Source organism: Acanthochromis polyacanthus, chromosome 4 (genome assembly GCF_021347895.1).
Source record: "Acanthochromis polyacanthus isolate Apoly-LR-REF ecotype Palm Island chromosome 4, KAUST_Apoly_ChrSc, whole genome shotgun sequence".
NCBI classification, from domain to species: Eukaryota; Metazoa; Chordata; class Actinopteri; family Pomacentridae; genus Acanthochromis; species Acanthochromis polyacanthus.
In genome coordinates, this window is record NC_067116.1 from 14,094,676 (window position 1) to 14,238,854 (window position 144,179).

At 39.7% G+C, this 144,179-nt stretch overlaps 1 protein-coding gene and 1 long non-coding RNA gene across 2 annotated transcripts; one reads left to right on the forward strand and one right to left on the reverse strand.

Moving 5' to 3' along the window:
• Window positions 1-35,935: 35,935 nt before the first annotated feature.
• Window positions 35,936-103,044, reverse strand: LOC110957609 (BMP/retinoic acid-inducible neural-specific protein 3-like). Its single transcript, XM_022203718.2, is given in 15 exon segments — window positions 35,936-36,768; window positions 36,771-36,956; window positions 36,959-37,012; window positions 37,015-37,102; window positions 37,104-37,262; window positions 38,198-38,233; window positions 38,235-38,483; window positions 38,485-38,542; window positions 49,485-49,707; window positions 55,036-55,272; window positions 55,513-55,618; window positions 60,322-60,512; window positions 64,117-64,307; window positions 87,898-88,264; window positions 102,129-103,044. Coding segments are annotated over 14 exon segments (2,277 nt in total). The 5' UTR covers window positions 88,119-88,264; window positions 102,129-103,044; the 3' UTR covers window positions 35,936-36,490.
• A 34,052-nt stretch (window positions 103,045-137,096) lies between these two features.
• LOC127533679 (uncharacterized) lies at window positions 137,097-138,611 on the forward strand. The gene is made up of 2 exons (XR_007941437.1): window positions 137,097-137,608; window positions 138,481-138,611. It is a non-coding gene; the product is annotated as an uncharacterized LOC127533679 (long non-coding RNA).
• Window positions 138,612-144,179: the final 5,568 nt, after the last annotated feature.

Genomic DNA, 144,179 nt, shown 5'->3' on the forward strand with positions numbered 1-144,179 from the left:
TCAGCATTCTTCCTCAGAATGTTTTATTTAATTAAAATGTATGGCTGAATTACTCCAGTATTACAACTTGCCACTGTGTAGTATGGAGTAGCTGGGTTGAGTTGGAGATGAGCTGGTGTGCTCGAGCTTTACCAAACAGACGGAGGTGATTGGAGTGAGAGGAAAAGACTTTGTAGATGATCACATTCTAGAGGAAGTAATAGTGTATAGCTACATATAAAGCTTTTAAAAGGTAGAAAGAGAGTATTGTATGATGTTATCAATGATAAAAAGCTCCCATGCATGTTTTGGTAGACATTGGTGGTAAAGCCCAGTGCAGGCCCCGACCAACTTGTTAGGATATTGTGGCTCGGTGTTCTCCTCAGGGTGGGAGGTATCTCGCTCCAGAAAGAATCTTTACAACTCATTCTGTAGAACGTGGTTTGGACTTCACTCTCCTCTTCAGAAACTAATCAGAGAGTAGAGATGGATTTCCAGGTGGACAACCAACACCTCCAACTGGATGATAATCTAAGTCCTCACCATTTGAGATGTCAGAGATTTGAGATTCTGAGTCCAAACCCATAAATGCCTCTCCATCATCCACCATCTGGATGACCATTTCTCTTGTAAACTTAGCAGTCGTGATACTCTAGATGAGGAAACATAAAAGGAACTGAATATTTTGAATGAGACACAAACCTATCAATCAGCATGTAGCTATATAAATAAATTTACACCACACATGCACGTGCACACACACACACACTCAATACTTAGAGTAACGTTAGCTAGCTTAGTTAGCTACCTCGTGTTAGCTAACTATGAAGCAGGCTAATTTGATGATATATAATAACAACACAAACTTTGTGCTAAGCTAGCTAACGTTACTCTAAGTATTGAGTGTGTGTGTGTGTGTGTGTGTGCACGTGCATGTGTGGTGTAAATTTATTTATATAGCTACATGCTGATTGATAGGTTTGTGTCTCATTCAAAATATTCAGTTCCTTTTATGTTTCCTCATCTAGAGTGTCATGACTGCTAAGTTTACAACACAACAGTCATGAATGTGCAAGTATGTTGAAAAATAACAATTGGATGACATTTTCTTTTTTTAGCATTGCAAGAATTGCAGGTTTCCATGAGATTCTATGGGAATGCAAAATCATTTTTGACCCAGTTACGGAACCTTGGGGTGGTAATACAAATATGATAATTTATTTAAAAAGTATAAAAGATAACTTAAAATTTTAGATGGAATGCTATCAATGACATGTTTTTGAGAAATATCTCGAATATGAAACGGTAACAACTTTTCATGCAAGAAAACAACCTCACCGGGTCATTTTTGATCCACTTATGAATCGAAGTGTTAAGGGAAATCTTTCAGATATGTAACTCTGAAACACAGAGTTGTTAGGGGTCAAATCAGGGACTTTAAGCTGCTCATAGTGCAGCATCACATTCAGTTTGAGACCCTGTTTAAAAACTAGTAGAGAACTTATGGATATCAAATATGCCTTTTCAGAGAATGATATATATAAGAAAATAATAATTAAACAAATGCCTGAGCAGCTTATCAGCAGATATATTCTTATTTAGTATCTTTGAAAGCCACCAAATGATAATGCTCCCCCTTGAGGAACTATTTAACACGACTGCATTTCTTTGTTTTTCCTAATTCTTTGCAAGTTGGAAACTGTGTTTTCTGTTGTGTGCGAATGCAGCATCAAAGTTTAATGTTGGAATATAACAAGAAAAATAATTCAAAATGTACCACACTCGCAAGGATTTACGGAAATAAAAAAAAATTCAAAGGCAAATATACAGGCAAATATAAATATAGTCTCAGTTTTTACTCTACTATTATCTTTTGACTAATTTTGAGTAGACAGATTTTAAATCAGTTCCGTCACAAGGTCACAATCCCTAAAAATATACTGCTCTCAGCTGCATGTGAGATTAACTCTCCAACGGTTATCACAGATTGTGCAGAGCATTCTCAACAAGACAAAACAAAGCATCAGCTAGACTCTTGCATAGTGGAATTTAATTGAGTGGATATTATTGTGTGTCACATGAAGTCAGAGCTGGAAACAGAGAACACAGTTTTTGAATATTTAATGACTGTCATATTACCCCAGCCCACTCAAATGATCATATTTGCACATGTTTTTATAAACACAGTTTATGCATTATGCAGTTCTGTTATGCAAGCAACAGTCTTATACATTTGCATGAATCTTCAGAGCCGAGCCGAGAATATTTTGAGTCATCGAAGAAGAAATTGGATCTTGTTGTGTAAGAGATGGGGGTAAATTAAAAGATACCTACTCTGTTGTTAGGTCAGTACTTTTAAACATTAAATAATCTCTCTGCTATCGAAAAAAAAACAAACAACTGTAATACTTCTAGGCTCAAGGAGCGATTATGGGGATTTTCAGCAGTTTATTTCCCGTTCCCACTGAGCACCTCTCAAGAATACAGAGATCAAAACGTGATGGATAGCTTTCACTTTAGCCCTGCAATCCCTCTTGGCAGCACCCACAGAGGTATTCATTCACACTAGGCTATGTGGGCGTAAATGTGAATGTACATAGCCATGCAATCTGTCATGCTTGGTCATAGCACGCTGGGGAGCAATTAACTTTAATCAGACTTCAACTGGGTGAGTAATTCCAAGAGCAATCACAATTCTCCCGACATTTTGACATTAAATATAGACTTGGCACCAAGCGTGTTTCTTCAAGAGCTGATTCATGGTTGTTATCCATGATAAACCCTAATAGATGTATATGTCCACTGAGTCTATATTTGCTAAAATTCATTTGACTTTTGCATTGTTTTAAATGACAGCTCAACGAACATAAATGACTTAATTTGATAAATGATTTGACATTCAGATAAGTAATTTATTATGAATGTGTGACCAATTTGGCAGCATGACTCAATAAAAATTGAGGGACTGTTTAAAAAAATTAAAATAAATTAAAATAACTATCAAAACTGATGAAAAAGGGACACAGATAATCATTCATTCTGGTATGATTCTGCACCTGCTGCCTGATTCCAACCTTCAGTTTAGGTGTTCAGTCCTGTAAAGAGAATTTTTTAATCATCCATGGAGGTTGTGAAGGTTGGAGAGAGGGATTGGCAAGTGGCATGCTACGGATGTTAGGACTCACAGAACTGCGATAACCTTCTACCAGCAGAATCTGAAGTATTGTCTAACTCTTCCATGCCATACCTACATTTTATTAGCCATACAGTGATATTTTCAACACTCTAACCCCACTGTAATTGCACATAAGCAACCTTTTAGGTTAAAGGTCAAACCCTGAAAACCCTGATCTTTGTATTTTAACTTAATAGCACCTTTTCATTGAACTGTATGCATACAGTCAGCTATAGAAGTCATTTGCAGCATGACAAGCTGCTGTCCATTCAGAGAGTGAAGACCTCAGGCATAAACACATTATCAATGACTCAAAGTTCAATCAATTTCAGCTTTGGCCATGTTTGTTGATTTCCATATGAAAGCAATGACAAGGGGCAGCCTGAGATTGACCTTTAAAGGATAAATCCTTATGCTCAGTCAATATATTGCAATCAATGCAATGAAATAAATGAAAGACTTGAATGGGTGAAGACTGTAAACTTTCTTGAGCAATCATCCTCAGAAACATCCTCCAGAGTCTTTAGTTCCACTCCAAGAACAGAACCAGCAGCATCACCTGATGGTAGGCTAGCATCGCCCTGCTACTGCAACCTACAACTGCACAAAAAACTACACTTACCACCACTGATTGATAGAACATTTGCAACCTGGTGCTGCAGACATTGAAGGACCTGACACTGACTTCTGTATTCCACGACTAGTCCAGTTTGTTGCTGTTGATGTAAGCTATCATCCATCTATCTACTATCTATACGCCACTTAATCCTCATTAGAGTTGCGGGGAGGCTGGAGTCTATCCCAGCTGACTTAGGGTGAAGGCAGGAGACACCCTGGACAGGTCACCGGTCTATCACAGGGCTGCATAGAAACAATCACACTCACATTCACACCTATGGACAATTTAGAATCACCAATTCACCTCAGTATGTCTTTGGATTGTGGGGAAAAGCCAGAGAACCTGGTAAGAACCCACGCATGCACAGGGAGAACATGCAAACTCCACACAGGGCCAGGCCAGGACATGAACTAGGGACCTCCTAGCTAACTAGGCCACTGTGCAGCCCTGTAAACTATCAGATATTCATAATCCTCCACAACAATCCCTCGTATTCATGACAGGAGTCTGGCAAGTTCTCCATCCCCTGTAGTCAAAGATCACTTCTTTGTTTGTCTTTGTGGTGTTGAGCTAATGATGGTTACATTCACATCATTGCACAACACCACCCACCACCTCCCTGTGCTCCTCCTGTCCTTTCCTGATACAGCCCACAGTCAGAGTGTCATCTGAGAATCTCTGCAGATGGCAAGACTGTGATCTGTACCCGCAGTCTGAAGTATACAGGGTGAGGAGGGAAGGTGATAAAACACTTCCCTGTGGTGCTCTAGTGCTGCTCACTATGGGGTCAGTGGAACAGTTATGCAGCCAGACATATTGTGCTCTCCATCGTGAGGTAGTTTGTAATTCAAATGCTTCAAGTGCTGCTTCTACCTGCATATCTGTGAGTTTTTTCACCCAGTATTGATGAATTGGTGATATTAAAAACACTGGAAACATCCAACAACATACATTTCAGTGGTGCCAACCATTTGGGATGAAGCCTAGCTCACCATATATGTGATTGCATCCTCCACACCAATGCAAGGCTTGTAATCAGACTGCAGGAGGTGTAGCCACCAGGAGGAGCAGGAAATGGAGGATGACTTAATCACAAGAAGTCATAGCCACTGGCCTGTATTGTGGGAGTACATAGATAGGAGTACATGCACAAACCTTTCAGGAGCAGTGAAAAGGCAAGATGTCTTCCAGGGAGACAGAACTTTTTGCAGATTCAGAGTCAGGTTGCGGATCTAGTGGAAGACTTTGTACAAATGAGCAGCACAACTTTTGAGGCCTGTGGGACTTATGCTGTCAGGGCCAGCAGCCTTGCCAGGGAAAAGCCTACACAGCTGTATCCTGACATGACCAACTGAGATGGACAGAGACTCAGAGAATGAAAGTGTCGGACCTGGGAGGAGAGAAGAAGGGAAAGGAGGAGAAGGGCTGCTTAGAGGTAAAGCAGGCTGAAGAAAATCAGTGGTACTGTGGAGGCTGGAAGGAGGGTGGGCAGGAGGCTGTGGGGTGTCACCGTATACTGGGAGAGGAAGATCTGAGATGTCAAACCTATTAAAAAACACTGTCAGGTCACTGGCCCGATTCACATCCCCAGCACTCATCTTTTCCATCTCTTGTTTATGGTCTGTAATGGCCCCAGGCATTTTTTTCTCCTAGAGTTTCTTCTCCAGCTCACTCCTGTAGCGTTCTTACCCTACTGCAATCATGGTTTTAAGCTCTCTGCACCAATCTCACCTCCTCACAATGACCACTGCTGAAAGCTGTCTTCTTCCAGTTCAATATTGCTATAATTTCTTCAGTCATCCAACGGCTATTGCCAGGGAAACGGCATACAGTATTTACAGGTACGGCGGCGTCCACACAGCATATTATAAAAATCCACATATCGTTTGAAGGTGGGCTGTGTAATTAGAAGCCTGTGTGGCTGAAATGGCAATGAAGGCTGAGCTCATGACAATATATGTGTGTGTCACAGATCATCTGGTAGGATATTAACAATTCCTCTGCTTCACAGAGGATGGTAGTGCTAAATCTTGCCTCCTGCACATGTTGTGTAATAAACCTATGCCACCTTGCAAACACTGCTCCTGCCACTCACCATGTGTAGAGGGGGTTACAATCTCTACGCCTTCCAACTCCTTGTCCTGGTAACTTTAAATGTAAACTTTAAATTGTGCAGCCTCCCTCTGAAGCCACAGAATACATTATGCAACTGTTTCAGCAAGTTGAGATGCACAGAATCTGCAAAAATAAAAGCCATAGCTATTTAAGCAGAAGGTTGAAGTTGGCCGTAAAAAAATGTTTACGTGAGAAGTGCACAGTAAATTCACCAGCGTACATACAATAGTTAATTTCAACGCTGAGTCAGTGAACATATGATCCCAACCCACAAAGTGTTAAAATTTCACGGAAGATGGTGTCGAATTTTCAGAGCTAATTTAACTTTGACAAGATTAAATATTTTATTTAGTGTAAAACTTGACTAACACTACACTGAGTGGTGTTAATGAAGCTTTACTCTATAAGATAATTAATACTGTTAGTATTCATTTCACTTAACACTAGAGGCTTTTTAGTGTTTAGAATTAACTCCTCAAAAAATCTGCTCAAAACTGAGTGTTGATTATGAAATTATGCCAAATACAGTGTTGATTTTTAATTGATTCCTGCCAGTGGTAAAAATAATTGGTTCCATAGAGTTACTCAAAGTATTATTCTTAGCCAACACCTAGTTGACTTATTTGTGAAATATACTCTTCAGTAGAGTTACACATGGAATTGCATTTTATTTTCTTTACTCACTACTGTTAAAACAAGTATAACTTTAGAAGAAAATACAAACAATATTGTATTCATGTCTCAAATCCTGTTTGTTCAGACAAAAACATTCACATTCAAGGATACTTCAGTTCAAAAATATTAGCAATCTGTGTGATGTGTAAATTCACAATATTTTGAGTGTGTTTTAAAGAACAAAAAACTTTTTTTTTTTTTACACAATGACAAGAACCAATGTTTCAGTCAGACAGAGTCAATGATTTTACAGCTCTATTTGGTGAAGAAATCTCTGTTGTTTCAGGGAGCGCTCAGTCATTCTAAGCAGTGGTGAGAATTCTGCTAAGAGGGCTAATCCCCATTAATAAACTCATGCATGAACATTAGAGAACAGTTCATGATTTCAGCATCCCAGTGTGCAGCCTGATGCAGACTTTGAAAGTGAACTACATAGGTACATGTTGATCTGCTGCATTGCCCTTCATTTCAAACTCAAGAAAACACACAAGGGGCTGCCGTTTCTGAATTTCTGTCAGCTGTAGCACTGTGCCAATGGGATCAATGACAGAATTCATGAAGAAACTAGACAAGCCCCCAGTAGAGGGCAGAACCACGCCCATGCATGATACTCTGTATCAATTTTAATCATCCTACATATATCCCTTCCTATTTGATCTGCTGACCTCTAACTCCACAACTGAGCAGGGGACCTTAGACTGATCTTCAGTGCCAAGTTTGGTTATCCTGACTTCAGCACTTGCAGAGATATCTGACCGGACATACCCACCCACCCACCCACCCACCCACCCACATACATACATACTTACCCAGCCAGATACCGAAGCGATCGCAGTAAACCCGCTGACGTACGTCAGGCGTGGTTAATGACAACTTCCCACTGTGTCTGGGCAACATCAATGAGAAGCATGTGCAAACCAAAGCACCTACAAAGTCCATGAATGAATTCTTCAGTTACAACTCTTAATACAGAATTATGAAGGTGTGGATAACAGCCAGTCTCCTCTCACACAGTCTCTCCTGATGCACAGTCCGTTTGATAGCAGTGAGGATAGTCACAAGTTCTGCCAACTTGGCAGATGATAAAATTTGCATCATTTCATGTTATGTGTAAATACGTGGACTTAGAAAGGAGTCTTAGCTGGCGGAGGGAGCGGCAGCAGCAAAAAGCATCGGCATGAGTCTCAGCAGTGAACAGCATCCGGTTTTAACATCCATGCTGACCATCTGAATTACAGATTTTTTCAACTGCTAACAAGCATTGGTCGAAAATGTAGTCACATGTTCAAAACTCTTAAAACAGCCTGCATTTCTATCATGCATCTCAGCTAAACAGTTAATTTCATCCCCAAAACTGTTTCTCGGAAACAAAACACTTCATACACGTCTCAAAATAAGCTCATTCAACCACAACACTAGTTAATAGTCACATTTTGGAAACAAACGCTGTCACTCTGAGCACACTGAACTATAAAATACCAACAACAGAGAGAATTACATGAAATGAATTTTAATCTTTCAAGCTTGAATAGATAAATCAGTATTTTATTATAAAATAAGATCTTTGCACTTTGAGTGTTCTTAATTATTGCAAATCTATTGCAACAAGAATGAATCAGGAATGCAGCAATTTACTTCAAGAGCATTTACATATTTTCTCTGTGCCTTTGCATATTTACTTTCAGACCTTACAAAAAATACAAAGTTTACTGTTAAAAAAATGCATAATCTGAGAATTCATGGGGCAGAATAGCTAAAACTCAACAACCAACAACACATGCATACACCCTGTCATTTTCATTTGGCCACATGCTTCCATCAACGTCATATCTTATGTCTTCTCTGGCAATGCGGTAGAACCTTTTTGAGTGTCTGCTCCACCCCTGGCAGGCTTTGGGAAAAATATCTCCACACCCAACATTCATTGCATCCAGCAAGGAGAGCTGGTTGTGTGGAGAATGATCACAAACTTTCCTCCTCCATGCTGAAAAAAAATTCTTCAATTGGGTTCAAGACGGGCAAATCTGGAAGTAAAAACAGCACAGACATCCTGGGATGTGCAGTGAACCACACAGTCACTGCAGCAGAGTGGTGGAATGCCACATTGTCCCACACAACAAATGTAGTATTTCTTGTCCTTGACCAATCTCCCCTGCTGGCACAAGTTGAATATGGAGGTCATCTAAAAAAGAAACGAGTCTTTCTGTGATGTATGGGCCAATGAGAGGTTTATGTAAAAGCAACCCATCATTGGAGAGGGCAGCACACATGTAATATTTGCGCCTCTCTGGCTTGATACATCAACTATTGCTCGCTGCCCAGTGACATTTCTTCCTCTGCATTTTTTTTTTCTTTTTTTACCAGGTTGAATCCTGCTTCATCCACATATACAAATTCATGTGGAGTTGCTCTGGCCTCCACCTAAAATTAAAGGAAATTCAGTTTTACGGCACATTATGCATGGTGACGTATGTCTGTTCGGTTAGTAATTCAACAAACATCTTACCTCAACGTATTGATAACGGAGCTGTTTGACACGTTTATCATTTTATTCGTAAGGTACTTTGTACAGTTGCTTCATCCTTATTTTATGCTTTGCAAGGACTATGACAATTGTTGTAGTGCTGACGGTGTTCACATTGACAAAGGTTGCATTGTCTCTCAGCACTCTGTCCCAAATTTTCCTCAGCTTTATGGTATTGTTTGCAATGACCATATCAATGACAGCTGTTTCCTAGACATCCATAAAAATTCGACCTCTTCCTTCTGTAGGTGGCAACCTATGCATCCTACATGCAGTACAGTAATATGAAGCACACAGTGCTGCAATCAATAGATTTTCCACAATGCCAGCTGATGTTACAGTTTTTTTCGATTGCTAACACGCATTGGTCGAAACTGTAGTCACATGTTCAAAACTCTTAACACAGTCTGGAAAACAGAAGTCCATGTGGACTGAACTGTGAATCACTTTCCATTACTTTCACACAAAATGCATTCAGTGACCACAGTCACCAAAATTCATGAACTCTTTTCACAGTTTCTAGTTCACCACCTGCAAAACACTAGACTTTTACAGCACATTGTTCAAATGCTAACACACTGTGTTCAAAACAGTTAAAACCACAATCAAAGCAGAATGATGGAGGAAAAACATGAGGAATTTCTGCTGCAGCCAAATTGAAATCTATGGAAAATCATATCAAAATATTGACGATAAAAATAAATTTTAAAAATTATGTAATTTCCAGGGGTAGTTGAGTGTAGTTGACAGCTGAAAACCGATTCAGGTGATCTGTGTTTGGCCTCATCAGAAACCATAAAAAGGAGACACTCAAAAAGGTTCTACCCACAGTGCATCACGAGAGAAGACATCAGATGTGTCGTGGATGGAAACGTGGCCAAATGCAGACGACAGGTTGTGAATGTTACAGTATACATGTACATGTTGTTGGTTTTTGACTTTCATCTCTTGATTTGTATTCTGCCCCCTGAATTCTGAGATTCTGCTTTTTTTTTTTTTTTTTTTTTGCTTACAGTAAACTTTTTATTTTTTGTAAGGTCCCAAAGTACCGATGCAAAGGCACAGAGAAAATACGTCAATGTTGTTGAAGTAAATTGCTGCATTCCTGATTCATTCTTGTTGCAATATATTACAATAATTTAGAAAAATCAAAGTGCAAAGATCTTATTTTATAATAAAATACTGATTTATCTAAAAAGAAATCATTCAAACTTGAAAGATTAAAATTTATTCCATGTAATGCTCTCTGTTGTTAGTATTTTGTGGTTCAGTGTCCTAAGACTGACAGCATTTGTTTCCAAAGTAAGACTATTTGCTAGTGTTGTGATTGAATGAGCTTATTTTGAGACATGTATAAAGTGTTTTGTTGGTGAGAAACAGTTTTGGGGACAAGATTTACTGTTTAGCTGAGATACATGATGGAAATGCAGGCTGTGTTAAGAGTTTCGAACATGTGACTTTAGTTTGGGCCAATGCTTGTTAGCAATTAAGAAAAAACTGTAAAAAATAAAAAAAGAATTACTTTTTTTGTAAAATCTTGTACAATGCAGTCATTGTGGGATGCATGTCTTACTTGTTTTGCTGGAAAATTCTCATAATTTATGCAACTGTAGAACGCTGCAAGTTTGGCTGCAGCCTTGAACCTGTCTCTCCAAAAGAGAGTCCATGATTTACCACATGGTCAATCACTATGGCCCTAATTTCATCAGAGACCACAGCTCTTGGTCTTCCTCTCCTTACTCCTCTCCCTCTCCTGGCCACTCTTCTCTCTCTACCAACCTGAACCAGTGCTCTTTGATCCATATTTCTAAAGGAAAAACAATCAGAAGACACTCCATTTATATGATGTCGGATCAGGCCAAACACAGATCACCTATATTGGTTTTCAGCTGACAACTGCACTCAGCCATGTTTGATATTCCATAATCTTTCTATATTTATTTTTATTGTCAACATTTGTATTTGATTTTCAATAGACTTCAGTTTTTTAACTGTTTTGAACAAAGTGTGGTAGCATTTGAAAACTGTGCTGTAAAAGTCTAGTGTTCTGGAGGTGGTGAATTAGTAATTGAGAAAAGAGTTCATGAATTTTGGTGACTGTGGTCACTGAATGCGTTTTGTGTGAAAGCAATGGAAATTGATTTAGAATTCGGTCCACATGGACTTCTGTTTTGCAGATTGTGTTAAGAGTTTTGAACATGTGACTTCAGTTTTGACCAATGCATGTTAGCAATAAAAAACAAACAAACTTTAAAACAAATGGATATTACCAGCTTCCGAGCTGTGAACAGGCTAATCACACAGAAGGGATTCTGCAAATGACATGTACCAGCCAATGCAAAATTGACTTAGGCGCTCTGACACAAATATCAACATGCATCATTTGCAGCCCTACAGTAGCCCTGCACATCTGCAGTGGTGCTTCTGTGTGTGTGTGTGTGTGTGTGTGTGTGTGTGTGTGTGTGTGTGTGTGTGTGTGTGTGTGTGTGTGTGTGTGTGTGTGTGTGTGTGTGTGTGTGTGTGTGTTCTTGTACTTGCTGCATTGTGAGAACCATTTTCTGCATTTAACTATCAAAGTGAGGACATTTTTACAAAGTGAGGACATTTTGGCCGGTCCTCACTTTGAAACAGCCAAGACTTGTTTTTAGAGAACAGGTATGAATTGAGGTTTGGTTAGGGTTAGGGTAAGGATTAGGGTTAGGCGATCAGTGTGATGGTTAAGGTTAGGGTAAGGCTCTAGGAAATGCATTACGCCTATGGATGTCCTCACTAAGACAGAAGTACAAACGTATGTGTGTGTGTGTGTGTGTGTTCTTGTACTTGCTACATGGTGAGAACCATTTTCTGCATTTAACTATCAAAGTGAGGACATTTTGGCCGGTCCTCACTTTGAAACAGCCATGTTTGAGGGTGAAGACTTGTTTTTAGAGAACAGGTATGAATTGAGGTTTGGTTAGGGTTAGGGTAAGGATTAAGTTTAGGCAATCAGTTGTGATGGTTAAGGTTAGGGTAAGGCTCTAGGAAATGCACTACGCCTATGGATGTCCTCACTAAGATAGAAGTACAAACATGTGTGTGTGTGCGCGCGCACGCACGCGTCAGTGTGTGTGCAAATTCCTTGTTTACATCTGTTCCAGTGTGCTGGCTTCATTGTGAGTGAGCATTTATTCGATAAAGGCTTAGAGGGATTTGAGATGAATCTTGTTTCTCTCTCGTTTTCTGCTCCCTGTTTGATTCTGGTATGAAGACTGAAGATAAAGATTAGAAAGAGCTGTGTAGCCTGCAAAGGTTATGTTGGGACTATCTCAGAGCTGTGTGCCTTTCACGTGACCTCTTGGCTTATTTATGTATGATTCAATCTGATGCTGTAAGTATTAAGATTAAAGGTGATATGTGAACAATCATTCCAAATTAACTTCTCCTATAACAGTAAAATCCTGTCAAGCCCCGACCCTGTTGCCTCCTGATGTGTCCTGTCTGTTTTTTATTCTGTGGGATATTGATGGCCTCCTTCACAATGATGTCACCTTGAAATGAAACTCCCAGCTTAAGAAAACCTGCACAAATTCCAAATTTGTTAAACGCCCCAACCTCACACATTCAAAATAACCTCGTTCCTTTGAAAAGACCATTATATAAAGAGTCAAAGCTGGAGAAAAGCCAAGAATTGCCCCGTTAAAATAAAAAAAAGGATTAGTCTCTGAATGGATATTTGAGGCATGAGTTCACATCTTGACTTGCATTTCTCACTGACCGACACCTGAATGTGAATGGAATGCCCACCTTGGTATCGGAAAATCAATATTGTCTGTGGACATTGTATTGTAAAGCCTGTAGTCACCTTGCACTGCAATTTCAGCGCTTGAAAGCAGTAAATGCTTCAAAAATAGTCTTTTCATAGCAATTACTCTGTAATTTAGCAGAATTTGTCATGTCAGTGTCTGCAGGATTCCCAGTAGAGAGACAAATGCTGTACCTGTTTGTGTCAGATTAATAGTTACGACCTAAGTTACACGATATCCTGCTGCTCAGGCTTATCTGATGGAGCTGCGAATTGACACATTAGCGAAAACACTGGTGCCCTTATCAATATTCACTCTGCATCCTGAACCACGACGAACAGATGGCTTTGCTGCTCTTTTTACATAAACCCACAAGAAATTGTTACAACTCTTGCATACAAAACACAACGTAGGCTCAAATAATGGGGTGTCACTCTGCATAATGTCCACATTTCTGATGGATTTGGGCTCATAATGGATTCTTAATTAATGCTTGTAAGTTTTGAAAGGTGCTGGCGCCTGTACAAATGATAAGGCTCACTAACGGCCCCACATTTGCTTTTTGAAAACAATGTACGCGAGCTTGATGATGATGGTGATCGTGATGATGAGAACAGCTCTACTTAGTTTACTGTGTATCTGTACACGGACCAGGCTGCCATACATCCATCTGTAGAGTTCTAATATTCTTGAACGTGGGCTGAGAACATCATTTGTCTTAAGTGCCAAAGGCACTTGACATTACAGGCCCTTCGGCTCGCTTCTGAAAGAGAGGCTGACAGGGATCTGCCAAGCGAATTGGAGCCATCCGAGACAAGGCTGATCCGTCAGAAGTCTCTTCTTCATGCACTTTAAAAGTTAACCACAAAGATGACTTTCTGGAAACTTGCAGTGAGACCTGAGACCAAACCTCTGCTGTATGTGGAAGGCAGTCGCCAGGCTGCAGCATGCTGCATGAGAAAATGAGAAGATAATTCACTGAGCACTGCGGCATGATGGGCTTTGGCCCATTTAGCAATTTAACCAAAGCCAGTTAAGTGGTGGGATGGAGGATAGCAGGGGGCATAGAAGCACTTGAACTCACTCTGTGTAAAATAGTATTTCTTATGGGTCTTACTGTATGTTTTTTGTGCCTCTTTGCCAGTGACAGTCATGGCTGGAAGTATTTTGTTCTTCGGTTATCACTTAGTACATCCATCTGTACCATTGCTACGAATGCCGTATCTCCAGAATTGTTGAGTGAATTTGTTTAAATTGACAGACACGTTCACTTTTACTTAATTTTGAACTAATTAGAATTTGCTGGTCAAAGGTCACTGTAGACTCACAAAACTTATTTTGGCTATAACTCAAGAATTCATACAATATAACTCAAATGTCTAATAGCATAAAGTGATGAGCGATGACATTTGAAATCCATTACGTTGGGGGTCTTCTTCATTGTGGCATCATAATGTACTGTAAACCCACTTTTATTCCATTTCTCAGGAATGTAATGAGAGGTTGAATCATGGATGTAAACTGCAAATGGGGTTGGGGTAATCATAGTTTTCTATCATTTCCGTGCTCTGACTTTGTACGTCTTCATTGTAACAACAGCTGTCTCCAGAACTGTAATGTAAATATACCTGTAAAAAGCATGTTGGGGTGAAGGTGCTGCGTCATGCTGTAGCCTATGTATTATAGATTTAATTTTTTTTTTCCAATTCTACTTATGTCTGTGCCACAAAATTTCTGGAATTCAGTGTGTCTGAAGTGGTTTTAAGAAAATAAAAGTGATGCAAATTGCACAGCAATGTGGCACTTTTTCCACACTCCAATCCTGGTCTCACCACTCTGTGAGAGAAACTTGCACTGCTGCTATGTCTGATAAATGTCTCAACAATGATTTATTTCCACCAGATAGCCATAACGTCGCTGTTCTGTCAAATTCATTCTCTCTGATCAAGGAGCAATTTCAGCAGATACACTAGAAGGGCTTTTTTGATTTAGTTTTTGACATTTTTGCCAATATGTCTGACATACAATATATGCAAATTGAACCTCTCTAATAAGCATCTTCTTTGGTTCAATTGGTTCAGGCCTTTTTTCTCTCATCTGACAGTCTGTGCGTCTAATTTTGGTCATGAAAATAGCCTTATTATTTTCCTGATAAGGGCATGCCTATTGAGATGTCACTATTCTGTTCTCGTAGAGCAATCACCCCATCCATTCAATTTGGATTCAAAATATCACTTGTGCTTCTCAGGGGAGATTGTTACCTCTCCACAGCATGTAGGGACATGCACAAATGCACACATACACACACATTCAAGCACCTCATCATTGTCATCTCAAATAAGACTTGAATGATGGATGGTTTTGGAATGTATTCAAGGCCAAATAGGAACACTGAGTTCTCTCACCCAGCTCTCCAATTTCTTGCTCTCTGCTTTGCCAAGAGGAGGAGCAAAATGCAACGTCAATATGCTGTTGATATTTTCTTCATCTGAAGATAAAACAGCGGGTGGCAGAGTTAGGGGTCAGTGGGAATCACATTAACTACCTGTGGAGGAGCAGCATCAAAGACATATATAACCATGCCTTCTGCCCCTGAGAGGTTCTTCCGATCCCACTCTGTACGCTTCCCGCACTCCCTGTATGGGCATGTTCTCCCTGAGAGTTTGAAAAATGAATGGCACCAAAGCCGATCTTAGGAACTGTTACTGAGCAGCTGCACTGTGAAATTGATATTAATTGAAATTGATTATTCAATCTGGGACACACGGGTCATTAATTTCTAATCTCTCCCTTCAATCAATAATATATCCCCCTCTCTGAAGCATCTTTTGCAGCTTTTAACTCTTGTTTATGAATAAAAACAAAGACAATGATAGCATTCCTTAATTAAAACTGAGGCCTCCCTGCCTCATCATTATTTTAGAGAATTTTATGCCTCTATAAGAGAAAGTAAAGTCATTAAGCTAAAAAATAGAAAATAAAAGGATAAGGAGTAAGATAAGACTCCTTGTTTGAAGTCATTTGTTTTCTTTAGAATGTTTGTACTTTAATACTGCTTTACCTCTTGAACTCATTTTGATGTCAAAGTAGAGAAATAAGCAAGAGTTTGCTGCTGTTGTCATGCAGATCACACTTCATTAGCTCTTCCCCTAATACTGCTGATTGATAAAATCTGTTAATGAGTGGTGGAGTGTATTAGTGGTTGTTTAACAGTTTAACAAAAAAAAAAAAGGTAAAGCAAAGTTCCATTAGGGCCTCCCATTAACTAGTGTACACCAGCCTCAGACAATTTCAGATGATATCAGAAACTCACAAATTAGTTAACCACTGCAACTATTTAAAAAAAGTCTCTTAGACAAGACACATCTATTACAAAACTGTCTTTTTCATTCCAGGTGTCTGAAAGTGATACTAACATAACCCAAAAAGGATAAAAATAGAAAATAATAATATTTTTAAAAAACGTGAGAAAGTCAACCAACTGAAAGCCATTTTGTTGTTTATTTTCTGGGACATTTTAGGTCCAACCCCTCTGCTGCCCTCGTTGTCTGCTGCTAGTCAGACTAGGAAAGCACCTCTGATCTTGCAATAATGGTCATAATTCCAATGTCAGACAATGCTGGGGATTCTAGGACAACACCTACAGCAGGTGAGGACATGTCACTGGCTGCTCTAGTCTAATGAGCATGTGTGACAGGCGCAAGCTTTTTTTTTTTTTTTTCCTTTATCCAAAATGTTCTTATTGTTTTTTAGGCAATATAGATGTATAATTCAATGTACATTTGTTATACAGGTGCACAATAGCAGACAACAAAGTTGGAGTATATACCTCTCTGGCATCTAAGTAAATTAAGTCAAATGTACAAATATAATAAAACAATATTAGACAAAATAAAAATAAAAAACAAGAAGAGAAAAACCCCAAACAAACGAAAAACAGAAAACACAACGAGAGAAAGGAATCAAGGGTAAAGAGAGCAGAGGAGAGAGGTCAAATATCTAAGGAGTGTGCATCAAACACATTATCATAAAACTCCAAGAAGGGGTCCCATATACTCTGAAATTTTTCGGATGAAGTTTGAACTATGGTTCTGATCTTTTCAAGCTGAAGAAAAGACATAATTTCACTCACCCAACGTGAGTGTTTTGGAGGTAAGGGCAACTTCCAGTTGGTAAGGATTAAACGACGAGCTAATAGAGTAGAGAATGCTATTAATTGTGATTGCCCTTTTTTAGCTCCGACGTTAGTTTGTACAACTCCAAAAACTGCAGTAAGAGGATTTGGAGTGATTTGTTTCCTACAAATGTAGGAGAATGTATTGAATATTTCTGACCAGAAACTATGTAGGTTTGGACAGGTCCAGAACATATGTGCCAAAGTAGCAGGAGCTTGATGACAACGACCACAAGTGGGGTCTACATTAGGATGTATTTTGGCTAATTTGGTCTGGGAAAGATGCAAACGGTTAAATATCTTAAGCTGTATTAGTCTGTGTCTGACACAAATGGATGATGTGCATATTCTGTCTATAATTCTTTGCCAATTTTCTTCACATATTACAATATTTAAATCTTCCTCCCACTGAATTTTAAGAGGCAAAAGTGACGGACATTTTATTCCTTGAATAATGGAAGAAAGCTGAGATACTGTACAATTTGCCTTAAGCGTCAAACATTCATCAAAAGGACAAATATCAGGCTTCAAAGGAAATGATGGGAATTGTGTACAAACAAAATCACAGGCTTGAAGATACCTGCGACAGGCACAAGCTGACATCAGGACACAGCATAGAGTTTCAGAACCCAAAAGTTTGTCCAGAACAAGAAAATCCCACACAAATCTTGTACTTTAAAGTTGGATTTAGTTGTCAAACAGTTCAGTCACTTTTACAAGAGCAGAGTATGGAACAACGGTTGCCATCCCATTAGTGTATCGTTTGGTGGAACAATGGTGTCTATGAATGGATGTCACGAACTGGCCTAAGGTCAGTGGCAAAAATGGGACTCAAACATTAGTAAAAGGTTAAGCAATTCATCACAAACTTAGGGAAACTATACAGCAGCTGCAAGCAGTACTGAGGGGGGCAAGTGGTTGAACAGGGCACAGTCACCATGGCAACTTGATCTGAATATGTTAAAAGAGTGGCTGCAAGCACTGATAGAAAGTTTCATATCAAAGTTTTCGTGTAAGTCATATATGAGGTCACATCTTGCCTGCTTTGGACAAAATAATACAAAATGAGTTCAGGTTCTGCAAGCTCAAAGGACTGCAGATGAGCTGGTGGCTATACTAGTATATTGCTTTGTTATATTTGACACTGTTTGTGACAGATTTTAAAAAGGTTATCATTAATTGCAATAGAGTAACAACATAAATGTGGTCACCATGACAACTCGCCAGGTCCAATCTTTGAGTTTTGAATATATCAGCAACTAAACAACCCCTTTTTTTATCATATCAAATTGTATAAACACTGATCAAGGTTTATTGGTTCCAAATCTCACTCATTTAATGTTTATGTCAGTACCAAGACCATTTTCCTAAATAATTGACACTTTATGTCTTGCAGATAAGCTGTCATATCTGGTTGCACCACCAAGCAGAGCCTCTTATTGTTTATTTCTTCGCAAGCAGAGAGCATTATGGAAGTTAGTCTAGGAAAGGAGCTCCATGATAGACATTTGTATGAAGCTAACTGGTGTCAAGTCAAGTATCAAAACTTGAAAAACATGTAATCTACCAAGAACCGGATCTGAAGATGAGGCCTACGCTAAATACGTCTATACTTTTCTGGTGGTAGCATGCCACTTCATTTCCATAATCTCAAGATTGGGTGCGAATTCATAAAGATTTGGTAGGAATATATGATATATTTTCAGAAATATCAACTTCTTTTGGAGCAAAGCCACTGATTTTGATTCGCTATATCAAACACATGATTACAATAATCCAACAGCCATTGTCATCAGAACTGTTGTCATGCTTGGTCTTACTATCCTTCATACCAAATTCTGGTGAAGACTGGAAACATTTTCGGCCTGTGAAAATGTTTTTTACCTTCCTATGAAATCCAGTATGTCGGTCAAATCAATTAGGTTGACATGACAAATTATCATATTTTAGCCTTGTGATCCCATCTTGCTGTCCAACACAATAAATGCATTTTTAAGACAAACCCATCAGCAATTACAGCTAATTGCTTTTTTGCATTAGTAAAATGCGGCAAAGTTGTGTGCTTTTTACTGCTTCCTCAAATGCTGCCCTTGATTGATGTTTGACTTTGACAGATCAAAGTACTGTTGAGGTGTGACTGTATGTCCTGTTTGGCAGCCGTGGATTTCAATGACAAGAGGAAAGTGAAGATGAATGAAAATGTGCTGTACAAGAAAAGGTAGAAACACCCTGGGTGCCTAAGCAGCTTGGCCCTGGTAGATTTAATTATGTTATTCAGTAGGTCAGTAATGAAGGAAGAGTGAAATGTGTGACAAGACTAACAAAAAGCACAAAAATAGGATCGTAGATATCTGAGAGAAAGAAAGAGGTTATTGATCAACCACAGGCTCAACATTTGTAAGTTCCTGGTGTCGTCCGCTGACTATGGAGTCCTAAAACCAGAGGCCAAACCAACCATTCCAGCAGCCAGTGGTTTACTGGTCATTAAAGATCAAGGGCAAATCTTTGGATGAGCTGATAATTTTAGGATGCTCCTTTACTTAAGTAGTCAGTCCTCACTGATCAGACTACACACGTGGACAAAATTTGTTGGTACCCCTCAGTTAAAGAAGGAAAAACCCACAATTCTCACTGAAATCACTTGAAACTCACAAAAGTAACAATAAATAAAATTTATTGAAAATTAAATAATCAAAATCAGCCATCACTTTTGAATTGTTGATTAACATAATTATTTAAAAAAACAAACTAATGAAATAGGGCTGGACAAAAATGATGGTACCCATAACTTAATATTTTGTTGCACAACCTTTTGAGGCAATCACTGCATTAAACGATTTCTGTATTTGTCAATGAGCGTTCTGCAGCTGTCAACAGGTATTTTGGCCCACTCCTCATGAGCAAACAAGCTCCAGTTGTCTCAGGTTTGATGGGTGTCTTTCCAAATGGCATGTTTCAGCTCCTTCCACATATGTTCAATGGGATTCAGATCTGGGCTCATAGAAGGCCACTTTAGAATAGTCCAACGCTTTTCTCTCAGCCATTCTTGGGTGTTTTTGGCTGTGTGTTTTGGATGGTTGTCCTGTTGGAGACCCATGACCTGCGACTGAGACCAAGCTTTCTGACACTAGGCAGCACATTTCTCTCCAGAATGCCTTGATAGTCTTCAGATTTCATCGTACCTTGCACACTTTCAAGACACCCTGTGCCAGATGCAGCAAAGCAGCCCCAAAACATTACTGAGCCTCCTCCATGTTTCACCGTAGGGACAGTGTTCTTTTCTTCGTATGCTTGGTTTTTGAGTCTATGAACATAGAGTTGATGTGCCTTACCAAAAGCTCCAGTTTGGTCTCATCTGTCCAAAGGACATTCTCCCAGAAGCTTTGTGGCTTGTCAACATGCATTTTTGCAAATTCCAGTCTGGCTTTTTTATGAGTTTTTTCAGCCAGTGGTGTCCTCCTTGGTCGTCTCCCATGAAGTCCACTTTGGCTCAAACAACGACGAATGGTGCGATCTGACACTGATGTACCTTGGCCTTGGAGTTCACCTTTAATTTCTTTGGCGGTTGCTCTGGGCTCTTTGGATACAATTCGAACGATCCGTCTCTTCAATTTGTCATCAATTTTCCTCTTGCGGCCACGTCCAGGGAGGTTGGCTACTGTCCCGTGGGTCTTGAACTTCTGAATAATATGAGCCACTGTTGTCACAGGAACTTCAAGCTGTTTAGAGATGGTCTTATAGCCTTTACCTTTAAGATGTTTGTCTATAATTTTTTTTTCGGATGTCCTGGGACAATTCTCTCCTTCGCTTTCTGTTGTCCATGTTCAGTGTGGTACACACCTTTTCACCAAACAGCAGGGTGACTACTTGTCTCCCTTTAAATAGGCAGACTGACTGATTATGAGTTTGGAAACACCTGTGATGTCAATTAAATGACACACCTGAGTTAATCATGTCACTCTGGTCAATAGTTTTCAATCTTTTATAGAGGTACCATCATTTTTGTCCAGGCCTGTCTCATTAGTTTGTTTTTTTAAATAATTATGTTAATCACAATTCAAAAGTAATGGCTGTTTTTGATTATTTAATTTTCAATCAATTTTTATTTATTGTTACTTTTGTGAGTTTCAAGTGATTTCAGTGAGAATTGGTGGGTTTTTCCTTCTTTAACTGAGGGGTACCAACAATTTTGTCCACGTGTGTATAGGGGAATTTAGTGATCATGAAAACACTTTCTATCATGTCAGAAAATCATCTCTGAACAATGTTTGTCATGTGGCAAGAAGCATAATCCTGCTTGAAAGAGGCCTCTACCATCAGGGAATACAGTTGGCCTGAGGGCTTTTACATGGTCTGCAACAATGTTTAGGTAGGTCGTATGGCATCAAATGAGCACCCAATTGAACACCAGGACCCCAAGGTTTCCTGGCAGAACACTGTCCAAAGCACTGCCTGAATTTCCTATAATGTATCTTGCTGCCATCGTTTCTCCATGTAAATGACATGCATTTACCCAGCCACGTAATGTTTAAAAAAAAAAGTGATTAATCATACCAAGCCACTTCCTTTGTCACTCCACGGTTTCAATTCTGACACTCTTGTGTGAATTGTTCAGCATGGGAACTCACAACTATGTTGTCCAATACACAGTAAGCTGTAAAGACCTGCGTATTCTGACACCTTTCTATAATGGCCAGCCTTAGTGATTTTTTATCTATTTTCAGCTCTTCATTGGAATCCTGACCGCACACGCCAGCCTTCACATGCTCCAATCACTCAGTATTCACAGAGCTGTGCTTCCTTTAACCATTTTTGGTACCAATACTACCTCACAGGGCCTGCTGCTTTGAAGACGCTCTGACTCAGTCATCCAGTCATCATAATTTAGCTCTTGTTGAAGTCATTCAGACTCTGACGCTGTCCATTGTTCCTGCTTCCACACAATCAATTTCTAGAACTGATTGTTCACTTGCTGCCTAATATGTCCTACCTCTTGACAGGTGTCATTGTTATGAGATAATCATTGCCATTCACTTCACCTGTCAGTGGTTTTAATGTTGTGGCTGATTGGCGTACACTGACACAGTTTTTGCAGAGTGGGAGGGACCATTGTCTTGTGGGAGGAAGCCACACCATTATGGAAGGTCTGTTTGATCTTGAATGGTGTTTAGGTGGGTGTCAAAGTGACATCCACATCAGTGCATGGACTCAAGGTTTCCCATCACAGCACTGCATTGTAATGACATGATCAATGTTATTCACTGCATCTGTCACTGGTGCATATGTATGCCATGTGGAAAGTGGGGTGACACCAGTGACAAGATTTATAATAACAAAAAACTGCAATTGAGAATATTGAGCATATATTGAAAATAAATGCTTATTTGGATACAAATACACCAGCTACTTTCCATGGACACACAAACGAACATGGACTTCTTCAGGCAGAGTGGTTTGTCACAATACAACCTGATTGGGCCGTTGATTATGTTGTTGGTTCAACCTTAATTATCCCGGCTGTTTGGTACGCATCTTCTCCCTCTGATTGCTGAAGCATATCACCGTGAGGTAGCGAGGAGCGGCATCCTCTGTGCATCAACAGCAACATCTCAAGTGTCACTTGAGGATCCTAATGATCATTTCCCAGCACTCCAGGCTGCTCAGGATTTGATTTGGAGTGTGTGTGTTAGTGAGTGTCGTAAGGCAGAAAGCCTTTCCAACAAACATACACAAGTATTCCTTTTTCAGGAACTTGCCTATTCTTGAATCATTCTTCTTAGGAACCGTAAGAGCTCTTTATCTCTGAAAGTGATTAAAGTACTTGTTTCCTTTGTCATTCATACATGTAGAACTTTCACTATCTCACTCTCAGTCACAAGGAATGCACAATACATTTCAAATATTTGGCATTATTTAACCCTAGATACAGAAGTACTATCTCCTTAGCAAATGTGGCTGTGTGATCATAGTTTTTCAACAGAACATATCAACTAAAGTCCTCAATATCTGCTGTCAGATACCCATTGCACGTGCATGATATGGTTTTGTACAATGAGAAAAATAATATGGTTAAGCCAAACTGAATAGTGGCAATATTATATCACGATATTTGTTGTGCAAGAAACAATCTGATACAATCACGTAGTCATCTCATTTGATCTTGGAATACATTATTGATTTCTAGATTTCTTCTTTAATTAAATTTGTGACAAATGAGAAACAGGAGTCACGGAAGACATTAAAACTGCTGTCTTGCACTGCGATGAGGGCACAGTCAATTTGTGGCATGAAGCATGATCGAATAGAAGCAGACTAGAATGTTCATATAAATTATTCTACCAGTTGTTTTTCTGATACTGCTGCTTTCATAAAAGAAGGTTTGAACACAGCAAGGCAGTGTAACAAAGGTTTATTATAAAGAGCACGGTGAGGTTAAACATACCCTGTGCTGTTAATGAAGTTGATAACACCATGTAGCACTGTTTTTATGACTAGGCCCACTGATTTGTTGTTCAGTGACTCATGCTGCGACATAAGCATACACATAGATGGTAGCCTGTGAGCAATACAATGTGGCAATCATGATAGTATTCCACTGATGGTGGTGGCAGTGCACTGAGAAAATGACCAGGAAAGAGAAGGGAGGACAACTGCTCACAATTAAACATGTCCTGCATTCCAAAATATTTGTTTCTCCAATGAATGTGGCGGAGTTATGTGATGATCTACGGTGGCCGACAGGGGCCAAAGATCTGCAACTTTCCAAAACTCCTCACTTTAGGAAAACAGTTTCAAGTACAGAAACGATGCAAAATCACAAACTCAAACACAGGTCTAAACGAGGTCCAAAGAGGATCGTGGTGCAAATGAAATAACGCGCTGAAAAAAACAAAACAAAACGCGCTGCTGAAAGAGGAACGATGCAAAGAAAACGAACTCCAAACCAGATGAGCCTTTCACTGTCCAGAAGTACCAAGGACGCAATAGGGAAGGCGTACCAGAGGATAACACTATACATATGCACTGCAGAGGATTTTGAAACCAAATCATCACTATGTGTCCGTGCCATAGAATAAGGAGGGCTTAATTAACATTTAATTATGTTTAATAAAATTACTTCTGTAGGACATTTTAGTACAACCTAAAATGCCAGTTACTGAACCAGGATAGTGATATTTAGAAGTGATTTGTATACAAAAACATGATCTGAACATTTCAAGCCCACTTATAATAATTTTTATGCACAGTCGTTCAGGCAAAGACACTGGTTCAGGCAGCTGTCCGGTCCTGTCTCTCTCTCTCCATCCCATTACGCCGAGAGCGTCCTCTGCTCCGTTCGTAGTGACCGGTAATGCAGCGTTTTTCATTCGAAGATCGTTTCTTGGTTTGGAAATCGTTTCATGTTCTGGAAATCGTTTCTCAGTTTGCAGATCGTTTCTTGTTTTGGAATCATTACTTGATTTGCAGATCGTTTTTTGGTTTGGAGATCGTTTCTGCTTTGCATCGTTCCTCTTTCAGCAGCGCGTTTTGTTTTTGTTTGTTTTTTTCAGTGCGTTATTTCATTTGCACCACGATCCTCTTTTGGACCTCGTTTAGACCTGTGTTTGAGTTTGTGATTTTGCATCGTTTCTGTACTTGAAGCTGTTTTCCTAAAGTGAGGAGTTTGGAAGTTGCAGATCGTTGGCCCCTGTCGGCCACTGTAATGATCAGCGTTGGTCACTCTGTCTGTCTGTCAGTCTGTTCGCAGCATTACTCAAAAACGAACAAACGGATTTAGATGAGATGCTCAGGAGAGGTCAGAAATGGCACAACGATGAAGTGATTAGATGTCGACAGTGATGCGCTTATAGTCTGGATCACGGATTTGTTAAATGTTTCCGTATCATTGCGATATAACGACATGGTGTCACTGTATCCATGACAAGTGAACACTACATTAGCTGCCTGCTGATGATCACATGATTGTAATCCTACTACAAATCCACCACTGTGGACTTATCAGGACTTATCTGTTGGAATTATACAAGGAACAACTGATTAAATTGTGGGGATGTTTCCGAGTCCCATCAATTCATGCTGGCTGCTTCATATTTAGGTCACACGATTTGGTATTATAGTGTACACAGATATTTTATTAATCCAGAAGAAATTCAAGAAAGGAGTTGTTCCCATGCCAGGAGTCAAACCCAGTCCACCTGGGAGAAAACCAAGAATCCAAATCACTAGACCATATGGGAAACATGTAGAACACATACCTGTGCTCAGCACAAAGTCATTTTGTCTCTGGGTATATCTATATTAAATGGCCATATTCTATGTTGCCATGATTTCAGATCATTAATAACTAATAAACAAATGTCGCATTTAAAAAAAAAAATAAAAATTTTGCGTTTCCGACAATGCCATGTGGTGGAATGAACAGCTCTGGCGGAATGTTGCGCTCTCTGAGTGCCTTTTTAGTTTTCTTTCTGTCACGACCAGAGAAGGGGGGGGGGGGGGGGGGCATGTCTATGTTGTTCAACTATGAAAACTATGGGAGTTTAGCTAGTAATGCAACATCATAACAGAGACTTGTATGACACTTAGTGATTTGAGGCCAGCCAGCAAGTATCAGCTAGAACTTGGAAAATGCAGGTTATTTAGTCATAGCAAAATATCTGTGGACATTGGTCTATTTTTTTTTAGATGTTGCTGTATTGAAACAGGGCAGTGCACCAGGAAAGACGAGGGGAGATGATTTTTAGCAACTGAACATGCCCTGCATTCCAAATTTGCATTTCAAAATGTTCTTTTGTCATTTGCTACTACTGTAATTGCTCTTAGGTGCGATTAGGACATGCTCCTTTTACACCAGTTTTGCTTTTATATTCATTGCAGTCTGTAGTGGGAAATCAACTGGGAATCGTTGGCTGTTGGCTAAGATTTGTTACTCAAGTGAAGACATGGTGACATGTACTACCATTCAAGAGTTTGGGGCAACTTAAAAATGTCCTTATTTTTAAAAGCATTTTCTTCAATGAAGATAACATTAAATTATCATAAATACAGTCTAGACATTGTTAATGTGGTAAATGCCTATTCTAGCTGGAAACCGCTGATTGTAAGTGGAATATTTACATAGGGGTACAGAGGAGCTTTCCAGCAACCATCACTCCTGTGTTCTAATGCTACATTGTGTTAGCTAATGGTGTTGAAAGGCTAATTGATGATTAGAAAACCCTTGGTGCAATTATGTTAGGCATATGAATAAAAGTGTGAGTTTTCATGGAAAACATGAAATTGCCTGGGTGACCTCAAACTTTTCAACGTACATTTATGTGATATACCTTTCTGCTTGTTGCTTGCTGGTTTATAACACATTCACATTACACCAATAGTGAATGATTATTTGGTACATTTTAATGCATTTTAGTTGCACTCCTACTTCTGTGTTTCCATTTTCTTCCGGAGTATAGCTCTTCTCTCCTACATACAGAGAACAATACAGCAGCTTTTATTTACTACAGTTATTTGGCAGATTACATTTTTGCATCATCAACTTAATGAATCGTATTAAACACATTTTGTCATGAGATTGTCATTGCAGCAGCTGTTTTCAACTTTAAATCTCAGCTCATAACCAGCAGAGATATTAAGTCTGTAAAATAATGAAATGAAAGTTTGGATAATTTTATGACATGTGATATGACATTTTCCTTCTGTTGAGAAAGACCGTGAAAAGACTCAAAACTCCAGAGCAGCTATAAAAAAGACCCTTGAGGTGATATATATATATATATATATATATATATATATATATATATATATATAAATGTGTATGTTTTTTTTTTTTACTGATTATAAATGGAAGTATAAACTGTCATTAAAAGGATGAACTCCTCCAATAATAGTCCAATAACGTAACATTTAAACCTCCAGATGGTCTGTCCACAAAAACAAATACCTGTTATGGCTGCAATATCAGGACTAATGGAAGAACTGTGTTAAGATACGTACCCACCAATAGTTTACAAAAATGAAGAGCAATTTTATTCTTATCAATCTCTTTTTACAGATGGTTTAAACTTTTATGGCAAAGTATACGTTAGTGCTCCTACCCATTTTGAAATATTACATAATGAGCTTAAGTTAAATTACCCATTTGGATAAAATTATCATTATCTAAGGGCAAATCTCATGTTTGATGAACATTAAATAAGCAAAACTTTATTCAAGCACCACAGTATTACTGGGTCTTAGCTATCTACAGAGGAAATTTCACACTCCACTTCCCTCTCTCTCTCTCTCTCTCTCTCTCACACACACACACACACACACACACACACACACACACACACACACACACACACACACACACACACCACACACACACACACACACACACACACACTCAGACATTGACTGTGGAGCAGTGTATTTGTAAAAATGTGACACAAATCCAAATAATTCATAAATGACCTTGTCTAGCGCTGGTGCCTCAATCCTCTGATGAGTACATGTCACAGCAAAGGATTGTCTAATAAGTGATGCATTGGAAAGCCTGGCCAGAGAATCCCTAAAGCAATTCTTTTGTAATTGATGTTGCAGCATAAAATGGCTCTCAGTGGGCCTGGCTGATTAGGTTGGTTTTTTGTTGCTGTCTAGCACTCGCCTCTCACAAACAGTCCCTCACCAGGTGGAATGACAGTTTCACATCTAATTATCCATTAAGGCTGATCGCATTCTTGTGTGTCCTGCCGTGTGTCTTTCCTCCCGTCTGTGGGTGTGTGTTTGCAGACCAGAGAGGACTGCACGTTAATTTTAAAGTCTGATTATTGACTATCACTTGCATTGATGAACAGCACCGAAAACAAACACAAACAAGCTGCTGGAGATCATTCCTGAGTATTGAATGCACACTGTAATTTATGAGGACGAGTATGATGGCAGCAATTCTTCTCTTTTTCTCTCCCCTTCTGTCTCATCTTGGCTGTTTTATTTTCTGTATTCACCGCCATGAGGACTCTGGGGACTCAATGCAAATGCTCTTGTGTTCCAGTTACTCCTCGATCCAACATTGTTCATCAAGTCTAATCAGATGTGTGCGCTGTTGATTTCCTTTCCTTGCAACAGATGCAGAGAAAAGAGCCGAAACATGTTTGTTTGTGTACGCAAACTCAGGATTTCTCAAACACTTCAGTGCATTTTGCATGTGCATTATAAACACTGCATGCCTAATATTAGCTTGCTGCACAATATTAGTCACAAAGCCTGTATAATATATTCTAAGCGTACTGTAGTGCTAGATTACCGCATGTACTAAAACCAGTGGCTCTTGAATGCAATATGTAACATATGCCGTAGTGATCCAACGATTATGATAACACCCTAAATGAGCCTTCAATGTGTTTTTGGTGCTTTGAGAGCAGCACTTCTGTTCAAGCATGGCACATTTGTGTTCCGTTGATGGTGTCTGAGCAGTTTTATTACTGTGGTGTTGTGTGGGACGTTTGAAAGAATATTTCCATAATGAAAGGAGAAGCATGTCCAAGCCAGTCTCTTTCTCCATGCTGATGATTTCCTGCTGTTTCCTCCACTTCGTGTGACATGACTTACAAAGACACCTCATTCTGGTGTTTCTAAGACACAAATCTCGCTGACTTCAGGACAAGAAGTGGGAAAAAAACATAAGTAAACAACATAAAAAGTAGTTTTAGTAGTAGGAGTTTTCAGTTCAAAAATAAAATAAAATGAAAGATTTTTACCCACTTGAATAATGATCGATAAATATTTTGCACACACACACATACACACACACAAACCCATACACACACATGCATATTTATATGTATACATACAGTACTAGTCAAAAGTTTGGACACACGTTCTCATTCAGTGCTTTTTATTTATTTGCATTATTTTCTACATTGTAGATTAATACTGAAGATTGACACTTTTTTTGTTTACAACGTAATTACATATGTATTTTCTCATAGTTTTGATGTCTTTAGTACCTACAATGTAGAAAATAATTAAATAAAAACCATTGAATGAGAACATGTGTCCAAACTTTTGACTGGGAGTGTGTATCATTCAAAAGTTTGGGGTCACTTAGAAATGTCCTTATTCATGAAAGAAAATCTGTTTTGTTTTGTTTTTTTGAATGAAAATAACATTAAATTTATCATAAATCCAGTCTAGACATTGGTAATGTGGTAAATGACTATTCTAGCTGAAAACGACTGATTTTTAATGAATATCTCCATAGGAGTACAGAGGAACATTTCCAGCAACCATCACTCCTGTGTTCTAATGCTACATTGTGTTAGCTAATGGTGTTGAAAGGCCAGTTGATGATTTTTGAATATATACATATATATATATATATATATATATATATATATATATATATATATATATATATATGTATGTATATATAATGTGCACAAAATGACATACTTTTCAAATAAGTGTATTCCTCCAGACTGAGCACCTTCAATTCATACACTGACAAATTATTCTTTTTATATGATCAGATTAGATCCTTAGGTTTGCAAAAATGTTTTAATCAAGGTCTTTTACTTCCAGTTTGTCACTGCCCATAGACTAACCTTCCAACATGAAAGGACCTGATTGACTTTTAATAAGCAACCCACTTGAATAATCATAATTCTTTTTTTTTCCCTCTGCCATATCTATAGCGTTTGCAATATGAACAAGAAGGTTGATTAGAACATGTGGAAAAAACAACAAAAAAACATGATAAAAAACAGCAAAATGTACTATGACAAGCATTCCTGTAACATATAGCTCTATACTGTATTTGCTGCTATATATCTTGAATGTTCAACTTAGAATTGTCATCTGAGAATGGATACTACATCTAGTAATCTGTCAAAAATATAATAACCAATTCAAGATAAGTTCACTCCAAACACCAACACTGTTTTTTTTTTCCAATACATCTTTCAGTCTGCCTCTCTCTGCCTCTCTGTATATCCACAGTCGATGCAGCCTTACCTCCTAATGAATGGCATTCATCTAGCACCCAGAGTAATGTCATTTTACAATGCATCATAGCGGCTAATAAAGTCGGGATTGATTTGTGCTTATACAAAAACACATCAGGTGGAAACCATCACATCAGTAATAAATTGATGCTGATCTGGTCGTGGGGACGGAGCAGCCAAATGCCAGGAGTATTTTATTTATTTATATATATTTTTGCTCTATTGGAGGCTCCTCGGTGTTGCAATCGATCTTGGTGCAGAGCCTTTTGTTCTCTGAAGTAATAAAGCAGCGCATTGATTTATTGGCGGGCGACAGTTACCTTTTGCCTTCTCCTCCTGTTCTCTGTTTCATTCCACTGTCAGGTCCCCAGGGAGGAAAAGTTTGGTCTGTGCAGCAGCTGAAGCCTTGCACCGGGCTACCATAAATGCACATTCATACTGACACTGAGATTTAAACTCCCTACAAAATACAACGCAAGAGCTATTGATCGGAACAAGTAGATTTCTCTGTACTGGGTGTTAGTCGGAACTGTATTGTAGTGTACAAATATGTTGGTTGTATTTCTGTATCTGTCAAATCATAAAACAGACTCCGTACTAATTTCCACTCGGGGATGACTGATCTACTTGCGTTGTCATAATAAATGTGAGCATCCATAATTGTGTAAATATGAGCAGGAATTAATGCAGGAAATAAAGTGGCAGATGTGGGAGCAGAAGCAAGCTGACTCAGATATCACTTACACTGACACCAATAATACCAAGTGCCTCTATCCAACCCTGTGGTTGTACGTCAACTGTAATTGTGAAAAGAGAGTTCCCTCAATACATTTCTTCTTGTCGTAAGATGACAATTTAAATAAGAAAAAAAATTACTTTTTGAAGTCACTGAGTGGGCCTGATTTCAACGCTGGAATGGTACTGCACAAATGTGGATGTATAAGCATTTCTTAAGGCCAGACTGCCTCAGAGGTGTCATTAGGTTAGGGCAGCAAAAGCATGGAAAGCTCAAGGACACCGGTACAATGTGGTGAAAAAATGAAAATAAAAAAACTCAACTGCATGTTTTTTACTCTGCGAAGAAAGCGTAGCCTCAGTAGAGTTATGTGACGATCGGCATTGGTTGTCTGCCTGTCTGTCTGTCTGTTAGCAACATTATTCAAAAATGGACTAAATGATTTGGATGAAATTTTCAGAAGGAAGGTCAGAAATGACACAATCAATTGATTAGATTTTGGCAGTGATGTGGCTTATAGTCTGGATCCACATAAAGATCTCTGTATCATTGCAAGATAGCTACACAGCATCACTGCAACTATGACAACAAGTGAACACGACATCAGCTGTCCTGCTGACGATAACATGATTGTGATCCTACTACAAATTCGCCACTGTGGACTTATTGGTACTAATCCGTTGGAAAAGATACAAGCAACAATTGATTAACTTGTGGGGATGTTTCTGTGTCATATCAATTCCCGCCGCATCTATATTAAATAGCCACATTCTGTGTTGCCATGATTTCTGTCACAAGATTTTTCAAGATTTTATCTGTTGAAAATGATAGTAACTGAGCAGTCATTGCGGAGTACTGTGCTCTCTGAGTGCTTTTCTTGTTTCTTACCTAAATATTTCCGATGGATCCTTTGACTTCTAATCAGCGGTGGAGCTTTTCCTGTGAGTTCGGTGTGTTTATGGAGTGCACACACATTTGACTCTACATTCCTTTCAATGGTTTCATGTTTTCCACAGACCCACATGCCAAAATATGCAGAAATGTGCCGACAAAGGAGAGAAGAAGCACGCAAGTAATCATGGATTTAAACAATGTCAGTTTTGAAGTTTTTGAAGTATCAATCAGGTTTTTTGAAGAAGAAAAAAAGTTATCAACCACTTTTGTTAAAACTCAAAGACAGTAACACCGAATGTTGACTTTTTTTTTGTCTCCAAGAAAACTAAACAAGACATCATTAACTGAGGTTATAACTTTCTCTAAACTTTGTCGTGTACTATAACTAGAATAAGTGACACTGCACTGTAGTCTCTACAACTTTACAATGTAACAAATAGAAACAGATCATTAGCAAAGTTTTTCCAGATACCCAGAGTATCAACATTCTGCAGCTTAGATTCATTAAAAATGTTTGCTCATTCTGTTTTATGCAAATGTAATCCAGGATTCACTCGCAACACATTTGCTGCTCCAAATTAGTGTCACTGTGAATTATTTGTATTTTCTTCCTCACGGAGATTGGGGTTGTCATGGATTCAGATGTAAATTTAAACTCAAAATTATATCAAGACAATGGCAATATTTGCCTATTACCACTTTGTGTCCAAGCAACTTAAAAAAAAAAAAGTCACTAAACTAAATACTTTTTCATCTCCACGAAAAATATTTTCTTGATCTTTGGGATATCCTTTGTGTGTGCTGTGTCTGGTTCTTAGATCTCTATCCAGGAGTCAGTCAAAATCTGATTAAAAACAAAACTACTCTTTGTAAATCACTAAATAGTTTTAGGACCAAATAAACCTCAGATATTCTCTTGGAATATTGACCCACCAGATGTCTCAGGTCAGATAGCATTGATCTTTCGGAGAAACATGGTGACACTTGATGCTCCTACCTGGAGCAAACAATTGCTTTTAGTCCTTTGTATGAAAGGTCCTGCAAATTAACTTCCATTGCCTGACTGGTTTTCAATTTTGAGTGAAAGTTATTAATTTTTCTCAATGTTCATTTAAGGACATCCAAGGTCATCATCAGTACACATATTCTGCTTTGGGTAAATTTTCTCCTTAGAGACATCATCTTCACTCAATCTCAAACAGAGAATTTAATCAAGCTGATTTACTGTGAATTGGATAGGCTTTTCAGTTTCTGATACTTTGATTGAAAAACTACTAAAGGTCAGAGCTTCTCTAATCAAAGCTCTCCTCTTGCCACCCACTCACGCTGTCATAAGGGAGCCTGGAGTCAATTGGTGGAATAAAAATGGAGCTATTTACAAGCTTGTGGTAATGAATTATGGCTAGCTGCCTCTGCGCGATGGGGTTTTAGAACCCAGTCTGGTAATTGCACAATGAGCAGAGTGCTGTTAACATCATAATTATGGGTATACTTGGGATCCTTTTATTTTGCTGGAGGAGGAACATGTACTGTAGCAAGGGCAGGATATTTTTTCAGTCCTCCATTACCATTTTCTTTGAAAAACACCATCCATATCCCTAATTACGCAGAGTGCGTTGGTGTTTAATTATTATTTTGTATAATTTTTGTGTGTGTGAAAGTGGCAAAATGTTATCACGCCTTTCTCTCCCTTTAAGGTTATGAAACAGTTTGACCACCTTAGGATGTACTAACCAGCTGAGACCTTTCTTGGACATTTGCTGACCTCAAAGTTGAAACAAAGTCATAACAGACCCCCCCAACACAACCAGAGGTGATGCCTTTCAATCTTTCATAGCTGCTCTTTTCATGCTGTGCTGTAGCACTCATTTCCTCTTCATAATTGACACAGCTGTATCCAGGAAAGACGTGTGACATTTGGTAATACATTCCGCCACTCACATCTCATCAAACACGACTCATCCATGTACAGCCCTCATCCAACGTAGCTTTTGACATGCACTGGAGTTGATAGGAGGAGGAGACAAATTGAGGTGATGACCGTTAACCTTCACAGGTGCTTGACTTCCTTTTGGTCTACAATGTCACTAAAGCACACACGTGTTAACAGATTAAAGAAGGCACCTTGCAACTGACATTAATAATGCTGACAGAATCTTTGACATGCAGTACAGAGGCATGACAGCATTTCATCAGTGACTAACCTGTGTTTATGTACCTCTCCAACATCAGTAAATCACTAATAAACTAGAGACATTAGTATGAAACGGACAACAAAGGGAAAAGCCTCAGTTTGACTATGACTGAAGCAGAACCTAGAACTGCATAACTAAGCCCGGCTGCTGCAAAAAATAATGTTAATCCTGCACCCTTACACGATGCAACATTACATTTACAGCATGCTTTCATCACAATTAGCATCGGGACCTAACTTGAGTAATTTTTTAAGGTCACTGCTTGTGTGGAATCTGTTTTCAAGTGCAGGAGCTCATAAAGTTATTTTTACTTTATCTTACTGTGCAGCTATACTGAGCTATTGACAGGACATTGACTGAAACCCAAATGGCTGCTGTGTTGTACTGACTGCTGTCTATCATTGTTTATAGCCACAGTGAGCCATAATACAATGTCTGAAATTGCCATAAATTTAGTTACCTTGTTAAGCAAGCATGTATATAGTGTTTAGCTAAAAGAAGTTTATGGTCTGATATTGTCTAATATTTTGATTGGCAAGAATGAACCATGATGTTTCCATTCCCCGCTGGAAGGCAATGTGGAACTAAGCACACTGTCAAAGTGCACCTGCACACTGATAATCCCTAAAAACATCCATTCTGCTTAGGGTTAAGAAAATATTTAGTAAGGCTAAATATTAGAAACAAAAGCACTGTCTGTACATGATAACATTATGTTAAAAGGAAAGCTCTTGCTTGTTCCTTCTTCTCACAGAGTGTCTTGACTCGCCTCCCACAACCAGCACACAGAATTTCTTGCAAGCAGAGCTGACTAATGGTTTGCTATGCACTTGAGTTGAACAGAAAGTGCTGTGTGCTGCCTGAGCTAATTGGTATTTGGTCCCATCACCTTGTCTAAACTGGCCACACAGCGGAAGCAACATGTCAGCAGCCACAAATAGCAGCAGCTGCTGTCCTCTGTTAGTGTCTACACTGGATCTGTTCAACCACAGTGCGCTGCCGCGCACTTCAAGACTTGTTTGACAGAGCTCACAGCCCACTACACAGCCATATCTGTTAGTGTAAGAGAGTCAAAAGTGTTTGACAAGGGCTTTGGGTTGTAGTTACATGTGTAAAGCAGGAGTAAGGCGCGAGTCACTGTACAGCCGGTGGAGCCAGCTGCATTGGCTCATGTTTTCTCATCCATCACAAAACAGACTGGAAAATTCTGCCCAAAACACATCCAGCACTGATATATTATCTGCAAAAGACATCACAGAGAAACTGCCATTTCTTAGAAACAAAATATCCTTAATATTAATCTCTTAAAACCTGGCACTAGTCCTGAAGATTTAAATATGATTGAAAAACTCAAACCCTGGAACTTGGTCTGAAGTCACACACTGTCGCAGACCTCTGCCCTTCACTCACCTGCATGTGCAATTTGCATAGTTCACCCTCTCTCTGTACCAGTTCTGTTTGTGAGGTAAACTTGATTTGTGTGCGTGTGCAAATGTTAAGTAACTATGAAAACATAATGTCTTTCTGCAATTTGAAGTGCATAGTTTCAATTTCACACTAGCTTGCCTCACTTAACTTTAATACAAGCATTTGCTTGTTCTAAAAAGTGAAGGGGAGAAAAGAATTCCCTGTGCAGTAGAACCAAGTATTGTCCACAGGAATTGTACTTTTTGTAGATTAAACAATACCAATCGAGTAAAGTGGAGGCAATTAATGACATTCACCATAGTTTTACTTCTAAAGAAACCTTACTAAGATTAGTGGACAGATTGCCTGTAAAACTAAACTAAACACGGCACCTCTTAATAGCTTGTTTGGCCTGGATTGTGAATGGAAATAAAATAACTGAACTTGTGTAAGCAGACATGCAGTGCATTTCTTAGCAGTTGCTGAATGCAGTTTCCTGGGTGAATTTCTGCTAAATAAAGCAAGCGTAAAATGTCAAGACACATGCAAGTATTAGATGAGAAAGTCAATTTATGAAATAATAAATTAACAGAAGTTTGTGGTTGTTATAAATCCTTGCATCCAGGTGCTTCATCCCAAGAGGATTTTATAAATGGTTCCAAACAGCCAGATTCTGTTATAACATGATGTTTTAATACCAATTTATCTACAAAATCTTGACTGACACCACTGTATTCTGGTCTTCATGGAAAGTGCACTGTCACTAAAGCAAAGGAACATATAAAAATTACAAACAAACAGACTGTACCATTTTCACCATAAAATGTCCATTCATTTGGCATTGGTACTTACAGTATAAATGAGCAGTCATATTGAAACAGGATGGTTCAACTTTATGTAGCGGTATCTGATATATTTCTACTGTAGAATTATTTTTGTTGCAGTCTGTTCTGGAGAAAAACTTGTGCATTTCCTCACTGATCCACCCCTTTCTTTCTCTATAATATAGCACTGAAGGTAGTAGGCCACAGAACAAAAACCAAAACAACCAGATGAGTACATCTTCAGCTGTCCACAGCTGGCTGTCCCCTGATTAACCACAAGTTTGGTAATCCACAGAGACTGAGCACAGATGTAAGCATCTGCACCATAGTGGGCACAATTCTTATGTTCCAAAGTTCTCCTCATAAGCCGTTTACAATCCAGATCTCTCATTCGAGCAGCTGTTAACTGCACAGCTTGGTGGTCTCGTAATCCATTGAATTGGGCAGACGTGAGCTGAAGGCCTGTAAGGAGGCATAAATGCGAACCACTTCGCTGGCAGTCAGTTTGGCCTGTGCCGAGAGAAGACAGGCAAACAGGTCCAACCTCTGCCTGACCTGGAGGGGATAGCCCGATTCACTCGGTCTCCGTATTTCCAACAGCTGGAGCATGGCTTGTCCTGGGAACCTTGAGTGTAGGGGTAGCTCCAGCTGCAGAATCAAGTCACGGATCGCCTCCGGTCAAAGTGCATGCTGTAGCCAAACACCTGGATGCTGTTGATCTTCATGTAGCCCAGGTTCCGAGCAGGATCTGTCATTTCCAAGGGCTCATAATAAACACTGTCATTCACTCCATCCTGGGTCTTTATCCTGCTGGCGAGGTAGATGTGGATGGTTTCAAAGAATGTCTTCCACTTGTTGCCCAATGTAGAGTCCAGTTGTAGCACTCAAAGGGCAGGTCCAGCTTGGTGGCCTGCCAGTCTGGAAGTTGTTCTCATTCACGGGGATGTACCAACTCTCTGAGTGGCTCCCTCCAAAAGGGTTGATGTAGAGAGTAAGGACAGGCTCCAGGGTGCTTGTTCTTTGTAAGGCAGATCTGGAGGGATATCCCCAGCAGCATGTGGACCATGTTGGGACTTATACTTGTTGCTCTCAGCGTCAGCAGCATCCGCTTTCTCCATGATGGGTCAAACCAGCTATTGAGTGCATGTCATTTACTGATGAAGATTGCATGAACCTATCAGGAATATGAATGGAAAAAAAAAATCATAATTGTCTCAATGCACAAGAGAGATCACGAAGAATTATTTGAGTTTTAATAAAAATACTGGTATTATTGTCACGTTTTTGCAAAATGGATGCCCATTTTTAACAAACACCCACATGGTTCAAGTTGAAGCAGACACATTGTGGTTATGGGCATACACTGTTCCTTTTTTACCACATAAAGTCCAAATTTCCAGCAATGTGACATGCTTAGACCCAAAAAGACTTCTTCCCACACAACAACCCAAAACCACTCTGATGCTCGTGTGCTATAAGCCCCAAATGGTAAAAACTGTTGAGGGCTTTTTTGGCACCCTGTGAGCAACTCTTACTGAAACCATTTAAGTGCCCTTGGATTTCTCTAACAGAACCTAAGGCCATAAATCGCTGCACGGTAATTTGCTGAGGCCGACATTTACTGAAAGAGAGAGAGAAAAAAAAAGGATTTAAGGACGGGATTACAAAATATAAAGAGAATGCATCTAGGTACCCGGAAAGATTTCATCTATTTTTGTTTAATTGTAAAATGGAAAAAAAAAGAAAAAAAAAAAGACTCCTTTGGATGGGTTGCTCTTACCAACTCTACACTCAAAGGAAGGCCAAAAGGTTCATTAAGCTGTAGCTTCCAGGGTCAGGAGTGACTCTTCAAGCTCGCCTACTTTTATTTATATTAACTAATATCATGCTGTAACAAATGTTGCTTCAAACCACCAACAGAATTCAAACACACATAATATACCAGGAAAAAAATGCAGAAAGTTTCTCAGCTGCCAGGAGGGCAAGACATTGTAATGTCGAGCGACTCCCAGTAGTGAAAGTATCTTTTCTAGGGCTACCGCTGTGAAAGACAAGCCCAACTCTCAGTGTGCCTGACATGATTAAACCAAAGGCCTAAAAGAAAAGTACCTCTAGCCTGCGGTCAGCTCTCTGCAGTAGGTAGCCACAACTCCAAATCCTGGAGGTCTGTTTCAAACCCGAGATAGTTCTCCGTAGAGTCTGCCACCATCGGTCTGCAGGCTCCCTGCGTCAGAGCGAAGCCCGGGTTGCAGCTCCCACAGCGGGTGTGGTTGTCTGGTGCACATACCGCACAGGCCGAGCCTTCCCCAACGGAGCAGGGCGGCGGCAGTTGACAGGGGCTGTGTTCGTATCGGCAGCTGCAGCTGTGGAGCTCCTCTGAGAATGCACCAAGCTGGGTTGTTCTCTGAGCAATACAGGAGAGACTGGAAGTGATTCAGCCAGTAGGACTGAGGCCTGCACCAGGGACGGAAGAAAAAAAAACAGAGGATGGAGAGAGAAAAGCAGAGATGTAGTGGTTATTGAACAGGCTTTTAGGATGAGCTGTTTCATAGGGAGAAGCTTTATTAGGCCCAGGAGACAGTCTGGGTCCGGAGACAGCTCGCCCCTTAAAAATAATAGCCTGATACTGTAAGCCTGAGATCCTTTCAGTAAGCATGGTTGAGGTCATTCGCAGGTCAAAAGACCAGGGTTTTATATAACCATTATTTCAACAGCATTTCAACCCCTACATTTCAGAGCATACTTTGTACTTGCTATGCAATAAAAGGAATTTTCAACCAAATTACTAATGGTTGTGTGATAATCACTGAACAACCTACATGACAACTCACTGAACTCTAACTGCTCATAAAGATTGAAAGATACAGCTGTAAGTTGTGGAATATATGAAACATTCAAATTCCAATTTTGCTTTATTTTAAATTAAATTCAACAACTACTGGGCTGCACAGTGACTTGGTGGAGGATCCTCACTTTGCAACAAAGCTTTCCCAGAATCTTCTGCATGGAGTTTGCATGCTCTCCTTGTGGATGCGTGGGTTTTCTTCAGGCACTCCGGCTTCCTCCCACCGTCCAAAAACATGCTGAGGTTAACTGGTAACTCGAAATTGTTTGTAGGTGTTAATGTAAGTGCGATTGTTTGTCTCTATATGAAGCCCTCTGATACTAGAGACCTGTCCAGGGTGTCCCCTGCCTTCACCCTAAGTCAGCTGGGATAGACTCCAGCCAACCCACAACCCTAATGAGGATTAAGCGGTGTTGTGTATTTTTTGGTATTTCTTTGTGTTTTATGTTGCATTTGTATAGGGATTGTATTGTAAGTGATGCAACTGCATTGACACATTGTAAAGATATTGTATGGACCCCAGGAAGAATAGCTTCGGCATTGCCATAACTAATGGGGATCCAAATCAATCAATCAATCAATAGATGATGGATGGGACTTGCTATACTGCTTGATAGATAAAACGAGTGCCAGACACAATGGTTCCAGTATCTCAATATGGCTGTTCTTCAGGGATTTATATGCAAAAATTAGGAAACAAAAATTTCTTCCCTGCCAAGTGACTTCACATTTTGCCTCTTTGGTATGGATATTTCCAATGAGATCATTTTCTTAAGCCTTTCCCAGAACAACTCATTAGGGTATATTTAGGATAATATGAAAGTGTTGTGTGAAGTGCCGGATGTTACTTAGTAAGCCTGGTGTGAGATTTCTGTGGAGGTTTCATGTTTTTGTTGTCGTATAGTGCTTGATTAGTGGCGGTTATACATGCAAAGAATATGAGCAGAAACAGTTTTTTTTAAATGAAGAGACAGGCGAGAGACAGAGCAAGTTGTCTTTGATCAGTTTGTGACATAAATATTAGAAGTGCTCTGCAGCCGTGGGGTAACTTACTTTCAGTCATACACATAATTCCCCCATGTGGACTGGGGTTTGATTCCCGTCTGTAGCACTTTCTCTACTGTGATCCCTTTATGCCTCTTATCCTCTTTGCTTGCTGAAGAGAGGAAATGTTCAGTATATACCGCAGGCTTTCCTTTTGGAAAAAAAAAAGCTACTTCTTTGATGAGGGTGTATTGAGGTAAACTTTATGCTAATCTGAAAATGTTTGCTGGATTACATTTGGGGCATTTTTCTTCTGTATCCCAATCTTATTGTTTGCTTGGCAGTGGGAAGCAAGGCTGAGTTCAGAAAATCACTGATTTGAATATCAAAACCCTCTAATGGAAAAAGCAGTCATGGGAAATGAACTGAAAGGACTCTTCCTTCCATCACTCGCTACCTGTGGGTAAGGCATTTCACCTCCGACAGCTTCAGCAGAGCAAAGCAGTCGACAAGACAAGACTGCAGTTGTACTGTTAGTTCCCTGGTGTGATTATGTGTAGGCTTCCTGCTCCCCACATCTCCTGCTCCGGACCACTGCTGTAAATCACAGTGTCTTCAAACTTCTACACTGCATTTAAAGGAGCAAGCAACACTGAATTTTGAAAATACTGGGTGTTGTCTTCTCTGTATCAAGAACTCTCAACATTGATTTAAAGGGACATTCAAGCTTTGTTTTCACATATATTACATGCAAAATCAAACGGATTCTAGACTTCAGCTCAGTTATTGTATCTGGACAATACGCTACACTTTAATGTAATAAATTAACTTGCTATTCTCAGTATATTGGCATCAATCTGCTACTACAACTGCCTGCACTTTCCTGGGAAGTGGTAAGATTTTGGAACATGGCTGCAGGGTTTTTCTTTTTTCCTTTGCAGTCACAGGAGCATTAGGGAGGTTCAATAATGATGTTGAGCGATAAGGCCTGGCTCCCAGTCAGTGTTCCAGTTCGTTTCAAAGGTGCAAGATGGGCTAAGGTCAAGGCTTTGTGTAGAGCAGCAGTTAAAAAACTGTGTATTTTGTGGACTTTACTTTGTGCACGCAGGATACAGCCCTCTGTGAATTGTTACCACAAAATCTGAAGAAGAAGGCTGTCTAAAATATAAATGATTTCTCTTGTGGGTACAATGTGCAAAAACAGAAAAAAATAATCTAATAAAATAAAATATACAAAGGTGTGTATGTAAGTTTAAACAAATATCACCATACCCTTCTTTTGTATTTATTGTATTGTATTTGCCCTTTATAGTCCTTGCTATGCCTTGCAGACTACTCAATTTAATTATGTCTTAAAATATTTCCTGCTTGTGATAGCCTGCAGCAAGAAACATTAAATAGCTTTAATATCATCAACATATAAGGTTTTATACTAATTCTACTGGTCTTTTTTTAATTGTCAGATCTGCTGTGAATGTTCCCCAGAGAAGCACAATTGTGCTTGTTTGTAGAACAGCTCCTAGTCATATTTATCTTCTGTCAGAGATACTGTATATACGGTATACTATTAATAGCATTTTTGTCAAACCAGTCAATCGGAAAATCAATACTAATGCAAAAAGCAATCATTATGAAGAATGCGAGAGAAAAAAAAGACCAGTGTCATGAGGTGCAATTACGATACCTTTGAGGCCATCTTTTCATCTGTAACAGTGAAAGTGATTGAAACAGAGTGGTCGTAAAGACAAAATTGGTCAAATCTACCGAATGCCTTGAAAGGATCATTAAAAAGCTATTCGACACTTTTAGAGTCAAATCTTAATTGCACTCTAGAAGTAGTCAAACAACGATGAGAGGACTCCTCCAGTGAAGCGTTCAAAACCATACGTGAAAAAAATTCTGCCCCTTTTTCTGGGGGAAGCATGAGAAAGGCCATTTCTAAGCTGATTGAAGCAGAAGTACTGAAAACATCACTTGAATTACAATGCACGTCATTATGCCTAATGGTAAAAGTTTGAAAACAAAGTATACTGTGGTGTCTTATCATTAACCGCCCAACAAAAGCCAAGCCGACTCTGACTGGCTTATTTGTTCATAATTGTCAGCGCAGTGCAAAAGTAGCCCCCAGGAAACAAAATCAATCATATATCTCTCATCTATCTCAAGTGCTACGAACAGGATGTTAAAGGGAGAGTGAAGGGTTTTTTCGAGGGCTTCAGTTTCTCTCCAAGGCAAACTGACAAACATCCCTTTCTAAATCTCTCTCCACGGTGTATGGAGATTTCTATGAAGAGAGAGACGAAAGCGAGGGCTTCACAGTTGATATGTCGGTAATAACATAGATAAACACTGCTGGGATGAGGCCAATGATGCTTCCTGGCAAGTGGGTGGGAACATCAGAGGCGTAGATCGGTGATTAATGTGTGTTTTGGCAATATGATGAGGAGAATAAGAACGATTAAAGGAAGGGTACACTGAGACAGAGGAAAGAAAGAAAGAGCAACTGAGAGTGAGAGGCTGGACATTAAACAGAGTGCACTGCATAGATTAATCTGACAGTTGATTTATGTGCTGTCGCCACCATTACTGCTACCATTACTGTGGTGGCTGAGTCGAACTGAAAGTAGTGTGACTGACAGTGATGTTTGGATTCATCACCTTCTGCAATCATCCCTCTGGCAGATAAAGGGATTCAGTGTGAATGTGGATTTTATTCAGTCTTAAGACTACTCTAAGTTTTGGAAAGTGTCACCACCTGAAAAAAACGTCAAACACTTGAAATGACATGTCTATATCTCCGGCGGGAAAATGACATGCTGCCGGCATACAAATAATGACTGTCCTCTCATCCGCAAAGCCTGAAAGTTCATGATGTTCTTCTAACAAAGCAAAAAGTAATGGAGGAGGTTGGGCTGGATGATAGGTTATACGAGGTGAGAGTTGGGTTTCTTTTCTGATGTCCCAACGGTAAGTGCTCATAGGTGAAGAATGAATGGATATCCTGTGAAATAGGTTATGGTGAAGTACTTCCACCTTAAGGCTGCATAGTGCTAATAACCATCTCAACAACACAAATACAGACTTCTGGGGTTTCATATGTCATAAACCCAAGGAACCAATCATGTCAACCAGCAGGGTGGAACTTCCTGTATTGTGATGCTTCTTCACAACAGTTGCTTTCATGAATAGATCCAATACAACAACTGGCCATTGAATAGCAAAGAGTACGTTTATGGTCTTTTAGATTAATATTTTAGAAGGACTGAATGGATAATAAAAGAATACACAAGAACTGTAAATATAGAACTTTAATATAATTTTAGGCAACCTCTTCAGCCATTTATGTGATTTCCTTCACAGTTTGAAGTAAATTTTCACCATATACACTACTGTTGAAAAGTTTGGGGTCACTCAGGAATGTCTTTATTTTTGAAAAAAAAAGCATTTTTTCAATGAAGATAACATTAAATTAATCAGAAATACAGTCTAGACATTGTTAATGTGATAAATGACTATTCTAGCTGGAAACAGCTGATTTTTAATGAAATATCTCCATAGGGGTACAGACGAACATTTCCAGCATCCATCACTCCTGTGTTCTAATGCTACATTGTGTTAACTAATCATCTTGGGAGGCTACCTGATGATTAGAAAACCCTTGTGCAATTATGTCAGCACATGAACAAAGTTATCCAAAGTTGTATCAATCCAATGGGCTTTAAGAAAGTTCCCTGAAGACGTTTCACCTCTCATCCAAGAGGCTTCTTCAGTTCTGGTGGTTGGTGTTGTCTCAGCTTTTAAACCTCTGTGAGGTGTGGTCAGGGCTATTATTATTCCAACAACCATTACCAAGCCCCGTCTGACTACTCAACGATGGTCGTTGGGAGTATCGGTGGGGGTTGTTGAAAAGCACAGATGTCACTAAGCCCTCGTATGCTAATGGTGGTCATTAGCATGAGTCAATCTTCTGAGTAGTTCTTTTGGGGAGTTTTGAAAGGACCTGATTGTAAATCGGCGAAAGATTTACCATTAGGTCCCCCCACCCATAGGCGTCAGTTTAGGGGGGACGGTGGGGACGTGTCCCCCCCACTTTTTGTCAGGGGTCATTTTGTCTCCAACACATTCAAATTCTTCACATGTAAGCCGTTGTAAACCCAGTTATTTTCAGTAGTATAGAAAATTCCGATGCTCCTGAACGCACCATCTGCACTCGGCCGAGAGTTGCACAGACATGCAGCACACCTTCGTGAGGTTAAAAAAAAAAAAAAAAAAAAAACGCGCAGATGCTAAATTTGCGCCTGTGCCAAGTGGAAGCTCCGACCAGAGGCGTGCAGGGGCAAAATTTCGGCCCGGGAGAATTAGTATTATAACGGCCCACAGACCTCTCTACCTGCATGTACCGATAGCTCAACAGCTTGAGCCTCCGCCTTTGGTGTGGTGGTTGTGAGTTCGAGCCTAGCGTGCGGCATTGTGCCGCCGTTCTTCAACATTTTCTCAAAGTGCTGTGGTCTCCGTCCCCCCCACTTTTAAAAACAAACTGACGCCCTTGCCCCCACCCCCCCATCCTGTTCAGAGATGGCTTCTCTACTTTGACATGGATGGCTTCTTTCACTGTTCTCTCAAACCATCTGTCCTCTCTGTCTAAAATCTGAACATTGGTGTCCTGAAATGAGTGTCCCTCTTCCTTAAGGTGAAGGAAGACTGCTGAATCCTGTCCTGAGGAATTGGCTTTCCTGTGTTGAGCCATGCACTTGTTAAGTGGCTGTTTGGTTTCACTATGTAGAGATCTGAGCATTCCTGGCTGCATTTAACTGCATACACCAGGTTGCTCTTCCGGCTGTGTGTTGTGGGGTCTTTTGGGTGGACCAGTTTTTGCCTGAGGGTGTTATTTGGCTTAAAAAAGACAGGGATCTGGTGTTTGTTGAAAATCCTCCTCAGTTTTTCAGACACTCCAGGCACATACGGGATCACTATATTGTTGTGACTGCTCTCCTTCTCTTCCGTCTTCACTGGGTTGTTCTCCTTTCTGGATCTTGTGTGAGCCTTCGCAAAGGACCAGTCAGGATATCCACAAGTTTTCAGTGGCACTTTCAGGTGTTTGTGTTCTTTTTCCTGGCCTTGGGTGCTTGTGGGTAACTGGTCGGCCCTGTGTTGCAGGGTCCTGATGACTCCTAGCTTGTGCTCCAGTGGATGGTGAGAGTCAAAAAGCAGGTACTGGTCCGTGTGTGTTGGTTTCCTGTAACCAACACACACGGACCAAGTCCAGTGGATTGATTTAAACAACTTTGGATAACCATGACCTGGATGAATGAGAACCTACACAGACACATGAACAAAGGAATGAGTTTTCATGGAAAACATGAAATTGCCTGACTGACCCCAAACTTTTGAATGGTAATTATGTCGGAAGGAATGGAGGTAATGAATTACAACTCCTCTAGTTACTTTAGGAAGCTGAACATTTGTCTATTTTTTGATATTTTTTTTTCAAAATTGCACCTCTTTTAATATATATTTACTTTTAGAAATTGCACTCCAATACTGTCAAAATGGTTCCTATTACAAATAAACCGTACAGGCAGGTACAGAGTGAAAAGTCACTAACTCCACACCGGGCGGTCAAGATGAAATGCCACAGAAGTGAGAGGAAAGAAAGCTACACAGGAGACTGAAATGCAGACCTAAATGAATCTGAATCCCATTAAAGTGCAGCAGAGACAGAGGCAGAACATGAGAAGAATTCCCCGCCACATTTTAGAATCTGTTCAACTTTAAGAAAGATGACAGCTTCATTATGCAGTGTGAGCTTTTTTTTTCACTCAGAGATGTAGAGGTGGCAGCATACAAAAACTCTGCACCCAACTTGTGCGAGCATGTGAGTGTCAGTTAATCAACTGATGCCACCACTGAATTTTAAATGTTTTTGTAGCTTTGGTGATGGCTAATGTTTAGTGTTTGTATAAACCTCGTGGTCTAGCTCCACACCACGAACATTACCATTCTTGGTTAATACTTGGTTTATTGTGCTGGGCATGAATAAATGAGGAATGAGGACATTTTAAAAGAACCTAAACATTCCTGGCTTGTTCTGTTTTACAATGTAACACAGGAACTGAGTATAAGCCCAAATTCAGGAGGACTGCATGAAATGCAAGTCTCATGGAATAGTGTTCTGCATTCCTCTCTCCAAAAAATCCCGTTCCTCTACAACAAAACTGCCTTCTCATGTAAGTTTTGAAAGAAGTCATTTTGTATTTTCTCACTTAAAGATACGATTGTGACATTGTGTGAAAGGCTTCCAGCCACAAAGTCAACATAGAAAGGGAAAAATGGAGGCATAAGTCAGTGTTTAGACACGTACGTGGTTCTGTTTAGGAAAATAGCTCAGCTGACCCTGCCACAACATGTTTAAAGCTTCCTCTCCATTATCTTTGCTACCAGGGTGACAAGTCCTGCCTCATCTAATATCGGATTAGTTGGCTGAAAAGGAGCAAAAGTAAAGCAGCATGCTAAATAGCAAAGGTATGTTGATTTGAAACATATGGTATTTGTGATACGCTGCAAACAAATATACCCCGCCAGGGAATACATCTCAGTTAAACCCTGATTGAGACTGCAGCCTAGATGTATCGCGATGTAGTTTTCATTCGCAGGTCTGTTCAGAGAGATGAGTACAACTGCAAGCTCACTGATTGTTGTAACTCATTGTCCAGAGGAAAACAAAAAGCAATATGTTGCCTGGCAATACAGTGTGTTTCCTGTGAAGTACTTGTTTATGAGCTGGATCTTGTCTGACTTTACTGAAAGCTGTTTATGCTGCTGTTAATTTTCTAAAAGTGGATGGCTGTGTGACTGACATGCAGCTTTAAATTACTACATTAAGTCTAGGGACACATATTGTGGCGGATTTGTTCTTTTTCCTCTGAGTAATTCTATTAAGGCTATGCAGAGGAAGGTAGTAATATATTCATAACTGATAATCAGTTATTTGCACTGGCAGCAAAGTGCCTGTCTACAGAGGAGGGATTTATTGTTGTTTGACTTGATGTGGCTCATTCAGAACATAGTGATGACAAAGAATACAGCAACAATGATTACTTGATTGCACTTTATATTATGGAATAAAAAGGTTCTTTCCATTGTTAGTTGTATCACAGAGTATTATAATCAGTAAAAAAAAAAAAATTTTTTTTTTTTTACTTTTATGGAAATAATTTTGCTTTTTTTCTTCAAATTTTCCAAGGTATTTTTCTTGAGTACAATTTCCCAGTGCTCTTTCCTGGATGTCACAGGTCAGCAAAACTTTTTGGGACAAACATCCATCCATCCATCCGTCCATCCATCCATCCATCCATCCATCCATCCATCATCTATACACCGCTTAATCCTCACTGGGGTCGCAGGGGGCTGCAGTCTATCCCAGCAGACTCACGATGAAGGCAGAGGACAGGTCACCAGTCTATCACAGGGCTACACATGGAGACGTTCAATCACACTCGCTTTCACACCTATGGACGATTTGGAGTTGTGGCATTTTAAGATTGAGCAAATAATAAAATCAGACAAATAGGGTTTGTAAATTTTAGGAGCAAACAATGATAAGATTGAAAGAAAGAAAGTTCACGCTGAGCAAAGCAGAAATAATGTCAACCTAGCAGAAATAAAAAAGAGGAGGTGGTTAAACTTTTGATATGATTACAGTGTATACATCCCGATTGGGCCTTTAGATGATGGGTTGTGGCTTCCAAGACGGAACAGAAGTGTTTAAGAGTACTATATAAAACGATGTAATGCTCTGTGCAGTCAGTGAAAATCTCGAGATTTTGCTCATGTTTGTTCATACAGCCTCTGTATTGAATAAACATTATTCACATCAGACTCTGAAAGCTGCTTGAAGACTCTTTCTTGAAAACTTTTTGAAGACTCCAACTTTTGATTTGGAATTGATTTTTGACTACATGTTGTGACTGATCATCACCGACTGTTGGCAGGCAGGCTGAGTCACAACAGAGTTAGTTAACCTCAGCATGTCTTTGGACAGTGGGAGGAAGCTGGAGAAAACCAATGCATGCACAGGGAGAACATGCAAACTCCATACAGAAAGATCCCAGGGAAGCCCAGCACACAAACTGAGGACCTTCTAGCTGAGAGGCGAAAGTGCTAACCGCCAAGTCACTGTGCAGCCCTGGGACAAACATAGTGGATCTAATGCTGCCACATGACCGCTTAAGGCTGACAATAAAGAAATGAAGACTCGGAACGGATTATGTCACAGAGACGTCAAGAGGAAAACCTAATATAATACATCTGATTAGTCTCCGGGCTGCACAGTGGTGTAGTCGTTAGCACTTTCGCCTTGCAGCGAGAAGATCCCTGGTTCGCATCCCGGCTTTCCCGGGATCTTTCTGCATGGAGTTTGCATGCTCTCCCTGTGCATGCGTGGGTTTTCTCCGGGTACTCCGGCTTCCTCCCACAAGTCCAAAAAAATGCTGAGGTTAATTGATGACTCTAAATTGCCTATAGGTGTGAATGCGAGAGTGATTGTCTGTATATGTAGACTGGTGACCTGTCCAAGGTGTCCTCTGCGTTCGCCCGAGTAAGCTGGGATAGGCTCCAGCCCTCCTGCGACGCTAGTGAGGATAAAGCGGTGTATAGAGAATGGATGGATGGATGGATGGATGATTAGTCTCCTAGTCAGCGGGTGGGAAAAGTGCTCAAAAAAAGTACTCCAACATTTCACGTAACTTTACAATCAGACAAGCTCTGAAGCTCAGAGAAGCATGCTGTTGTACATTTTCCCTCCTTTTGTTGCCACAAAACCAGAGCAGAAAACCTGGTTTCAAAGATATATCAGAGGATTTCATGGAGATAAAGTCCAGAGAAATGAAATGAAGATTTCATGATTTCATGAAAATTTCATGAAGCTACATACATATTTAATAGAACAGAGATTTGTGGATTTCTGTGGAAGCTTACTGTTGTTGCCCCTACACTAAAGTATGCCAGGTAAGCTCATTTACAGTGATCCGCGAGTAAAAAGACGAGTATGTATAAAAACTGGCCTAAATTTGCCTGAAATATTCGAGCTTTTGAAAATGCCTGTTTTGTTTTAAGTTGGACAAAAAAAGTTTCAAAGGGAAATCTCCAGCACCAACAGTTCTGTGATGGCGATTGTGATGATGTACAAGTGAAATGCCACCACAGAGATGGCGATTTGTTTGCTTCCTTCAACTTTCTTAGATTAGTCTACTGAGAGAACACAAGCTGTGACTGAATGTACAGTAGCTTGGGCAAAAAAAATGTCAGAATCATGCAACTCTTACGGGGGTGAACATCAAACAGGAATGAGGGGGAGATGTACAAAAATAAAACTACATTAAAAAGAAAATGCTATAATGTGATAAACTACAGTGTGTTTGACTGTAGCAAGACGCAGTAACAAAGTTTTCTGTGACTAAAACATGTCAGCCTTTTAAAAAATTTTCTAATTGTCAGGTGTACAAAATTGGGAGTACATTCACAAATCATGGAGGGACTGAAAATGCGTGCTGTTGTAGCGGCACTCACCGTTCTCTTGGAATGCGGACTTGGGGCTGTCGGTGACATCTTTTACTGAGGCTGAAGAGCTTGAAGATGACTCTCTGGGCTCGTCTAGAAAGGACCCGCATGCTGTTCTCCAACTGTTCATATCGCCACTGGAACAGGCTGTCCAAGGACCACAAGTGTTGTATGGTTGACACGTTCAGGAAATAGTTCTGAGGCAGCCTTGCATAAAAGGCTTTGAATTCATCTGCAACAACAGAGAAGACGCTTTAAAGGGAAAATTTATCATCAACACAGCATTGCAGTGTTTATGTCAAAGAGGATGTTCAGCAACGGCTGGGGGACTAATTGAATTAATAAATGAATAGTCATTATGACTTTTTAACCCACCCACTTTTTCTCATGACGATGTTGTTATGAAATTAATTAAATCGAATCTTTGTGGCTGGAACTGCCTTGTCTTAACTTGCAAAGAACAATGAATCAAAGTTTACCTTACAATCAGTGCATGTGCCTGATCTTTGGTTATGTTTAACATGATAAAAAGAAGGGCTGCACAGTGGGGTAGTGGTTAGCACTTTCACCTTGCAGCAAGAAGATCCCCGGTTCAAATCCCGGGGTGGGCCTGGGATCTTTCTGCATGGAGTTTGCATGTTCTCCCTGTGCATGCGTGGGTTTTCTCCGGGTACTCCGGCTTCCTCCCACAGTCCAAAAATATGCTGAGATTAATTGGCTACTCTAAATTGTCTGTAGGTGTGAAATGTGAGTGTGATTGTTTGTCTGTATATGTAGCCCTGTGACAGACTGGCGACCTGTCCAGGGTGTCCCCTGCCTTCGCCTGAGTCAGCTGAGATAGGCTCCAGCACCCTCCGCGACCCTAGTGAGGATAAAGCGGTGTATAGAGAATGGATGGATGGATGATAAAAAGATGCAATTTATAACTAATTATTCAGTGATTTTTTTTCTCCAAAATAATAGTACTATACTTCGTAATCCCTGGTAGCAGAACCTTGCTACACTACTCTTTATGTTACTTTTCCATTATACCCTTAAAATTGGAAATTGCATCAGATATCCTCAAATTTCAAATTTAACGTGTGATTTTCTGTACAAAATGAATTGAAATTTATACTTGCCTGTTTGTTTGTTTCAAGTCACATGTAACACTGCCTGGCTCAAACTGATACTAATACAGCAGACAGGTGGAGTCTAATGTGAGTTTGGCAAGATTAAAAGAAAAAAAAAAAGAAGATTAAAAGAATCTACAAAGGGGTACAGAGGAACATTTCCAGCAGCCATCACTCCTGTGTTCTAATGCTACATTGTGTCGGCTCATCATGTTGAAAGGCTAACTGATGATTAGAAAACTCTTGTGCTATTACTGTATGTTAGCACATGAACAAAAGTATGAGTTTTTATTGAAAACATCAAAATGGTCTGGATGACCCCACACTATTGAATGGTACTGTACACATCTGTCCTGTGTCTGTCTCTGTAAATGTTATCTTTAGTTCAGTTTGCATCAGTGTTTATCTTTTTGTCCAGATGACTTGCAAATAATATTTCTATTTATTTATTTATTTATTTATTTATTTATTTATTTATTTATTTATTCATTTTCGACTCTGGGCCTTCTGTTGCCCATGACCTGGACTTATTTCCTCAAGAATATATCTAAAAGATAGACAGTTAAGCATGAAAAAAGATGGCATTGTATCCACCACATATCCAGCCATAAGCTCTATGAGGTGTTTGTCCCTTGCAGGCTTCTGTCCAAGATTAAAATCCAGTTCTGAATCTTCTGCAGCCACAATCTTTAGTGGTTTGTATTTCCATGAGCTTAACATTGTTGTGCTGTGTTGTAGGAGGTGTTTCAGGAGGTTTGAGGTTGTGTTTTTTGCAGATGAAAGAGTCTTAGTTCCACTATCTGCACACAGTTTACATTTCTCACCAATGTTCCTGTCACCTTTAATTTCAGCAAAATCAAAGAAATGGGAATCTTTCCAGTGGCTGAATAGAAATGTTTCTATTTCCAGCTTAGCTTGCTGCTTATGAACAACAATTTCGAAAAATGAATCCAGGGATGAGATAGGATTATTTAAAAGTACTAAGGTGGGAAAACTGTTAAATTTCTGCTATGAAGTTTATGTTTTAACATGAAGTTTTTGAAGATTCACTAATTTTTGGAGCCAGTCTCAGGTGGTTGTAAAGGAACTACAGTTTTTTAGCACTTTTCTTTGGCTATATTTTTCTTTGTTTTAACCTAGTTGGTTCAAGAATGGAGGACAAGAACAAAGAAAAAAATCATATTATGTAGAAACAGCAGGAGTTGAGGAGGTTTTAAGGTGTAACATGATACTGAACTGACTGAAGCCATTTGCAAATACTGTAAGAAGAAAGAAAGTGACTGCTCAAAGGGAAGCACAGCCAGCTTGTTTCAACATTTTAAACAGAATCATGTCACAGAATGTGCAAAAGAAAAAGGTCACAGCAGAAATTGCATACCTAAGCAGGAGATTTCACAGCCCTGCAGGAAACTGTACTCTGTCTGCTAAACTGTTTTAACTTCATAAGTGCTAGAACTACTTCCTAAATGTCGACTAGTTGAATCATCTCTCTGACTCCTCGGTCAACTGAGATTCTTTACCTTAAACGAGAACAACCCTAATAAAGTTAGATGCAAACTCTGCATGCAAGCTTCTCATTCAACAGCATCAAACATGACAAACCATTTGAAATCAGTGTCCGATATTTAATTGTGGACAGTGGCGTGCATGTATTTCAAATTCTTTCACTTTGTTCATTGTCATGTTGTTTCTGATGTGTAAGTGGTCATAGTGGGTACAGAGTTTGATTTAAACAGATGCACATGTGCCACCTGTTTAATTATTATTCAGGTCAATGGACTCTCTAAATGCCACAGAGTTGAATCTATGTATTGAATCCAAATCTGACTTGACCGATACAATACTAAGTTGAGTACAGCCCTACTAAGCACTTTTGTTTGGTAATGCAATGACCTGCAGTGTTTAGCATTTAGGTTATTTAACGTTTGATTTCCTGAAGTAATGAGATGTGAAACAATTTTAGTTTTTTTTCCAGTCAATGCTGAACAGCGATCCAAACCACTAAATATTAGATAAAATGTTATTCTCACAGATACACAGTTTGAAACATTTAACACAGTAAAAGAGTGGGGCATTGATCTGACCTGAACAATTAAAAAAGAAACTAAAGAAAGAAGTGTTTTTACTGTTGAATGATAAATACATGTTAATTGTTCCTGACTTAAATGTTACAACTAATTGCGGCATTGATTTTAGATTACATCACCCAGCTTTACTCTGTACTATCACCAACCTGATGAGTGGCAGATACAGACACTCATCAGCCATATTTATTGGAAAGTATGATTCCATCTATGTTTCCCAGGAGTCTTGCATCAATATGTAATGCAAGTATATTGTGCAACTTCTGATGACCAAGTTTGAATACCAGCAGTGGAAAACTGGGACAGCACTAAAGATACCCAAGTGTATTGTTTGAGTGGTAAGATTTTATTTCCACACAGATGGAAAACTTGCAAGTTATTGTACCATATTAACAGGAAATATGTCGATGTGGACTTTAATTTTTCAGCCGTCTGTTTACAGCATGTCCAGGCTTCTAACAATAAGACATTTATGCTCTGTTATTTACATCTAACAGGGACATTTCCTTGAGTCTAGTTCATAGAGTCAATGATGAGGCTCACCTCAGTGCTCTGTTCAGCAGTTGACCGGTACACAGCAGAATGTGGGTTACTACAGAAGACAGAGAATGCACCATTTGTGCCCTACAGTTTGAGGCAAAAAATGCTGCAATTCTCAGTTGCATTGGACGGCGCTTTTGAAAGTAGATTGAGCGTGACTGCCTGTTCTATTTGGACTACAAATGTGGACTTTGGAGTAGTTAAATTAGGACACAGCATTTGGCGAGCGAGCTTTGAAAAGTTACATCTCATGTTTTTATCATATTCAGTCAGGCAAAAAGGAGGGAAGAGAAAGGATGGTTATATGGCCTGTGTTTGGGGAAACAAACATTGGTGTCTCATATTGTTCTATTTGAGTTTAAAACACTGATTATGAACAATTTAGATAATGTCATTATTGGTACTAACAGCTTTATCACAATCATGGTCACTTATATTTTATATGAAGTGAGAAAATTTAGTTCAGTTTCTTTTTTTTTCCATGTCAGTGCATTCTTGTGTATTCTTTAGTGTCATCATTGGGTTCAAGGCTAACAATAGGAGTCACTATTCTCAACCTCCATCTACACTACCCTTCAAAGGTTTGGAGTCACCCAGACAATTCTATGGTTTCCATTAGAACTCCCACTTTTGTTCATGTGCTAACATAATTGCACAAGGGTTTCCTAATCGTCAATTAGCCTTTCAACACCATTAGCTAACACAATGTAGCATTAGAACACAGGAGTGATGGTTGCTGGAAATGTTCCTCTGTACTCCTAAGTAGATATTCCATTAAAAATCAGCTGTTTCCTGCTAGAATAGTCATTTACCACCTTAATAATGTCTGGACTGTATTTCTGATTAATTTTCATTGAAAAAACAGCTTTTCTTTCAAAAATAAGGACATTTTTAAATGACCTAAAACAAATTTAAACCGTAGTCTATATCAATAACTAAATGTACTTTGTTGTAGCATCTAAGTTGGGTTTACTGGCACAACTTCCCCTAAGTGCATAGAGGAGGGAAAAAGTCCATGAAGGTCAAAACCCCAACAACACTTATAGTATACATCAGAACTTTATTGTTTGACCAACATGTTTGGGCTTTCACCTCTCTGATACATACTACACGGGTTGCAGTAGTTCTGACCTCTTTAGATCTCCTGCTGATAAAGCGGTAGTTAGAAATCTGTAAAATCCCTTGCTGAAGGACACATTTATGACACTTACGGGTGTCTATATGCTGGGCACGCTCCTGCCCTTGCTTCACAGCCAGCTATTAAAACATAAACTTTGAAAGTAATTGCACTTAGGCATATTTCAGCCAAATCTGAAGAGCGGAAAAAAAGACATCCATTTTGATTTCACCTGAGTAATAATCGCCAGGGCAGGGCGACCGAGCACAGCAATAATAACCAAACATCATGCTAAGAGCTTCCATTCAAACTCGGTTTCCGCGGTGATATGAAAAGCTAGACGGGCAATAAATGGGTTTTATAGCTGATTAATCTGCTCTAGACATATTGTAAACTACCTGAGCTGAAAGCTGTTGATTTTTTTTTTTAATCTGGTCATGTTGTTAATTCGCTGTATGCAGATAGTGCGCCAGGATCCAGGAGTCTGAACTACTTATTATATTTCACCTATAAATCATAGAATAGGGAGGGACATGCATATACGATTCTCCCTCAGATTTAATGATGCAGATAAAACACTTGAATTCATTCCCACTTCCTCTCATATAAATGATTTATACTTAAAAAGTCAGATTTTCTTGCATTACGGATGAGGGATGTGATGTGAGAGGAGGCAGGAATCCATTTCTTTCATTAGGGCGTCTTACCTGATTCTTCAAATTCTTTATAGAGCAACCCCCATGTCTCTGTGATCCTCTCCAGGCTCTCCTCCATGGCTTGGATGTCCATATAGGGGCAGTTGCATTCTGGGAACTTGGGGTCACAGCTGCACCAGCAGTCGTTGTCCTTGCAGACAAACTCACCCTCTCCATTGCAGGCTATGTAGCTCAGAGCAGCCTGCACAAAACTTTCTCTCAAGTAGTCTGGAAGGATCACTTGCAAGCCTGTAAAACGAAGCTGGGTTTAGTGCCGTCATCAAACTGTGAACTTGGGGAGTGACAGTGAAAGTGTAGTGGCAATATATTGCTGGCTGAGCTTATAACTTACTCAATAAAATCTAAATCTGTATGCCAAACAGCTATAGCTGTTTACCTCGTGTGCTTAAACCTTTCAGAGGAATGTTTGGTCTTTAAAAAATGATCACGACAATCACAATAAAAAGTGGTGAAAGAAATCTGACAAACCTTGCAGCTGGACTTTATTTTCAGGGCTCTGAACCAGCACAGAGCTGACAGAGTCAAGGTTGTCATAGTTACTGCATCCAAGAGGACCAGTTCGTGTCTCTGTCACCTGGGCAACAACAAATAAGAAGCTTATTTATCAATTCTCCCCATTTTAAGACAGGCACAGGGTTAATTAAGATTTCTTTACACAAAACTATATTTAAAGGATACTTAGTTTGATGAGCCAAAGAAAAGGTTCTTTGTGCAACATAAGTAGCTTTCTCTATTTGGTTTAAATAAAGCAGTTTCAACATAATCGACTTGTGAATGTGAACAGAATGGAAAACTAGGGTAAGCTCATTTTGATTCTCCTAAAATGCTGTAAGGGCTCTTTGCTGCACTCATTTTTATGCAAGAAAGCTACATGTTTCTTTTTTGTCTAGCCGCTGATTGAAGACGTTTCCATTGACCTTTGCCACAAAGCAACTCCAACAAAGGAACCTTTTTCTCTTCATTTGCAAGAAGAGATCTTATTTCAGCACTCTCTCTTTTCTTGCCGTGACACAGTGGAGAGCACCTAACCAATACTCATTTTTCTCTCTTTATGGTTGCGGGACACCATATTTTGTTCAGCAATTTGTCCTGGTCAGGCTTGTCAGAGGACAGTTGGTGCAAAGTGACAGATGGATGAGGCGAGACAATGAGGGTCAGTCGATCAGTAACACCATCATAGAGGGCTGAAGGGCTTGGGAACTCATATGAGGCCGGTGCTGCGAGCCAATGAAAACTCAGTAAAGAGATCTTTAATCAAAAGCCTAATCCAGAGGAAAGGGTTGAGAGGAAGAATAAATATCCTCAGTGAATGGGGAAAGGAAAATGAAGATAATTTGAGTTCAATTCTTTGACTATAATATTGATATCTGAGTATAAATCCCCTTGTTTCCCTTATGAGAGATTTTAATGCTGATATGAATGTGAGGAAATGAGATACAATGCTGGGGTTCAAACCACATGAATATTGAATCCATATAAGGAATTATTTGATATGCCATATTATATGCCATATGGCAAAACATTGACTGATGAGCAGAGCATTCAATTTCCGCTTTGCTTCACAGCTGCTATTCACTGTAGATACATTCTGGTGTATTAAAATACTTAATAGGACATTATTGGCCACCTGTATCTTGGCACGTGACTGTCTGAATTGAAGCAAAGGCTTGAACTCCGCAGAAGATTTGTGTCTTTGTTCGGTGTGTGCCTTCACGATGGGAACTAATGGTCCAGGTGCTACAGCACTCTAAGTATTTCACAAACACATTCAAAGAGCTGAGTGGGAGAAGCAAAGCGCAGGAAGAACCATTTTTGATCTACGGCACACAAAGCAGGTGAGTAATCAAAGGTTCAGATTTGCTGAATTGCCTTCTCTAAACTGGGGCAAAAAAAAAATAAATACAACTCTCAAAGCAGCACCACTAGGGGTCAGTAGATACACTGCCTCTGATGCCGCCATCTTATAAAGTGAACCAAAGATTTGCGAAGTAGGGAGGAGCACACAGTCTGTCCGCTGAGGAACACTGAAAGCATTTCAATGACTAAATGTGAACCTCAAGATAACCATTAGACGGAAACACGAGTAACTGCTTTTGGAAATCGCTGTTAATTGAATATATGGATCCAAGGTACACATTTGTGCTCATAATGGCATTATAGAAGAGGTTAACCAGGATTCTCAAATTAAAGTCAGTGAGAAATGTTCATTTATTGCAGTGCTAATAATTACCTACAGCCTGAATCCATTTACTTTCAGATTTTGGCTCCATTTTGGGTGAATTTGGCAACTGTAGTTTAGTGTTTCATTCCCAGATACAGAAAAAAAAAAACAGATGTTGCATTTCTGATCCACATTTCGACCCTTTGTCTTCATCATGGCGTTTACGGGTGTCATGGTATTTATAGTTGTCTGCCTATATGAAAATGTAATTAATATAAAATTCAAACTGGTGGCTAAAAAAGTATTTTGATCCAAAGATGGTGTTTTTGTTCATCTGATGGTTTTAAGTTTTAGCTCTGCTTTGTTTCACCACCACCTCCCGAGAGAACAATTCTGCTTTAGATCTTACAGCTTCTTCACCTACAGTCCACGGCACTTAAAAGTCTGCTGTTTTGCTGTTGGTCAGGTAGTATTCAATGTGTTTATGAGGGCATGTTCGCAGTAAATGGCATCTGCATCTGGCAACAGGAATGACAAACGCAGAAGCGTGTGGGCTGACTAAAACAACAAGTTAAAAAAAGTAAATATAAATAAATGATAATAATAATACAGTTGTATGTCTTATAAGTAACATCCAGCTGTCCTTTTGGGCATGCCACTTCGTGGTTGTGAATTTATCCTGTAAAGTGTGTTTTTCAACTGGTTTACATCACTTTGCTATTTTTCTTTTTAATGTCCACATGCCAGAAAAAAAGAGACATATTTTGATTTGAGTATTGACGATCACAGTAGTTGTCTATCTGCTCTGTGACAGTCCAGCCGACATCGATCGAGTCATAAGATTGGGCGCGCAAAAATGTGTTTCTCAGCCACAATAAATCGAGACTGTCAGTGAAAAGTAAATACGAAACCAGATTCTGCCATTTCCTCGGTCAAGTCTGTCTCCCTGTTCATCACTGTGTTTAGACAGACTGGCAAATATGGTTGGAGTCAGTTGGGGATATCACCATTGATTCAGTCTTGGAAATTCTCAAATTGTAACAAAAATGCTCCCCTCCGCTCTCCAACAACCGGAGTCATTACTCATTGTACAAACAAGCTCTGCTCTGTGCCGTGACTTCTTAAAGAAAGTCCAGATTTCCACAGCCAAGGCGCAGCACACCACAATATTTATGGCTTCAATTTCCCATTTGCATGGAGACAGCAGGGGTCCTTTGCCTCACCAGCCCTTTCACATTCACTCCTCAACTTGTTCAATTCGAATTCATGCAGGGAAGTGCTTAGTTGTATCAGTTCTGCTACTGTGTGGGTCATCGCCCTGTGGAAATGATGCACAAGTGTGGAGCAATCTGTCGCTCCTTTGACTCACTTTCTACCAGTGATGGAGGTGAATCTCTCCTCTTCCCGCTTTCCACCTGTCAGTTACGCCAGATGACTGCCTTTGGAGCATAAAAGCACACTCTCTCGTCTTCTCTGCCTCTCTGTAGCTACAGAAAAATCCCTAATTCCCAAGAAATGAAACAGACAAAAGCATCTGCCTCTGCACCTCAGATGTACCCACCTTAGCTGCAAAAGAAATACTCCCCGAACACAATGTAGTGAGAGGACAGAGCTTTGATATAAGTACAGGGAGACTGATTCATGTTCTGTTACAGCACAGAAAGCCACACTTCACACGCCGACTACCACTGTGTTCCGAGAAATGAAAAAGGCAGAAAGGAGGGTCATCCTCCCCTCTGTCACCCTATTAACCCCACGCTACCTGAAGGTGATGACTGCAGGCAGAAACCTGTCACAAGGCATGTTTCACAAGATTCATTTATCTTCCCTGCACCATATGTGCTCGTCACTGAGCTTCCTCCAGACTAAATGTGCTTACGGCGGCTGAAGATCATATCTCATCACAAGCAGGCTGATAAAAACCAGAATCATCTACTTTATTTTCATTGCTGTTATCATTGTACTGTAACAAGGAAACTGTTAACAATGAAAGTAGCACCAAGAATCGCATATACCACTTCTATAAGGTTTAAACTTTAAAAAGAAATAGAAATAGAAACATACCACACACACACACACACACACACACACACACACACATATATATATATATATATATACATATTTGATAATTGCATATTTTTCCATCATGATATTTTATTTCTTGATAGTGTGACATAATTAACTGCATTTTTTTTTGTTGTGATTTGACAAAATGGCCTTTTTATTTTGACTCTACATATGCTAAAAGTGCAACTGACATCACAATATACTATAGGGGTGCAGCGTATTATGCATAAATAGTGACAAAGGAAAACTGTGCTTGAATGTTTGTCGATTGACAGCAGGATACACTGTCGCTAGTTTGGGATAAAATATTGCATCCTGTCACTTCCAGGTTTGTTTTCTTTCGTAGAAGGGCTTCATAAGAAGCTTCCTCAAGGAGATTTCCAAGTTTGCATCTCCAGAAGCAGTGAAAGGAAAGTCTTAAAAAACTGAAATTCTCTCTATATATTGATTTTGTGCATTCAAATTTTCCAATCAAAGCCAGTCTAATACTGGCTTTGATTGAAGCCAGGACAAGCAAAAGATGCTGTATTTGCTATCCCAGGCCTCCCTCTCTGCTGCTCTTGGGAAAGGTTTGCACTCATGGAGCTGGTTTCTTTATGTTGCTCTTTCAAATATCAGTTCTATTTGGACAGATATTGTTTAATTACTTCTGTTACAACAATGTTTTGTGTAACCAAGCAATGCTGCTTCTAGAAGGTCTGTCAACAATTGTTTCCAGGGGTTTCTGTAGATTTACATGTATCTCATGAAAATAAATTATATGAATTGGTAAAAACTAACAAACTATCAACAATGTAACTATTCCAACATTGTACAAATGTGAAAAATTATGTGAACAGAACCAAAAGAAGGGTTCTGGGATGGTAGGAAACAGTGATCTACTGAGTACCAGTGTTCTAGCTTTAAGTCGTGTCAGGTTTTAGGTGTATTGTCATGGAGTAATGAGTTTGATTTGATTGATGACTGACTGAAGATGAAAGTAGATAGAATCTTTAATAATCAGTGAATTTCAACATCAAAACAGCATAGAAGATTTTTTTTTTTACCTTGATGGCAGTGGATGCGATCTGGATGTGGTGCAGCTTGCGCAGAGTGCTCTCCCGGTCGATGAAGTAGGAGGCAGCCAGTTGGTGCAGAGCTTCCAGAGTCACAGTGGAGGAGTTACCCGAGTAGTCGCTCACCTCTGCTTTCTTACTCAGTTTCCTCTTATCCACAAATATTGTTAAGGCCTCTTCTCCTGCAGAGAAAAATAACATTTAGTCATTGCCTGTGTAGATTCTCAGTCATGCCTCGTACTTCAGCAGAATGTGGCTAGACTTCTGGTTCTTAAACATGCTTCAGCACTCATCTAAAAGGCTTCCTCGGTTGCAATGAAGTGGTTAGGAGTCCCAGTTAACTTTAGTTTCCAATAAACACCCACTCAACAACCCGCTGTACTAATGTAGCCTAGTCAGCTCATTGTGATAAGACTCATTTGCACCCAAAGCAGTGGTCCCCAACCACCAGGCCATAGGTCATTTGGTACTGAGAGAATAATACCGGCTTATTTAATATATTATTTCTGGTGGAGTCTACAGGTGTTTTATTTTGAAAAATGACTAGCTCGTCTTCCTGTCACTTCCATCTATGCAGGTTTTCCACACTTGACGTTAAATGAAGCCATCAATCTGCCAAAATGAATGAAAAACAAACGTCTCTGGAGAGCTTCTTTTAAAAAAGGAGAGACTTGATGTTGACAGAAAAAAGTCAGCAAATATTTAGTAATAATAAACTAATTTATTTGTTATTGTTTATTATTACCCTGCCAAGGAACGCGGCTGAGTAACAATGACAAAAATAACGAGCAATTATGGGATGATCGATGTACATTTGATGGTCTGTCGGTCTGTCAGCAACATTACTCAAAAAGAGACAAACGAATGTGGATGAAATTTTCAGGGAAGGTCAGAAATGACACAAGGACCAATTGATTAGATTTTGGATGTGATGCGGCTTATAGTCTGGATCCACGGATTTGTGAAAGATTTCTGTTTCATTATATGATAGTGGCATGACGTCATTGTAACTATGACAACAAGTGAACACTACGTCAGCTGCCTGCTGGCAACCACATGATTGAGATCCTACTAAAAATTGGCCGTTGTGGACTTATCGGGACTTATCTGTTGTAAATCATACAAGGAACAAGTGATTAAATTGTGGGGGTGTTTCTGAGTCCCATTAATTCCTGCCGCCTGCTACATATTTAGGTCATATGATTCGGTATCCGTACACATAACACACGCTCAGCACAAACTAATTTTTTATTAAAGACTTCATCTGTTGGAAATGATACAACGACTGAGCAGCCTTGACAGAATACTGCGCTCTCTGAGTGCTTTTCTTGTTTGTTATGTGGGTGATAACTGGTCGGTAGAAAATCGTCTGGCTTGAATCCTGTCCGTCGTGCTAAAAAGGTTGAAGACCGCTGATCTAAAGCATAAGGGACACTCCTTTGAAAACAGTGACAGCCACATTCTCGACAGATAGTTTGAGAAAGCAGTTAAGTAAGCTGTATGTGGTAAAATGGAACAGACTGTCTACACCGCCACTTATCAGGTATTTTTAAGGCAGTCCTGAGATTCCTCCCCAGGCAGTTTCACACCGTTAACCTTGGGTCATTAACAAGCCTTAAGCCACATGAATTGAGGGTGAGAATATATACTGGAACTCGTCACCATTTAGTCAAATGTAAGAAAGCCTTTGGGATGGAAATGAGCTACGACTGAGGCAATTTGAATCTGGCTTGCACTTTTTGAAAACTGATTGGGTGTGCACATTATCGCCTTCTAAGTACAAACTCATTTTTAGCTTCTCGGAGGCTGAACTGTGCTTTCTTGACATAAAATCAAAGAGTTAATATCCTAAGTGTTTTAGTGATTGTTGTGTTTGTCTCTCTCATTGCTGCTAAGCGCTCGTTGGTGAGGTGTTTATATACGGCACTTCCCACAAATTCCCTGTCAATCACAAAGCATGCCAACGTCTGTCCAATCTTTTCACTCAGATTCTCCGTTAATAGGGTTTTAGTGTCTGCAGTTGGCACATATTTCATAGCAGAACAAAGCTCGGGATACCTTTTAATGTTTTAATATTTTTTTAATTAATTAATCTAGAGTTTAACAGTGCCATAATTTTAAAAGTAGCCACCTGCTCCCTTCCAAGAGAGACACAGGATTCCAGGTGGGCGTGAGCTCAGGAGTAGCCAGCACAGACAACTCTGAAGCATAAAGACACTCGACCACAATTAGGATAAGCAACGTCACCCTGTATCAGAAGCCACCGATCATAGCAATCAGCACTTCATAAGTCTAGGGGCTGTGGTGCAGCACACTCTCTTTGCTTTGAGAGTTCCCGAGACACTGCACATCATATTTCTCATCATAATGCAGTGTTAATGCTTTGGGGCCATTTTTCTGCACACTGCCTTTCTTGCTCAGCTGCTGAAGGGCACCCTCTTAATATCACAATCTATTTATTAATTTCATTAAGTCCATATGTTTCTGAACACAGAGGCAATCCATTCAGAACCACAGAGGCATGTCTCTGGCAAGGATCCAAGGCAAACTCCTCATTCTCCTCTCTTCATATCACTAAGTACTGGCTGAGAGCCAGAGTGCAGGGCTGCATCAGCTCAGGCAGCTGGAAGGGTTGCATTATCTGGAGCCACTCACAACAGCGACCTTTTCAAAGCCAGGAGTTGGGTATAAAGTAATTGACAAGTGTTGCTGTGTAAAAGCAAATCTGCTTTTCAGGATTTGCCTGCGCATCTTAAATTAGTTTTTTTTCCTCCTTTTTCCCCCCCTTTTCTCGAGTCAGAGAGCCATTAGTCCTTGCCCATTCTTCTGACTGAAGAAAATCCAAAAAGGGGCGACTGTGACTGGCAGTAGGAGAGGAAGGTTTGCAGTACACAGGCTTGTACATGTATTCATACATCTCTAAAGACTAGGTTCTGTGCTGGCATTGACATATAATTCAGTTGTGATGTTTTATTGAGTTACTCTGAGTGAACCGCATTATTGTGCCATGTCCATCTGTTTTCCATATGGACCTACTGGGAGAGCAAATACTAAAAGCTTTTATCATCACAAATTGTATACTTCACTAAACCTCATTTCACCTGGGAGAGAAGTAATTCCTTGAAGCACATTTTCTCTCTTATACAGCATTACAACACATAGGCTAAGTTTTCCTACTCTGGACTTAAAAAAGGCAAACAAACAAAACAAACAGTGTTGTTTTATTTTTATGTCTTCTACATAAATCGTTAACAAATAAAAATGCTGACCTGGGACCCATTAGCTGTATCTTCTGTCTTTTTCTTTGCATTACTACAGTGCTGTGTTGCCATTTTTATTATCCAGTCCTTTTGCAGGGTTCTTATTTCCAGCAAAGTCAATCAGAGATATTAAAATCAGCCAAAGACAGTTTCAAACAAATCTCAGAATTGATCCTAATTGCTTTGGTAGTTACATCTGATCAAATCTGCCAGCAACAATTTTCATTTCACTCGGAAAAACTGATGTAAGCTCTCCATAAATGAGAGGGCTGCATCTGTTTGAAATCAGGAAACCATTGTTCCAAAAATCAATAACTTCTGTCACCACTGTCATTGTGAGCTGCATTTATGCAAGTTGGGAGTGAAAAAAAAAGTGTAGGGAATATTAATTGAACGAGTCAGGCCAGTTATTTTTCCAATAGATTCAATTAGTCAATACATTTATGTATGCAACCACAAAGATAAGCAACAAAGATATATAATATAGTCATCTTATATACAGTAAATCAACAGTGTTCTCCTGTACCTCCCAGTGTAGCTGACAACAGGAAGTGAGTTCCATATTTCCTGATCAGGTTGTCAGTGATCATCTGGGTGGCGGGTCGGCGGCCCAGCAGTCGAATGTTCCTGATGAACTCAGGGGTCAGAGGTAACGGAGACTCCAGGAAATCTCTCCTTTCCACTGCCAAGTTGTTCACCTTCCATCTCCCAAACTCCCTGGAAAGAATCAGAAAACACACAAACAACATGAGAAGTGATGATAAATAATGATGTCCTGATTAGATTTTAGAGGTTGAGAATAGATTTTTTTTTTAAAACTGATCAGCATCATTTTTACTGAGCCTAAACCCAAGCCCAATCCTGTGCTATGTCTACTGACATACAGATGTCATAAAGGGACAGCAGAATTGGTTTCATACTGGTAGGGACGGAAAATTAGATTTTGTTGTTGTTATTGATGAATGCAATCCAACAGCCACTTTTAAAACCTGCACTCTGAGTATTCAAGCATGTATAATTTAGGTAAATGGTATTGGATTGGGACTTGGTATCTGCAGACACTAAATTTTCAACGACTCGGATCAGATCGAAGGGCAACAAAAACTTGAGCAAGAAAGCTTCAATAAATATGCTCTCAAATGATTTGTTTGTTCATGACACACTTAACGCTGACAATTCCAATCATCACTTTAAAAGAACTGTTTGCCAGCAAATGGGTCCTTGTTCTGTTTATGAGTGTGCATAAAAACAGCAGGGAAGAAGATACATGCAAGCTAATAAACATGTAAAGTAAACTTAATTTAAATTACTAAAAAAACTTTTTTTAAAAAAATACACATTGTATGTGTGCAGTGTAAAAGTAACTATTGCTATTTGAACAAAAAGTCCACAGAGCCCCAGAAAGCTATTTATGCACCTAAAATATTTAACAGTTTCTAAGCCTGTTACTTTTTTCTGCTTATTCATTTTTTGTATTGTTGTAAATGAAATGATTTTGGATTTGGACTGTTGCTGGAACAAAACAACTTGAAAACAAACTCTTACATTCTGGGAGGTTTTCCATTTTCACCCAGAATTTGGATGTTCAATAAACTGAAAAAGCAATAAATAGTAAATAAAGAATTGATTTTTAAAAAAGGTAAATTCATAATGAATAGCATTTAATTATAGCAGACCTAGTGCTATGGTAGAATTAGTTTTGCATGGACAGACCCATTTCCACAGCACTGTGTCAGTGATGGAGAATAATCTAGCCGGACTAATTATCATTCTGCTTGTTTACATCACGGTTGTCTTGGATGATACAAAAGCCCAGTCCATCAGCAAGAGAAGGTAGTGTAAGGGGAAGAGAAATATTAGCTAAAGCAACATACTTGTACTCAGTCATTAGATCTGGTGAGTCAGACTAAGATAGAGAAGCTGACAGCATCTGCTTCTTAGGCAGGTGGCACTGTGTACAACAATAGCCTAGAACTCAGTTAGTGGAATAAATGGCACACAGAGAAAGACAGAGAAGAGAGGGAGCGAGACAGAGAGCAGCGAATTTAATTCATTATATGTCATGTGCTTTGGCAGTATTAGAAGCCCCTCGACCATGCCGACACTGGCGGAATTGAAGTAAAACAAAAAGTGAACTGAATGAGAAAAGGAGAGAAAGTTTGTGAGGAGAAACGGAGAAAAAAAAGGATTCAGACGCAAAACTGGTATCAGCTGAAAGCATGACTGTCACGTGGAATGGAAATGTGCTCCAACTACACAGCTGACAGATGTTTTCACTAACAACCTCATCATGGCAGAGATAGACTGTGGGACTAAATGAATAAGTACAAGGTGGTACGAGACATTTTCAAATAGAGGATGTCCTCCATGATGAGAGAGAAAACAAAATGGGAGCAGTGCTACCGTAAACATGGTGAATGAGGCCTAAACTAAAGACTGTATTAGCCGTTCTTATCTTTTCATGTTCTTTCATCTCCCTCTGACAACGGCTTGACTTCAACTATGAATGCAGCATATATGCAGCATTCAACGAGGAATAACCACCAAAAGCAGCAGTGATTACAATATCTCTGGTGATTTTCATGTAATTGCATCTTAGAAATGATAAACCAGAGATAAAGTTAATAACATTTAATAAACCATGAATGCCGTTCAAGGCAGGAGTTTCTTTTTTCCTATCGTACTCTGAAACTTTCAACGTCCAATTTAAAAAAAAAAAAAAAACATTATGAGAATAATAAAGATAATGTATGTCAAAGGCAGCATGATAAGCTGAAGTGGAACAACAGTCAAGGAACCAAAGGATATGGATGTGCAATCAAAAACGAACAACCCTGCATCTTGCATGCATTCTTCCGTCAGTTCAAAGGCTTAGCTCTTTGAACTGACTTTGCTTTTGACAGTGCTTTGGCTCTATACAAAGTTATTTAACTATCAGAAAGTTCAAGGTGTTTAGTGAAAGATTTTGATGTGAGGTGTCCTTCACACGTCATTTTGTGCACTTCTTCACGTGGAGTTACACACTCAGCATAACAGAGAGGGCAGCATGTGAATTTAAATTAGCTTTCCACGTTTGTTTGTCTTACATTTGGACAAAACAGTACAAATTTGAGGTTGAGATCAGTGTTTTTTGGGAGAAGAAGGGCACATGGCACACTTTATCTGAACAGTTTGGCTTAGAATTTTAGTTTGTTCAAAGAAAAAAAATGCTTTTTATTGAAACCAAAATGACGACGGAAATGGAGATTTTATGTTTTCGCTGAGCAACATGCAATATTGCATTTATGACAACTAAACTGGAATTCAAAGAGCCAAATGTCCGCTGCCCGGGAGAGTTATGTTCATACCAGAGAGGAACTTGCTTAATCAATTTAGTTTCATCATAGTAAAGCTTTGAAGAAGCCTCATGAGTGTGAAGTTAATCACCAAAGGCACCAAAGCGGAGATAAAACTAAATCAACTTCTGCAGCTTCTTGGAGGCAGAGACTTGAGCTCTGACATGAAATGCTAAGGTCGAGACAGCTGCTAGACCGACAGTACATGATAGCGACAGCTCAAAAGTCACAACATAAAAACAGATGACTAAAACCCTGACTATATAACCTCCAGGGAAAACCTTTCAACACAATGTTGCTGTGATTGATATAAATACAGTCATTTACTCCGTTAAAGACATATTAACTGTCTGTTTATGGATACAGACTTGCAAACACTCCCAGTTTCCTGAAGATGCCAGTACATACTGTATACTTAGTAAGCTGCAGTCACCCAGGTTTTATAGCTCAGTACCTCCCAAAGAAAAATTCAGCTAATTTCGATGAAAGTGTTGCCACTTGCCCCGAGCAGGCGAAGTCACAATTTGTACTCTGACCACAGCTAACCTGCTGTCATAACAAATTGGATAAGAGAACCAATGGCCAAACTCCATATGACTAAGGGAGCGCAAGATCAAAAATGTGAGGTCAAGGCAGTGTGCTGTACAGAGATTCTGCTCTCTGGACTCAGGAACTCTTCATCTGTGGCCTCACTATGGGCCTAAAATGTCTTTATTTTTTATTGCGTTTCTTTTCTTCTTTTTTTTTAACTTTCAACTATTAATATTTACAGCACTAACACATTGTTTTTTTTCTTTTGCAAATAAGGTAGAGTGATTATGGTTGCTTTTATTTTTACATTTCTGTTGGTGCTCTTCACACTATATATATATATACTGACAATCAATAGAAACTTTAAGATAGAAATGTACGCAGAATTCTACTTGTAGGAGGGTTGTAATTATTCATTGTGGATTTACTGATGATCTAGTGCCCTGGTAGTTGAGATAATGATGAGTTGTCATTTTGTCATGATTCATTGCACATGGGTTGGTCACTTTGCAAAAGTGAACCAAATACACACCAAGCAATACTCAGTGAGTATCTGCACAATTTGAGAATGGGTTTTGAAGGCCTATATAAAGGCCCAAAAAAGGCCACCATTGTTAGTCCAGTGAACAGCATCATGCCGCGTCTATCACATGAACAACGTCTCCGGACACTGGGTTTGGTGGAGGCCGGTTTGAGCTACAGTGATGTAGCCAGGCGTATGGGCTGTTCCCAACCCACAATCAGAAGCCTGGTCCAAAGCATGCGCTGACGGATTGCTGCCTGCATCGAAGCAAATGGAGGCCATACTCGGTATTGACTGTTGTGACTTTGTGTTTGGCAGGTGCTGTTTTCTTTTGTGAAATGCTTTATTTTGAAATCATTCTTGAAACTTTAGAGTTTTGTTTCTGTATGCCAATATGCTAAACAAACGATTCATATGAAGAAAATCCAGTTTCAGGTTTCAAAATAAAAATTATGTTGAAAAATATGGTTTCAAAGTTTCTAATGACTGTCAGTGTACATACTGTTCAAAAGTTTGGGGTCCATGTTTTCCATTAATACTTACACTTTTATTCATGTGCTAACATAACTGCACAAGGGTTTTCTACTCATCAATTAGCCTTTCAATACCATTAGCTAACACAATGTAGCATTATAACACAGGAGTGATGGTTTCTGGAAATGTTCCTCTGTACCCCTATGGAGATATTCCATTAAAAATCAGCCGTTTCCAGCTAGAATAGTCATTTACCACATTAACAATGTCTAGACTGAATTTACAATTCTTTTTTTTTTTTTAAGGAAAAGCATTTTCTTTCCCAAAAATAGACATTTCGGATTTTTTTTTTTTGAAAATCACAATTTTCTTTTCTAAATTTAAACCTTATATAATTGGTATATGCGGTTCTTGGTGCGACTTTCATTGTTAGCATTTTTCTTGTTATAATGCACTGAAAATGAAATAGTTGATTATGCTTTTTATGAGCCTGATGTGTATAATTTGTCTATAATCTGCATATTATGACTACATCATTCATATGTGTCCTTACATTATATCTACTATGTCCATATCTTTCAGATATATCATAATATGTCCATATCTTATGCCCATTAGTATAGCATGTTCATTGTACCTGTACAGTTTTTTTCATAGCATCCCAATAATCTGTATATTATGTCTACATTCATTCAAATATATCCTGATACTCTGTCTATCGGCATAGTAAGTTCATTGTACCTTCAACTGTATTATGCCTATAGCAAGTCATTCATATTTCAAAGTTATAATACAGCAACTCTCATTCACCCTGTATATCTCTGTACATTTGTAAATCTTGCACTTGCTGCCTTTTGTCCTACTGGTTGGATGCCACACTGCATTGTGTTATCTGTACTTTTACATCTGTAATGACAATAAAGTTAAATCTAATCTAATCTAAGATCGAAAGGACCAGAACAAATGGTTATTTTGAGTCTCTCCACCAACCTGTCACCAGTACCATTTACCTTGTAGTGAGATTGAAGACAAAGATAAAAATCTCTTGCAGTGAAATTCAAGTTTTTGTTTTTACCCTTCTAACATGCCTGTATGGTGTTGGAAGACATACCTTGAGCGAAATAAGCAGCCAAAGCCAAAGCTGAGTTTCCCCACTTTGAAACGTCAGCATACTATCTCACATAGAGATTCAGACTTCTGGGGTTTGACACAAAACAAACTAAAGGAACCAACCCTGTCAGTGTACATGGGTGGGTCTTTCAGTGCCACTATTCTACTTCTGAATAGGTTTCCAACTCAAACAGGTACAGCCAAATTGCTTCAACATTACAACTTCCCATCGTGTAATGCAGAGTAGATGTACAGTGTTTGAGCAGAGTCTTAGGTGAGCTGGTGTGCTCCAGCTGCATCTAGCGGGTAGGGGTAGGTGGAGAGAGGGGGAACAACTTTGTCGATCTCCACATTCCCAAGGAAGCAACAGAAAGAGTTTCATCTAAACCATTTTAAGAGAAGAAGGAAGCATTTTCACTTTCAAAAAAATAAAAAAATCAAACATTTAAATATGTAATCCTGACACACATATGAGATTTTGTTTAAATCAACAACTAAAAATCTACAGAGGGATTTTATGCCAATATGGAAGAGGAGTACATGAAATTCTCCCAAAACAGGAAATCTATAATTCTCTGACAGCTGGGCTAACTTAATCTGCAGAGGAAGATAGTGTGATACAATCTAAGAGATTGTGCTGTCAGGTATTGTTTTCAAGGCTGTTTTCAGCTGCACTTGTTATGTTGTTTGCTTCTGTTCCCAGGGAAACACATCTGTCTAATCTGACAGACTGCTAAAGTGCTTTCAAACAGGTAGAAGTTGCAGCTGCCTCTGTTGTCTAAAATGCAAACAGTGAGAGCTGTGGGACTGAGGTCAACAGCAGCTGTAGCTCTGATAGAAGTGCACTTTTTTTTTTTTAACCACTCTTTACCAGAACTTTTACAACTCGCTGCTGCTGGGCCAAAGAAAACGAGACAGAAATGGATCCCTGCATCACACCGCTTTACCACTAGACAAGGACAAATGAATGAAGATGAAGGAATGTTGAAGCAAGAGCAGCTTCAAAGTTTAATCATCTAGTTAGGACAATAGATGACGTTTGGCAGCATTTTTTCCTGTCCACAAGAAACACTTAAAGCCACAATCAATTCAGTTAAAAAATACAGTGAACATAAAGTTGGTAGTATCATATGAACATTTTACGGCTTAATTTAATTTACTTCTCCTGAATTCAATATGTCTGAATCACACAAAACAGGAAAAATGCAAAGACTTCAAAGTAATTGGAAAGCAGCTGCCATTAAAAGTCTTCACAATAATACCAATGCTAACTTTCACATGTTCAACCGTTTCAATCGTGAAATAAATACATATTTTATTGACAAACAGTGTCAGATATGTGCTTCATATTTTGTTCTCTTCCTTTTGTTTACGAACAAGCAGATGCAAACTTTGAAATGAATTCATTAAAGATCTTATAGTACTGTATCCTCCGAGAAGAACTCTTCAGTCTCAGACTGCAGGCTTACTTGTTGTTCCAAGAATTTCTAAAGGCAGAATGGGAAGCAGAGCCTTCAGTTATGCCTCCTTCGGAACCAGCTTCCAGTTTGGGTTTGGGAGGCGGACACCCTCTCTATTTTGAAGACCGGGCTGAAAACCTTCCTTTTAAACAAAGCTTATAGTTAGGGCTGACTCGGGTGACCCTGAAGGGGCCAGTTGGTGTCCACATGTACAGGACACAACTGACAATGTTTGCATCTTATTACCAGGTATAGTATATGTAGTATATTTAATGTTAGAGCCTTACACCATAACGGTAAACTTATGAATCAGTTTCAATGCTGGTTTGTACATAAAAAGTATATAAAAAGTTTGTATATAAAATGTCTACACACCCCTGTTCAAATGCCAGGTTTTTGTGATGTAAAAAAATGACAACAAGATAAATAATTTCACAACTTTTTCCACCTTTAATAGAATACAATAGAATAGAATAGAAAATAATAGAATAGAATAGAATAGAATAGAATCACTGTCGTCATCCCCGAGGGGAAATTCAGTAATGTGACCTATAACCTGTACAAAGTTTTACAAACATGAGCGGGCAAGTATTGCCACGTCAAGATGTGCCACGCTGATTGACTCCTACCCAAAAAGACTGAGTGCTGTAATAAAAGCCAAAGGTGCAACCAGGCTATTTTAAGTTTTATATATTTTTTATTTTTCCCCTTTAAAGGTTTCAGTTTGTTTTTCAGTTGTGTTGTACAGGCTACAGGTCACATTAAAGGCAGAAAACGTTGTGAAATTATTCATCTTGGTATCATTTTTTACATCCCAAAAACCTGGCATTTGATCAGGGGTGTGTGACTTTTTATATCCACTGTATGTATCATCTACACACGTGGACAAAATTGTTGGTACCCCTCAGTTAAAGAAGGAAAAACCCACAATTCTCACTGAAATCACTTGAAACTCACAAAAGTAACAATAAATAAAAATTTATTGAAAATTAAATAATCAAAAACAGCCATTACTTTTGAATTGTTGATTAACATAATTATTTAAAAAAACAAACTAATGAAACAGGCCTGGACAAAAATGATGGTACCTCTATAAAAGATTGAAAACTATTTGACCAGAGTGACATGATTAACTCAGGTGCGTCATTTAATTGACATCACAGGTGTTTCCAAACTCATAATCAGTCAGTCTGCCTATTTAAAGGGAGACAAGTAGTCACCCTGCTGTTTGGTGAAAAGGTGTGTACCACACTGAACATGGACAACAGAAAGCGAAGGAGAGAATTGTCCCAGGACATCCGAAAAAAAATTATAGACAAACATCTTAAAGGTAAAGGCTATAAGACCATCTCTAAACAGCTTGAAGTTCCTGTGACAACAGTGGCTCATATTATTCAGAAGTTCAAGACCCACGGGACAGTAGCCAACCTCCCTGGACGTGGCCGCAAGAGGAAAATTGATGACAAATTGAAGAGATGGATCGTTCGAATTGTATCCAAAGAGCCCAGAGCAACCTCCAAAGAAATTAAAGGTGAACTCCAAGGCCAAGGTACATCAGTGTCAGATCGCACCATTCGTCGTTGTTTGAGCCAAAGTGGACTTCATGGGAGACGACCAAGGAGGACACCACTGCTGAAAAAACTCATAAAAAAGCCAGACTGGAATTTGCAAAAATGCATGTTGACAAGCCACAAAGCTTCTGGGAGAATGTCCTTTGGACAGATGAGACCAAACTGGAGCTTTTTGGTAAGGCACATCAACTCTATGTTCATAGACTCAAAAACCAAGCATACGAAGAAAAGAACACTGTCCCTACGGTGAAACATGGAGGAGGCTCAGTAATGTTTTGGGGCTGCTTTGCTGCATCTGGCACAGGGTGTCTTGAAAGTGTGCAAGGTACGATGAAATCTGAAGACTATCAAGGCATTCTGGAGAGAAATGTGCTGCCTGGTGTCAGAAAGCTTGGTCTCAGTCGCAGGTCATGGGTCTTCCAACAGGACAACGATCCAAAACACACAGCCAAAAACACCCAAGAATGGCTGAGAGAAAAGCGTTGGACTATTCTAAAGTGGCCTTCTATGAGCCCAGATCTGAATCCCATTGAACATATGTGGAAGGAGCTGAAACATGCCATTTGGAGAAGACACCCATCAAACCTGAGACAACTGGAGCTGTTTGCTCATGAGGAGTGGGCCAAAATACCTGTTGACAGCTGCAGAACGCTCATTGACAAATACGGAAATCGTTTAATTGCAGTGATTGCCTCAAAAGGTTGTGCAACAAAATATTAAGTTATGGGTACCATCATTTTTGTCCAGCCCTATTTCATTAGTTTGTTTTTTTTAAATAATTATGTTAATCAACAATTCAAAAGTGATGGCTGATTTTGATTATTTAATTTTCAATAAATTTTTATTTATTGTTACTTTGTGAGTTTCAAGTGATTTCAGTGAGAATTGTGGGTTTTTCCTTCTTTAACTGAGGGGTACCAACAATTTTGTCCACGTGTGTACATTACTCTTTTCATGCATGTATTCCAATCTTCTCTTCTCCCTCCCCTCCCTCTCCCCCACCCCCTCTACCTCTTTTGTCCTTCTCAACCCACCGGGAGCAGATGGGTCCCCCCAAATGAGCCGGTTTCTGCTCAGAGTTTCTTCCCATTAAAAGGGAGTTTTTTCTTGCCACTGTCGCCTTTGGGCTTGCTCTGGGGGTTCAGGCACATGGGTTCTGTAAAGCATCTTGAGACAATTTGAATTGTAATTGGCGCTATATAAATAAAATAAAATGGAATTGAACTGAACTTTGAACCATTAGAAGACCATAATTTTAACTATACTTACAAGACATGCTCACAAAAATTAGGTGTGAGCACAAAGGACAGTGTCATCAAATGGAAATCCAGCCTTGCAAAGGAGCATTTCTGTTCTGCGAGTGCACAGAACAGCATCTGAGTGGAGAAGCGTACTCATGAGGGACCATTTCTCCTCCTCGTGCATAAATGTGGTCCCACAAGCACAGAACCGTGACGAGCATTTGCTCGACCATCCCCGAGTGTTCACAACTGCTCCACAGTCAGTTGCTCACACGTCAAGTTGACTTTTGAGAGTTTGGAGGCAAGGACAGTGGCTAATAACTCTGCTCCTTTGATTGGTCACTTTGATCACCCAGTCTGTAGCCTGTCTCTGGTCCTCTGACAGTGGTGGAAGAAGAAACAACAGCACAGAGCAGAAGAAGCCCTGCAACTGAGAGTCGTTCATTCATTTTTTTTCTTAAACAATAGTGCAACAGTATCTGTGACAAAATGTACTTAAAGAACCAACAGGAAAAAAGCACTAATATAGCAGAGTGGTCCATTTCACAATATTATACAATTAAATGATGATCACTGATGGATCAGTGTGTTCACCTCTTTAACGTTGCAGATGGTGAAGGTGAAGCTGGTTTAAATATTTACTGCTTGGTAGACTGCACACTTTTTTCCTTGGAATCATTAATTGTTCATCTAAATCAAATATTTAGTCATTACTGTGGAACCTTCTCATAATTCCACACTGTAATCTATCTCTCCTCAGCATATTATGCACTATTAATTACATGTAATGTAAAAATGAAAACCAAAAAAAAAAAAGATGAGTAGAAGTTCGAAGTATCAGAAAAGGGACATACTCGAGTAAAAAAAAAAAACACCTACTCCTGTATTTCTTAACAGTACTTAAACCACCACCCTACCCTAAATGATTTGATGGTGACTCCTTGATTATGTGGCTACTGATGTTTATTCCATTTTGTTTAGTCACTAGCATCTGTCTGTGTTTTGTATGCAGTGAAGAACTACATATTGGCATGTTTCACTTTACCTTGAAGAAGGTACCCTTCATTATTCTCCAGCTGTAGGCCATGGACAGACAATGAGTAACAAAAAACTATTGGTGTTCAACAGAATTCGGTTAATTCTTCAGTATCTGCAGCATCCAGTCAACGCCACTCATGTAACAATGATAAGCCACTGCCCTGCCTCTCAAGTCAACTTGGAACCGAGTGAGTGTCAGGTAGTTGTGCTCACACAAGGAGGGTCACTATCCTGTGCTTGTTGTACCGCATTTGTTCCTGTAAAGCACAAATACTTCCTCAAAAATGTGCTTTTCCTTCACAGATGGATATCACTTTCAGGGCTGTCAAGTGGAGCCAAGGGGAAGCACTTAAAATCTACATTCTCTCTAACAGCTAGTTGCAAAAACAAGTCTGACTGTATATAAAACAATGAGAAAATGATCCTACTGCTCACTTGATCTGTTACTTAATCTGTTCAAAACAATCCTTGTAAATTTTTGATATGAATCGACTTCTTCAATACAGTTTGATGTTTATTTAGTAAATTATGGCTTCATTTTGAGTAAAATAGATATAAGAGAGGTGGATGTTTTACCTTGTGACTGACAGCTACCATATCACCATACATGGTGTTGATGAGTTCTCCATTTGGATCCATCGCTCATTTGTTATGTGAACTTTCAAAAGACCAATATATTAATACTAAGCTTTACCCCAGTGGGTGATAGCACTATATCCGTCTTTCTCCTACAGTCTGTGTTTTCCATGAAAGCTGCTTTGCGCAGTCGCAGAGCATAAACGCCTTCTCAAAAGGATGGTTTTCCACTACGGCAGATCCTGTTCTGTGCACATTAATCCCATGCACATGCCTGGTTTCTGTGTCCATGGGTTTTAAGACTAATTAAATGCCATAGTTTTCAAGTTCTCCTAAAAAGCAGCTCGTTTCTTCTGAGAGTCTTCAGTTTGCAGCAGAAACCATTTACTGTTCTACCAGCAGAGAGATGAAGAAAGAAAACTCTGCGGAGGATAAAAGTATTCCATTTATGCTCGGACTGGAATGAATACGAAGTCATGATAGAGAGAAATAGAGAAAATAGAGAAAAAAATCAGCTGAACATGAAACAAGACAACCCTCCTACAGAGACATAACCTAGTTCAGCATGTGTAACTAGAACTAATTAAATAGATACTTGCAGCATTAAAGCCATTTGAAGAGCAGAACTATTTTTGATGCTTTTAATGTGTACAACTCAAGATACTAGGCCAGGAGTGAGATTGTATTTATATTTGTGAGCACTTTCCATTACAAATCTGCATGGGAATGAATTTCTGAAGAGACAGTTATGAAGTCACAGACAGATATCACAGCTGTAATTATAATAGATCGCCTGTGATTACTTTGAAATTTCTCTGGGCGGGTACAAGAGTGTGGTGCCAATTTTTGCTATCCGACTGGCACTGCTCCAAATTTACTCACATAATCATGCTTATGTGAGAAAAAAAAAGGAATGGAAAAATGTTCCTCAAAGAACTCTCTGCCTTTTTAGAGAGCACTCTGCTCATTTTAGAAGTTTCTTTATTTTTCTAAGGGCCGTATTCTGATGCTGTGTGATCATCAAAAGCACAAACCCCGCATGGAAATGCACAGGACTGCCTTGACTGATGGACTATTATTGTCAGATTTCACCGTGCGGCAGGAAATAACAAATGTTTAGTAAATGTATGTGAACTGCATTGTCCAATCAGTCAAATGTTGCACTTTTCTGTCTTCACAGTAAAAGCTTGACTGCCGTGATCAGAATGGGTTGAACAACCTTGGCTGCAGATGATGGATGGAGGGAGTGTGGCCTTTTGAAAGGGTATATATCACATTAAATCAGGAGTAATGAGGAAAGCTCAAACACACAGATGTTTAAATGATACAAAGCGCAAATCCCCTAGAATTCAAACTGCGGCACACAAAAGTAAGAACAAGCTGGCGGTGGAGATTTGCAATGCATATCATTTTCATTTTCTGTTATATAAACACGGAGCAAGGTCGATTCACACAATATTAAGCAGAAACTGTGTAGGAAGTAAACATAATGATGTTAAATGGATATGTGGTACCTGCTGACCTTTTTGCTGACACTGTAGTATTCAGACAAAGCCTTTGACTAATCTCTTGCTCAGATATATCTAGTGTAGCTATTAATCTTCACCTCATTTCATGCCATACAAATAAATGACCTCTTCAAATGGGACACTGTCTCTTGAGTTCCACTTTGCAGCATGAGAGCAGCAGTTCAAAGCTGCAGCAGCGCGTTCTGTGGGAAGAAAAAAAAGACACGGGGATACATGGGGAGGGGAGGGTGAGAAGGAGGGAGTGTGGGGGTTGGGACAGGTACAGAGAGAGCATTCGCAAATCCCCGTTGTCGTTCGTTTCTTCAGTTATCGTTGACTGTGATAAGCTAGCCCTGTCTTATCTTAAACCCCCGATAGGCCAAATGGTTCACCCTGCAGGGAAAGGATGAAATGAAATGGGTTTCACCACAGAGTTGATTTTAGGGGCTGCAATCCCCCCTACAACCAGCTAAGTCATTATTATTATCAATTCATTGCTCCTTTCACAGGAGTACATCAGTTTCATCACTGTGACTCTCTTGACGCTACCCTAGCCGAGATGTTAAAGCTGTTGAATTTCCATCAAATTCAAAGAAGGCCGTTTTTAAGTTGGTTCAATTCTGCATCGAGAAAATAACAAAGAATATTTATTGAAATACTGCATATTAACTTGTACTAATGCTCAGCTACATATCAGAGGGATATATGTTGTACTTCTGCCCCTCTGAGACTAGTTCACCCCCATAGTTACTGGAGAACATGTAAAATAATTGCAAAATACAATGTTTTGTTGAAGGTTAAACCACTAGTGACCATTTATTTATTGCTTGTAACCTCCTTGAAAATGGCGTAGGGTCGAGTTGGGATCACCCATCGCATGTCTGGTGTTTGGTTACCTCGAAGAGACTTTAAGTCCTCGTTTGGTTTGTTAACATATTGTTACGACTGCAGTTGATATGTGTATGTTTTCACGTGCTCTGTGTGCGTCCTGTCTATGTGCCTATTTAATATTCAAATAGGGCTGCACCGTACTGGTAAGGGAAAGCTGCTACTTTTTGTTTCATGTGTTTCCTCTTGTTTAAGTAGAAGGGGATGTAAGATTTTGTGCTTATTTTAACCACTTTTATTTTGGTAGGTGAGACCGACTCCCAAGGATAGTGGCTTTTGTTTGTTATGTTGGCTTTTAGCTCACTCTGAATTTAATTTATATGTTACCACTGATTTTTTTTGTCAATCACAACTTTTGCTATCACATCACATCACAAAATATTCATTCCTCAGAGAAAAACATGTTTTGCGTGGCTGCTTGAGACCTGTGAAGGAGGGCATTTCATGTTGCATTTGAGCAACCCCGGGCCTGGGTGTAACACATTTCCTTATGATGTATTGTACATACTAGAATGCAGCAATTGAGTAAAACAAGCAGTCAATGCCATGGCTGATCCACACATTCGAAAAAAGATAATTGTATAGAGTTAGATCTAAGTCATTTTAATGTAGGAGTGAATTATTTTTAAGGTAAATACGCTACCAGTCAAAAGTTTGGACATACCTCCTAATTCAATGGTTGTTATTTAATTATTTTGTACATTGTAGATTAATACTGAAGACATCAAGACTATAAAAGAACACATATGGAATTATGTTGTAAGCAAAACAAGTGTTAATCTTCCATATTAATCTACAATGTAGAAAATAATACAAATAAAGAAAAAAAGCATTGCATGAGAAGGTGTGTCCAAACTTTTGACTGATAGTGTACAAATAAATGAATTTTTGAAGGTTTCAGTCCATGTTTTTTTCCTTTTCCCTACATTTCTTTCAAGTTTAAAAAGATCCCCTTTATCACAATGCAAGTTAAAAAAAAAAAAGGCAAATGTTAGATAAAGGTCCAAGATCTGCATACAAATTTGATTAGCAGAAGTTTCTGTGCTCCATCAATCTTCTTATAACTGCAGACCAAACTATAGATTATAAACCTATAAGTATTATCTAACTCTGTATGAAATAGATTAAATAAACTATACTACAAACTGTTTCTTATGCACTAATGCACATTTTTGAACAGTTATGTAATAATGTAATATATAATACTACGCCCGCTGCAGGATGTATGTTTCTTTAGAAAAAAGCACCTTTGAATTTGATGTTGATAATGAATGGTGCATTGGCACTTTAACTTAAGTACATAAATAGAGCTTTAGCCTGTGTGCTTATGATATTTTATATGCTCATATTTATTTGCTGGTGTGTCGCCTAATAATTAAGCAATTTGATGACATTTAATCGGCATAGGGAATTTTCCATAGCTAAATGATATTTATAATGAAGTTTTATCCCAAAAAATTAATCAAATGGATTACCCAAATGCAATATGTTCAGAATGAGTCCAAATGCATGTCAACACTCCTACCGTCACCCTGGTGAATGTGGCAGCCTTCCCTTGGCAGTGTTTGCTCTGAGCAGGTGGCTAAGGCGGAAGGCCCACATTGTGTTTGCATTGGAAGCAATAGGGATGCTCTCCAGTGAATCCCCAGAACACAAGCTCACACACACTCACACACCCGCAAAAAAACATAAACCCTTTTCCATTTCCTTCAGAAGACTTGTTAAAAATTCTTTCAAATTCAATCAGTGAGAAAAGTGGGAAATTGAGTAGAGGCATAACGTGTCGTGAATTCATTACTCCATCACTGCTGAAGTAGCTCAAACGCTGTTACTCGAAGCACAGATTCTGGTAATTCATCTTCTCCTGTCATTGAGCATTTATTAGGATTTAGCAGAGATCTGAACTGCACATGAAGAAGACCAGAGAAGGAAATAATATTGTCAATTTCAATCACCTCTGCCCTGCATCCTGTACCCAGTGATGTGAATTTCAACCAAAAACAGGCTGTCAAAAATTATCACTTACAGCAAACACAAGTAAGATTGTCAGTACGATGGTCACAGACATTTATTGATGTAAGCTCCTCACGTTATAAGAAACATTTTATCGTATTCAGCAGAGAAGCTGAGACAGTGATGTTAGCAGGTGCTCCTTGTGTTTTTCAAAGCATAATGTGGCTCTCAGAGCCAGAAAAGCTCTTTACGTTTTGTAAATTTAAAGCTGCTGTCATACAATCATTCATATTTACAAATGTGTATCATAATGTGACACTGCTTGTGTGAATATTGTTATTGCAGCGGAAATGTAAATTCAAAGAGCCTTTTTGAATTTTGGCATGGCATTAAGTCAATAAGATTAAGACTCGTCAGCCGTGCGAGCAGCTCAGCGAGGAGGTGCTGTTCTTAGGCAGAGCAGTGCTTTGGGCTAAATGGTAACATCAGAATGCTGACATGCTCACAATGCTAATATGCTTGTATTTAGCAGTAGAATATTTACCATGTGCAACAGTTTTGTGTTTGAGGATGCTGTCACTTGCTAATTAACAGTAAATGCAAACCACAGCTGAAGCTAATTAGGGTATCATTTGTTCTGCAGGTATCTGGGTGTAAATGAATGCACTGGGCTTTAGAGTTAAATTTGTAATAGCATTTCCAGGTCAATTCAACCATTAGTTAGAATGGAAAAATAAAATCCATCCATTATCTATACATCGCTTAATCCTCATTAGGGTTGGGGGGTTCTTAGACTGCTGAGCTGTCCAGGGTGTCTCCTGTCTTAATCCTATCACAGGGCTCCACACAGGGAGAAACAATCATTCTCACAGTTCACACCTACGGACAATATAGAATCACCAATTAACCTCAGCATGTTTTTGGGCTGTCGGAGGAAGCAGGAGTACTCAGAGAAAACTCACGCATGCACACAGGAGAACATGCAAACTCCATGCAGAATGATCTCGGGAAGACCGGGACACAACCTGGGGAGCTTGTAGCTGCAAGGCGATGGTGCTAACCACCAAGCCACTGTGCAGCTCTTACACAAAATGATGAATGCCAAAATCACAGAGGCACTATTAAAGTCAATAAATCATCACCGTTAGCAGGTTTTATTCTATGGGACTGACTGTGTCACTAGTGTGGCTTAAAACCTGAAATGAGGATTAAAAGGGAAACCAAAACCTTCGATTTACAGAGCAATAATCATCCCTTTTTACACTTGATCCTTATCGAATAAAAATTTCAGACAGCTCAACTAAAGAGAAATTTCAGTTGCCTGCAGCATCACACTGAATCAATGCGAGAACCAAAGTAAAAGCTGAGCAACCGATAGATCTGATTTGGGGTAGAATGTCTTACGTTGTGTCTGTTTTGAATTATAAAATAAATAGCTGCTCAGAGATCGGCACCCTTTCTAATATTTTGAACAACAGCCGAGAAAAAGGGTCTTGGAGGTGAAAAACGACTATTTATTTCCGTTCTCTCGCCAGCCTGTTTACCACCAGGGGCAACTTGGACTTGCCAAAACCTCAGAGGGAATTTCAGGAGAGGAGATGAGACAGAGAACATCAGTAAGAATGTAGCAGTGGGATGTTGAGAAGCAGCGCTGAGGGAGTCTGCTCTAAAACACTCACCTCAACCCTCTTCAGAGCACCTGCAGACTCCCCTGTGGTTTAGGAAATCTGCTGTTGTTCATTGTACTTGAAGTGCCTCTTACATCAAACAGTAAGCCGTTTCCTCTTGATCAAGTTAAACTCAGAGTGGGTGCGCGGGACGGTTGAGGAAATTAATTGCAGATAATTATTAGAATCCCATTGCTTCAGTGTATTAGTTGGGGATGTATAGTGGTGCTCACTGTAATGCACTCTTTCAGAAGCCACCCATGGTTAGCAGTGTTAATTGGGTGGTCTGTATTTAAAGTATAAAGCGCATATTTATGCCTAATACATTTAATTAAAGGAATGGTTGTTGACATTTATTCAGTAGGTTGTTGCTAGAGGTACAGACCCGTACCCGTAGCCTGTGGACTACGGATACGGCACTTGCCATTTGCCACGTGTCACATGACTCCCGGAAGACGCTAGCGGTACGGACCCGTAGCATTGGTACTACAGGTAAGGACCCTAAACCTAACACTAACCCTAACCCTAACCTTAACCTTTGCTTACCTTTCAACAGTTTGCAGTGGTTAGCAGCTTCTTGACTCGCGAGACTCGCGTACGGGTCCGTATCTGTCGGGCAAATGGAAAGTGCCGTATCCGTAGCCTGTGGGCTACGGATATGGGTCCGTATCTGTAGACACTACCTATTCAGTATGTATCTATGGTTCTTGTGCTAGAGATCCGGGGTAATAATTACAAGAGTTTAATCTATTCATTTAGTATTCTTCAAAAAGGGGCAATACAGGTTATTCACAACGTTGGCTATCGGGATCACACTCATTCACTCTTCATACAGTCGAAATTATTAAAATTTACAGATACAGTGAAATTCCAAACTGCACAAATTGTGGACAAAACTACAAATAATGTTTTGCCACAAAATATAGAGAAACTGTTTAGGGATCGAGAAGGGGGATGTCAGTTCAGATGAAAATACAAAATAAACAAAATCTGTACAAACAGAAGGATATTCTGTATTTCATTTGCTGGGATAAGACTGGAACAGTTTGGATGAGAAGATAAAGCAATGTCCAAACACGCAACAGTTTAAAACAAAAGATAAAGATAAAGTTTTCACAGTGGGGGTGTGACAGTCAGTGGGTGTGGACAGGTTACTGTTATTAGTTATTTATTTAATGATCTTTTCCATATTTAGTCATGGTTATTATTATAGTTAAGTCTTATTTTTGTTGTGTTTTGCTATTGTTGGATTCTTTTTGTCTTTGTGCATTTGTATAAATGTTTATAGACACATTGGTGTATAATTATTAGAAATCATGTTCACTATTATTATTATTGTTATTACTGTTATTATTGTTTATAAATGATTGCTTGAAAAAGCAGGGAGAATAGATTTACAGTCAATGGTGTAAGGAGAAGGGGTTCAGTTAGATAAGCTTCAGCTTCTTGCCCCTTCTTTTTGAGCAAGTTATCCAATGTCTTTTGTTGTTCTTTTCTTTTTATGTTGAAATGTTCAAAACAAACTTTGAAAAAAGTATTAAAAAACAACATTAAAAAATGGTCACAACCGGTCACACAAGGCCGGTTTTCAGGCTACTCATTTCACTGCATTGCATTATAATTGTAATCACTGCACAAGTGCTGCACAAAACATGCCCATTATTCCATCCCTTTATTCCAATGGATTGCATTTGTTTTGTCTGTTTTCATGGTAATAATGCAGCGTTCTTTCTTGTCAGTACCGTCAGCATTGCAAAGCCCCCACATAATATGCTACAGGATGTGTTGACTTACAATTCAGTTGAAAATGTTATCGAACAACTAATAATTGTGTGCAGCAGATAATCACTGAGCTGAAAGCTTACCGCTCACACCTCAACTGATAATCACTCTGGTCTGTACTGTAAATGCACCTGAAGGCTGGACACAAGTAAACATGTTTAATCAAGAGCGTTACAGCAAGGTCCATGTTAGATAAGCTTATTTATTTCCAAACAAAAGCCATTAGAATACATGTCAGTGTGAAGGCGGTACATGTTGACCGGAACAGTGTTTCCAGGACAACAAATAGAGAATAAAGCAGTGCTAGATAAATCTGAGTGGTATGTGGCACAGACAAAAATAAATACATTTATATATATTTGTAAACACGTTTCTTTTTTTACTGTATTCTATTACTTTATGCTAAAATAACGTTTCCTCATAAACAGTGATGGGTTTATCACATCAGTGCTGATATTGGACCTCAATACTTCATTTAAGCAGACATATTCTAACTAAATGTGTCTCGACATCAAACATGAGAAACTGGCCACCATTCAAGGTAGTATCGAATGCTCGGTCAGTTTTTTTAGTCCCGCTTGTATATTATTGATCAGATTTTTTCTGAATCAATAAACTTTGCAGCCATACAATGCAAGTTCTGCCTTCTGAATGTTGGGGTGAAGACTATTTCAAACCTGCAGTGAGATTTAATTTATTAATAATGTAAAAAAAAAAAAAAAATTCCACAAGCTACAGCACAGCATAAAAGTGTATCTGTTCAGAGTGCTGTTATTCAAATGAAACAGCTTAAAAAGCAAACAGCAGCCTTTAGGGATGTGCTCACAGCTCAGGCATATGTTCAGTTAGTGGTAAGTAGTTTGAGGAAGACATCATTTGCCTTTTACAAGCCAGAAAGGTCAGATATTACTGCCACAGAGGATCACTGCCTGGTCTTGTAGTGCAGATAGAACTTGATTAGGAAATTTAAGCACCTGTGTTACTCAGCAGGAGCATGGCGATGTAGCTCAGCCTCCTCAAGAGTATAATGCAGCGAGCCCTCTATCTTTAATAAAACAATCCTGCTGAATGTTTTATGTGCCTGCTCCAGATGTGAGCTCCCAAAATCATCAGCACATTTCACACCAGCAACACCGGCACTGAAAAGAAAGGTATGATTGTGCCAAAACAGAAACGATCCCCACACAGCTGTATCCCTCTTGTCTGCGTCGCTTTCCCGAATCGAATGGGACTGAATCCAAGTGAATTCAATTTGGGAAGATTTACAGGCTATTTACTTTTTAGGTTAGTTTTTCCTTTTAATATCATCACTATTAATCAATGCCGCATTGTGGTAATCCAGAGGGCCTCAAACACAACCTTGCAGCTGACAGAAGCCTCTCAGGGGATTCTGTGATAATGCAGAGTAATAAGTACTAAGAGCTCACTAATCACTTGGCCACATGATAAGACTATTAATCTTGCCGCCCATGCAGCTCAGCTCCAATGGACCACTGCCTTTTGCCAGAGAAGGAAATATTAAAAAGCTCTAACACGGCACCAAAGCCATAAAGCATCCCCGCGCCGATCCATAGATGTCAGGAACCCTGTCCGTTCATTTCCAGTAGCCTGGACAACATCCTCCTAAACGACGACGGATATGATTCATGACACAATCTCCATTAAATTGGTCGCATGCTGATACCTCAGACTGTGTTGCTGTCATGACAAATCATCAGATTTTTTTTTTTACAGTGCTAATCAACATATCTCATTTGACCAGGTGATCAGGTGAATCCCTGAGGGTTTGGAAGGCAGCAGGACGTGATGCAGCCAGCTGATTGCAACATGAGCTGAGTGTAATACATGATAATTCTGTGTAGGCAGACCAGATACTGCGAGAGCACTGACTGTGAGGAACCTTTTCTGCATGACAACACAAGCCAAATACATAAGTCTCTACTAAAGAGCAACAAAAGGGATTTTCATCAAGCATATTGTCCACTGTTGCATTTCGATATGTAGCTGTGCCGCATCTCCTCCATACAACATTTTCATGTTACATTAAAAAAAGATCACGGGAAAGCAAATGTACTGGTAATAATCACCCTCCCTGAATGTAGTTTTGAACATTACTGTAAAAGCAGCGTTTAGATAACCTGAAATATATGTTATTAGAATGCATAAAGAAAAACGTCCTTGGCACATCCTCCGGCTTTAATCAGCGTATTAGATAAAAGATGTACAGAAGTACATTTGCAACCTCATTTAACCAAAGCGGATGAAGGTTTACTCCCTTTTTTCTTCATCTCTATCTTTTAATTGAACATGAGCTGCTTTAAATGAAGCACATTTCAATGCAAGCGTTCTAATTTTCACTACAGAGCTGCAATACACTACCGGTCAAAAGTTTTAGAACACCCAGATTTTTCCAGTTTTTTATTGGAAATTATGCATGTTAATGTCTCACTGTACTCTGAAGTTAAAGCATAGGACAAATAAACAAATAAAGTTAAAAAAAAAAAAAATCAGAAATCAAAATGGATTCTAAACTTTTGACTCCTCAAAGTAGCCACCTTTGGCAGATTTAACAGCTGAACAAACTCATGGCATTCTTTCCACAATGGAAATCAAATATTCTTCAGAAAATTCTTCCCAACTGTATTGCAGAAGTTCCCATAAATGTGTGGTTCTTGTAGGTTGCTTTGCTTTCACACTTCTGTCCAGTTCATCCCAAACCAGCTCCATGGGGTTTAAGTCTGGAGTCTGCTCTGGCTACCCCATATTTTCAAGTTTACCATCTTGTCCTTTTTTACTAAGGTAGGTCTTGCATAGCTTGGATTTATGTTTTGGATCATTATCTTGCTGTAGATTGAACCCCTGACCAACTACTAACATACCAGAGGGTACTGCATGGTGCTGCAGAATGCTGTGGTAGCTGTTTTGGCTCAGGGTGACTCTCACTCTGTTCAAGTCACCAACCCTGGATCCAGCAAAACAGCCCCAGATAATCACACTTCCTCCTCCATGTTTGACACTTGATGTCACACTGAGGAACCATCCTTTCTCCTACTTGACAGCGTGCAAAAGTCCTCTGAGATGAACCAAAGATTTCACATTTGGATTCATCAGTCCACTCTTCAGTACTCCATTGGTGGTGTTTCATGGCCCAGATAAGCCTCTTTTTCTTATTCTGACATCTTAGCAATGGCTTTCTTGCTGCAACTCCACCTGTCAAGCCTGCAACTCCAAGTCTTCTCTTCAGAGTTGAAACTGAGACTTCTTACTACGACGGCTATTAAGCTGTGCTTGAAGCTGTTGTTCTGAGAGCCACCTATCACCAAGCTGTTGATTCTCAGAAACTTGTCTTCTGATTCTGTTATGGCTTTGGGTCTTCCAGACCTCTTCCTGTCAGTTTCCTCCAGTTTCTGAGCCTTTTGATGGTGAAGAAAACTGTACTCACTGATACCTTGACTTTCTTCACAATTTCTCTGTAGGAAAGACCTACATTTTTAAATGTTCTGTTGGTCCGTCTCTCTTCTATTGCTAATTTGCTTTTCCTCACCATTTTTAAAACAACACACGACTTTCTGCAGTACAGTAATGTTCAAATAGTGCTCTGCAGGGTATGGTGCCACGATGTGTTCCAACACTACTTTTTGCAGACAGAGGGGGTTGTAAGTAATCCAGCAAAGTTGCGACACCTGTAGGATTTGGTAACATCAACTTTCAAGGCTTGACCAACCTCCATTGCTGCAGAACAGCTTAAAGTTGTTTATCCATTTCTTTTTCCCTGAAGAAGTCCTTTTTGTTTAATTCTGAAATGTACAATATTTTTCAGTTTTGGATGGTCTTACCTTTTGTCTAACCTCTGGCAGTTTACCACTTACCTTTGTACCATTTCAAGCTATGCATTGGACTGGAACTATCTGAATTTCAATTAAAAAACTGGAAAAATTGAGGCATTCTAAAATTTTTTGACAGATAGTGTACATGTCAGGTAAGAAGTTTATGGTGGCTTTGGAGTTGAAATTCGCATTTCACATTTTCTGTATATCTAGGTTTTTCTCTTATTACTACTCTTGCTTTGTGGTACCAATTAGAAATATGTAATTTTAAATAACATTTACCCTTCTCATATTACAGAATGATGCTGAACTTTGATATTTGTCCTTCATGTAGACTATTTCTTCCAAAATCATTTTATAAACCTCACAATGAGAGTGATTCCAGTGAAATTTCAGTAGATAATAATTGCATTCAGCATCCAATATTAGCTATATTGGAGAACCTTTCGGCAGCCGTGGGCATTAATAGCTATTATGGCTCTGCTAATTGGATTGAAAGTTGACATTTCACAAAATACACTTCTAAATTGTACAGAACCTACAGACAAAGACAAAATGTTTCTGATTTACAAAGGCATTGTGTGGCCTGTGGTTAAGGACACAACACTGTGACTGGGAGGTATACTAATCTTAATATGTAAACACATTTACATATTGATATGTGGCCTTTATTTACACGCAGCCAGCCTTTCAAAGGACAACCATGGAGATTATTTGATGCGACTGCTGGGAGATTTGTCATGCATATAATGGAGGCTGAGTGGAAACTGGGCATTAGTAAACACAGTGTAAAGAGCCTCTTCATCCTGCAGCGGCGACTCACCTATATATCTTGTATCTGGTGGAGAAGCCTTGCCGGTTCTTCTCCACAAAGTCAATGTACTCCGGGGAGTGATGGAAGGGCCCCTTATCAGACAGGAGCCAGTCCAGAGGTCCCCCGGGTTTGTCATTGGGGAGGCTGGCTGTCGCCGCTGTTGCCGTTACACCGGACCGCAAACACACCCAGCAGTGAAGGCTGAGGCTGATGACGCCCCATAGAGCCATCAGAGATGGAGGGAGGTGAGGAGGGATGAGGGTGGTGGTGGTGGCGGTGGGAGGGGGGCGTTCAGCAGCCAGAGACACTCGTCATTAACTGGCTCCTCCACTGGGATGACCGGGGGACCTGCATCACCTCAACGCCCCCCGAACACCTGAAGAAAAAACACAGACGAGCAGAGCAAAGAATATAAACAAACACCCACATCCTACACGGAAGACAGTCAACAACGAACACAGAGACGAGCGAGCAAAGACAGCTCTGTGTGGCAGCAAGATGTAGCCGCTTGAATGTTCAGTTGTTGAAATGTGTTTCATTACACAGACATTCTGTCGCAAGAATTGACTGCTCGAGTAATTCATCGAGGAAAAATGCCAAGCGAGGACTAATTTCAGCTTGTGAGGTTTTGCTGCTTTTCTCTGCATTTGCATATTTGTCAGCTACTTTTTGTAGGTTCTGGATCGTCGTTTGAACAAAACAAGAAGAAAGGGACTTGAAGATGACACTATATCAACAAAAAAAAGTGTTCTTTTTACAAGATCTTTAAAAATCTAAATAAATTACACAATGTGCTTTAGTGAGGAATTGTGATGGACACATAGGCACAGCTTCTCATTCAGTGTTTTCTGTTTGAGTATTTTATACATTGTAGATTAACCCTGAAGACATCACAACTAGAAAAGCATACATATGGAATTATGTTGTAAACAGAAAAGTTAAAAAAAAAAAAAAACTTCAGTATTAATCTACAATGTAGAAACTAACACAAATAAATACAAAGAATTGAATGAGAAGGTGTGTCCAAACTTTTGACTGGAAGTGTATTTTTGTTGTTTTATGTATTTTATAGACATTTAAATTAATAGATGATGCAAACGTAAAGGTGAATGAAAGGCTGATCGATTGTATAGGAAAATATAATAATCAGTTGCACTCCTACTCTACATTAACTTGTCTAGGATAGTGAAAAGAAACATTAAATCTAAAAAAAGGAGAGAGAAATTAATAAATTAATCACAGAATTTTTAAGTAAAAGGCACTGCAACGTGTAGTGAATCCATCTTCCTTTAGAGAGAGAGAACCAAATGGCTCTATTTTTTTTTCTTCAAGCATTTCACTATTGTTATGATTCATCGCATTCATTGCTTCCAGTGAATTGGGATTTTCATACAAAAGACAAGAACTTAATACGGGTAGAAAGGGGGGGAAGAAAAGTTTTGCAGACATGATTAGCGAAGTTCTAAATTTCTGTTGCGGCCTCGCTTTGTGATTCACTGAGATATTCTGATACAAAAGTTTGGCACGGTGGATATGCTTGTGAACTGGGGGGGGAGTTCTGATTCTAATTGTGAATGCATCCCTTTAACTTGGCAGATAATTGCTGTGCTGCTGTTATCAAAATTATACTCATCATACTTAAACACTTTACCGTAACACTGCAACAGATCTATTAAGAGTTATACGTTTGTGAAAATCAAGAACACACACACACACACACACACACACACACACACACACACACACACACACACACACACACACACACACACACACACACACACACACACACACACACACACACACACACTGTTTTGTTGCTAAAATGAAAAGTCTTGGTTGCTGTGATTTATCCAGAGCTCACATTAGTCTCTATCACCATTTCAAACCCTGTCAATCATCTGTCCCACAGTGACACACTCTTGTTGAGTGTTGTATGTGTGTGTCTGTGTGTGTGTCTGTGTGTCTGTGTGTCTGTGTGTGTGTCGGGGTGTAGGGGGGAGGTGGGGTTGAGTCCCATTACAGTATTCTGATGACAATCTGTCAAGTTAACTCAGCCATATGACCGTGTGTGGGTGTGCGGGTTTGAAAAATCACTACTCTCAGACAACACAGCTGACAGCGAGGGGAGAACGCACAACAGCTGGAGGTGGATGGAGGGAGCCAAAGAACAGGTTTAAAACGCTGTATCGAATACCATCACATGCTCGGAAAAAAAGATAGACACGGGGGTTAATTATTGAAAGTTACGCATGCAGGAGGACTTTAATTTAGTAGTTTTAATGAGATGAGACGAGCTGGCAATTTGGAAATTGATTTCAATTCGACTTCGCTGTCGTTATTCCCCAGACTTGGCCTTTCAGGCTCCAGTGTGTGTGTATGGAGACTGTCTTTGCGTGTTACTGCGCAATTAATTGAATTTTAATATGTTTTAACACTTGTATGTGCAGTTTTTTAATGTGTACTTTTAATATAAGTCATCTACTTTTTGCGAAGACATAAGTTCTGCTCCTAAGTCCAAGTCCCGAAAGCAAGTCCATTAAAGAGTCCACGATCAGAGCAGGTCTCCAGTCGTGTCTAAAACCCTTAAAGGAAAATCCAAGTTAGGTTACAACTCTTACAACAAGCTGTTCAGGAATTTCATAGATTTTCTTTTTTCTTTCGCAACCTCGAGAAGTTTAGAGTGCATTGCCAAAATGTACGGAATAAGTCCCCAGTTTGACTTGAGAATGAATTGCTGTGCTTTCAAGTCTTGTGTGAAATCTTGTCTTCAGGGAATCAAGTTGAAAGTCAAAATTCCGAATCGGGTCTCAAATCCTACAATTGGGAGTCAACCTTAACATGAATAAAACCTGGTAGGAATAGACAACCCACTCCACGACTCCAACCAACATAGTTTCTTTTCTCTTAATGAGCGAACGGAGCACATACTGAACATCAAATTCTGTGATTAGTTTCACCCTCTGAAATCCCTCTTTCAGGGGACCGAAGCAGACATGGTCAAGCATCAAAAACGTGTCCTGTTAATTTATGCTGCAATCTGTAGATGTGGAGAAAAGGGACTCTGCAGAAGCAGCTGATGGAGACAGAGCTTAATGCGAGGGAGGTGAACTTTGTCCAGCTGTGGCTCTGCACTGAAACCTGATGAGGTGGATTAGAAATAATAATTCTCACTCTTTAGGTGCCACTGCTTTACCATTTGCGAGACGTGCTAACTGGGAACAATGGACAGAAAAGAAGGCCAGAAAAACTCACCCAGATCAAAGTCTCCACTCTCAAATCTACAGTTTCATATTCATACATGATGCTTGATCTCATGTACATGAAGTAAAACGTAATCAGAAATGTGACTCAATACTGAGCAGTGTTGTTATAAATAAAGTACAGGCAGAGATAACATTAGCCAGCATTGTCATGGAGCAAATTCTACCCTATTCTCTTTTAACTCCTATTGTTGTTGATGCAGTTAAACTGTGAGCGAGTCCTTTAGCACTTTCTGCTCTCATCCCAGCACTGCTGAATAGTTTATTTGCACCAAGGCAGAGAAACCTCTGTCTTCCCAGCACTTCTGTTATCTCTGCCGTGCTTTTTGTTTGAGTTTGAGCTTTTCACTTTTCTTTCTCCATCCCTATTCCTTCAGCAGGAAAAAAGGGCCACACAGTGAGCGCAGTCACCCTTTGTCACAATCTGACTTATCTTATAGCACCATGTTTGAGAATAAGTCGCTGTATGATAATGTATGACAATGAGTCTCTGCTGCCGTAAAAAAAAAAACTGGCGCAGGAACAAACTACAAGCACAGCTTTGTTAGCTGAATCAAAACCCACTGCTGGCTTCCGCTTTGACTAAGCGTTATAGGTGAAATACAGCCTTGCTTTACATGGTGCATGCTGTGTATATAGTGACCTTGCTCAGAGGGGAGTGTGTGGCATGTTAATATCAAAATAGAGTGCAGAGGTCATATTAAAAGACTCTTTAATCCTATCATCCAACAGGCAGCTGTCCAAAGCGCTGATGCAGGAGAACACCAGCCTCTCCCTGGTCTCTGTGCCTCACTTTCTCTGTTCTTCTGTCTATCAGACTCCTTTGTCTCTTCCTTTTGTCTCTTCTGCAAACAACCCACTCTTTACCTCCTCTGCATTTTCAAATACCTCCAAAACCCAGTTTGGAGTCTCAATATTTTACACACTTGCTGTTGCAGCCCTGTCTGCAAACGTATTGTTTTCAGACAGGTTTGCGCAGGCCTCGTAATCACATTATCACCCAAACAAAGCCGTCCGCTAAGCCTTTGTCATCAGCCGCCTGGATGATATCAGATATATGTTGCTTTTTGTCTTTTTTTTTAATTCACAGGAACATTATGTCATCATTTTCAACCTTATGTAAACACATCTTTTCATCAGACAGTGTTAAAAATGCTGCTCCTTAAGGCAGGAAAGCTTCCACATAATCTAGAAACGACAAATAAGATGTTCTGTCATACAGCAGGAGAGAATTTTCATTTGGAGCAGTAGGCAAGCGCCAGGGCTCCAGTAGATCCACTCAAATATGATTTCGCACAACGTAGGCCAGCAATAGCCGTGGGCTGTTTGGAACCTCTGTATAAAATGAATGCTCTGTTTGTTCCCGTGACTTCCTCTCAATGGAATTGTGATAAGAGTGCAAATGATGGGGGGAATAGATTTTCCCACACATGAATATAATGAAGATTTGCCTTCCCTGAATAGGCAAACGCCGAGGCGAAAATAAGAAAAAAGGCAAGACCTGGCATCCTATAGCAAACGCAACCCTTTACCAATTATTCCCCAGTTATTTATGTTTATTTAGGCAATCAAGTGACTGACGTTTCAGTATTTTGTCATAATCTTTCCACACATTATAAACACATTGCTAGACTTTTTCTCTAAGCACAGAGGTAATTAGAATTTTGAGGGAAAAAACAGTATTTGCTGCTATAACCATTTTGTTTCCATCCTTGAAAACATCTGTTATGAGGCCCTCAAGGTTTAGAACGGCTCTCCAGTGGAATTGGCAGTCAGCATGTGTCCCCATGCACAATCACTTCAGCCTTGTCATATGACACGCAATGGTTTTTCATATGTTTAAAAAATGTGCCACACATTTGCACAAGAGACGTAATGTTCCTTTGAGTAGCAAAAAAGCAAAGAGATTGCAATTTATCTTTGAAATGACACCTATGACAAGGTCCTGTTTATTTCTGCAGGGAAGAAATATCCATTTGGAAGTCAGTTTTGTTCTGCCAGTTCAATAGAGAGAGGAGGGTGTTAAACAAATGGCCATTCGAGTGAAGTACAGCCAACAGTGGATCAAATCTACAACATTTTTACGCCCACTGCCCATCATAATGACAGGCTATATTCAGTAAGCGCCACTGAATATCAAATATTTCCTCTACAAAAATACTTAACAAGTCATCTGTGATGACTCCCATCATATGCAAGGTTTAATGTTCTGTCATTACTTGACCTGAAAGCTCAGTGGAGCAACAGCACAGCTAAGTGTGATAGGATACCTGCAGTCTATTTTTTTCTTTTGCTTTTCACTTTATGACTAAAACATGCAGTTTTATATACAGCTTTGAGATCTTTTTAAAATAAATTCCTCCAGATACTGAGAGGAAACCATCCTCTACAACCACAGACAAGATATTTCTACCTGGTATGCCTTGATAAGCTGTTGGATGCCAGTACATAAGTCCAAAGAGTGAGCGCAATTTATTTCGATCAGATCCTCACGCTGTGAAAACACCTGGATTTGTTGGGTTCTGAGTGCAGCGGCTTCTAATAACAAATTGTTATTTTTCCTTTCTCCCACACTTTCAGTGTTAAAACATGCAGGTAGGCTTATTGTGATTCTGCAAAGCACAGATTACATTGAATGGCAATGCGTTCTGGATTTCAATATGAATGTTTTTAACAGTACTTTGTTCTATCTTATCTCTGGGTGGCAGCTACATGTTGGTGAAGGCTGGGATATATTGTGAGAATATTACACATAAGCTACATTGGGCACCTAAAAGTAATAAGATTAAGGAAATAATGTGGTTACTTGAAGGAAACAAAGGTTTACATCTGTAGTCTCTGGATTGCTGATATCTTAAACACCCATCTACTACCTTAAACTCCTTGACTTTGCTGCATTAAAGCTTCACCATTTCTTCCATTAACAATAAACAATTGCACTGACTCTACGGAATATATAGCAGATTTATCCGGTATTAATAGGATCTGAGGATTTATCTAATATATCTAAATGGCAAATATTTAATCTGCTCTGGCTCCTTTTTTAGTATCTGAATGGCAGTTTTGACTTTAAGGCTCTAAGCCTTTGTTACTTAAAATTGTTGCAAGCCAAACATAAATAGACCCACTTCGTCATTTGAATGATTCAGCTTCAATCCCTGCTATCAAACCCTAACCCCAGGGCTCATGTAGATGAGATGACTTTCATCAGAAATTCTATTTATACTTCTGTGGATGCCTATTAAGCATCTCATGTCAACTACAAGCAAGACCAACTCGACACAGCACCTCACCTCTTAAGAAAGGCTGTAGTTCTCAGAGGATGACTTTGGACTGAAAAACAGACGTCTGTGCTGGAAGAGCACCAGTCAAGCAAACTTGAAAGCATGCCCATAACTTAGTCATATCTCAAGATGTTACTTCCTTAAGGCATGATGGTAAAAAAGTCAATTGAATGATGAAACAGTGAATCAAAAGGTATTTTCATTACGAGCACCACTGGTGGTTACATTTAGCTGTGTGATGTGCACAGTGTCCTCCAGCTATTTGGAACATTTGTGAGAAAATGACAGCTCTTTTTGTTTTTTTGTTTTTTGGGGGGAATTTTTTTTAACCTATTTTTCTTCTGAATTGCGAATAGGGAGGCTTTCAGATAACAGAAAGCTGTTTTTTTTTTTTGGGGGGGGGGTGTTTGGGTTTTTTGTAGGATTGCATCCTCAAATGATAAAAAAATTTGAAAATGTTTGCAAATTTTCACTCAATAAAGCCATAATTTGAGAGGGGCCATGATTGCTGGTATTCTTGACACTTAGCTTGTTTTGAGAGTGGCTGATTGATTCACAGACTTCTTGAGCTAAAAATTGCCACTTTGACTTAATATTTCAATTGATTTTGCAAAAGAGAGCATCCCAAACAGATTCTTTATTGGGCTTTTCCTAATGATGAATAGATTTATCCGTCTCCACAAGATTTTTGGAGCACGTCTTTCAGGCTGCACTGCAGCACTTCCAGTAACTTTGTGTAACAGCCAAAATTACATGTTTCTCCAGAGATATGAGCCTGGCTACTGGCTGCAGTGTTGGATCTTGACTCTCACCCTGTCTTTTGAAGGATACAGTAAGCTTGATGAGATGTGGGAACTCCCAAGCCTAATCTTTCTTGAGAATTTTAGCAGCCGTTTTCATTGGAGACCAGGACAAAATGGATCATTCAATCCCTAAACATCTGCTCGCTTATTGTACGATGCCAGAGCTGTAATGGTCACCTGAATGAGGCATATGTGTGTGTAAATGTATGTATGTGTGTCTGGCGTCGTCTCACAAAATGTGTCCATGTCCATGACTGGAACACTCACCACTGCAGATCCTCTTTGTTGGAACAACAACTATGCAAATTGAAATGAGTCTCATTTTGTGATATCTCACACTTTCAACACATGTGAAGGAAAACAATGGTAGAAAGGGAGATGGAAGGGAGGCTCACGCTTTGGAGCGTGGGGGGGGGGGTTGATTAAAACATTTCATTAGAATTTCTTCAACAGGATCCACTTTGTAACTTGTCTGCAAGCCAACCCTAAAACCATCCTCAAAGTAGGAAAACAGGAACTGATAAACTTTACATCTTCCCCTCCATGCTGACTAATGAGGTTTTTGGCCCTAATTAACCCAGTTATCTTCCCTCCTACAACTGTCAACAATACCTCTCATACCAGCGCCAGGGGTAAAACACAGCCTTTGTGAAATTATAATATGACTGCCAGTTGCACTCATCCGGCTGTCTTATGAACAAATACAAAAGATGAGCTCCCATGGTGTCCTCACGAAGACATCAAAGACAAAAGATGTCATTCTGAAAGCGCTTACATGAACAACGATAAACACACACATTTACAGATCTACAAACATGCGTTTATAAGTCCTAGACATGAAGACTCAAAGCAATAATACAAGAGCAGCAGTGCCAGGCTGCTGTGGGGAAGGTCAAATCATAGCTTATATACAGTGAAGGTGTGTATTTTAGCGCATACTGTTGTGTAGGTGTTGTTCTATCGACTCCTAAATTTACTTTTGAGCCTTCTGGGATGTAGTGAATCTAATTTAGTGATGGAATGTTCCCAAACAGAAACTTTCCTGCAACCAACCTAAGAAATATTTCTTCAAAATAAGGCACGGTGCTCTTCGCCTCCAAATTGAGATTTAATAAGTGGACGCAGCAAACCCATTTCATGCCTGCTTTTATTTATTTATTTTTAATAATTCCTTTAATCACTGTAAATTCAGACTTAAACTTTGATGCTGTGCATTTTAGCTGCAATATGCTTTATCTCTTATAATCCCCTTGTTATGTAAATACATTTTGGTGGAGTCTTAAGGAAGGAAGCTTATTTACATGAGCTGCTGCTATAATCATGTAGACCAGTGTAGACAGCATTATAGTTATTTTGTAGCTTCCTTTGCGCTTGTGTTTGTTGAACAGACTTTACTAATCTTTTTTTTGTAACATTTTACTATACCTTTTTTTCCCCTGTGGACATGTTAAAACTCATTATGTGACAAAGTACTGCAGTGGTCATCCGTATGTCCCCCAAATGGGTTTTCCTGTTTGTTGGACATCACAGCAAAAAAAGGAAAATATGCATTACTGTTACTATATCCCCAATGTATCAAGGATTACATTTCATTTAATTAGTTTAGAAACAAAATGCTGTACTTTGAATCACTTAGAACCCATATAGGAATAACTCCATGTTAGGTCTTCTACAGACAAACAGATGTAAAACAGAAATCCAGACAGACTTATTAGGGATGAGGGGCACCACTGAGAAAAAGCACTATTGCCAGTAATTACAGCTATAGAGCATATGAAAATCCATTGTTCTTAACCATGCAGTCTTTGAGAGGCAGAACAGAAGTAATACAGGTGAATTCTTGAAACATTAGTCTTTAGTTTCAAATCATGTTAAATAGCAGTTCCCATAAAATTAGTGAAATCATATTATCTTTGGGGTCAGTTTGATTCAATTCAGTGTTTAAAGGGGAACTTCGGTTTTTTTCAACCTGTTTCGATCTGTTTCCATATGTAATTTCACACATGTGAGTGATGGAGAAATGAATTGTCGACATAGCTCCAGTATTTAGCCGGGCAGGCAGCTTAGCAGCTCAGCTAGCAGCTCGGCTAGTGAAAAGTATGGGGCAGCTGGCCCCCCGCGTCAAAGTCCACCCTAACGTGCTTTTGCCCCACACTGACCGGCTCAGATAGTCTCAATGAGTGTCCCACAACATACTAGAGATGAGAAGTGAACGAAAACCTCCACATTACCTGGCGATGGGTCTTTGTTGTGGTCTGTATCCAAATCTCGTTTTGAAATCACGCGAGAGCTCGCGCCAAAACCAGTGTTTTAGCGCGAGCTAAAACGCAGGGGGGCCAGCTGCCCCATACTTTTCGCGAGCCGAGCTGCTAGCTGAGCTGCTAAGCTGCCTGCCTGGCTAAATACTGGAGCTATGTCGAAAATTCATTTCTCCATCACTCACATGTATGAAATGACATATGAAAACAGACCCCAGGTTGAAAAAAACCGAAGTTCCCCTTTAACGTCCCTAAATAAATGACTGACATCTTTTTTTTCTTCGTATTTCATGACTTTTCCTAATTTAATAGGTAAATATGACATGAAAGTGGTGAAATGCTTTCAATGTCCTGTACACATGATGTACACATCAGCGTTCTTAGGGTCAATTTGACTCCAGACCTTCAGCTGTAGAAGACATATAAGAAATATCAACATTTTACACAATTTAGTTTTGGTTGTTTTGGATGATACTGAGCTCACCATAACATGCAATTTTATAAAACGTCAAAAAACTGTAGGGTCCTAAACATTTTGAAATTGTGTTCGTTTTTCCTGGGGTCAAGTTGACCCCAAACATAACACATGTAACTATTCTTGATAACAGAAATAGTTTTAATTCTAATGTTAGAGATAGCAAAAAAATATGTACTTTGAAAAAATATAAAGCCATTAAAACACCAAAAACATGTCTCTTTCAAATTTTAGGTTAGTCAGTGAGATTTTACTGTGATCTGCAGATGTCATCGTCACATATCAAGTATTCTGGATGTGCAAGGGGAGTGGGTGGGGAGTTGTTTTATTGAAAGGTCTACTTAGTAGTCAACAGAAAGGCATAAATTACCTGACAGATATATCTGGGGAGCAATTTTAATTCTAATAATTTCCGAGAGGTTTAAATTGCTGGAGTCAAATTGACCCCAAGGATAAAAGATGTTAGTTAATGTGAAGGTAATAGGAGGGTTAAGTATCAAACTGATAAAGAATGTGAAGCACGGTTTTACTGTTAAAGAGAGACTGGGGTGTCCAGATGCCCAAACAGGACATCAGAGTTAAGAATAACTGAAGAATTGTATTGTGAACTAAAGATCTGTTTGCTCAGCATGCTTGCTACTGTTAAGCAGAATTTCTAGCAGTCAAAACTGAACAAATATTCATTATATTCTCTATAATGAGACGAAGGCGGCTGATCAACTGTGGAGTCAGAGAGCAGATAAACCAATAAACCAGCCAGTGGTATTGCCATACATGCACTGTGGGGTTTTGCAATGACACAGTGTGTGGCTCCGTTTAAAGACCATCCTCAAGAATCTATATTTTTGTAATATCTAGTTCAATCTCTCTACGACTACTGAGAAAATATGAAAATTAAAATGAACTCGACTGCAGGCACCTTCCTGGCCAACATGGAAACAAATCAGTCCAACAAAGCAGGATAGAAATTTGTCTCGAAAAAGCAATAAAGTGAGAAGAAAAACAGCAACCCTTTGTTTAACACAGTGACAATTCATTATGAAAGATGGATAGCAATGAGCCCAGTAACCTCAAACACTAACTTCAACGTCTCACATCATTATGTAAAGAAAGTTGCTTCTCAAGTGTTAAAGCCCCTTCAAATTATTTCAAAGCAAACCTGGAGTTTTGAGTGTCGGCTATCAATTTAATTATGTTAGTACAGACAGAAAGCTTTTGTGTGGGTGTTTGTCAGTATACAGTGTGTGTGTGTGTGTGTGTGTGTGTGTGTGTGTGTGTGTGTGTGTGTGTGTGTGTGTGTGTGTGTGTGTGTGTGTGTGTGTGTGTGTGTGTGTGCTGTCCTTGGTGGCAATATGAAATTAATTGTTTCTGTGGATTCAATCGCTTATTCTGCCAGCAGTCTGTGTGTGTGTTTGTAGGTTTTAGAGAGTTCAAAGTAAGCGTGCGAGTTTTAATCTACCGCCATATTGTAAATCATTTTAAACTATTGTGCATAAAAGCTAAAGTTGAAAGCAAACAGGGGAAAAGTCACCGTAATGATTGCTACTCAGACTGTAAACTTCTCCCTTGCACGCTTTTATGCGGCTGCATATCACTGAGTGGCCGCGGACATACGGAGAAGGAAGCTCCTATAAATCACAGTAAAACATAAATAGATCTCTTCTGCCGGTGGCCTTGTACAAACAGGGGCAAAGGTTGCTCTTAAATTAAAGGGACACATTCCTTTCCCGCTGTTCTGTCTGTGTTTTTGTCTGTTTGCTACTCTGAATAGCAGTAAATGGAATAATTTAGATGCTGTAGTTCATACTTGTTTTGCTTCACAGGCAAGGTGATGGATGAAATCACAAGCTCACAATTTCTTCTTGACTTAAATGTGTTCAGTCTTAGTCAGTGCAGTGTTCTGTCTATCCCTGATGTCTGTCCATTTTAATTAGAAAAAAAAGCCTTCACTTGATTTGCAAAGCAGAATGTGAAACTGAGCACACTGCTGTTAGTGACTGACTGAAAATTTGCTGTAAGAGCAGTCTTGTGTCTGTCCGTTGTGTGCTTCCACAGAATATGCTCAGACTCAACATTCAATTACCAGTTGCCTCAGAGAGAGATTTTGGCTTAATGCCCCAGTCGGTCTTAATCTGAAAGATTCTATTTTAACGCCCAAGTCAGTCTCAAATCCCTCAATGAGACATTTTTTTCCCTCTTTTATTATGATTCTCTCCTCTTTTGCTTTGCTCTCATCTTTCCCGCTTTTGCCCTCTTTCCCTACAGAGGCTCTTCTCCATCATTTTAGATTGAAGTAAAACTCGTTTGTTAGCTCGTTATCATAAAATAATGGGCTGTGGATATGGAACAGATCTCGGCAAAACTTGACCCCGAAATAGCACCTAAACCTGCACAGCCAGTCTTTCTCTCCCTTTTATACTTCTCCTTTCTTCGTTTCTTCCCTCCGTTCTTTCCCTTATCTTCAGACATCATTTTTACTTCTCAAGTCCATCTCCCCACTTCCAAGCAAATATCAATTACGATCTTAGGGTTTTGTTCGTTAAGCTGAACACTTGTTAGCATTCTAGCCCCCAAACCCATCCATCCATCTCCCTGAAAATAAGCAACAGAGAACCATTTTGCATCGCACTAACTGCATTTACTTCACGCTCTCTTCATTCTCTTTTGGTGTGCTTGCAGTGGCTGTGGGAGGAGGATGGCAGAGTTCCTCTTCGTTTCCTCCCTCCTGTCTCTTCTCTCTTCAGCCGTCACACCTACGACTGATGCCGCATCCGGCCCCATCAGCCACCAAGCAGTGAACTCTCAGAACAAGGAGCCCTCTCAGGCATGTAATTCCTCCTGTTGACGTTAGTCTAAAAGCCTATAGATGGTCCAACGTTCGGTCACAGTTGGCCTGCAAAAGTGTTTTTCAATCTCAATTTCTCTCCTCTCAAGTATATGTCCATCACAGACAGCTGCTCTTGTCATCAAACACAAGCAAATACACAAATGGAGCCGGGACACACGTTTAAAAAGTGGGAAAATGTAAAATCAGGGGATGTGTTGAGCTGTTAAGTTCTTTCTTTGTGGACCAGGTGACCGATACAAGGAGAGAAATCTCTCTTTTCATAGGGGAGACAGTGTGCCTTTCAGGCCTGGACACGGTCGGGTTCACCAGTCTCCCAGGATAGATGAGGACACTGCTGAACAGTGGCCCTGTTGTGGCCCTATAAACACTCTGAGGCTTTGGCACTTCTGCCTAACACTGGCAAGTGGCAATGAGAATTACAGCAGTGATTCACTGTTTTCTCCACCGTAAAGCTCGGCTACAAAACAACCTGCCTGCCACTGGAGAGGGTTCTTTTTTTTTACTCTGGTTTAATATAAAGTTAAATTTAAGATACTGCAAACAGCACCTATGCCAGCATGCCCTTGGGCCAGTATGATTGCATTTAAAATGTTATTTGTCTTCTTTGAGGGCATTTGGCTCATTATCACAGCCTCCACTGACATCCCATAAGGCTGCCCTGACTCATGTGTCTTCTTTGAGGGCGATGCTTGAGGGTGAAATGTATAATTATGAAATCAGTGGGACTTTCTCCCTTTTCAATTTTTATTTATTTATTTTTTCTTCTTTTGGCCAGGCAGAGTTAGGTTTTCTGCCCCGCTGATGCTTGGCAAACTATGCTCTGTGCACAGATCAGTGTTAGAGATCTGATCCTCCACAGGCGAGAATGCCAATACACCCTAAGGAATATAGATTAGAGATGTTTGTTGGAGAGCCAGATAAAGGGTGGCGGTGTGGGTGAGGAGGGGGAGGAGACAGGCAGTGAGAAGGGGAGGAGATGAGTGTGATTGTGCTTATGTATATACTGACAAGGCATGAAAAGCAATATTGTGTATACTTTCCTGGTAGATACAGTAGTGTGTGTGCCGTGCGCAGGTGTGGAGTCATATTTGCGCAAATGTGTGCGTGTGAGAGAGTTTCTGCTTACATTGTGGTCAAGCCTCAGCTGACATTTCACAGATAGCAGATTTAAAGTCTCATCAGGTCAAATACAATGGCGATGTGCGGTTATTTTACAGGAAACAGGTATCAAAAGGAAGATGCTTTACATTATACGGGATTCTTTACATTCACACAGATCAGACAAAACAACAGAATTGCAGGAACTCACCGCGGTTTGGAACAGCAGATAAAGTTTAACTCAGTATTTCCCATGTTCTTTCTGAATCTCGATGGCTCTCGATTGCCGAAATTGGAGAGAAACTCATTTCACAGTTTGTCGGGGCTCGGTAGGAACTCCGTGGAGAAAAGAAATGAAAAGAAGAAAGAAAAAAAAAACAGAAACAGCACTCCAAAAACACCCGTTCACACTCTGGGATCCGAAAAGATGTAAAAGTGATTGGCGAGGAAGGCTGCTCCGGACAAATCCGACGCACGGTTCTACACCAGTGAGAAACTTTGAGGAAGCAGTCGGGGTGCGCTTGGGGTGACAGTCGGCTTATCCCAGAGTAATTCTGCGTTCCTAGAAGGAGAGGCTTTGACCTTTCTGGGGATAATGACTTTAGAAAATGAAATCATCCAGCAGATGTAGTCAAGAGAAGAGACGAAGAGGAGGAGGAGAAGGTGGAGAGAGACTCAAGGAGCGCAAAGAAGCTGACGATCAGAAGATTAAAAAGGCGCCTTGGCGCAATTCTTTCAGACACAAACCGGCGGAGTCCGGTGTCAGACAGATGCGACGGAATGCGGCTACCGATACGCGGACAGTCGCCCCACGAAGATTGTTAAATATTCCGTTGCGAATTCCGCCCCAGCGCCGTTTTTTTCCGACCTGACCCGCCTACTCCGCATCGCTGTGGAGGAGCGCAGCAGCGGAGGTTCCAGATCCTGTAGAAACCGTAGATAGGCGCTCAGCAGATAGCAGGCATGGGCGCCTCGGCTCTCCCCTGTGCCCCTCTCTCACTTAGTCACATGTTTAAGGCACAAGTAGCCCTCTGTAATAGCTGCCAGAGGAGGGTAGACTAAGGTAGGCGACGTGGAGAGAATAATAACGCGCGTTTTGTTAACAGTCACCCTCTCTCCTTCTCACTTTAAATGAAAAGCGCTGGGGTGCACTAAGCGAAATGACATTCTTGTCATTAACTTTATGCCCTAATATAGTTCTTTTAATGCAGCAGTTATTTATAAAGACATGAGCAGTGGAAGTAATTGAATATCCCCCATAACTGCTTGGCTGGCCCACTCCAAAAAGCGCCTCCAGAGAGGACGTCAACATTTAAGTCCTCATCTGTCTGAGCTGTCACATTAGTTAGAGGAGAGGAAGGTGTTGGGCATAATGCGTAATCCTCTTTGGTTTTGTCTTGTGGAGCATGCCTATGCATGAACCATGAGTCATTAAGAGCCACTGCAACGGCAGCTCTGCTACAATCACAGTGCAGCAGAGATATAGCCGCTGAGTGAATGAATAGATGCTGGCATTTTCATAATGACTATGACAGCACACATTACATCAACAGGGAACAGCGTTGTTTAACTGTAAACCGAAGCACCTGATTCCACCTCAGATTGCACTGATCAAAAACAGCGTGTAGGACTTGAATTGGTCAGGAGGGCAGATTCTGTTGCCTTTTATTGGCTCTTACTACTGCACAGGAATAATTAATATGCAGTAAGGGAGGGAAAAGGAGTATTGTGTGTGAATTACATCTGAAATACAATTTGGAAGCCCCAAGTGATGTGGATGCGTTTCTGGATAAGTGGATTTTTGAGCCCATGGTGGATAAATGTGAATTTTAATATCAAGACGTTCAGTTCAGTGTCCTCATGTTTCATGTAATGAAGACCACTATGAGACATGTTCCTAACGTTTAGGGAGCTGCTTCATGTACAACACAACGTGGGTGGCGTCCCTGGGTCATTTGTCACCTCGTGGTTCTGCTGAGACTAAAGAATAGAAACTAAATCTACCCAGAAACAGCAGAAATTAATCTGTGAAAGCAATCAGGTCTTGGAATTCTACGGGCACAGCAGTCTCAGTGTGGTGCTAATTAACCCAGTTCCCCATGTATTTTAGTGTCCATTTAGTATGCTGCGCTGTGCTGGAGCTGTCCGTGCTTCTGAAGTTGATTTATGTCGCGTCCCAGCAGAGATTTGTGCCAGATTCAGCGTGACACAGACTCCGTTTTATATTCCTAACTGTCAATTCCGATCAGAACGGTGGCGCAAAAAAAGTGACAACTTGTTAGAAAAATGTCATTAATTTAACCATTTCCTTAAGTGTATTCATCCATCTGTGGGCTGAATTAGAAAGATGACAACGTTGTCCCCATTCCAATCCGTCTATCATCCGTATTAAAGCCTTCCAGCTCGGTGGTTGCTTTTGATGGTAAGCGCACGGGTGGGGCGCTGGCCATGGTGCTGAATAACCAGCACCCTTTTTGGAACTCCAAGGATCATTTGAGTTTAACTTTTTTTGATTAAAAATCATAAAATAAAATTTAAAAAAAATCACACAAATGCTTGCTTGGCTCAGTGTCTGCAAGTCTTACTAAGTGTGTTCTTCTTTTGTAACAGCATAACAGCATTTATCACTAGTATTAAAGTCTTCCAGCTCGGAGGTTGCTGTTCATGATAAGCTCATAAGTGGCGCGCTGGCCATGGTGCTGAATAACCAGCACCCTTTTTGGAGCACCAAAGGTCATTTGAGATTAATTTTGTGATTAAAAAAAAAATCACATAAATGCTTGCTAAATGTCTATAAGTCCTCTATTAAAACAGCATATAGAACATACTTATTGCAACATTAGTTTGTGTTTTGTATGTAAAAATATACACAGAAATACCTCTCTTCCTGAATATATCTGTGTTGGGAATAATGTCCCTTCCTTCTTCTTCTTCTTCGTTGCCGACCTGCCAAGTACTGTAATTCTATTAATTCCACTATCAAGCATTAATGACTTCCATTAGCATATTAATGAGTGATGTTCATGAATTGGATCTCCATCATGTCTGGTGGAACTGGAGCAACCCAGTGGATTTGCTGCTCCGGTGTCTGTGATGAGCAAGGCAGTGTAACTAATTTACACCTTAAGCACAGTCTCATTAGAGGACCTGGGAGTGTCTGGAGAGCATCACATTCATTTTGGCTCTGTAACTGTCAGCACGAGTGCAGAAAATGTCCCTCCAGTAGGCAGAGGAGTGTCACGTGGGATTTTTTTTTTGCCTTTTTCCTCTTCTGTCTTTCTTCCTTTTCTAATGGTGTTTTGTTTAAAAAAGGTGGACACATCCATTTCAGCAATGAATCGTCCTTAAATCAAAGCAAAAACAATTATTTTATTGCTTGGAATTCCTGTTTGATCTCACATCTGTGTCAAATAGAATAGAGAACAGGATTTACCCCAGTCTGTTTTAGATCTTGGTGTATCAGCCTGGCTCCCTGTCAGACTACTGTGAACTCTTAAGGTAATGTCTCCACAGTCTCTCAAAAGCTGAACCCCCTCCTCTGTAATTTGACCCTAGCCATCTCCAATCCCTCATGCAGCCATGGAGGGACAGTTGATTCACATAACTCCATTCCACTGGGCCTGCGAAATGAATTTAAGTCTGTTCAACTACGGGGTCCATTCATTTTGGCTCCATTTTACAGTCTATCATCTCCCCCAGAATACCATCAAACCAGCAGTTATCTATTCCATATTTAAAACAGCCAGGATTATTTGGTGCAGGGAATGAATATGCCTCATATTTCATTCAGATTACCTCAAGCTATCTTGTGTTACCTTCTATCTACTGCTGCACTACAGATTCTGCATTAGAATATGAGCCAGTGGCAGCAGTATCATCCTCCTGTTTATTGTGCAAAATGCTTATCTGTGCATAGCGGGGACAAAAGGTTCATGAGCAGAAGGAACTTTTAAACTGCTCAGAGGGAATATTCAACATTGTGTCTCATCACAAAGGATATCCAGCTGCTTTTCCTCTTTACTTTTTTTTAAACCAAGTCAAGTAGCAATCATTATTTACCTTTTTGTCGAACCAAGAATTATCTCCAGATCCACCCCGCTAACATGTCTCCTTGTTGAGTGCATAAAAAAAGACTTAATGAGACTGTTCAGGGTTAATGTTTTAATTTAGCAGAACTTCTCATAGAATCGCACCCTGTTCCCAAAACACCTGCCTGTTGTTGTTATTATATAATGAACATCACTTTGTGTAATGGCCAATACAAGGTTTTAATGATGACCCTGAAGAGAAGAAGAATTAACTTGACACCAGAGGCAGAGTGAGATAACCTTGTAAACAGTAATACCGAGATAGTAATCAGTGTTTTCATTCAAGATATTTATCATGGCATGGCAGCATCAGTGCTTAACAGCGTGGTGGCTAATTCAGTTGGATTGTGGGATTGATAGCACAACTGTGGTGGGGGATGAGAAAGGTAAGCTGCTTTGACTATCCCTTAGTAAACACAGATCACATTCACAATCTCAGACAGATAATGTTCCATTCTTTGGGAAAACATCCACCCAGTCACATAGTGGCCGTAAGCACTGCAGGCTTAGGGCGCTTTCGTAAAGTTTGGAGCCGTAAGTGGAAGTGCAAATTTGCAGAACACTGTTAGAGAAGTAAAGTTGTGACAAATAAAGTTGTTGGCATAAATCCGTGGACAAGCTCGAAAAAGAACATCAAGTAAAGTCAAAGTGCCCTTAGGTTAGCCACTGAACTTACAACTACCCCAGTTAAGAATTTCATTGGCCAACAAAGCAGAGCTGTGACAAACATTTGACAAAGAAGTCCCACTGCATCCCTTGCCGTCGCTGTTAAATATTCATTTCCAGCAGCTCTAGTAAAAAGCGTCAAACATTAAAAGAATAAAAAATAGTAATTATGATCTGAAACGCAGCTGGTGTCCATCTGTGTAGTTACATATATTTTAGCAGTGCAGCTTTATCAGTCAGCTCTGTTCCAGGCAGAAACTGGGAAATTGAGAGGCCAGATATGGATAGATCAGTGTACCTTTGTACCTCGAGTATGATGCCGTGGAGGAAGCCTATCACTGAACCCAATGAACAGATAGCTTGAAGATTTATATGAAATGATATAGTGCCTTGAATGAGAAGGCTATGGCTTCTCCATTACCCATCCATCACCTGTGATGTATTGCAGATAAACTACTAGGCAGCAACAAGCTCTTGCTGAGAGGCTGACCTCATTGATGAAAGCGAAAACTCCCCCATGGCCATCACAGCGCACACAGCCCCCTCTTTTCAATACAACAGTCAGAGCTTGTCTCTGTACAAGGGAACTCATATCAACACTATTACGTGTTGGGGGTGGTGTGTGTGCACTGACAGAAAAAAAACAAACACACAATTTGTCTCCACACATGGGATGGAAAGTCCCACTTCTCTACATCAGTGCTTGAAGGTGAAGTCAAAAGGCTAGTCTCATGCTGTGCAGCAGAGATGCATCTTCACTCGCCTGTATGCAGCCTGTTCAAGGAGCACCTGTTCTATTACACACACACACACACACACACACACACACACACACACACACACACACACACACACACACACACACACACACACACACACACATAAATAGATTGTAGTTGAGCCTTTATGTTGTGGCTGATGCAAATAAATAAATGCCACAGTCCTAATAAGGAGCTTTCACACAGAATACAACCGCAGCATGCCTCGTCTCTGAACGTAGTTGCGTCAAACAGCTTGTGCCACATCACAACCGTTTGCTGCTGCCTCTAGAACCACCCAATGAGCTCCTGCTCAACAGCCAAAGTTCAAATTAGTTGAACTTTAACCATTGTGTGCTGTAGCAAATACCCATGTGGCCAATAGAAATAAGGCTTCCAGCCAGGCATGGAAAGCGAAACTGAAAAAAAGCAGATATTGGCCCAATCCCAATCGCAAAGCAGCAACCCTCACAGGCTTAACTGACTTAACTGCTTGAGTTTGTGAGTTCCTGATGACTCAGAACTGAATAAAAAGGAGGGATGGGACACATTATTGTGACAGCACACGCTGTTTGGAAACAATACATTGCCATAATAAAAGGAACAAGAATTTCGACTCGTGTGTCATCCACAGTGTAATTAGCTGCTCAGTCAGTCACTCTCTGTGACATTACAGTGTTGATGCATTTTGGCAATCTACCAAAAGTCAGGAAAATCATGAACATCTGTAAATCTTATGTTTGACTGAAAACACAAACAAGTCTACAATAAATAATCAGAACAGTGAGCAGTCAGATGCTGCCACTTAAAGAAAAACTCCTCAGCAGACTCCCCTCCAACACCATATATGCTTGATTTGGGCATATTTTGTGGAGAGCATAGCAACCCCGTTAATATGTCACCATTTTTGCTATGAAAAAGTCTGCCAATATAATTTGTTAGCTGGACAACCCTGAGCCCTCACACACACTTAACAAGAACAGTTTGAAGTAAGTGATTCTGTGGGTTAAAAGATCAGGAGTAGTAGGAGTATATGAGACAAGGTTGTAATAACAGGCTTTAATCAAAGCAATTGTGCCAGGTGTGTTTAAACAGTTTGGTAGCTTGTTGTTGACGAGTTTCCTCCGATGCCCGCAACAATTTTCTACCATAATTTATGATTAATCATTGCAACACTGAGATCATCCACAATAAATCCAGTATCGTCGCTCAGTTGGTCTCATAGGTACATGATGTTCGAATGTGACTTTGGCCATGAGTTGAATTAAACATGAGTACGGATTCAATAATGGCTTAAAATAATCCATGTTTCATGCGATCCCAAAGACTCGATTTCCAGATAGTCTTTAACCATGTAATGACAGACCAAGTTTATGCGATTCTTGTTTATACGTTGTTTTTTGTTGATGATACGTTACTGCCAAGGTTTCTGAAATTTTGTTCTTGATATATATTTGAACCAGACAGTGATGTTATTTTTCCTGTAGTATTCATAGATATAAATTCATTTTTTTCTGCATTAACATGGAGACCAATGTGAGCTGAATATTCTAGTTAATGCTAAAGTTGCCAAGATGAAGAAGAATGTCACTGAATTCTACAGTTTTCCAAACTTCAGCAGGTATAACGTCAAGACCGTTTTTTGTGTTTCGGTTTTCAATTGTATTTGTCAATTCATCTGTAGTGAAGTTGCCTTGTTTGATGCTTACCTCATTTTCAACAACTGTTTTAGTTCTTTAGAAGTTTTTGGAGATTTGCCGAGAAGGTTTTGGAAGTGATCTTTCGAGGACTTGAGCAGTTTTTTTCTGGTTTGAAACCTTCAGTTTTGCAACTGCTGGAATTTTACGACCTGTGAATTCAGACAACAGTTTGTCCAACAGATTGTTTGTTCACTGTAGCACGTGATATCGTCGATTTTACTTTGTACATACTCATTGAAGTCTTGTTTGTAAGCTTTGTTTAGATCTTTATGTGCTTTCAAGAATTTGGTTTGATTTTGTTGGATTTGCTTTCTGCACTTTTGAAGCTTCGTTCAGTTGTTTACATTTTACATTTGATTGCCATGCTGGTTGTTTTTTTAGCTTTTGGTTTGACTGGAACATGTTTTTCAGCTTGAAGTTGTGGACTTCAGTGAGGCTTTTGTATGCAGTCATTGGAGAATCATCTTTGTCATCTGTTTACAGGATTTCAAAGTGGTTCTTGAGCGTAACTTTATATTGTTGACATGTTTTTCTTGCATAGTTTAAACCAATCAAAACGTGCTGCTTTCTGAGATTTTGCAGTTTTCCTCACATGCAAGCTCAGATGGAACTTGATGGACCTCTGGAATCAGAGCTGACTCCAGATGAACTGTTGTATGCTTAGCAGTTCGTAATGCAGTTTATCAACTCATCCACAGGATCAGTCAGTTTTTCACTTGACATTCATTATCTATGTGAAATGCCTCACATCGCATTCTGGTTGCGTTGCAGTGCATTTCGAACTACATTGTGGTGTATCACCCCCAGGTTACCTGCAGCTCATTTGCAGAAGGTAGATTTGACTTCTGCTTTATGCAAATGAGGCGCAGGGAGTGGAGATCCAACGCCTTGTGAAACTTTTGTAAAATGTCTGAACTAGCTGTTCTTGAAGTAAAATCCGGACAGATTCAGCAGCTGCATCGCTTATTTCTCACCTCAAATGCTTTCAGAAATACTTTTAGCTGAACTGTTTTGCCATATATTCCCAAGGTAAGCGATGCACATGCACCGAATCATCCATGTGATGTAAAAGAAAATTTGACTCATAAGACCAGGCTACCTTCTTCCATTCCTCCATGGTCCAGTTCTGATGCTCATATGCTCATTGTTGGTGCTTTTGATGGTGTACAGTGGTCAGCACAGGCACCCTGACTGGTCTGCAGCTATGCAGCCCCACACTCAACAAACTGCGATGCACTGTGTATTCTGACACCTTCCTATCATAACCAGCATTACCTTCTTCAACAATGTGAGCAACTGTAGCTCGTCTGTTGGATCGGACCACACAGGGCAGCCTTCATTCCCCACATGAATCAACCAGCCTTGGCTGCCCATGACTCCTTTGTCGGTTCACCACTATTCCTTTCTCGGACCACTTTTAATAGATCCTGACCACTGCAGACCAGGAACACCCCACAAGAGCTGCGGTTTTGGAGATGCTCTGACCCAGTCGTCTGGCCATCACAGTTTGGCCCTTGTCACATTCGCTCAGATCTATAAATTTGCCCATTTTTCCTGCTTCTAGCACATAAACTTTAAGGAAAAAATCTTAATTTGCTGCCTAATATATCCAAACAGGTGCCATGATAAAGAGATAATCAGTGTTATTCACTTCACCTGTCAGTGGTCATAATGTTATGCCTGATCAGTGTATATGTGTAAACATTGCCGACTGCTCTACAGATCTGTTACAGTTTCTTATTTGAAGTAATGAGGTGAAGTGGTTTAAATTTCATAAAGAACTAAAGCAGTGTCAAAAGTTTTGAAAACTCCCTCTATTTTGCTTTGTCTTTTCCGTGACTCCCTTGAACAGTTGAACCCGGCAGCGAGTGCACCACATGTTGCATTAAGTCTGAAAGCCCCATTATTAGATCCTTTCCACATTTTGAATACTTCAGTATTCCGTAATCAGTGCCATCAGTAAACTGACACATTATGAAGTTAAGTCAGTCTATAAAAACAGTTTATCAAAGAGGTGACTCATCCTTAGTGAAAGCACTGAAAAACATGACCCTCAGCAATAACTCTGCATAATGATATCCTGGCAATAACAGATCTCTCTAAAGCACCGATGTCCCAATTAAGTTTTTAACCCGCAGTCCCTTAATACACATCGCCTGTTGACAGAGGTCAACCCCTATTTCCATTTTCCTTCGTGCTGTAGCACAGCAGCACAGTGCGTGCATTACATAATGACTGCATTAAAAGTAAGAAGCCAGTATGTTTAAATAATTACAATTTATAATAAAACTTAAGAAAGTATCCTATGACAGGGAGGAAAGCATCAATCTGGATTTGTTGTGGTTGATTTGTTTGTGCAGGTCACTGGTTAGTGCCAGGTCCACTTCTAGTCTGGTGTACCTTCTGGTTTGTTGAAATTCAATTCATTTACAATGCAATATTTAAAAAACAGCATTTTTTAAGCCAAGATCTTAAGAAAACATTTTTAAGTCACACATCAAGAAACTCAAACTGCTGCTGATGCCAGCTACATCAGTGAAATGTTTACTGACAGCATATTTTGTTGCTTTTTCTTCAGTGTCTGCTGTCGTGACTAAAGCGTTTTGATGCTTGAACACTCAGAGCACATGTTTGAGGTTACTGAAAGATTATCCAGTGACTTGAAGAGCATGACAGAAAGCGTTTACTTCTGCACTTAATGAAAAACATGAGCTTTCCTCTAACCCTAACCAGTTTATATGGCCTGTGCTTTGTATGCCCACTCATACATTCACTCTCACAACCTTTCCTATTACTTAGAAGTGGAACATAACTGTAGCACTTCTTTCACCTGGAAAAAAAGAAGAAAAAATAACATGGTTTGTGAAAATTACCCAGGCTGTCAGCACATTTACTCTCATTATATAAGTAAGAAAGCAAATTACTCTTATATAAACTTTTATTTATTTTTTTTTATTTTTTATTTTTTGCAGAGAGCAGAGCTGTGTTGTGTTTCACGGTGTAGATTAAAAGCACTCGCTGCTCCCTGTTAACAAAATATCAGGTAAGGGAACTTAACATTTGGAACATCATGTAACGTCAACAAGACAGATATGTGTATTACCCTTTTAAACTGTTGCTGCTACTGTAGAAATTTTACACGACTGAAGTAGTTTTTTGAATTTACAGTGAGGCACACCAAGAGTATACAAAAAAAATTGTTGAAATTTGTTTTCATTTGACATGAACAAAGTAATGTCAACAATTAAGATTACAAAATGTAAAATACAAGCGTAATTCAAAAAGTTCTCAGCCTAACCTGGAAATAAGGGATGATACTCCCAGTTTTGGGCTTAACAGTTTACAGCATTACCTTATTTCACTGTCCAAAAAACTCAAATGTCTGTCATCACTTCTTTGCAAATATAAGAAAGCTTCCAGGTGCCATGCTGTTGCTCAGGAGAATGTGCCCATCCACACTGCACCCCCTTGTTTCCGGGTGAGGCTGAGTACTTTTTGAAGTACCCTTGTAGGTGATTTCTTGCAAGTATTCATCCTTTCTAAAGTGACTCAACTAACTCACCACAGGTGCAGCCAATTAGTGCTAGGCTTCACACAATTAGCTAAAAACAGATCATCCAATTGCAGTGAACATGTCTCAGATGACTGTATAAACACTTGTGTCTGCAGGGCTTGGCACTGGTGAATCAGCACTCCAGGTTAAATATCATGAAAACAAAAGAATACTTGAAGCGACTCTGTGGGAATGGAAAAGTCACTGAATACCTCTTGGAGTACAGTGAAATTCATCACATCTGTAAATCTGCCTTAAACGGGTTGTCCTCAAAACACAAGTGACCGTGTAAGAAAGACACATATGAGAGCCACCAAGAAACCTATGACTCCTCAGAAGAAGTTACAAGCTTACTGTAGCCATGGGTGATTTCAGACCAGACCTGTAAACCCCTCACATTACCAAATAATCTAGACTGAACATCAATTCAAACTAAGATTCCAGACCACATTTTCCCCTAAAATAATCTAGAGGATGAAACTGGAGTAAATCAAGATGAAACTTCTACAATACCTATGGATAATTGTGCTAGTCAGCTATCTAGGAAATTGATAAATTGTCCATTTTTTTTCTCCTTCACAGTTCCCTTTTAACATCGCATTTCTGCTCATTGTCATTTGGAATCCTCCTCAACGTACACACCCTGTCAAAAGTTTTGACAGGGGGTGTAACCTGTGCAGTCCATTTTACAGAAAAGATGGAGAGCAAAATGCACCTAAAGGTTGAGGTGTTCACATTGCTTTAATATGCTTATTTTAATTTCAGCAGGCATCAGGAGGCATCATCAATGTAGAAACTAGCACTGTGCTTACTTGTGGAACCACAATCAAATGCGTAGCAGAAGGAGCTGTTTGTGCAGCAACGGCGTTAAGATCCCTCACTGCCATCCCACCCTTAAAGTCTGCTGATTGTTGTTGTAAGAAGCCATGGCCAAGCCAAATGTGCCAGGGACTGGAGCTGCTCATTAGCACCAAATGCTTAGTCATGGATGCTTTCAATTCCAGAAATGCCTACTTTCATGTTTGTAAGTCATCGCCTTTCATTGACATGAAGATAAGTCCTGTTGGGATCTAAGCCTGTTTAGGCCCCTAGAATGTCCTGAGCTGGCTTCATAAAGGAGAGAAGAAAAAGATCTGTTTTTGAACTGTCAGCTTCTGAGAGCAGAGACTTTGTGACCATCTGAAGTATATTTGGGCAAACAGAATAAATGTATGGCATCTTATCACAGCACCGAATGCCCTGAGTGGCTCTCTTGTCTTTCTCCAGTACATTCTCCTTATCCAACTTTCTGCTTTGACTGGAAGAGTAAACAAATGACACAAAGCTGAGTGGAAGTCATAGAGATAAATTCTCAACCTGTGGTTTGCAGAGGATTGAGAGCCAGAAGAATAGACAAGTTAAGGCATGTGAAGTGACCCGGTCCACATTACCCCTGTCACTATCTGTATTTCCCAGCTTGGCCTGATAGATCCATGGGCCCTCTGCTGACAGAGATAATACAAGGCGGAGAGAAAGACCGTTTTGTGACAGCATTGGGAAAAGCAGAGAGGAGTGGGGAAAAGCAGAGAAGGGGGGAAAGTGCATGACTCAGCGAAAGGTGTCGCGCCATTAAAATTAAATTTACAGCTGGTTTCAGACAAATCTGTAGGCTCTGTGGCTGTAGGAAGAGGTGGTTGGGCATTTGGAGGACATTACAAATTGACACCCTATTTCTTGGGACTACTGAATCATTTATTACACATACCACTACTTAAGCTGTCTGAGCAGTGATGGGTTTGGCACTGTGTTGTCCACAGTTAATTTATCAGAGATGAGCTGGCTGGTGCACTGTCTGCCCAGTCCCCTGTTGAATCCTCCTCTGTCATTAAATATGTCAACATCTCCAGCTTTTCATTTCATCAGGAAAGCTAAAGAAGACCCCATGAATACCCATACTTAAGTGTGACATTTATGTGCTTACTGATATGAATAATCAATATTGTAATGTACCGCTGCAGCTTGGGTAGTTATTGTTTCTGGGTGAAGTCATAACAAGGCGTTTGTCAAACAGTGTGGCAGGCACTACACTATCTTTCAGCTTGGATTTTACGTTCTTATTGTGTGCTGGTATAATCCTCTGCCTCCTGCAGAAAAATAAAGCACATATCACTCCTTGGGATGATTCTTTTTTCTTTTTTTTTTTGCTGCAATGGAAGATTGGGTTTCCATGGGACACTGTTTGAGCATGAGTCGAATTACTCCAGTGTTATATCACTTTGCAATGGAGAACATTTATTATTCCAGAAAAGAGAATTCTCAAGTATCCCAAACCAGCAGACGGAGAGAAAGGAAAATGCGTGTGAGCTGAAGGGTTCTTGCTGAAGGCTGTGTGATCGCTGTGTGTGCACACAACCATGGATAGAACTAATGAATTTCTTCTGTGGTCTATGACCCCTGATTAAATACACAAATTAAAAGCATTGCTAAAACCTGGCTTTTTCCATTGAAATATTACTACTCCCAACTTTAAGCAGAGAATTTTTTATATTACCATAAGACTCTTTCCAAATTAAATACTTCAATTAGAGCAGAGCTTAGCTGAATGGATTTTGGCCACAGAGCAAAAGCCAGTCACTTCTATTCTATCGAGCATTCACCCATTGATACTCAAAGAAACCAGCACATGCATAAATTAGGGTTGACTGCACTTTAAAGTATTTTTGTTTGTTTGTTTTATTCTTATTAAATATTTAAACTGATATGTACTGTATTTTTCCAAAATTTGATGAATGAATGTAATCCAATAAATGTCACAGATGTGTGTTACATAAGTTGTTATCAATCTATTTTTTTTCATGTTGTCCTTGTTTTTGAGGAAATTTTCAGGGAAGGTCAGAAATGACACAAGGAGCAAGCGATTACAATATGGCAGGAATGCGACTTAAAGTCTGAATCCAGATTTGTTAAAGATTTCTGTAACGCCCTCCACATCTGACACCAGTTAGTGGCAGTTTTGTTTTCCTTCCTCTTTCTCTCACCCTTTCCCTTTCCCAGGTAGGCATGAGTAGGGTGTGTGGCAGGTGGATAGGTGCTGCCAATCCATGATTACGAGCACGCAGAGATGATCAACCATCACTACTCAACTCTGCATAAGTTAAAACCACTCAGACCAGGAGACTGTGTTGTAGAAACAAAAGTTCACTTTTTAAATTTCAGTGGCAGAAATGGCAAGACAAACAAGTTGCCGGTACATTACCGGGCACTTACCCCTTCTCGCCCCGCGCTCAGAACTGCCCAGCAATCCAAAAAACACAAAAAGAAGAGCAGGATTTCTACCTGACTGTCACTGTTCTACCCACTTCTGTGTTCTGCCCCCTAGTGGAGGGTGTAAATATTGTTCGAACCAAATAGCTGAAAGTTTCAGCTTTGTAACTGCATGAAGTGTGAATACATATAACAGGGTCGAACCAAATATTTATACACCAAATGAATATGTTTCTAAGTGTCACATATATAAGCCAGATGCGTTTTATTACACTTCATCTGTCTTACAACTCTTGTCAGTATTCTGATCATTCAGCCCGATCTCACGATGATTCGTGAAACTGTCACGTAAATTTTTGTTTCGGCTTCGTGCGCACCAACACGATTTTGTCATGTTTTTCGTGCCGCTCACCACGAAATGCACACCAATGTATTTTAAACGGCGGACTTTTCGTGCCACTCAGAACGTATTTCAAAAGAATGTGTATATTATATTTTTAATGTAAAACCGCGGCGAATCCAACGCTATATTTTGCATGACATCGTCCCTAAACATAACCCTAACCATAATCCTAACCATAACCTAACCATAACCTAACCATAAGCCGGTGGTACACTTACCAATTTGCATAGGAATTTCAAGAATGTCCGGCGGCCGGCGGCCGCAAACGCGATCACACAAGCAGTATACGCCGATGGACAGCTTAGATCGTCATGAATCCGCCGGTATAAACCACTTTCAGATGTGATTACCACAGCGAAAAACATTTCGTGGTGAGCGGCACGAAAAACATGACGAAATCGTGTTGGTGCGCACGAAACCGAAACTAAAACTTACGTGACAGTTTCACGAATCCCCGTGAGACCGGGTTGGATCATTGGTGCATCCAACGTCCAAGAACCCTGCTCTTCCTAATGACTCTCTCCACTATCCTTAGTCCTGGACCTCCACCTGCTTACAACTACCTCCTGGAATTTCCGTCTGCCCCTCTGCTGTCTGTGCCATCCAGATTCCTACACAACCACGGCTTCTGCTGCACCTGTCTCCATCCCTGCTTCACGTCACCTCTGCCTGCCTTTCGCAGCTCTGTTCCTGCCCCAGTCAGTCTTCAGTTAAGTTCCCTGCTCTCCCGCTTTCTGATCTCTATGGCTTCCTTAATCCATCGTTTGCATTTACTGGTCTCCGATGTTACGGTTCTCCCCCTGTCCCAGTCCATCATGTGGTTGTGTCTTTTGCAATGGTCCGTGATGGCTGATTTTTTTGTTTTCTTGATCACCTTTGTCTTTTTGTGTTCTTGTGAGTCGTCCAGCTGTTTCCTTTTCACATTCTGTCTTTTGTTCCCTTCTTCTTGTGCTGAATGATCTGCCCGTTTCTCCAATCTTTGTTTTTTCGCATGATTTGCACGGAATTTCATAAACGATATTGCATTTGTTATCCAGTTCTATTTTGTCTTTGGGATCCCAAAGACAAAACTGAATCGGACAACAAATGCAATATCATCTCTTATACACAGTCATAACACATGCCTGTGCTAAGCACATCATTTTGTTTGTGAGTACATCTATATTCAATGGCCACATTCTATAGTGCCATGATTTCTGATCATCAGTAACTAATAAACAAATGCTGCATTTGGAAAAAAAAAAAAAAAGCTGCATTTCTGACAATGCCATATGGGGGAATGAACAGCCTTGGTGGAGTTCTGTGCTCTGAGTGCTTTTCTAGTTTAAATCTGCAATAACTGACTTTTTGAGCACTTGGCAGAAACAATAGCGTATCATCTTTGGAGTTAATCTGACCAACTTGCTGGCAAAGAGTTGCTGATTTATTCATCCAGCAGTTAGAGTAAGAATGACTTACCACTGGGTGACTAAAGTTCAGCATTTTCTGTCGTTTAGCTCTGTTTTGAGTTTATAACAGCTCTTTCAGAAAATACATGGCTCTTTAGCTGTGAAACATTTTATTAACTACCATCTGGTTGGACTGCTGTTTAGCACGAAACAGGTTTAATACACAGTTTTGTTTTTAGAAACATATCAATGGAAACCATACAATGAGTTTGTAACACCTTGAAGTTGTGGGATGGACTGTTTAAACCATGAGCTAAAACTAGCTAAAATGCTCCATAAAACCACAGGAGCTGCAGATTCACATCATAAATCTATGGGGTTGTCACCAGAAAAGAGCCATTTCATACCACCACACCGGTTTTATATTGTCACTTGGAATCTTGTTGTAATTTGTTGATTATGCTCACTGAAAATATCAGCATCCTCACCTCAGAAGCTGGTAAAATTTAATGAAGTGACTTTCAAATAAATAAATATGTAAAAAACCTAAAACTGAATATTTCACAGCTGTATGGTTATCAACCTGGAAACAAGAAAAGCTCATGGCTAGAAGCATGTCTTTGCACCAGTGAACTATAAAGTCAGTTTCATATTATAACCGCCTGACTGAGACACATAATTGGGACACCCAATGATAATGATTGGGCTTGCTTTCAAGGCAAATTTACATCCATCAAGATTTATTTAGAGTTTGAATGTTGGACATCTGTTTTCCAAGGTGTGGGAGAATATTTACCGAGAAACAGAGCTGTCGCCAATCCCTGGCGTTGTTGTTTTATCCCCACTACAGACAAGGGATTTAGTGGTCCTTTAGAAACAGTGATTGACAGCGATGTTAAATTACAGAGAGCTTCCAGAAGAGGTTTCTTCCCTCGTGGTTTGACTCGCTGTAATTTTCCCTGAATCTGGCGCAAGCATTCCCCTGTTCCAGAGCCCTAATTTAACAGTCCTAAAACACCCCTGTGCACTCGGTGCTGAACAAAAACCAAACGTTCCTAATGCCAAGTTAATTAATAGAACCCCAGCTGCTTGGGCCTCGGCAAGACGCTCAGTGCCAAGGAGGAAATATTCTGCTCTGTACAGGTCTATTGTGACAATAATGCTTTGGTGTCAATAGGACATGCCCTTATTGGACATCTCATCTGCTTTGTTAATTTTGTTTACAGAGACATTGCTTTCCAAAACATTTCGTGATTAATTTCAGTATCTCGGCTCCGGGGGCTTCCATATGTTGTCAGATCTGAAACGAAGTTTGTGCTCAACACTCTGATTCATCAAGAATTTTATCTGATGAAATCCAATTAAGTTGTTCTTTTGATAGGAAATTTCAGACTTCTTAGTGTCAAGTTTTTGTTTGTCATCTGGTGTTTGTCATAATAACTCGATGATCTTATCAGACTGATTAAGAACTTTCCAAAAGGCAAAATGATTATTTACAACTGCTTTTACCACGCAAAGTCTCAGTTTTCAAAGTATCTTAGGCACAAATTAGGAACAACTGACGTCTGCTTCTTTCTTAAACCCTTAGAGTATGCGACATACAAGAAGGATTGCAATGCAATTTAAAACAAATATCTATTCATGAAATAAATCCTTCGTGACTTCAGTGATGGAAAAGAATGAGCACATAATGAAACTTTTAGGAAATGGAAGACGGGTAACACAAAACATTGCGATAATCACTACATTTAAAAAAAACTGTGCTCTATCTATCCTTCAATTACAAGGAGTTCTTTTTCCCCTCTTTCAAATGTAATCCCTCCTCCCCTTCATCAAGGGACTGGGGTAATTGAAAGGATAGATAACAGCATGTTTCCATTGGGTGCAAAGCTTTATCTAATCCAGTTTTGAGGGAAGATAATTAAAGGTCAAATGACTGACCAAGGTAGTGCTTCCATTTGCAACGTCGCCTCGTCTGATAAAACACCATGTCACCCAATCATTTAATTGACTTTGCTTTACATGTCGTATCTCACAAATGGAGACAATATGCGATTGTGGGAGGCAAGGTCATAAATCATCTGGCCTGCCTGTAAACACTATCACTTAAAGGGAGAGTGGAGATCTAGCAGCCGCTGTTGACAAATCTCCTTTGACCTGAAAAACAGACCAGCAGCATTTATGCTTAGCCTCAATGCTTTCAGCAGAAAGCAGAAGTAGTATACACCTTCTCTATTTGTAGCTGACTCTTTAATTTTTCATATCTTCCCCACCTCCTGATATGAAAAGGCAGGTCAAATTGAGAAACATGGCCCTCAGTATGGTAAATGTGGTCATTTAGTGGATCTAAAATATGTAGGCATTTTCTCCAGTACAAGGCATGCATGCTATTGATTCCTTTGGGGCTCCATCAGTCATGGCGATAACTTCACTGTCACATAAGTTACTGAGAGCCATCGCTCAGGCCTGAGGCTGAGGAGGACAGTACAGGAAGGGACAGAAATCTATAGGCTCTTTATCCTTCCACTTTGTTTTATTCAACCATGTGTGCAGTTGCCAGTAGCCACTGTTTGATGCCCTTAACAACAAATGGACACGCTTATATAAATACTGCCTCTAATTGTGGAAATTGAACCTCCTCCTTCATCACCTCTTATCTAATCAAGCCTGGGTAACCTCAGAGGTCGCATGAATGAACGGATATGTGCAGCCTTGCACATGTGAGTTATTAGTCTTAGTCTGATTGAAAATCCATGGTGGAAGCGTATTAAAGGACAAATTACAGATACATCTTTTTCAGCTTGTTCAGAGCTCCACTAGTCACTGTGTTTTTGCTCTTCACCCACATCTTTATTTGAATTATCTCTTCGGTCATTGATTCAACCCCTAAATAGTCGTCTGTGTATCAAAGTTTCATAATTAAAAGATCTGTATTACTTATTTTTTCAATGTAAATAATTCCTTTCTATCTACACATAGCTTAGATTTACCTTTCTACCATTACTTCTTAATAATGTATGGGGCCTCTCTGTTCATGCACTTTTCTCTACTCACTGCAGTTCAAACACCCTCGATGACCCACTACTCTGCTCAAACACCGTAACACCACTTTGCACAATTTGTAATATTGAAGTAATTCAGTCATATATATCAGAACCAGGATCCAGTTCTGAAAAAGAATAATCATACAAAAACGTCTACCCTGTTAGTTGACAGGATTGCTTCAGAAAGTGTTTTTGAGACTGATCAGTGCACTGTACTTTCACGGTGGAAATGCTCAGCTATAATGATGACTGCTTATTTCACTCACAATGTGTCTTTCAGCATGTGAAAAAAATTATGTGGACATGCTAAAAAGGAAAAAGAAAAACAAACAAATTTGGTCTTCATAGCAGCAGATCCATAAGAGTGGCCGGGCAGGTAAATATTGATGAAAAAACACAACAGGGTGATAAAAAAAGCTACTATGATTTAGGACATCAAAAGATAAATTATTGAACCAAAAGAATATGTTTAATGTGCAAGATGTCACTCATGTGAAGACTCTTTTAGTGGATTTCTCTGTTTCCATAGTTAAAAACTGATTTGCGTTTTCCATGCACATTTAATCTGTCATTTTTTGTTTGTTTGTTTGTTTCCAAAAGAATCTTTTAAAGTTCCCCTTAAGAATCATCACCTTATCGGAGTGGAGGAGTTTGAGTCTCCCTGTGATCCTGAAAGCTATGTTGTTGGAGGCAAAAGCCCCTGATCTACTAAGGCAAATTGATCCTGGGAGAGGAACCAGACAAAGAACATTCCAAAAACATCGAATGACATCAGCAGCAGGGAAAGCCGCCACCTTGCCTAGATTAGGGAGACCAGGGCCCTCTCCTGCAGCCAGGTCTGGGAGGGGAGCTCATTGGGGAGTGTCTGGTGGCTGAGTCTTGAGGCTTGGTAGCATACACCCCAAAAAAGTGACATGGGCATTCGGGGTCGGGTGCTATGCACACCAGGCAGTAGGCAGGAGCGGGCACCTAGGGGTGACAAACCCAGTGGCATAAACTGGCTATGGGGATGTAGAACGTCACCTCACTGATGATAAAGGAACCCCGAGCTGGTGCAGGAGGTGGAGCGATCCAGGCTATTTATATACTTGGGCTTGCCTCCATGCACAGCAAGGGTTCTAGAACCAAACTCCCAGAGAGGAGTTGGACTCTCCACTTTTCCTGGGTTGCTCAGGGTGAAAGGCACCGAGCAGGTGTAGACATACTCACTAACCCTCAAGCTAACACTGGCTAGCACTTTGTTGGAGTTTTCCCAGGAGAATGAGAGCTTTGCCTCTCTGTGAGTTTGTGTTGCAGAGGGGAAAACTGGTCAATCTGTGCTTATGTACTGAACAGTAGTTCAGAGTACTTTGCTTTCTTGGTGTCTCTGGGTGGTGTCTTGGAAGTGGTGCCACCTGGGGACTCTATAGTTAAGTGTCATCCCACGTGAGTGATGTAGTCTGGGTGACTTCATTGCTCACATGGGATGACTGGGAGGAGTGGCCTGCTTGATCTATACCGGAGGCAGTGGTGTAGTCCAGGGTATACGGCGGTATACGGCGTATACCCACTTATTTTTCAGTTAGCATTGCATATACCCACTTCTAATGCTCCCGGGTGCGCATCATTCAGTAATATCTGTGTGCCAGGTAGCCCTCTTTTCCTTAAGGATGACGAAGCCATGAACAACCCTCCTCTGCCTGTAACTGGCTGGTACATGCTACCTTCACTGATTCAATTGGTTAACTTTAGGGATGAGCCAATCAGAGGCAGAGTAGGGCGGGTCATACAGAGGAAAATTTTGCTGACACCTCTGTGGCACTCCAGTTGATTGACAGGTCTGCTTGAAAGATGCGCGGAAATGCGAGAAAGTCAGAATAAACACCTTTCAAGTGAGTGGCACGTATCGAGCAAACCTACTTTCATGGACGATATAATTCTCAGGTAAGTTTTAAGGTGGTTTCCAAATGAATCATTGTTTTAAACTACTGGCAACTTGACTGCACATTTCAAGGAGAGGATATTTTGTCTCCAGTGGTTAAAGCTGCAGTCAATTCCAGCCATTTTCAGTACAAAAAAATCGCTAATATTCTATTTGTAAATAAAAATATGACGAGAAATACAGGGAATATTGGACGTGCATCGCGAGGTACATTTCCTCGAAAACGACCTATTCGTGGATCATATACCGTCTTCAAGACATGTTTTGGACAAAATAGTTTACTGGCTTGTGTCGTCTGGATGTCTAAGGTAGGATTATGGCCGTTTTTTTGTGGAATATTTTCATCTGTGTGTAATAATGAACCCGGAAATGTGAGTCGCGCTGTGTACGTTGAAGCCGTGTATAGAGAACGGGTGGATGGATATTCGTTGTTTGTCGGACAAATGTGTTTATATTACCGCTGTGGTAAGCACATCTGAAAGTGGTTTATACCGGCGGATTCATGAGAATCTAAGCTTTCCATCGGCGTATAGTGTTTGTATAATCGCGTTTGCAGTTTCAGACATTTAGCAAATTGCTTATGCAGATCTCAAAGTGTACCGCGGGCGGAACACTGAAGCGTAACTGAAGCGCAACGGGTTAAACTGAGTGTCGGGCCAAGTCTGACTAACGTTTTGAAAGGCTAACGTTATTCTAACGTAACTCTGAAGCTAGCTACATTGGGATAATGTGGGAAAACCTCTCGGCTGGTAGTTGATTTTAAAGTAAGTAAAAACACAAGAATGGGGACAGGTAGTTTAAGATTCGACCTAAAACAATATTGAGGTTTTATTCATGATGAAATATGAACAAGGATGCACTGTCAACTTCATATTTGAAGTATTTTATTTAAATAAATGTTCAAAAGTAACTGAAACACCATGTTTGCCTCATGATAAATACATGTTACATTAATCCAGTTTGCTTGTGTGACCAGTAATAACTACAAACTGCTCCTAATCAAGTCATGATAATTTTATAATAGTGGGCAAGTAGAAATGACTGAATAAATTGAACAGAGTAGTCTTCTATGTCACTGTTTCTAAAACTGGGCGTTTTTCTGGACTAATTAAAAAAAAAAGGTGAAAATTAAGAGTATACCCACTTCTCCAGGGACCATTACACCACTGACCGGAGGGATGCTCATAGACTTGCCATAACAAACATCATGTTCAAGCATAAGTGAGGTTCATAAGGTTCATAAGTGTACTTGGTACAAGACCACTTAGGTCAAAGGTCGATGATCAACTTTATAGTCTTGTCATCAGACTGTGGTCGTACGTCTCAGATACTCAAGTGAAGAGTGGAGCAGAGCTGTCAACTGATCACTACCTGGTGGCGAGTTGGATTTGGTGGTGAGGAAGGCTCCCTGATAGACCTGCTAACCGAAAAATATGTAGTGAGGGTGAGCTGGGAATGTTGGGCATAGTAGTGACAAAAACAACAAGACTATGAGTCCAAGTGCCTGAAACGTGTTACCTCCCAGCCCGATCTCACGAGGATTCGTGAAACTGTCACGTAAGTTTTAGTTTAGGTTTCGTGCGCACCAACACGATTTCGTCATGTTTTTCGTGCCGCTCACCACGAAATGCGCACCAATGTATTTTAAACGGCGGACTTTTCGTGCCACCCAGAACGTATTTCAAACGAATGTGTGTATTATATTTTTAATGTAAAACCATGGCGAATCCAACGCTATATTTTGCATGACATCGTCCCTAACCATAACCCTAACCATAACCCTAACCATAACCTAACCATAACCTAACCATAACCCGGTGGTACACTTACCAATTTGCATAGGAATTTCAAGAATGTCCGGCGGCCGGCGGCCGCAAACGCGATCACACAAGCAGTATACGCCGATGGACAGCTTAGATCGTCATGAATCCGCTGGTATAAACCACTTTCAGCTGTGATTACCACAGCGGGTTTCGTTGTGAGCAACACGAAAAACATTTCGTGGTGAGCGGCACGAAAAACATGACGAAATCATGTTGGTGCGCACGAAAAAGAAACAAAAAATTTACGTAACAGTTTCACGAATCCCCGTGAGACCGTGTTGTACCTCCATAGGGTGACTGGGTTCAGCCTTAGAGATACGGTAACAAACTCAGACATTCATATAGTGAGCCACTCGAAGTGGTTTGGACATCTGATCGTAGTGCTTCCTGAGAGTCTTCCTTTGGATTTTTTTTTGTTGAGCATGTCAGACTTAGACCCAAAAACTGCTGTAAAAGTGAAAGAACATTAATGGATGAATGGATCATTCAGAGCTAGAGTGTGGCACTTGTAAATCATCATTCATGCAAGCAAGTTCACATGACGCAAAACAAAATGTCAGTGCAAGGTAAAACCTAGTTTGCACATAGCTCCGTGTACATGTGTAAAACAATTGTTAATCTATTAATTCTGATCTGATTGGAAGTCCAATGATATTTATTGTATTTGCAAATGCCCTCCAGGTCAGGAATTTACCTTGAGTATGTTCAGAAATGTAAACTTTTACAATGGATTACTGAGAGACCAAATTGTTTGCACTTGAAAATTAGGAAAAAGTTCAATCGACAGGCTATTCCATTGCTTGAATATGTTGGCGGTTAAGTCATGTAAATGTTGAATTAAAAAGAAACTCATTTAGCTAGTTAAACACATACTAGTTGTGTAACACAAAGCTGCACACACTGAATGCACTTCACTTTGCAGCTCTGCAGGGCTTGGCAGCTTCTTTCAGCCCACTATAACAATCTGTGCAGCACCAAACAGCAGACAAAGCAAGTGTCAATGCCCTTGTGAAGAGTGTGAAACATTTAGGCAAATATGTCTCTCAAGATTTGCTGGAAAGAATGGATCTTTGGCTACAGAAAAGGTAAATAGGAAATTGTTTGCCCACACTTTGCAATGAAGCAATCATATGTCAGGGCCATGTGGCTGTCAGCTTGTTGCCACACATTGTTGAAGTTCCATCCATTCTCTATACACCGCTTTATCCTCACTAGGGTCGCTGCTGGAGTCTATCCCAGCTGACTTGGGCGAAGGCAGGGGACACCCTGGACAGGTCACCAGTCTGTCACAGGGCTACATATACAGACACACAATCACACTCACAGGCAATTTAGAGCAACCAATGAACCTCAGCATATTTTTGGACAGTGGGAGGAAGCCAGAGTACCCGGAGAAAACCCACGCATGCACAGGGAAAACATGGAAACTCCATGCAGAAAGATCCCAGGCCCAGGCCGGGATTTGAACCGGGGATGTTCTTGCTGTAAGGTGAAAGTGCTAACCACTACACCACTGTGCAGCCCCACATTGTTGAAGTTAAATAATGAAACTAAAAAATGTTCCAGTTTATGTTAAAAGTTAATTCCAAGAAAGTACATGAAGATGCCGCCAGACATTAGGTCAACACAATTCTACAATGTGGCAAATACGTTTTTTAATACACTGTTGGCACAATATCAAACTTTGAATGGACCCTTTGTGAGCTAGCAAGATAAAAAAAGTACAGGAAACATACACACATCATTATTCATTTATTTAATAATTTCTACAGCATTTTCATGCCATGCGGGTTCCTCTTTCTCATGTTTCTCTCCTGAGGGAAGTGGGTTACTCTGCTGTGAAGAGTCAGTGTGAATTTATTTCATCAGTTTCAGAGGACAGCTTCTGTGTCCTGCAATAGTCTGAATGTAGTTCCAAGGATATCTCTACCTTGACATGAGCCCAACCTGAGGGAGGAAAAAAAAAGAATGTTTTTTATTTTTACACTTCTGATTGTCAAAACGTATCGAATATCGCAAAAATACTGGCAACTAAATAGCCTCATTTGTAAAATACAATGCTTTCTACTGTATCAGTCGTTCAGATTCCAAATGCATTTGGTTTGTTTTTAAGTGTTTTTAAGTGAACATTTGTTGTAGATCAATGCAATTGGCCTCAGGACAGTAACAGGGATGTATTTGAAAGTCAGTTTAGTATATTTCTCTGACTGACAACCTGTCGACTTTGCTGACACTGTCTTAATTGTGCTGGTGCAATAAATCCATGCCATTGTGTACTGCACACAGATTAAAACACCATTATTGATTTGCAAGACTTTAACCCAGGCCATACCGACAAGCCTGTATGAATGTCACTCACATATGCTGTATGCTTCAGTAAATAGAACCCAGATTGAAAATACACAATCAACTGAATATTTAAACAGGATTTCAATGGGCGTGTAAAAAAATAGGCAATTCTCTTTTTGTGCTCACAGCCAGCTGTGAGTAAACAAGGAGCCATTGTCTGATTGCTGTACTGATGTCAAAGCTTTCCTTCGGGACTGACATAAAATATTTATCAGACATGTTCTCAAATGTACGTAAAGTCATAGCAGCAAGTGAGTGGCAGAGGGGTTATACTGTATCACTTCTTTTTTGCAGAAATATGTAAATGTAGAGATCACCAGCATGTTTTAACCATGTTACCGAGGTAGTAGGGTTACAACCCCACTTCTCTCCATCGCAGCCATAGAAGACACAGAGACTTTTTATCCTAAGTGTATATAATTCTGAAGTCATTATTTATTTTATTGTTGAATGTATAGGATTGTGGTCATAATTATGTTAGAAATTACTTTCGTATAAGTCATTTCAATCATATGTTTAGTGGGATTTGAGGTCTGTGATCATCATACATATTCAACAGTTGGATTTGCACATTTAAGAATTGAACTAAGAGTAAGTTAAAGGTATTTGGCCTCTGACCTCTCCTTGACGGTGAGGCTCAACATCACCCCTTGGGAGGAACACATGCATGATTGGTTAGAAGCTGATTTGAATTTGGAATGGAATTCTACTTGGGGCCTAAAATAACATTTTTTAAATACTTACGTAGGTTAATGATGGCTTAAAATGGAATCTTTACTATTTTACTGGGCTTTGGCAACTTGGCTCCTGATAAACAAATGTAATTTTAATCAAAAAATGTAGTTTCTACAGCTAAATGAGGCTAATTTTTTACATTTTCACTACATATTATTTTGGTGCCCTGTGTGAGGTGATATTCAACCACTGTTCATCATAGCAAAGAAACACATTGATATGTACACCGCCATTTAGTAAAGGTTCAACTCCTTGTGAGCAAAGTATATAGAAACATGAATTGTTTGTTAGACTGTGTGTTTTTACGAGTGTTCATCAGACTTCTGCTTGCTGTTACTGTTGTTGTTGCAGGTTACAATTCTGAGACATGTTAATTTCTGATTGTAACTTAAATATTGGAACCAGCCCATAGGTTAACATGCACAAAGTAAACTTGAATGAAATCCTATTCTGACAAGACTCTGTGAGTTTCATCTGAATCTGTCTTTTAACTCTGACCATGTAACTGAGTTTCCAGTCTAATAAGTCCTGATCAGCTGAACCAGTGTGGGTATTATTACCAAACTGTAGTCATTCCAGCTGTGTTCACCTGTAGCTCCCTGTGTCATTACATTAGTCACTATTATGGCCCTGGGCTATTGCACTCATCCTCCTATGCTTAATTTGTACTAGGTACAGCTGCGTCCTGCACCTTTGTTTGCCCGGCCTCCCTATTCTTACCCCACGTACAATCTCCAGAGTTGGATTTGGATTGGACCAGGCAAAGCCAAGAAGGCTCATTCACATGGCATTGTGTGAATGGTTCTGTGGAGCAGAAGTAGAGCTGCCTGGTTGGATGTCTGGATGCAGACAAAATGAACGGATATGTAAGTTTACAGAGGATTTTGAATTTAGTTCTTGAAGGTATTTGGCCACTGACCTCTCATGGACAGCATACATACAAAAAGAGGGGTTGAATGTTAACATTACCCCTGGAGCTGAGCACATCTGCAATTGTGTGATGCGGGTCTCAATTTTTTCCAAACTTACTGCAGTAAAAGATCGTTAGAATGCAACTTTGATTTTATTTTATTTTTTTCACGTTTTCTTTGTTACTGTCCAAAAGTCCCTATCGTGTCTGTGTGCATGCCAGACAACTTCAACCAGCAGATATCCACATCGATGCTCTGCTGCATCATCACTCTCCTTCCGTCTCCTGATAGCATCATCCACTCATCATCATCATCATCTCTCTGGATAACAGAAGTCATGCCACTGTCAGAGGTCATACAGTCAGGATCTCCAACAGACAATGTTCTGAGAGACCAGCCTGGCCTATTATCATTAACTTGTGGACACACACCTTAAATGTGTTAGTTATTCTCTTCAACCCACATGTTACCTTAAGACCTATTGTCCAACCCAAATTGATCAACTGATCAGAACTGAAGAAGCCTCTTGGATGAGAGGTGAAACGTCTTCAAGGAACTTTCTTAAAGTTCAGTGGAGTGATTTAAACAACTTTGGATAACCATGACCTGGATGAATGAGAACCTACACAGACATCCAAGATGCTGTGGGCTGATAAACCAAAAGATGTGATCTTCCATGTCGATAATCAAGCTTGATATCATCTGCCAATGGAAGTCAGTGAAAGTGATGTGCAGACATTCCTTTTCTTCAAATAATACTACTGGACCTGGTGTTTGAACAGTGGATTCAGCACAAATAGGGTCCAGACAAGAGCTTTAACCCATGAGCACTGGGATATTTTCAGGGTGAAGCTTATTGGTTGGTTTTTGGTGTATCAGTGTTTTGTTTTGTTTTGTTTTCCCCTAAACAGTGTAGATTATCTAGCTCAAAAATAATTTTTTATGATTACATTTTATTTATTTTTTAACCACCCTATATTTGGTAAAATGAATAAATATGAATAAAAATGTGTCTTATTAAGTTCTGGTTTTGCATGTAAACACACACCACAAAATGCTGTTAGTGGAGATGTTGTCTCATAAGGGAGATTATCTGGAATCTGGTAATATCAGAACATATTGATAGGATACTCAATGACTAAGCAATTTGAGAATAAAATGCTTGTGCCTGAGGAAAACAAACAAACAAACAAACCCTCATTGTGTTCCTCACTGAAGCGAGCACACACTCTAGCCTGCTTCCACACAGTTGACTTGTGACCATGTTTTGCTCAGAATCTTTGCAATAAAAAGCACATGTATTATTTTGTGTTTGTTTTAATTGTTTAATTTTTAACAGAGTGGTATTTTATGCTAGCCTTGTGTTGAAGACTGTGCAAAGATTTTTTTTTTCATTTTAATTTCAAAACCATACTTCTCCAAACTGTTTTGCCACACAGACAACCAAAGGAAACCAAAAACAGAACATATAAGTTCTGGTGTTTATCTTCACGTGCAGTGTGCTGTGAAGTAATAGAAACTTCATGAGTTATTAAACCAAAAAGCAGGAGTATGAAAATAAGAAAATAAATCATTAAAGATATTACTTTGCAGAAGTTTGATCTGTCTACACCATATGATTACTTGGATATGTACAGATTTGTGACAAGCATCATTACAAAGATCCAGTTCTGCTCTTTCTCATATAAATGTGATGACAAGTTCACCAGTAATTCCAACAAGAGAAATCAGTGCAGAAATACATGCAGAACTGTCTGCAGGCTCTAACTATGATTAAATTTGAAAGTAAATTCAAAATTATTTAAATTTTCATGTCAACACTTTGTCACACAGACAAGCAAGGAGCATTGTTAAAAAGGCTGAATTGTGCGGTTTCATTTTATTTGCGCTCCACCTTGCTGCACTGAATGCTTCATGAACAATTGAACCAAGAACAAGGGATAAGGATTTGGACACAAATTGCATCTGTTGCACTCTGAGGGTTCATTCTCCTTGATATTGCTTTAAAAAAAATAATATTTCTTGACAGACAACTAACAAACTAAAATGAAAAAACAAAGATGTTCTATCAAACTTGTCATGCATCTAGGTCACTGGACTGCTACATCAAGGGCATGGTGTCCCCCCCATCGTTCACTGATGTCTTACTGTCAGCAAAATAAAACAGCTCTTTGTCACAGCAGTAATTGTGACACTGTAGTGCAAAAAGCACAGGTGGATTTGACAGAAGAAAAAAAATCAATTATTCCTGCATCCCATTTAGGTTTTCCTGTTCTGAAACCGTTGCATTGTGCACTGACTGGGGTCCTTAGATTGCTGATGTAATTAGTTACACCTGTGCTTCTCCTGGTGTGACAAGTCAAAATGTCTACTGTGAAAAAGTCCCACTAATACATGCATCCGCCTTGATGTTGTGAGGATACCATCCCCGATGTCGACATGACAGTACTGCAAGTGGGGATTAATTCGAACAGAAATCTATCCAGTGTGCATTGTGCTGTGCTCTCAGGCAACTGATTCTATGTAGGCCTGGCTCATTACAAATGAGACTGTCTATCTTTCCCTTGAAGGGTACAAAATGATATTTTTTCTTGAAACTCCTCAAAATTTTTGGAAAGAAATGCAAAACTATAAATGCAAGAAAGCAAAGCCATTGTTAATAAATATTTTTTCGTTGGTTTGTTTGTTTTAGTGTATTTTAGGGTGCTTTCACACATACGCCTTTTGGTCCACTTAAAGCGGACTGGAGTCCGCAACACCAGCAAGTACGGTTCGTTTGGGCTGGTGTGAAAGCAGACCAGATGTTTTTGGTGCGGACTAAAGAACCGGACTGAGACCACCTTCGAGAGGTGGTCTCAGTCCGGTTCTATGTGAACTCCAGTTCGGTTCGCTCCTGGTGAGAACACAAACCTGTCTCCATTCGGACCTGCTTGATGGCGCAGCAGACTTTTTGGTCTATGGGAGCTGCCGTAGCAACCTGCACGGGGAATTTTGGGATAACGATAACGTCTTGCAATGCATCTTCTCCGTGCCAAAAACGACTGTGTAATGTTCTCGTACCGAATGCGAGCTTCATGCTGGAACAACAGCAGTATTTGTGCTTGCTGCATAAAGCAATGATACGAATATATGGCAACAAGAAGGAACAGGAGAACATAGTTCATTGTTTACGAATAAACCAGCCTGTTGTTTTCTTCTGGGATTTTTCCCTCTTCACATGCTGCGCCAATCAGCGTTCACTACGTCGTTATTTTTGTGAACAGCGCCGCCAAACGACTAGGGGGAGATATAACATTCATCGTAGTTGGTTCAACTGCGAAAACACTGGTGTGAATGCGAACCGAACCGGTTGAAATTAGCAACATTGTAACAACTTTTGGGTCCAAACGAACCACTCTAACGGACTAACAGGTGTGAAAGCACCCTTATATGTTGTAGAAATGGTAAAAGGGAACATAGAGACACAAAAATACTGTTTGTTTTCTTTCGATTAAGTTTGTTTTTTTCTTGTTCAAAATGATGACTTCTTTTAAAGCGTAAGCTGTCATGCCAGAATGTGGAACAGAACAGTGTGCTTCTGCATGACAATCCAGCACAGTCTGTCTTTTTCACTCAAAATCCATGGGCTTTATTAGCTAACACAAGTGGCAACACCTGCATGTTTCATGAACCTGTGAAGACTTTAGCAGGAATACCTGTTGCAGTCTGATTGGGCAGTTTAAGATTAGAGCCTGCAATGCACAATGACTTTTCTTTCAGCCTTTAAGATGTCAAACTTAGGTCTATGATCCAAATGGCAAACATACTGAGGACTAATGCCCTGCTTTATTCATATACATGTGCTTGCGGCTGTTATTTTATGTTATCTATGACATCACTGGGTCAATGACTTTTTTCTGGCTTGTTACTAAAGATCCTTCATATTCATTCAAATGCTACATCAACTTCACTCAGAACTCAAGAGAACCAAATTGAATCAGGAAAGGCTCAAATCCGAGAGGCTTAAAGCATAATTAAGTGATTTGACACGGCACGCACAGTAAGGAAAAGCTAAAGGAATATGTGAGCAGTCCTTGGTGATTAGAACCCATTAAAGGGAAAAGTTATGAGCAATACAGAAATATCAGTCAGGACACTGCTGGTGGCGCAGGGGTGAAGAACAATGCTGAAGGTCTGACGGATGGGATCTGAAACAGGACCATGACTTAAGTGGAAGGACTTGTGAACAGTGGTTCAGATAAAAATTGGAGGTTAATGGTGTCGGGGAGGGTTACACTGATTTGACACTGAAATAACATCTGACAGTAGTATGAAAAGAAACACTTTTAACACAATGACTGGCTCACAGACAGGAGTTTTCGTAAAAGCTGATTGGTTTAACTGAGGAATCAAGCTTTTCATCTGTCAAGTTAAGAAGAGGAAGAGAGGGGAAGATGGATTGTGTGAATGAATAAATCAATTTTTTAAAAACCTCAAAGTATTTTCATGAAACAACAACTTCTAAGTAGGTAATTTTGATACATGAGAATTAGTTTCTAGAGTATTAATCAATGACTGGAGAGGGACTTCAGTTGAGTCTTATTGATAGAAATTACCCTGCTGAAAAAACCAGCATAGACCAGCATGCATTTCATGCTGGTCTATGCTGGTTTATGCTGGTCTATGCTGGTTTGGTGTTGGTTTTAGCTGGTGGACCAGCATTGCAGTGCTGGTCCACCAGCTAAACCAACACCAAATCATGCTGGTCTGTGCTGGTTATGCTTGTCTATGCTGGTTTTGCTGGTAGACCAGCATTGCAGTGCTGATCCACCAGCTAAACCAACACCAAATTATGCTGTGCTAGTCTATGCTGGTTAGTGCTGGTTTGCTCATGCTCAGTGTTTTTTTTTTCTTTCTGCTGAATCAGCTGTCAACCATCACGGTCGTACCTGATAAAATTTCAACTATGCTAATTCATCAGTTTGTATGTAGCTAAGCAGACAATACCTTTAAACACACTTTCTCATTTGTTGGTGAAACAATAAATTATTTTGTTTGAGATTCTGTCAACTATGTCGAAATTAAATAGAATTACAGAGAATTTAAATAAAATTTAACATCTTGGGAGAATTACTAATGAAGGCATTAATAAGGGATTGCATTGCCTTTATGGAAATAAATACAAATGAGGAAAATCAGTTTCATTTAATTTATTAATACACTGTACAATCCAATAGTTGCCCTGACATGCAAACATGAGTTAACTTTACTAGGTTATCAAAAAATGCATTTATTACTGATATTTATGAAGTAACAGTCACTTGAATGGTGAAAAATGCAAAAGACTTAGTGTTTAGAGCAGAGGCGGATCTAGGATTCTCGGAGATCAGGGGCTTAGCCCTGAGGGTGCAGATGGCGATTTATTTTTTCTGGCTTTTTTTGTGCCACGCACACAAAACTATCTTTATTTTATTTTATTTTTTATTTTTTTACATCAACTTACCACTAATTCAAAGCTGAGAAAGGCACGGAGAACACTTAAAAATCAGACCCTTTAATGATGCAAATGTCTTACCACCAGCAGCCTTGAAGTCATTGTTTTATGCCTCATGTTCACTGAAACAGCACATGGTGGTTCACTGGCTGATGCCACTGCAGATGACACACTGTCTGCATTGCAGGATGGCAGCTGACCTATATTTCAAAATATACATTGTACACACATACATACACACAGGCTGTAAGTTAAATGTGTAAAGTGGCTTCTGCATGATTTCTGTAACATTAACATCAGTGGTGGACAGTACATTTACAATTTTTTGTCACTTTTACTTTACTTGAGTATTTCCATTTTAAGGTACATATCAGAGGGAAATATTGTCCTTCCACTCAAATACATTTGTTTGACAGCTTTAGTTACTTTTCAGATAACGATTCATAAAATTCATGTGAAAATACCCACATGCTGAGTTTAAATGTTTGAAATGTTTCTTGATGAGATTAGAAAATTGTCCCTCTTCTTCAAATAAATGAACTGTTTTAAACTCCCTTGGATTAGCTGAAAAATACATCGTTATTAACTGTTGATTGAACCACCCAAAATTGTACATACTAGCTAAAATTAGCACAAGCTTAAACATCTGCAGTAGTAATATACAGTATAATAATCCATCCTATATAATGGCAAAGCACTGACAGGGAGCACTTTTCTGCACAATAAATACTTCAATCATTTTGCTAGTAATACTTTTTATTCATATTTCATAAAGGGTTTTTAGTCTTATCCTGGAATGCAACATTGATCTTGCTGTCTTTCATTTTCAGTGCGGTTGTGTTGTTGTTGGTATTAACGGATAATACTGATAGCCAGCTAGCAAAATCAGTCAAAGTTTCACAAACCGGGAACATCAATCTGTCTAGCAGCTTCTGCTGCTGCTGCTGCTGCTGCTGGTGATGGTGGTGGCGACGTCCGCTTTTTGAAAAAGCTTCTGATATCCATTACTTGAGTCAACGCTGGTTGGCAGTAGAATTAAGGAGCAGCGACGAGCGCACAGACGTAAACGCTTCTTCTTCTGGACAGGCGACAGGCGGCAGGCTGCCGGCTGCTCTCCAGCGCATGCTGCCACTCTCTGGTGAATTCTAGTACTGCACATTATGCTCAGACCAGCTCGGATCAGCGATCCGGGGCTCTTGAGAAAACATCCGGGGCTTGAGCCCAAGTAGCCACCCCCGAGATCCGCCGATGGTTTAGAGTGAAGATTACTTTATTTATAGTTAAGCTCACTCACAACAATAAGTAGCAATCACAGTCTCTCTCATGACTGATCCACACCCGGGTCAGTAGGTGGCGGTTATGCCCAATGTAAAGGTGGCCAACCGCCGTTAACTCCACAAAGAAGAAGACATTCACTCTCCCGCTCAGCTACCGAGGCACCAGTACAGCACACAGGCCGGAGCAGCGAGGGCAAGCTGCCGAGTTGAGTTTTGTTTGTGACAAACGTCATTCTTTTGCAGAAAGGTAAGGCGCATTATCCATAATTTTGCCTGTCAACTTGTTTTAATTACTGCTACGACCTTTAGCGTTAGCGAGCTAACGTTAGCCTAACCGCTAATACCGCTAGCGGGTGTTAGCATCCGCGAGCTAGCCGAAAGTTTCAGACTTCAGAGAAAAAAGTCAGATCTGAGAAATTCTGAATTTTTTTCCTCATAATTTTGACTTTTTCCCAGAGCAGATTTTTTTTAACCCCTGTTTTGTTATATTTCTGTTCAGTGGCTCTAATACTCTTCCCATCTCTGTGCTTGCACTCGGGAAAATTTGTCTCTAACCACTGTGGCTAAAGTGCTAGAATTTTGTTTAGCCACATTTAGCTACACTTTTTCAGTATCTGTACTGCTGCGTGCGAAGCGGGTTAGGTGTGGGAGGGGTGTCCCCTCCCACAGGGGAGAGGGAAAGGGGGGGGGGCGTCCCCAGGGAAAAATTTTGACAAAATGGAGTCTTTTTCCTGCATTCTGGTGCATTTTGAGGCCAAAAATTATGTTCAATATTGCTTCAGTTTATTTCAACATTTTAATTAAAAAAAGTTACTCACACACAATTTGCATCTGGACTATTTTTATTTCTAAGTAATAAGAAATATGCACAACAATTCCTGTAAAAAATCAATATCTCAGTCTGTAACATAAAATACATACTCATTCAACACTTTTTAAGACTAGAAAGTACTGAATCTTACTTTCCTGATGAGATTCATGATAAAAGCTAATGAGATTCATCTAAACAAAAATATTATTTTTGCCATAAAATGGCTTTCTTCTAAAACTACAAAGTATCACTGGAAAGTGCTCTCAGTCATTAAATTATCCCTCAGACTAGAAATTACTAATTTGTATTACAAAATAATGCAGACTAGAAAAGCCTTTGATTAAACAGTCACTATGTGATATTGCAATTGTTTATGACTTTGAACATTTTCCAGCCACTGACAGATCCCTCTCCTTGTCCTCCTTGTTGTACGCCTTCCCGGGGTTAGTCTGAATCCTTTTTTCTGATTGGCTGAGACGTGACAGTGTGCATCTATTAATGATCGGAAGCATTTGGGTCGTTCCGGTTATACTCGGTCGCGCTCTTCAGTAAAGCAGCGCTCAATTTAGACGGTCGCCTTTTGCGACTTAAAACCGATTTTGGCGACCAAAAATGACAAAAAACACGCTGGTTAGGGGCCCATATATTTTGAGTTGGACTACTGACCTCCAAATCCAAGTTTCAGGGATGGCAATTTTCCACGGATCCGCGGATTTCCGCCGATTTAATTTCAAATTTGAACACTTTATTGTCGCTGATGTTAACGTTGTTAACATCTCGTGGGAGTCCGCGAGACTCCGTCGGATCCAGAACCAGCCCAGAATGTGGTGGCGGCGGCATCCGGAGGACAGCACCAACTGAGCCTGAGCACCGCGAACGGAAAGCACCAAGCCACCGGAGCTGTCATTTTTGACATTGACACAAAAATGATATTGATCATGTCTCTCTATGAAAATGACAGAGAAAGGGTTAACTCCCAAATTGTCTGAGTATTCCTTTAATGCACAAGGCTAGAAAGCAGTGTCGTCAGGACAGTTGAAATGGGGACAATTTTTGATTGACAATTTACAACATTTTGCTGATGGAATGTTTTGTTTGATTTCATCACAGGATTGTGACACTGATGAGACGTGGGCAAAAGTATCTGTCGGGGTGCTGACTGTTGTCAGTGAAGATGAGCAAGTTGTTCCAAATCAGCTCCACCTTCACCCAATATCTACTGCCATCATTGTTGAGGGAGGTATTGTAATGGACAATGTCCAGAACCTGCCTGAGGCACTTTGCCTTTTGTTTGGATTGTCATACGCTTTACATTTAGACTACCCAAAGGCCATGAAAAACACTTTGGGCTTCATTCAAAGAGTGATGCTTGGCCTGGGAGAGAGCAAACTCCCACCAAAATTGCAAAGTCTTAAAAATCTCTTGTTGAGTTAGAATGCAAATGCACGAGTGGATTCAGTTGTTTCTTATTGTTCACTCTATTAAAGTCAGCCCACGGGTTCATCAGCAAGTTAGAGGCTGTAGATGTTCGTACATTCATTCACACAGGTGAGATTGCCAGTCATTACCCTCTCAGGTTTTTGTGTTAAATACAGTGTTATAAGGAGAAGAAAACGTTGATGTAAATGGAAGAAAAATAAAAGACAATTTATATTTGAACTTTCAGCAGTTATTACCTTGATTTATTATGTTTAATTGTAATTCGGATTATTTTAAGAAATTGGAGCCTGTTTTTCATTCCTTTATGGATATTTTTGAACCACTTAAATTGCTGAAGTTCAGTTTGCATGGTTTTAGAAAATAAGTCAGATTGCTGTCCAAGTAAATATATAACTTAGAAATGCTAAGTTAGTTCAACTTAGATAAGTATGTTAAATGAACTGAACAGTGTAAATTTAACATGCAATTATTTAGTAGATTGAAATAGTAATTCTGAGTAGTCTTTACTAAGTCAAGCGTGTTCTAAAATGAGTTATCAAGTACAGTCTACTTGATTGTTTTAGTTGCTTAAACTCATTTGTAAGTGTACTCTCCAAAGGAAGTGCTAGTTAGTACAACTAAATTTAACTCGTTCTCTTTACTTGTTTTTTTAAGTGCAACCGGTTTGCATGCTTTTTTTAAGTAATGATAACTAATTGGATTTTACATTGTAACAGGGTTATTTAGTATGCACTGCCAACAGTTTCTTTGGCCTGGTGTTACAGAAACATCAAACTAGAAAGAAATTTTTGTCCCTTGCAGTGAATGGAAGTGTGATAAAGTACTCATGTATAAAGATCAATATTAGGGGGGTTTGCATGTTTCAGTCAATTGTGTACAAATTGCATGAGACTTAGATTACTGACCTTTTGGCGTTATGATGCTTGATTGTATTTTTCTAATACACTGTGATACTTACAAATCTGTGCATGTCTTTTCAGTGTGTTTCAGGGAGTGGCTGAAAAAACAGAATGTGGAACAAGCAGAATTGGAAGCCAGGGTGGGAAAGGCTGGATGTTGCATCTCCGAAAAAATCATGGACATTAATAGACAAAACAAAAAGGCCACTTAAGTGGTGAGTGTCTAAGTCCAAAACATTTCCAGTTGTACAGTATATTGCATTTTCATGTTCTGGATTTTCCTTGTTTAGGCCCACAGATGTATTGTGTGTTTATTTGTAATCTTAGTCATTCATCTTATTAAATAATATTATCTAATATATTTCCTAATGTTTGTTACCTTATTGTTATTAAACTACATTGTCATGAAACCTCAAATTGTCTTCATTGAACAGCAACTTGACGTTAAGAAACATTAAGCACGTGATATTTTTACAACTTCTGGTCACAATCAACATTCCAGCATCCCAACAGAGACTAATATCAACAGGTATGGTTCTGCTAATCGACATAAAAGATTGGTGACCATAGAATAGAATGCTTGACATCAGTATTCCATGATAGGACCACATTACCAGCTTGCCATTATTCTGTGTGGGCAATAAGCCAACAGCATCTCATACAGGTGACACAGCACTACAGACCAGCATGGTATGCTGATATGCTGGTATATACCAGCATACCATGCTGGTCACCAGCATACCAGCATGCCACGGTGGTCACCAGCATGAAGACCAACATTTGTTGTGTTTTGAAGCTGGTGACCATCATACCATGCTGGTCACCAGCATACCATCATGCCATGCTGGTGACCAGCTTCAAAACACAACAAATGTTGGTCTTCATGCTGGTGACCAGCATGCTGGTCCATGCTGGTTTTTTCAGCAGGGTTAGGTAAATTTCATTTTCAATCCGTACAACATTTTCTTTTTAAAATTATCTCACCCTGTTCTGTAAACATCTTATTCCTTGAAGCCTAATGTTATGTGGATCTTTTGGAGATCTCAGATGTGATCAGTATTACCGGTCTAGGTGGCTGTGGGCCTTCTTTTTTTGGAGACAGTTGTGTAGACGTTTGCTTAAGTCATGGCTGAAGAGTTCCAGATCCACCTGTTTCCAGTTGCCTGGACCTCCTGACCTGCACTCCTGGCCTTGTTATTCTTTCCCACCTATTCTCTTGGCTGATTGGTCCACCACCCACTTCGCCCCATCCAATGAGACTGCACCAATTTCCACATCAGGGTATAAAGCTACAGCCAAAGTGTCAGTCTTGTTGGCTGTCTTCCAACATGAGCAGCTCGCCTCTGTGAACGTGTAGCTCAGTTTTGGGGTGGATAAAACATAAGACAACAAGTGCTTCCTGTAGGCATTAAAGAAAATGGTTACTCCTGCTGAAGCACTTGTTTGTTTTATTGTCTTTACCCCTGCACCAGATAATTACTTTTGTTAGTCAGAGGATATTGGTTGCCTGCCACTAAATCTGGCTAAGGAGTTTTTTTCTTTTTGTGTTTGTTTTTAGTTTTCCATGAAAACTCAGTTTGCTAGCACTTGAATACTCACAGCAATCAATTAGCCTCTCAACGCCATTAACACAATTCACCATTAGCACAGGAGTGATGGTTGCTAGAAATGTTCTTCTGTACCCCTTGGTAGATATTCTATTAAAAATCAGTCGTTACCAGCTAGAATAACTAACAATGTATATATTGTCTTTCTGATTATTTTAATTTTATCTTCACTGGGGGAAAAAAAGCTTTTCTTTCAAGCAAAGACATTTCTATGTAACCCCAAATTTTGAACAGTACTATAGTTTGAAAGTGTTTGCCCTCATTTGGTTTTATATGATTCTTTGATTTTTAGAAACATCCTCCAGCCCTGTTTTCTTTAAAGTATCATCAACAATACATTGCTTTACCAAACCAAAAAGACAAATGGTTTCATGTTCACTTTGCCCTAGCAGAGTTGAGATGTAACAACATAAACATTTTAATTAATATCTCTGTGAAACTTGCAACCATGAAAGCGTCCATCACGTATACACCTCTTAATCCTCATTAGGGTCACATAGGGGCTGGAGTCTGTCCCAGCTGATTTGGGGTGAAGACGGGGGACACCCTGGACAGGTCACCAGGGCTTCATATAGAGACAAACAATCACACTCGCATACACACATTCGGGCAATTTAGAAAACCATGAAACCAGATGAATACAAATAAAGAGAACTTTGTGCTTGCCATGTGGAACCATAATTATACTATTGAAATTTCCTGGCCCCGCTGTAATAGACATTTTTCATTATTATTTTTGTTTTATTATTTGCAACAATTGAAATTTGAACTCCACTATTACTGGTGTCACAATTGACCTTAGGAGTTGGAACAAAATGTTCCCTTTTGCTACTTTTAAAAGTAACTAAGTGTACGTGCAAAGTTTCAGCTTCACAATAGACTTTCTTGGCCTGAATGCATATTGGCTGTTCATGTCTTTCATTTTTGTTTTGGAAGCAAACAGCAGGAAGGCAGATGGAAAGCAGCATCCTCTTTTCAATGTTGATCGGCGGAGTTTGTGGAGGGAGCACAGGTGCCAGTGAATTATCAACGTGCTACAACTACAGCTGTCAACCTGATGATTGATGTCTTCCACTGTTGCTCGCTATAAATAATCTAAGATGGGAAACAAATGGCTAAATGTACTTGAGTGTAATGAGAGAGGAGTTTCAATTAAAAAGCTACTGCAAAAGAACTTTTTTTTATTTATTTTGAGTCAAAGGGCCTGTCAGTGGTTTAAAAATAGTACAAACTTCTTTTTTTTTTTTCAATGAAGCAATTTGCTTTGATTTATTTTAGCGCAATATGAAAACAGGCTATTTCAAAAATAAAAAATTTTTCTCCATAGTTTATCTATATGTCATGCATACACACACACACACACACACACACACACACACACATGTTTGTACTTCTATCTTAGTGAGGACATCCATAGGCGTAATGCATTTCCTAGAGCCTTACCCTAACCTTAACCATCACAACTGATCGCCTAACCCTAACCCTTACCCTAACCCTAACCAAACCTCAATTCATACCTGTTCTCTAAAAACAAGTCTTCACCCTCAAACATGGCTGTTTCAAAGTGAGGACCGGCCAAAATGTCCTCACTTTGTAAAAATGTCCTCACTTTGATAGTTAAATGCAGAAAATGGTTCTCACAATGTAGCAAGTACAAGAACACACACACACACACACACACACACACACACACACACACACACACACTTCTCCCGTCTAAATGGTTTTAGTGAGTTTCTCTGCAACTGTAATGACGGTGAAGCACTCTGCCTGAAAGGGGTTTGTGCTATCAAAACAAATTAATCCCAATTAGGCAGTATACGGTACCCAAAATGATTACAGTAGTTATGGAAAACGACCACAAACGGTGACACTGGAAATTAATCCAGAGGCATAATGCTTCATTTAAAATTAAGTTTTTGAATTTGGCTGTAATACAGGAATGTGAAATATCTAACCTCATTTACCTGTGTTTTTATAATGTTGCAAACAGCTCAGCAATTATCTGCTATTGTAAAGGAAGCAAGTGTTTCTCTCTGTCAAATATAGTTATCCAATTACACGGAGAAGAGTTAAGGATCCATACTTTTCAATGGAGAAGCAGGGACCTAGTAGGGACTGTCATTAACATGGACCCCTGCTCGCAGCCTCGAGCCTTCAACTGTCCTTAAACTGCCTGTGTAGAAGTGGGAAATTAGCAAATGTCAATCACTGGCTGACACTATTATCAAGAGAAGTCAGTAGGAATCTGAAAGGGCCTGAGGGGTTGGTGGCGACGATGGTGAGGCCGTGTTTCCTTTACATCGTCACACTCTGAATATCAACTCATCATATTATGTTCATCCTTCTCACTGTGCCGTTCTTGCCTGGGGTGATTCACAGCAAGTCATCTCCTCCCGTCACCTTGTTTGCTTAAAATGACAGCCACTGGAAATAATGGAGTTGTATCAATTAGATGACAGTAGGGTGCAACGATCACCGGAACACTATCCTTCAAGCTTCCATCCAAGTCGGCTTCCTCCATGTTGACTATGTGGATATTACAGCAAGGGTATTAAGTGAAATTCCTAAATGAGATTGTATTTTAAAATGAAACGTTTTCCAATTCTGTGTTGGTGTCTATACAGCCTGGATTCTCTGGATTGAGTGCTGTTACCTGGGAGAGGGATTTTGACACATGCCCTAGACTTCATCGTTCCATTGAGATTACTGTTTTAGGAATTTAGGTGCTGTATCCATGAAGGTTGAAACACTGAGACATGGCAAAAAGTACAAAGATACCCAAACCATAGATGCTTTTTTTTTTTTTTTTTTTTGTTATTCTGGTGCTGGACATGACTGTGTGGGGAATTCATATTTCTTTTCTTCAAAAGGGCTGTTCTCGAAGGGGAAAATCCACAATGACAAAGAATTCTCACACTACACAACTTCTCCGCATACAGTTTTTTTTTTTTTTGTTAGCTGCTGGGTCATACAAAAAAATGCAGTTTTCCAACAAGGCTAATGCCCCATCTCACTCCTACTTTAAAGAAAGTGATCCAGGTCTGCACCACAATGAGTTCTTTCTTCGCTCCACTTCTCTACCACGTTTCATTAGATATGGCTCAATTTTTAATTTTTTTTCCTTCATTAATGCTACTGTCAAAAGGTATGGTCAACAAGGTGAAGCCTCAATGGGGACCTAGTGTTTTGGGGGCCTGACAAAGTGGGGAAATATCATGTTAAAGTGGGTTAACATCCACAATAGCCATGTTTTGGTTATAAGCACTCATAAAATGTCATAAGACATTTTACTTGAATAAACTATGCATGTAAAGGTTGTTTTTGCATGCATCTCCTTTAACTTGTATTTCTTTCTAAGATTTTATTTGGTTTGTTACTCAATTGGTCTGGAGGTGATGTTTTTTTGTCTTTTGTTTTTTACAACTGACTGCTTAAAATCGGATGCAAACACCTGGTAAATTTTTCAAAGCAACATGACATTTCTTGACTTTCCCATGTTGACAAGGACCTTCTGAATGCACCATTAAACAACTGGCTACTGCACAATGAGCCGCAAAAGGTGCAGCAGTTTCTCTCCATTTCAAACAAGCCTTTGGAAGAGGACGTGTCAACTTGTTCTGTCATATCAGATTTCAAAATATGCACTATAAAAAAGCAACCTTTGAAATGAGATGTGTTGCTGCAGAATTCCCGGGTTCTCCCATTGTTTTCCCTTCATGCAGTCCTGTGCTCCTGTCTGTTTCTAATTAGGCCTTATCTTGAATTATGTCTAATGATGAGGCTATGTCAATCCTGTGCTAGATTCAAAACTAATGGCTTAAACTATCTGGTGATTGACTTTAACATTCTAAAGATTCTAAGAAACATTTTTTTTTATTATCATTCAAGCAAACAGACACAACTAATAAAACTGCAAGAAAATGAAAAACACCTATTTACTTTAAATGTCTTAGCTAAGAGGTTGAGAGAAATGCCTTTCCCTTCTTACCAACAACAACAAAAAAGAAGCACATTTTAGAACACATGTGCATCCATTTAAAGCATGTTTTCCCTGGAGTTGGATGCATTAACCATCCCACCAGGCTTTAGTACTGCAATTTTATGTTTTGTCAGAGCTTAAAATGGGGGGAGAAAAAGCAGTGGCTTCTGCCAATATGGCTTCTTCAGTGT